General features: G+C 53.8%; 7 protein-coding genes across 26 annotated transcripts; 5 read left to right on the top strand and 2 right to left on the bottom strand.

The window, feature by feature from the left end:
* The first annotated feature begins 5,468 nt into the window (after positions 1-5,468).
* Positions 5,469-14,539, top strand: LOC112442324 (carcinoembryonic antigen-related cell adhesion molecule 4). 2 transcript variants are annotated; one of them, XM_059877564.1, is made up of 8 exons: positions 6,456-6,770; positions 7,733-8,092; positions 9,383-9,658; positions 11,425-11,545; positions 12,992-13,044; positions 13,342-13,373; positions 13,791-13,832; positions 14,068-14,539. In XM_059877564.1, exons 1-8 carry the CDS (start codon positions 6,707-6,709, stop codon positions 14,131-14,133), a joined length of 1,014 nt encoding a protein of 337 aa, XP_059733547.1. In that variant the 5' UTR covers positions 6,456-6,706; the 3' UTR covers positions 14,134-14,539. The 2 variants fall into 2 exon arrangements, with proteins under 2 accessions (XP_059733546.1, XP_059733547.1); XM_059877563.1 differs by lacking the exons at positions 12,992-13,044; positions 13,342-13,373; positions 13,791-13,832; positions 14,068-14,539 and having other exon boundaries at positions 5,469-6,770; positions 11,425-12,755.
* A 15,557-nt stretch (positions 14,540-30,096) lies between these two features.
* On the bottom strand, positions 30,097-39,937 carry LYPD4 (LY6/PLAUR domain containing 4). Of its 14 annotated transcripts, XM_024978510.2 has the most exons (7): positions 39,588-39,739; positions 38,820-38,942; positions 38,596-38,678; positions 31,738-31,889; positions 31,390-31,533; positions 30,621-30,947; positions 30,097-30,365 (listed from the first exon to the last, which is right to left on the bottom strand). In XM_024978510.2, the coding sequence occupies exons 4-7, from the start codon at positions 31,802-31,804 to the stop codon at positions 30,163-30,165; spliced, it is 741 nt and encodes a 246-aa protein (XP_024834278.1). In that variant the 5' UTR covers positions 31,805-31,889; positions 38,596-38,678; positions 38,820-38,942; positions 39,588-39,739; the 3' UTR covers positions 30,097-30,162.
* A 114-nt stretch (positions 39,938-40,051) lies between these two features.
* On the top strand, positions 40,052-45,345 carry DMRTC2 (DMRT like family C2). The gene is given in 9 exon segments (NM_001038182.2): positions 40,052-40,104; positions 41,135-41,362; positions 41,451-41,605; positions 41,886-41,962; positions 42,259-42,442; positions 42,598-42,724; positions 43,486-43,546; positions 43,695-43,866; positions 44,789-45,345. Coding segments are annotated over 8 exon segments (1,113 nt in total). The 5' UTR covers positions 40,052-40,104; positions 41,135-41,138; the 3' UTR covers positions 44,902-45,345.
* Positions 45,346-50,296: 4,951 nt separating this feature from the next.
* RPS19 (ribosomal protein S19) lies at positions 50,297-57,836 on the top strand. Of its 2 annotated transcripts, none has more exons than XM_059876706.1 (6): positions 50,297-50,638; positions 50,808-50,878; positions 51,162-51,262; positions 56,126-56,309; positions 56,830-56,884; positions 57,771-57,836. In XM_059876706.1, exons 2-6 carry the CDS (start codon positions 50,808-50,810, stop codon positions 57,795-57,797), a joined length of 438 nt encoding a protein of 145 aa, XP_059732689.1. In that variant the 5' UTR covers positions 50,297-50,638; the 3' UTR covers positions 57,798-57,836.
* A 6,814-nt stretch (positions 57,837-64,650) lies between these two features.
* CD79A (CD79a molecule) lies at positions 64,651-68,340 on the top strand. The gene is made up of 5 exons (NM_174266.4): positions 64,651-64,751; positions 66,133-66,426; positions 66,651-66,769; positions 67,661-67,729; positions 67,881-68,340. Exons 1-5 carry the CDS (start codon positions 64,676-64,678, stop codon positions 67,992-67,994), a joined length of 672 nt encoding a protein of 223 aa, NP_776691.2. The 5' UTR covers positions 64,651-64,675; the 3' UTR covers positions 67,995-68,340.
* Positions 68,341-69,052: 712 nt separating this feature from the next.
* Positions 69,053-89,670, top strand: ARHGEF1 (Rho guanine nucleotide exchange factor 1). 5 transcript variants are annotated; one of them, XM_010815120.4, is made up of 31 exons: positions 69,053-69,609; positions 74,172-74,214; positions 74,309-74,392; positions 75,265-75,378; positions 77,506-77,604; positions 77,867-77,909; positions 78,164-78,410; positions 79,046-79,075; positions 79,360-79,459; positions 79,620-79,716; positions 79,798-79,827; positions 80,067-80,204; positions 81,123-81,228; positions 81,823-81,834; positions 82,414-82,581; positions 82,833-82,978; positions 84,782-84,928; positions 85,241-85,323; positions 85,570-85,695; positions 85,784-85,898; positions 86,024-86,124; positions 86,215-86,292; positions 86,528-86,603; positions 86,704-86,871; positions 87,396-87,483; positions 87,631-87,717; positions 88,070-88,137; positions 88,229-88,315; positions 88,697-88,860; positions 88,941-89,043; positions 89,305-89,670. In XM_010815120.4, the coding sequence occupies exons 1-30, from the start codon at positions 69,263-69,265 to the stop codon at positions 89,022-89,024; spliced, it is 3,276 nt and encodes a 1,091-aa protein (XP_010813422.2). In that variant the 5' UTR covers positions 69,053-69,262; the 3' UTR covers positions 89,025-89,043; positions 89,305-89,670. The 5 variants fall into 5 exon arrangements, with proteins under 5 accessions (XP_010813422.2, XP_024834880.1, XP_024834882.1 ...); XM_024979112.2 differs by lacking the exon at positions 81,823-81,834; XM_024979118.2 differs by lacking the exon at positions 81,823-81,834 and having other exon boundaries at positions 69,518-70,833.
* A 668-nt stretch (positions 89,671-90,338) lies between these two features.
* Positions 90,339-95,543, bottom strand: ERFL (ETS repressor factor like). The gene is made up of 5 exons (XM_059877562.1): positions 95,147-95,543; positions 92,015-92,249; positions 91,489-91,684; positions 91,278-91,395; positions 90,339-90,876 (listed from the first exon to the last, which is right to left on the bottom strand). Exons 1-5 carry the CDS (start codon positions 95,418-95,420, stop codon positions 90,428-90,430), a joined length of 1,272 nt encoding a protein of 423 aa, XP_059733545.1. The 5' UTR covers positions 95,421-95,543; the 3' UTR covers positions 90,339-90,427.
* Positions 95,544-123,582: the final 28,039 nt, after the last annotated feature.

Raw genomic sequence — 123,582 nt, 5'->3', positions numbered from 1 at the left:
CAGGCCTGATGCAGGGAGCTGCATACCTGTGTGTCGAATGAATGAGCCCCTGGCTCACACTCCACGGGGGCCGAGATTTGTGGTGAGGATGTTCACTGCAGAGCAGATGGTCAGTGTGAAAGGCGGGATGCTCGCTAGTGGCTGTTCCAGACTGAAAACAAATTTGCAGTGAAGTCACCCCAATGGCAGAGCAGGTCCTCAGCCTGTAGAAAATCAATGTTTCCATGGTGTTCTGGATGTTTGAGAAAGGAGATGAAGACCTGACAACTTCGGGAATAACATTTAATTCTGAACTATTCTTAGCAAATATTTTTATTTATTTTTTTATTTCTGGCTGCACTGGGTCTTCATTCTTTTCCACGGGTTTTCTCTAGTGTGGTGAACAGGGGCTACTCTTCGTTGCAATACGCCGGCTTCTCATTGAGGTGGCTTCTCTACTCCCGAGCAGGGGCTCTCGGGAAGCAGACTTCAGTCGTTGCAGCTTGTGGGCTCAGAGCACAGACTCAGCAGTTCCGATGCATGGCCTTAGTTTCTCAGAATCATGTGAAATCCTCCTGACCAGGGATCAAACCCGTGTCCCATGCTTTTTCAGGAGGATTCCTATCCACTGAGCTACCAGGAAAGTCCTCTAAACAATGCTTAACTTGTAGGTAGACACTGGTTCATCATGGCCACCCCGCACACGAGGTTTCCCTAGATACCTGCCTCCCACAAGTGTAGCGCCTCCTAAATATTCAACATTCCACACCCAAGGTGTACATTTTATCAATTGATGAACCTACATGGATACATGGAAATTACCCAGCTTCTATAGTTTCCATTAGGGTTGACACTTGGTACCGTAACTTGCATGGGTTTGAGCAAGTGATCATCAGCAACATGGGCTTCCCCAGTGGCGCCATGGTAAAGAATCCTCCTGCCAGTTCAGGAGACCTAGGTTTGATTTCTGGCTCAGGAAGTTCTCCTGCAGAAGAAATGGCAACCCACTCGTGTTCTTGCCTGGGAAATCCCATGGGTAGAGGAGCCTTGCGGGCTACAGTCCATGGGGTCACAAGAGAGTTGCACATGACTTAGAAACTAGAACAACGCAAGGTCAGTGACAGTCCTGCTGCCCAAGTCACACCAGCAGGGCTAGTGAGCACAGACAGGTGGTTGTGAGTCTGCAGGGCTAGTGAGCACAGACAGGTGGTTGTGAGTCTGCAGGGCTAGTGAGCACAGACAGGTGGTTGTGAGTCTGCAGGGCTAGTGAGCACAGACAGGTGGTTGTGAGTCTGCAGGGCTAGTGACCACAGAGCCGATGGTTGTGTGTCTGTAAATTCAAAAAGGATGACGTACATCACTTGTTTATTTACCCACAGGCAAATACGGAAACTTCATGTGTGCGGTGGCCATGATGAACCAGTGTCTACGTACAAGTTAAGCATTGTTTAGAGGACTTTTCTGATGGCTCAGTGGATAGGAATCTGCCTGCCAAAGCACAGGACATGGGTTTGATCCCTTACCCCCACTTTTGCTGTGAAACTGAAGCAACTATAAAAAATAACCTTTAAGACAACTGAACCACCCTGGCGCCAACCCTGCTCATGCTCAAGGAAGATGGAGATTCACCTTTGAAACTTCAAATATCAAAAGGTAAAAAGAAATAAAAACAATCTAATAAATTAGAATACAAAAGAGGCCATTAGATCCAAATAATTCAGTTACTACAATCATCTACAGGGTGACAGGGACACTGAGTCCAGAGCTAGCGTGCTTGATCCCTGGGTCCCTTTTGCTGAAAGAATCTCTGATCAGGGGCCTATGGAGACGCCCCACCTTCCTTCCCACCGTGAAGACCAGGTCTCCTGATGGGGGCAGAGACAGAGAAGGCGGGAAGATGAGGTTCAGAATCACTGCACCACCCCTGGTCTTCCAATTCCACCTGGCCCTGCCCCCTGTGGAAGACACTAATGGGACACAGGAGAAAAGGAAATGCAGCCTTTTCATGTCCACATGGACCCTCTGGCACAGGCAGGACACACAGACGTTTCCTCACCCTCCTCCTACTTACAGATGCTCCAGTCCTGCCCAAGGACTGAGAATGTTGCATCTGGATCCTCTTCTACAGAGAGAAATTGGCCTGGTATCAACACAAATCTCACCTGGATGAAATCTTGGAGTGGGGTATATAAGAGAAGATCTTGGATGAGAGACATTGGAAATTCAGAGTGGGACATGATTGAGCATAAATGATATGTAGTGTTGAAAGGGTTACTCGCTAGGTCGTATACGATCCTTTGCGACCTCATGTCTGTAGCCTGCCAGCACCTCTGTCCCTGGGATTTGTAAAATGATATGTAAACACTTGACATATGCCGAGTTGTCTTAGGAGAAAACCTACTTGTGGTACTTTCCCTTCGACGCTCCCCTCCGTGGCCACCAGAGGGAAGCAGAGCTCCTCCATAGTCTGGAGCCTCCACAGGGCTGCCCACCTCCTTCCCACTTAGCTCCCACCGCCCAGCAGCCTCTGACCCTCAGCAACCTACTCCTTCCACAGTCCTCCCCACTCTCCCAGTTCCCCACACTGGACTCTGTCAGCCGTTCCTCCCAGCCGGGCCCATCTGAAGGCCAGACTCCCCTAGGTAGTTCTGCCCTCTGAGCCCCATCCTTCTCTGCTCACCCTTCACATCTCAGTCAAAAGATCACTTTCTCAGGGGGTGCCTCCCATGACACCCAGTCCAGCTGAGATTCCATGACAGATTCCAGATGCACCAGACCCTTCCCTTTCAGTCTATCCCTCCATCATAATTAGCTCCTTATTTCCAGGATGTTCTCTGAGTGTCTGTCTCCTTGTCACAAGGTCAGGTGTGTGAGCCCAGAGTCCAAATCTATCTTATTCTCTTGAGTCCAGGACACAACCCAGGGCTGACATGTCACACATGCTCAATAAATACTCTTTATTTTGGGGGGGCTCCAAAATCACTGCAGATGATGATTGCAGCCATGAAATTAAAATTGCTTACTCCTTGGAAGGAAACTTATGGCCAACTTGGACAGCAAATTAAAAAGCAGAGACATTACTTTGTCTGCAAAGGTCTATCTAGTCAAGGCTATGGTTTTTCCAGTGGTCATGTATGGATGTGAGAGTTGAACTATGAAGAAAGCTGAGCACCGAAGAATTGATGCTTTTGAACTGTGGTGTTGGAGAAGACTCTTGAGAGTCTCTTGGACTGCAAGGAGATCCAACCAGTCCATCCTAAAGGAGATCAGTCCTGGATGTTCATTGGAAGGACTGATGTTGAAGCTGAAACTCCAATACTTTGGCCACCTGAAGTGAAGAGCTGACTGATTTGAAAAGACCCTAATGCTGGGAAAGATTGAGGGCAGGAGGAGAAGGGGACAACAGAGGATGAAATGGTTGGATGGCATCACCAACTCAATGGAGATTTCGGTAAACTCAGGAAGTTGGTGATGGACAGGGAAGTCTGGTGTGCTGCGGTTCATGGGGTTGCAAAGAGTCTGACACAACTGAGCGACTGAACTGAACTGAACTGAAATAGATAAGGGAATCTGCATAACAGAAGCCACCCCCACACCCCACCCATGTGACACCGAGGGGTCAGAGAATATTCCTTGTGGACACAGGGGCTCTGGCATCACAGTGGGAGGAAACCTGCAAGTGCCCACAGCTGCTCCAGGACGGGACTTTATTCATCCTGGAGTCAGGAGTGAGGACAGGGGCCTCTTAAGTGTGAGGAGTCAGACCTCTGCTCATTCCCAGATATTCACACCCCCTCCCATCTCTACTCAGGAAAATCTGGTAGTCTCCCTGGAGGGCCTGAACTGGCAGCTTGAGTCCTTCTCCTTCTCTCTGAGAGCTGACCTGGCTGACTTCCAATCCTCCATCCCAAGGGAGTGCCCACAGGGGAGGGGGAAGCCCCAGCGTGAACTCGCGGGAATCGGGGAGCAGCTCCTCATCCCAAGGTCCATGATCTGTGGGGACACCTGGGTCTGGTCCCTGGAGACATCTCAGCCCCTCCCTCCAAAGGTGTCCTGGGAAACGAGGGGAACTTCTGGAGCAGAGGGAAGAGGGGAACACAGTTCTGCAGTTGCTCCATCTCAGAGGGGTTGAGGTCCCAAGGGGGTCTCCCCTCCCCTGCCAGAGTCTCCACTTGGAGCTGCCTCAGGTCCTGGCACTGTGGAGAGGCTGAGAGCAGACCACTGATGGGGCACAGAGAACTAGGATGCGGGCCCAGTGCCGTGAGGTGGTCCAGCCCACAGGCCACCACCCTCTGTCCAAAGCCCCAGACACCCCCAGCTGGCCCCTCCTTTGAAGCCTCGGGTACTGAGAGCTCCTCCTGAGCACACGTCCACCTGGATGGATGGTTCTCTCCTGCCACTGAACAATGCCCATCCTCTCCCTGGGCTCACCCTTCACTAGGATGAGGTCAGGAAGCCTGGGGACCCACAGTGACCTGGACCCCAGCAGACAGCCCCTCAGTCTGGAGCCCACCTCTGCCCAGGGTGCAGAGCAGTCTCACACCCTTTAGCGTTTGCATCCCTGTGCAGCCCATTACATTGTCCCCAGGTCTGCTCATGACCTCCAGGGGGCGATATGGGGCCACACAGACAACACGAAATTAACAGGTGAACTTTCTTGGGCTAAGAAGGTGAAGGAGCCTGATTTCTATCCCTCCCTCTAAACAGCAGACTCCAGTCTTAATGGCACCAGGGACTGGTTTCATGCACAATAATTGCGGAGCAATGGAGGTGGTTTGGGGATAATACAAATGCATTACAATTATTGTGCATTTATTCAGTTCAGTTCAGTTCAGTCGTTCAGTCGTGTCCAACTCTTTGCAACCCCATGAATTGCAGCACGCCAGGCCTTCCTGTCCATCACCAACTCCCGGAGTTCACTCAGACTCACGTCCATCGAGTCGGTGATGCCATCCAGCAATTTCATCCTCTGTCGTCCCCTTCTCCTCCTGCCCCCAATCCCTCCCAGCATCAGAGTCTTTTCCAATGAGTCAACTCTTCACACGAGGTGGCCAAAGTACTGGAGTTTCAGTTTCAGCATCATTCCTTCCAAAGAAATCCCAGGGCTGATCTCCTTCAGAATGGACTGGTTGGATCTCCTTGCAGTCCAAGGGACTCTCAAGAGTCTTCTCCAACACCACAGTTCAAAAGTATCAATTCTTCGGCGCTCAGCATTCTTCATAGTCCAACTCTCACATCCAAACATGACCACTGGAAAAACCATAGCCTTTTCACCTCAGGTCATCAGGCGTTAGACCCCAGGGGACCCCTCCTCTAACAACCCTCAGAGCCCCTCCTGTGGGCCCACACTACACTGCCCAACCTTCTAGGGGCCTATGGGCACCCATGCCAGCTCCCATCCCTGCCTGCAGCCACCCATGGGAAAGATCACAGTGACCACAGAAAAATCAGCCAGGGTGAGAGAGGAGGCCCTATAATGGCAAGGAGGACCTGAATAGTTTCTGAACCAAGGCTCAGGCAAGGAGAGGGAGAGTCTCCCGCAACTTGACCCGAGGACCAGGGAGCCCAGAGTCAGCCCACCCCTCAGCACCAGGTTCCTCTCTTCCCAGGACACACAGGAAACCTTTCCCTTCTCACCTGCAAACTGCAGCTCCTCCTGACACCCGGTTCTGGGTGTCTGTCCCTGAAATCAGACGCCAGGCTGGTGACACTCGAAAGTGGAGGTCAGGTCCCATCGCTCATCTGACTCCTTTCTCTCCTCCAGAGTCAGTGTGACCTTCCAGCGGGAAGTAAATGCAATCTTCTCAGGTATTTGATAACAGGAAGACCCTGGGCATCCAGCTGGGTTTCTGGGTCACAGGAACAATTACCACCAAAATTTGGAAGCCCCTGGATCTGTGCATTTTGCTGAGAGACCTCAGACCAAAACACAGCAGAGGCCAACACTGGGGTGGGTGGGGCAATCTAACCGGTGTTCTGGGGTCTCAGTCAGGCTGGGCGAGCGTGTGATCTGGCGGCTGCTGAAACAGCATTTCTAAGATGACACCTGGGGGTTCGCAGTCTTCATAAAGCTCCACAGGTGATTCCCACGCACCTTGGGGATGACGTACCTGTGACAAGCATTCCTTATGCACCCCCCACCCCCAAGCTCCTCCTCTGAAGGGAAAAGCCAGAAAGGGATGACAGAGGGCTGTTGGGGAGGTTGAGTGTGCATCTGATCCAGAGCAGTGGGGACCCCGGACCCAGACACCCCAAGGTTGTGCTTTTCCAGACAAGAGTCTGTGTGTGTGTGTGCGTGTGTGTGTATAGGTAGGTGTGTGTATGTAGGTGTCTGTGTGTAGCTGTGTGTGTATGTATGTGTGTGTAGGGGTGTGTGTGTGTAGGTGTGTGTAGATGTGTGTGTTTGTGTGTGTGTGTGTGTGTGTAGGTGGAGAATCACTGCTGTAGAAGGCAGGGGACTCAACAGAGTTCAGGGAATAGAAATACAGACTGAGGGGGAAAGGGGAGGGGGGCCACTAGGGAGGGAAGGAGGAGAGGGGAGGCAGAGGGCGGGGCCTGGGCAGAGACCCCGCCCCCGGGCCACGTGACCCAGTGAAGTGCTCCTGCCCCCGGAGGAGGCCCAGCACACAGAAGAACAGCAGAGCTCACAAAACGACTGCAGTGCTTCTGAGCGTTTCTGGACCAGAAGTTCTCCTCACAGAGAGGGACATAGCAGACAGCAGGCGCCATGGAGCCCCCGTCAGGCCCTGCAAGCAGGAGGCATGTCCCCTGGAACAGGCTCCTCCTGGCAGGTGAGAGGGGACAATTTTCAGGGAGTGGGCAGAGAGTGGAGAACAAGAGACTGGCTGGTGTCTGGGGGAGACAGGGCTCTGAGAGGGGATAGAGGGCTTCTCTTCAGACCTGAGGGCAGAGGACAGGGGAGCAGGGGAGGGTGGCGGGTTCAGCCACAGGAGACTCTCCATGAGCTAGAGCTGGTGAGGGGCGGGAAGACTCAACTGCTGTAGGTTTTATGAGTAATTCTTCACTGAGCAGTAATTGTTGAAAACTGATGACGATAATAACAATGTGTTGTGTCACTACAGAAAAAGACATAACCAGGACAGTAATCATTGTCCTAACCCGGCACCCTTAGAAACTGACAAACAAATAAAAACCAGGCTGTGGAATTCCTGGGAACTCTCCTTCCTTCATCCCGAGGTACTAAGGTCTGGAGCCTGGTCCTGGCCCTGGGTTTCAAGCAGGATCAGACAAGCCACTGCCCTCATGGAGCCCACGCTCTGTGGGGAGGAAGACAGACAAGCAGAGAGATCAAGAGTGTGCTGGCAGGTGCTACAGGCGTCACGCAGGAAAGGGAGCAGGGAAGGGTCAGCAAGTGAGCACGGAAGGTCTTTACAGCAGCTGGTCAGGGGGAGGGGCATCTCCCAAGAGGCCCTGAGTGTGAGCAGGCATGTAAGGGCAGTGAGGGAGTGAGCCAGGGGACAGCTGGGAAAACAGGAAAAAACGAGCCCAGAGGAGCTGAAGTGATGGGGGTCATGCTGCTGACCTTGAACCAGGAGGACACACACACATACACACACACACATACACACACACACACACACACACACACTTACACACACACAAACACACGCACACACATACACTCACACACTAAGGCTGAGGGATGAAGAGACCTGCTCAGGACCCAGGGCAGCATTTTCCCATCCCCCACACAGGTCACAATATTAACTGATTTCTCTCTCTTCCCTCCTAGTCTCCCTCTTAACTTTCTGGACCCCGCCCACCACTGCCCAGCTCACTATTGAAACGGTGCCCCCCCTTGCTGCAGAAGGGTCGGATGTTCTTCTACTTGCCCACAACGTGACAGAGAATCCTCTAGGCTATGCCTGGCACAGAGGAGACAGGATAGACAACAGCCAGCTAATTGCATCATATAGAATAGACACTAATGTAACTACCAAAGGGCCTGCACACAGCGGACAGGAGACACTGTACCCCAACGGAACCCTGCTGATCCAGAGCGTCACCCAGAAAGACACAGGATCCTACACGCTGCTCCTTACAAAGGATGATTTACAGACAGAAGGACAAACTGGACATCTCTGCATATATAGTGAGTGCTTCCTCTCTGACCTTGGCGTATTGGGTGGGAAAGTGAAAGTGAAAGTTGCTCAGTCGTGTCCGACTCTTTGTGACTCCATGGACTACACAGTCCATGGAATTCTCCAGACCAGAATACTGGAGTGGGTAGCCTTTCACTTCTCCAGCGGATCTTCCCAACCCAGGAATCTAACCCAGGTCTCCCACATTGTAGGCAGATTCTTTACCAGCTGAGCCACCAGGGAAGCCCAAGAATACTGGATTGGGTAGCCTGTCCCTTCTCCAGCAGATCTTTCTGATCCAGGAATTGAACCGGGGTCTCCTGCATTGCAGGCGGATTCTTTACCAACTGAGCTATGGGTCGGGGTGAATTCTGTTCACACTCACAGGACTGACCGACCTGGATGGCGCCTCCATCCCCCTCTCATTGTGTCCCGTGTCGGGGTTTGAACATTCAGTGCAGCGCACACACTGTGGAGACCAACTCCAAAGGGTCAGAAATGCTTTCCAGGAAGCCAGGCCCTGCAGACACTGTGTAGAGAGAAGGACGGTCTGATGAGGGACGCAGCAGAGGGAGAGCGCTCTCAGTCCAGCCCCCTGGGCCCCTCCCCGTGACCATGACCCTGAGGAAGACCCTGCAGGACTCAGGGAAGACCCTGGCCTGAGGGCCCCAGGGATCCTCACAGAGAAGCTCAACCCCAGGAAGCCCCTCCCAGACCCTGTCCCAGGGCTTCTGCCTCCAGTGACCCTGGGAAGCCTGTGCCAAATCCGGAGGCTCCAAGCTGGTCACCAGCCAGGGCTCAGCCCCAAGAGCCACATCCGCGCAGGGGCACAGCCTGGTCCTACTCCTGAGAATTGGCATGGAGAGCACACAGGTACAAGGTCCCCAGGCGGTCAGTCAACTGCCCCGGGAGCAGCATCCCCAGGGAGGAACAGAGGAAGGAAGACACTCCTAGAAGCTTCTCGTTCTCCAGGGTGCAGCCCAAGGAGCTCTCTCCCGAGGCTGGTTGATGAAACCAGGACAGACGCCAGGTGGTCTCTGAATCCCACCCTGTTCTGTCCACCACTAAACGCTGTTACATAATAGACCCCTGAGGAAGCCTGTGCTTCTCCCAGACGTAGAGCAGGTGGCCTCACACTCTCTGAGCTCAGGTCCCCATGCATTCGTCTTTGATACACAGACCTGCCTTATTCATTAAGGGCTCAGTCTGGCTGAGAGGTGAGAGATGCCAATTCTGATTGAAGATGCTTTTAGAAAAGCCAAAGGTAGAAAAGGGCAATGTTCTCTCTGTTATCTGCACAGCGGTGCTACCCACACCCGTCATCACGAGCAACAACTCCAACCCCGGGGAGCACAAGGACACTGTGGTGTTAACGTGTAGATTTGAGACTCGGGACATCTACTTGTGTTTGATCAACAATCAGAGCCTCTACAACAGCACCGAGCTGGAACTGTGCGAGGGAAACAGGACTCTCACTATGTTCAATGTGACAAGGAATGACACAGGACCCTATGTGTCTGAAGCCGGGAATCCAGAGAATATCACCCATGGTGACCCATTCACCCTGAATGGCCTCTGTGAGTAATCTCTGTTCCTGCGTGGTCCAGGCCTCCTGGCTGAATCCACAGTACTGGAGGCCAGGCCATACCCATCCCTCTCAGATCCAAGTGCATGGACCCTCACCTTTGGACACCCAGGCTGGCCATGACTTCCTGTCCCAGGCAACTCCAGGCAGGCCTACCTTGAATCAAGACTAGGAGGGGATGGGCTGCTGTGTCTTGAGAGGTTGTGACGAAAGAAACAGGTTAATATCTCAGGCTCGGGATGAGCGAACATGAGAGGTAATTGTTGAGACTTTCTACAACAAAGCTGTGATCCAGACAGAAGGACGCTGTGGCCCTAATACAGACCAGAAATTTCCCTTCCCTCTGATTGTACCACGTGTGGCTTTATGCTCTTTGCTTCAGATGGCCCGGACACCCCCACCACTTCCCGTCAGGCTCCTGCTACCATCCAGAGGCAAACCTCAGCCTCTCCCACCACACAGCCTCTAACCCCAGCCACACCGTGTCCCTGGCTTATCACCGGGAGGCCCCCACAATCCATACAGGAGCTCTTTATCCCCAACATCACTGCAGATAAGAGTAGATCCTGTAACTGCCTTGTCCATAACTTCATCACTGGTCCCAGTAAAACCACAGTCAAGGCTATCACAGTCTCTGGTAAGTGGCCCTTGGCCCATCAGTACCAAGCTTTGTGGTAGAGCCTGTAGGTTTTCAGAAAAAAATCTGAAAGAAGTTACCTCCCAACTTCACAGAATTTACAAGCAAATTCCAAATCAGCCCCTGAACCCTCCCACTACATCTCAGCAGACCCTTCTTCCTCCTTCTGTCTGATTTCTCCTGGCAGACCTTGGGTCCAGCCTGGAATGCGGGGGGTGATTCTCTCAGCCCCTGACAGCTTCATGTTGGGGGAGATAGGAAACAAAGAAGGGTCCCCAGGGTCAAGTGCCTTTTGTTGTTGTTGAATTGAAGAAATAGATATTAATCTCTTACCAGATGAGATATGCTACTTGCTCGGTTGCTCAGTTGTGTCCGACTCTTTGCAGCCCCATGGACTGTAGCCTACCAGCCTCCTCTGTCCATGGAATTTTCCAGTATTTGGAAGAATACTGAAATGAATTGCCATTCCCTTCTCCAGGGGATCTTTCCCAACCCAGGGATCAAACCCGGGTCTCCTGAATTGCAGGCAGATTCTTTACTGTCTGAGCCATCAGGAAGTTCTATGAACTCCGTTGATTTCTTTAAGCACCATGGGTCTCAGACGTATGCACACCTAGCAAGGATGACACCCCCTCCATCATAGGGAGGGAAGGATCAGAACAGATGTGCGTAAAGGATTTCCCCACAGTGCCGGCCACACAGAATGGACTGGAAACAGTCGGCTAATATTATTATTACTGAGCAGGAGTTGAGCAGACCTTCCCTCTAAGACTGACAATAGGGATGGGAAGGAAACACAAGGGGAGGGGCCGTAATGTAAGAGGAAAGAGCCCTTAACAGGAACACAAATAGGACACAGAGCTGGCTACAGTGAGAGAATGTCGAGTTAGAGGAAGTCCGAGGTTTCAAATGTGATTAAAATAGAGAGAGAGAGATGCAACCACCTGCAACCGGAGGGTTGGGAAGACACCGTGATGACAAAACACACAACCACTTACAGACCCCAAAGTATTTCCTTCCTCCCGAACCAGGCCCTCTCCCCTGTAAGACTTCTTGTGGTTTCCCTGGTCAGGTGAACTCAGGCCTTCACCTTCATCTCCCCCTTTATCTTCTCCTTTCAGGCCAAGAAAAGAGCCCAGCCCTCAATAGGGAGATCGTTATCGTCATCATGATTGGGATCCTGGTTAGGTTGGCACTGGTGACCACTCTAGAGTGCTTTGTTTTCCTCAAGATGACTAGAAGGTACAAATGGCGATGCCCGATGCTAATCCTGTCCCCCAGGCTGACGCCAAGCCAGGAAGAAAGACACCCTAGCCTTGGATTCTGGGCCTGGCTCTCCACAGCCTCCCCACTTCCCCCAAGGACATTCCGTCTCATCCATTGGCCCCTCCTTCACCAGATGCTGACCTGGGGTGGCTTCCCAACACCTTCTGCATCTGTAAATTAGACACTCCCCACTGCTGTTGTCCAGGGTTTACCCTGTGGCTCAGTGGTAAAGAATCTGCCTGCAATGCAGAAGATGTGGGTTTAATCCCTGGGTCGGGAAGATCCCCTGGAGAAGGCAATGGCCACCCCCTCCAGTATTCTTGCCTGGGAAATCTCATGGACAGAGGAGCCTGGCGGGCTACAGCCCATGGGGTCACAAAGCATTGGACATGACTGAGCGACTGAACAAGAACAACCCACTGTTTTCCTAGTTCCCAGAGCAGACCTGCAGCTGTGCTGGCAGGGGCAAATGCTCAGTAAGCGGCACATCCTGCTATTTATTTAAATCCAGTCACCCTGAAAGGAGAGGTTGACAGCCTCAGAACCCGAGGGTCATCGTGGCCAAAGAGACTGAAGCCACCTGGACAGGCCAGGTCGGGTCAGATTCTACCATGAGGCACATGTGTTAACCACAGCCCCTGATGTATGAGATGGGAGAACGTGGATCCGGCCAGGACAGCAGGTCGGGAGCTGAGCTTTATACCTCTTTCCAGGCAAATAAAGATAGAGAACGAGGCCATTGTCTAATTTCAGCATCTCTCAGCCTGAGGGGCTGGTCTGGCCACCTAAGAGCCACCATAGTCACGAGACTCAAGATGCACTGGCTCTCCAAGCGTCCTCCATGCGTTCTGGCCTTGCTCTCCTCTGAGGACCTGACCCTTCCACTCAAAGCCTTTGGTCTGATTCCTTTACTGGGTCCTTTTTCCCTTCTCAAGTCACTTTCTCCCGGACTATCATTGACCTGCACATCCTTCCTCTCTGAGCCCAAGATGGATGTGGCTTCTTAAGGACTTTCCCTAGCTCCTCTCTGCTGGGCCCTCTCCCCCTAAACAGCATTGGTGGAGAATGGAGTTCTGTCCATTCCTTGATTGGGTTTCCCTAGTGGCTCAGTAGTAATGAGTCCACCTGCAATGCAGGAGACGAAGAAGACAGAGGTTTGATCCCTGAGTCAGGAAGATTCCCCTGGAGAAGGAAATGGCAACCCACTCCAGTATTCTTGCCTGGAGAACCCCATGGACAGAGAAGCCTGGAGGGCCACAGTCCACGAGATCCCAAAGAGTGGGATGTGACTGTGCATCTGACCACATATGTACACACTCCCTGTTTAGAAAAGGGAACGCTCCTTGTTCCCTGTTTTGACACCAAAGCTGTGACCTCCTCCTGCTTCTTGCAACCCTCAAAAATAATCTTGACCTTTCCTAGGGCCAGTGGCCAGAATGACCTCATAGAGCACCAGCCTCCAGCAACCACCCTGGGTGAGTGTCTTCTAAGCCCGGGAGCATCTGGGACACCCTGGTCCTATCCTCCAGTGCCTGCTCCAGCCAGCCGTCCCCCTGGGGCTTCATCACAGGGGACCCACACTGACTGGTCTGTTAGATGTATGAGTTCTGAGTCATGGGTCACCTCACTGGACCCTAAGTGCCCAGAAGGTCTCTCCCTGGGTGATGCCCCTTCTCCCATGGTTCTCCGGAAGCTGAAGACTCCCAGCCTCTCCTGGAGGATGGGCTAAACTTCCTCACACCCCTGATGCTAACTGCTGTCTCTGCTTCTAGGACATGGTCCCTCTGGCAGCTCTGTCTTCCTGGTAAGCACGTTCTTTCCTTGTCTCTTCTCCCTGCGGTCCCAGCTGTGCAGACTCAGGGCAGTGGGACTGTCCAACATTTCACAGTACAGACACCCTTCACTCCAGGGTAGCCAGCAACATGAACCCCATCCTGGTCAGGACTGGGATTCAATTCAGGGGCAGGACACCCCCACACCCTGCACTGAGCCTGCCTGGTCCCTTCACAGTTAACTCTGGAGTCCAGCCAGGAATAGAGTGGGCACTAGGAGCTTCAGACAGAGCTCTCGGGCTATCAAGGGTGGAGCATGCAGCGCAGATGGGGACTGAAGTGAGGGCTTCAGGCTTGGAGGTGGCTGCTTGGGAGGCAGGGCTGGTCACTTCTGAGGAGAAATGACTCTCTTCTCTGTCCCCCTGACACCCACTTTCTCCCCTGCCCAGGCCTCCCTACCCAGCCCCAGGCCAGCTGTTCCCATCTATGAGGTGAGTGTTGGGGATGAATGGTCTGATCCTGCACTTGTAAGGGTACTTTCTTGAGGTCCAGGAAACAGCAGCAAAAATGGAAAATGGATGAAGAGGAGCGATGCATCTGGAGCCAGAAAGCCTCCAGCACAGCCGGATCCCCCACAAAGCAGCCCTGTGGACCCCAGGCCAGGGAGATCCTGGGACCTGTTCTGAGAAGTTTATAGGGGCTCAAAGGCCTCTTCTTTCTTTACAGGAATTACTCTATCCCAACACAGATATCTACTGCCAGATCAACCCCAAAGTAGATGTGGTTTCTTAGTTTGCTCCAGGAACTTCCCCTTAAGGGCTGTGGAGAAGAGCCCACCTGAGACCCCAGAGTCTGAGTGAGGTCAGACACCCGAAGCAGAGAAACAGCTGTGACCCCTGAAGATACTGGGGGGCCTGGGCTCAGCCTTAGTGTCCCTCCTGGCCTTCTGGAGGCCCTGACAAGGCTGCCCTGAGCCCTGGATGGGTGAAGACAAGGACTTCCATTCCCCAAGGAACTGAGGACTTCCAAGGAAAGTGGCTGGGCCTGTGACCCACTGTGGACCACCTGAGAGATCTGAATAAAGAGGACTTTCCTCTCGTTTGCTCTTTTTGTGCACATGGGCTCCTCACACCTAAAACTCACCCAGGTTCCACAGCAGTGGGACAAACTGTCTCCTCGATGTGACCCGCGGGCCTCCTCCCACCTGGGCCTCATCTGCAGCCCCCTCCACACACCTGAAGAACTGAGGTCACCTGGGAAGGGTGATCTTCCCGTGTAAGTTCACATGGGTCAGTTTACCCACATTCACCCAAACAAAAGTGGTCTGTGCACTAAGGCACAGAGCCCAGAGCTCAGGAGGATGTTCGGCCACTGCCTGAGTGTTGTTTGTTATGAGATAAGAGACAGTTACAAAACCTGCTAAGTTTCACATCATGATTTGGCTCTAAGATACTCCTTATCTCGTATGCACACAATGTTGGGTTAGAGAAGGTGACACCTCTTGTTGTTTCCTATTGCTGCTGTAGCAGCTTATCACAAACCTGTGGTATAAAACAACACAAATGAAGGTGTCAACACAGCTCTGTTCTTTCTGGATGGTCTAGAAGAGAGTTTGCTTCCTTGCCTTTCCAAGCTGTGAGAGGCTACCTGTTTTCCTTGGCTTGTGACCCCTTCCTCCATCTTCAAAAGTCAGCCGTGAAGTATCTTAAAGTCATGCTCTGCTTCCATCATCACATCTCTTTCTCTGGCTCTGCCTCTCCTGCCTTCCTTTTTCTTTATAAGGACCACCCTTGTGATTATGTTGGGCCCAATCAGATAACTCACCATAATCTCCTAATCACATGATCCTTAATTTATAAATTCCCTTTATCTTGGGACATCTGCAGAGATTCTGGGTATTAAGATGTGGACAGGGACTTCCCTGGTGGTCCAGTTGATTTAGAATCTGCCTTGCAGTGCAAAGGACATGGGTTCAATCCCTGGTCGGGAAACTTAAGATCCCACTTAAGCCACCTAAGCCTGCATGCCACAACTACTGAACCTACACACCACAGCTAGAGAGTCTGTGCACTGCAACAAAAGATCCTGCATGTCGCAACTAAGACTCAATGCAGCCAAATAAATAAATAAAAACTTAAAAAATATGTGGTCAACTTTGAGGGGCCGTTGTTCTCTCTGTCACATCTCTCAAGGTTGTCATCATCGTCTTCTCTCACCGCAAACTCCTCATAGTGGTTTAGTTGCTCAGTTGTGTCTGACTCTTGTGACCCCATGGACTGGGAATCTACCAGGCTCCTCTGTCCATGGGATTCTCCAGGCAAGAATAGTGGAGCGAGTTGCCATTTCCTTCTCCAGGGGGTCTTCCCAACCCAGGAGTCGAACCTGGGTCTCCTGCATTGCAGGCAGATTCTTTACCGACTGAGCTACAAAACCACTACTCATGGGCAATCTGGAATTGGTCTTCCTGACTGTGGGGTTAGTTCCTGATTTGATGTGCACAGCACCCTCACTGTCGTTTAGCCATGGAGACAGAAGCCAGTCAACACTCCCTGAAGCCCTCTCCACCTCTTCCTTGTTAGAACGCTGTGTTAAGAATGTAAAAAAAAGCAGATGCAGCTCCTTTGAGCAGCTAGTGTTGGTCAGCACCATGGGCAGGGTCTTCACTGTGCTCATCCCAGGGGCTGCACAGAAAGGACTCAATGAAAAGGAACGACTGGAAACCCAGCCCATTTCTATTCTTTCTATGAGAAAGATCCAACGAGGCAGAACTTTTAAGGGATAGCCTGCTTCGCTCTAATTTATAAGTCGTGAACCTTTTGCACGTGTCTGGACAGTACTTATTGGCACATCTTCTACAACTTGCCACACTGCTGCTGACCACTGCACCCAGAGTATGGCCCTGGGGAGGCTGAGAACTTAACTCTGGCATCTCAGGGAATCTCCCCACCCCTGAGAGTCAGACAACTGTCTTGCCTACAACATTAAGGGAATATTTCATGATTAACCTTCTGAACCTTGGTGCCTGACCTTGGAAACACACCCATCCATCACCCAGCCTGGAACACCACCTGAGCACAGCCTTCTGTTCGCTGAGCCCCAGCTGAGCTCCCTAGACAGCAGGCTGAGCAGAGCTCTAGGCTACTTTCCCAGCTCCTCCAGGCTGAGAGCCCTGTGCTGGGTGTCCTTCCCAGCAGAGCAAACATTTTTCCTGAGGGAACAGTGGAGCATGAAGACATATTTCCCAGGGCAGAACACCAAAGAACGGTTCCATCTGCCTGCAACCCCCAGATGAAGAGAAAAGACTGGGACCCTCACAGTCATCCCATCTTCTTGCTCCCGTCCACCTCACACTCACAAAACAATCTGACCCTCCAGACTCAGCCCTGCCCTTCCCAGTGGCTCAGGTCCAAGCCATCCATTCACGGAACCTAGTGTAAGAATCATGAGTGCTCTTATTTTTATTAATTCTTTCTTCTGCTTTGAGTTGGATTCTTTTTGTTGTAATTTTTCTAGTTTCTTGTCATAGAATCTTAGATTATTAATTTGAGGTGGTGTTTCCTCTTTGCTAATATAAGCATTTTGTTGCATAAAGTACCCTTCTCGGCATTACATAAGCTGTATTCTATTAAATGGTTGGAGGTTTGTTAATTCAGTATTTAATTCAATTCTTTTTTTTTTTAATTTCCTTTGAGACTTCATCTCTGGCCATAGATTATTCAGAAATATGTTGTTTATTTTCTAAATGTTTCAGAGATTTTCTTGTTGTCTTTCTATTGCTGATTTCTACCGTGACTGTATTATTGTCAGAGAACATACTCTGTTGGATTTACTTTATTTTTATTTATTATTTTTATTTTATTTTACATTTGGTCAGAGTTTAGATATGATACCAAGCCTAAGCAATGAAAGAGAATGAACTGGACATTGTTCTCTTTGGCCAGTCTTTGAAAGGTCAGTTAGCAGCAAATCCTCATAGTTTTCCTTCATCAGAGAATTTCCTGATTCCCCTTTCATTCCTAAAGGATAAATTTGCCAGATGTAGAATTCTTAGTTGACAGTTCTTTCCTTTCAGCACTTGAAAAATATGCCACTTCCTTCCACATTTTCAGGTACAAAATCTACTGTCATTTAAATTAGAGTTTCTGGGATTTCCCTGGTGGTCCAGTGGTTAAGAGTCTGAGTTTCCACTGCAAGGGGCAGAGGTTCAATCCCTAGTCAGGGAACTAAGATCCCCCTGCCTCGTGGCCAAAAAAAAAAAAAAAAATCCTGAATAGGAAATGGGTTGTTTCTCTGGATTTTTTTAAATTGAAGGATAACTGCTTTACTGTATTGTATTGATTTCTGCCATGAATCAACCATAGGTATCCCTATGTCCCCTCCCTCTTGATCCTCCCTCTCACCTCCCTCCCCAACCCACACCTCTAGGTTGTAAAGATATTTTTTCCTTTGTCATCAGTTTTCACAAGTTTACTATGTATCTTAGTGTGAATTTGTTTAGATTGATCCTACTTTGAGTTCACTCAGCTTCCTGAGCCATTATTGTTTCAATTTTTTTTGCAGTCCGTGTTTTCTTTTCCTCTGCTTCTGGTATTTCAATGGTACAAAAGTTAAATCTTTTTATTATTGCCCCCAAAAGCTCTGGGACTCTGTTCACACATCAAATTCTTCCACAGAATAGAAAAAGAGATACAGTTCCCGACTCATTCTGAGATTAAAACCAGAACCAAAAGGAGAATGTCAGGCCAGTCCACACTTACGAACAGAGAGGCAAAAATCCTAAACAAGGTTTTAGCAAACCAAATCCAGCAGTATGTGAAAACAGATGACACACCATGACTAAGCTTTGTTGGCCCCAGAGAAGTAAAGGTTATTTAACATTATAAATCTGTAAATGGAAGTGGGGGCCACAGCACCCCATCGCCTTCCTACAGGAAGCTGCAGTGGTCTTAGGCATACCACACAGTGAAGATCTTTGGATTCTGAGAGTTTTATACGGTTTTAAGACTTGCCCTACATCTCTGCAAACACCCAGGAGAAAAGCACTTATGACTTGTACGTGTCTTTGCATGTAATACATCAGTTTTTAGAGTTTTAAAAAATCTACATTGTGTGCCATATTAATATCAAAGGGAAAACTCCTGATTATCTCAATAGATATAGAAAAATAATTTGGTAATATCTGCCATCAGCTTATATTTGTAAACTATTACACTAGGAACACAAGGGAACCTCCTTAATCTGATTAAGAATACCTAACAACATCTACGTTCTCGTGTTTTTTGCAGCATTATTCACAATAGCCAAGACTTGGAAACAACCTAAGTGGCCATCAGTGGATGACTGGATAAAGATATAAAGAGGATGCAAGACAGAAAGATGAAATATCATTCAGCTATGCAAAAGAAAGGAAGCTTTCCATTTGCAAAAAAAGAAGAAAGGTGGATGGACTTTGATGGCATTATGCTAACTGAAATCAGTCAGACAGGCAAAGATGCATACTATATGACAGAGGCCACAACCTTTTTTAGCACCAGGGACTGGTTTCATGGAAGACAACTTTTCCACAGATGGGGGCTGGGGAATCATTTCAGAATGATTCAAACACATTACATTTTTTTGTGCATGTTATTTCTATTATTACATCAACTCCACCTCAACATCAGGCATTAGATCTCAGAGTTTGGGGGACCCACGCTATATGACATCACTTACATGTGGAGTACAAAAAAAAAGCCAATGCATGGAAACAGAAAGTAGGATGGTAATTACCAGGAGTTGAGGGGTGGGGGAAATGAGGAAATGTTGCTCAAAGAGTACAAACTTCCAGTGGTAAAATAAACAGGTTCTAGGAATCTTATGTACAGCACGCTGATTATAGTTAATAAAACTGTATTGTATACTTGAAAGTGCTAAGAGAGTAGACTTTAAATGGTCTCACCACAAACAAGAAATGGTAATTATGTGATGAGATGGATGTGTTAGCTAATGCTATGGTAGCAATCATTTTGCAGTACACATATATTTCAAATCATCACAGTGTACAACCTAAATAAGTGTTGCATGTTCATCATATGGGGCTTCCCTGGTGGCTCAGTGGTAAAGAATCTGCCTTCCAATGCAGGAGACGAAAGAGACGCAGCTTCCATCCCTGGTCTGGGAAGATCCCCTGGAGGAGGAAATGGCCACCCACTCCAGAATTGTTGCCTGGTGAATCCCATGGACAGAGGAGCCTGGCAGGCTACAGTCCATGGGGTAGCAAAGAGTTGGCCATGACTGAACAACTGAGCATGATGTCCCTTGTATCTCAAAAAGGCTGGAAAAAAAATTTTTTTTAATCTATCTCCCTCAAAAAAGCAAGCAAACAAGACATAGCAACATTGTTTTCTAGAAAAATGGCAGTATTACACTGAAAATCAAGAACAACCCAAGAATGCCCAGCACTGTTACTGCTGTGCTGGGATGTCCCAACCAGCACAGATCGACTGTCATTATCCACAGATGCTTTTTATCTACACAGAAACCTCTCCCTAAAACCCTGTAAACAAATTATTAGAAATAATAATATAGTCTAGCAAAGTGTCTATCTTTAAGATCAATACACTGCACAAAAATTTATTGCATTTCCACGTTAGAAACAAATAGAAAATGTAACTTTAAAATGACATCATTTGACTTTTCACTTTCATGCACCGGAGAAGGAAATGGCAACCCACTCCAGTGTTCTTGCCTGGAGAATCCCAGGGGCGGGGGAGCCTGATGGGCTGCCGTTTATGGGGTCGCACAGAGTCGGACACGACTGAAGCGACTTAGCAGCAGCAGCTGTCTGATAATACCAAAGTAAAAAAGAGAGGGAAGATGCATGGGAGTGAGGGAGGGTACCTTTTTTGATCCCAGAAATTCGTTGTGTAGTTATTTTACCAGAGTTTCAAAATAATTCAAAGAAAGTGCCGCGTTGGCCCATTCCTTACACCACCTGTCTGACCTCTGAGCTGTTTGTAGTTCCGCAGTCACACCGTTGTTCCTCCAGCATGGAATGATCTTCCCATTCTCCAGATTTGAAATACTATTTTCCCCTGAAGCTAGGGAGCACAACCCTCAAAAAGATAAAAATGCCACCCTAGGACTTCCCTGATGGTACAGTGGATAAGAATCCTCCTGCCAATGCAAGGGACACAAGTTTGATCCCTGGTCCAGGAAGATTCCACATGTCAGAGCAACTGAGCCCCTGTGCCACAATTAATAAGCCTGTGTGCTGCAACTACTGAAGCTCATGTTCCTAGAACCTGTGCTCTGCAAAAAAGAAGCCACTGCATTGAGAAGCCCGCACACTGCAACAAAGAGTAACCACCATTCACCACAACTAGAGAAAGCCTGTGTGGAGCAATGAAGACCCAGCACAGCCATAAATAAATAAAAATAATTTTTTCACAAAGAAAAAAATAATAAAATGACATCATTTATAATAACCAACACTATAGATTATTTTGGAATAAATTAACAAAATATGTGCAAGATCCTAATGCAAAAAATTTTAAGCTTCCCAGAAAAATATTAAGACCTAAATAAAGAGATGTCCCATGTTCATGGATAGAAGGGTTCAGCTTCGTAAATATATAGACTCTCCCCTAAATTAGCAGTTAGTCAATGAAATTCCAACCAAAATCCCAACAAGAATTCCTTAGAACTTGACAAGTTGGTCCAAATGTACACGGAAGTGCAAAAAGTCCAAGAATAACCAAGGTTCTCCTGAAGATGAAGAACAAGTGGGGAGGGGGAATGACTTGCCTTATCAGGTAAAACGACTTATTAAAAAGCTGTAAAAATAATACAGTGAACTGTTGGCACAAAAGGAGATCAATTGATCGGTGGGAAGATAAGAATTCCAGAAAGAGACTCACACAAATACGAAACTTTGAAATACAACCAAGATGCCACTGCAGATAAATGGGGAAAGAAGGAATTATTCAATAAAAGGAGCTGAGCAATTAATTGTCTATATGAAAATATCTTAAAGACACACAAAAATCAATTCTAAATAAATTAAGAACATAAATGCAAAAATCCAAACTTACTGTTTTGGAGGAAACAAAGGAGAGCATTTTTTGGATCCTGGGATAAATAAGAATCTCTTTTTTTAATGTTATTTCATAATGAGATAGTTAATAAGACAGTGTGTCTTATTGTGGAAGACAGTCTGAGACATGAATGGAATCAGACTGTCAAGGGCCTTACTGTTATATTAAGCATGCAGCCTTTATTTTTGTTTTAATTTTTTTGGGGGGGGTGTGATCCCACTCTGTGTCTTACAGGATCTTAGTTCCCTGACCAGGGATTGAACCCAGGTCCTGGCAGTGAAAGCACTGAGTCCTAACCAATGGCCCACTGGGGAATCACCAAGAAGGCTCTCTTAAGCAAAGCACAAAAAGAATCGCCATAAAACTGGAAGGTTGATAAGTTCAACATTAAAATCCTTTTCTTCAAAAGAGACCATAAGATATAAAGACAAATCATCTGACTGACACAGAATTAGTACATAAGATATATGCATACCTAAGGAAATCCTATGTATCCAGAAAAAAAGTTAAACAATCGTATAGAAAAAGAAACCAAAAAAAAAAATAGGCATTTTACAGACGAAGCACAGGCAATACACATCTGAAGAAATGCTCAACCTACTTGAGAGTCCCTTAGACAGCAAGGAGATCAAACCAGTCAATCCTAAAGGAATTTAGCCCTGATATTCATTGGAAGGACTGATGCTGAAGCTGACGCTCTGATACTTTGGCCACCTGATGTGAAGAGCCAAGTCACTGGAAAAGACCCTGATGCTGGGAAAGACTGAGAGCAGGAGGAGAAGGGGACGACAGAGGATGAGATGGTTGGATGGCATCACCGACACAATGGACATGAATTTGAGCAAACCCAGGGAGACAGTGAGGGACCGGGAAGCCTGGCATGCTGCAGTCCATCTGAACAATAACAGCTTAGTAATCAGGGAGATATAAATTCAGACCGCAATGAGACCCCATTTTACATCCACCAGATTGGCAAAAGTTTTAAAGTTGGAAAAGTCGGAGGTCACGTGGATGAACAAGAATTCTTTACTCTCTACCAGTAATGTATAATTGCTACAAACACTTTGGGAAACAATTTGGCATTATTTTCCAAAGCCAAACAAACCTACAGCCCAGCATTTCCATACCTGGTTGTACACCCAGGAGAAACTCTTACACATAAGCACTAGGGGACACGTACAAGAACACACAGCAGCAATAAGTGTCCCAAACTGGGAGGGTGGGGAGAGGGGAAATCCAAGCATAATTGACAAGGACTATATTGTGATACAAATAGCACAACAGGAGATAATACAGCAGTGAAAATGCAGGAACAAAACCACACACTGGAACATGGATGAATATTAGATATATGCATGATTTAAAGTTCCAGAGAACTACATATAATAAACCATTTTACACAAGGAAACAATTCTAACAACACTTATTGTTTAAATATATTATTCTTGAACTTCCTTGGTGCTCCAATGGTTAAGAATCCATCTGCCAATGCAGGAGACATAGGTTCAGTCCCTGGTCCGAGAATATTCCACACATTACCGGGCAGCTAAGGCTGTGCCCATGCTCTAGTGCCTGTGAGCCACAACTACTGAGCCTCAGCACCCTACAGCCCTTGCTCCGCAACAAGAGAAGCCACTGCAATGAGAAGCCTGCACACCGCAATTAGAGAGTAGCCCCTGCTTGTGGCAACTAGAGAAAGCCCTCACACAGCAACGAAGACCCAGTGCAGCTAAAAATTAAATAAATATTTTAAAATAAATATATATTATGCATATATGATCAAAGTATACAAAAACCCAAGCCAAGTAAAATGTAGGGTAGTGGTTACTTCGTGAGAGAAGGCAAAGAGATGTGATGCTGCTGCTAAGTCGCTTCAGTCGTGTCCGACTCTGCGACCCCATAGACCGCAGCCCACTAGGCTCCCCCGTCCCTGGGATTCTCCAGGCAAGAACACTGGAGTGGGTTGCCATTTCTTTCTCCAATACACGAAAGTGAAAAGTGAAAGTGAAGTCGCTCAGTCGTGTCCAACTCTTAGCGGCCCCATGGACTGCAGCCCACCAGGCTCCCCTGTCCCTGGGATTCTCCAGGCAAGAACACTGGAGTGGGGTGCCATTTCCTTCTCCAATACACGAAAGTGAAAAGTGAAAGTGAAGTCGCTCAGTCATGTCCAACTCTTAGCGGCCCCATGGACTGCAGCCTACCAGGCTCCTCCGTCCATGGGATTGTCCAGGCAAGAATACTGGAGTGGGGTGCCATTGCCTTAAGCACTATATAGGTAAGATGCAAGTTCCTCTTGATAGCCTGTTTCTTAGGTTGAGTGATATGTTTGTGGGGTTCATTAAATTGCACTCCATGGCCAGTTGTCTTGTTACATATAATCTTCTGTACATGGTAAATACGTCCCATCTCTCACATCGTGATTGGCACCTCCCATCCATCTAAAGATACCATGCTTTTGACTCACCAGTCCCCTTTGAAGGTTACTGATGTTCTCAAGCCCCTTGGCTAATGAGATAAGAATCTATGGGGGTTTCCCTGGTGGCTCAGTGGTAAAGAATCTGCCTGCCAGTGCAGGAGACATAGGTTCAATCCCTGGTCCAGGAAGATCTCATATGCCACAGAGCAACTAAGCCTGTGAGCCACAACTACTGAGCCTGTGCTCTAGAGCCCAGGAGCTGCAACTCCTGAGCCTGCTTGCTGCAACAACAGAAGCCTGCCAACCCTAGAGCCCATGCTCTGCAACAAGAGAGCAGCCCCTGCTCACCACAGCTAGAGAAAATCCCGGGCAGCAACAAGACCCAGCACAGCCCAAAATAAAATCATTTTTAAAAAGAGAGAGGGAATATACACACATATGCCTTGGCCCACCCACGCCCTGGCTCAGCCCTCTAAAATGATCTACTAGCTCAGCTAATCAGAAGTACAGACTAGGAGAAGCCCAGTGATAAATTTCACCTCGCAGCCTCTTGCCACAGGCTCTCTCTGGTCTCCATTCAGACCTGACCCACTTCCCATGACCTCCTTTGGCTCCCCAACCACCCTTCTAAAACTCATTCATAGTAATCAAGGTCCTCGTGACAGTCCAACTTCTGAGGTCAATGGCAGGCACTTCAGATCTCACTTGTCCAAGTCATTAACAGAGGTAGGATTTGAGGCCTCAGGTAGTTAAACCTATTTCTTCCACTGCAAAATGGAAACACAGAAGTGACAATATCTTCTTCATAGTACTGTACTAAGAATGAATGAGGTAAGGCACAGAAAATGCTTAGTGCCGAAGTATTTGACTGTGTGGATCACAACAAACCGGAAAATTCTTAAAGAGATGGGAATACCAGACCACCTGACCTCCCTCCTGAGGAATCTGTATGCAGGTCAAGAAGCAATATTTAGAACCGGACATGGAACAACAGACTGGTTCCAAATCAGGAAAGGAGTATGTCAAGATTGTATATTGTCACCCTGCTTATTTAACTTATATGCAGAGTATATCATGTGAAATGCTGGGCTGGATGAAGCACAAGCTGGAATCAAGATTGCCAGGAGAAATATCAGTAACCTCAGATACGCAGATGACACCACCCTTATGGCAGAAAGCAAAGAAGAACTAAAAAGTCTCTCAGTGAAAGTGAAAGAGGAGAGTGAAAAAGTTGGCTTAAAGCTCAACATTCAGAAAACTAAGATCATAGCATCTGGTCCCATCACTTCATGGCAAATAGATGGGGAAACAATGGAAACAGTGACAGATTTATTTTGGGGGGGGGCTCTAAAATCACAGCAGATGGTGACTGCAGCCAGGAAATTAAAAGACACTTGCTCCTTCAAAGAGCAAGTGTCCAACCTAGACAGCATATTAAAAAGCAGAGACATTACTTTGCCAACAAAGGTCCATCTAGTCAAAGCTGTGGTTTTTCCAGTAGTCATGTATGAATGTGAGAATTGGACTATAAAGAAAGCTGAGCGCCAAAGAATTGATGCTTTTGAACTGTGGTGTTGGAGAAGACTCTTGAGAGTCCCTCGGACTGCAAGGAGATCCAACCAGTCCATCCTAAAGGAGATCAGTCCTGAATATTCATTGGAAGGGCTGATGCTGAAGCTGAAACTCCGATACACTGGCCACGTGATATGAAGAACTGACTCATTTGAAAAGACCCTGATGCTGGGAAAGATTGAAGGCAGGAGAAGGGGACGACAGAGGATGAGATGGTTGGATGACATCACTGACTCAATGGACATGAGTTTGAGCAATCTCAGAGAATTGGTGATGGACAGGGAAGCCTGGAGTGCTGCCATCTATGGGGTCACAAATTGGATACGACTGAGCAACTGAACCGAACAGTAAGAGTACCCTTAGTGTCTACCTCCCCACCTCATAACAGAGTGCAGAGAGTTAAAGTGAGATTCCACAGGTAAATAGCCTAGCACAGAGTCTCCCATCATTATTCCTTACCTGTGCTCAGTCACGTCTGTGACTCCATGGACGGCAGCCCCTCCAGGCTCCTCTGTCTATGGAATTTTCCAGGCAAGAACACTGGAGCAGGTTGCCATTTCCTCCTCCAGGGGATCTATCTGACCCAGGAATCGAGTCTGCATCTCCTGTGTCTCCAGCATTGCAGACGGACTCTTTACCACTCAGCTTCCTCGGACACCCCCTTCCTCATCTGCTGCTGCTGCTAAGTCACATCAGTCGTGTCCGACTCTGTGCGACCCCAGAGACGGCAGCCCACCAGGCTCCCCCGTCCCTGGGATTCTCCACGCAAGAACACTGGAGTGGGTTGCATTTCCTTCTCCAACGCAGGAAAGTGAAAAGTGAAAGTGAAGTCGCTCAGTCATATCCGACTCTTAGCGACCCCATGGACTGCAGCCTACCAGGCTCCTCTGTCCATGGGATTTTCCAGGCAAGAGTACTGGAGTGGGTTGCCATTGCCTTCCCGAAGTTGCAGGGTCTGGTGTATCTGCCGCCCCCTTATGGCCAGAAAGGGGAGTAACATGGTCCTCTCCTAGGAGCCTACAACCTGAACCTTAGGTGAGAACTAGCCACCCCCAGCACTCTTTCCTCTTAGCTGCCAGCTTGCACACAAAAAAAGCAACTAGTTGGCAGAGGAAGTCTTCCCAGATCGCCAAATGTCTCAACAAAATCCCCTCAGTAGGGACAGAGATCTTCACAGGAGGCAAGAGGGATTCTACACTGGACAGGTCATTTAACCTTCCAGAGCTAGTTTCTTCTTTGCAAAATGGGGATAAAATCGATCTCTCTGGGCTCTTGTGAGAGTTGAATGAGATCCTGTATTTAAAACCCTAGCCTCAGATAAAACTCTAATTCAAAAAGATACATGTACCCCTATGTTCATATCAGCACTATTTACAATATCCAGGACATGGAGACAACCTAACTGTCCATCAAAGATAAATGGATAAAAATGGTGGCGCTAGAGGTAAAGAACCCACCTGTGAATGCAGGAGACACCATAGGAGACGCAGGTTCCATCCCTGACTCAGGAAGTTCCCTGGAGGAGGGCATGGCAACCCACTCCAGTATTCTTGCCTGGAGAATCTCATGGAAAGAGGAGCCTGGTGGGCTACAGTTCATGGGATCAAAAAGAATAGGACATGACTGAAGCGACTTAGCACAGCACAGCACAGTGATACATATATACAATGGAATACTCCTCAGCCACAAAAAAAAGGATGAAATAATGCCATCTGCAGCAACATGGATGCAACCAGAAATTAGCAGACTAAGTGAAGTAAATCAGAAAGAGGAAGACAAATACCATGTGGCATCACTTTCATGTGGAAGCTAAAACATGACACAGATGAACCTATCTATGAAACAGAATATAGACAACAGACTGGTGGTTGCTGACGGGGAAGGGGTTGGGGGGGAATGGAGTGGGAGGTTGGGGTTAGCTGATGTAAACTTTAATAGACAGGATGGATAAACTACAAGGTCCTACCATATAGAACACAGACCCATATTCAGTATCCTATGATAGACCAAATGGAAAAGAATATTTTTAAAAGAACATATATATATATATATATATATGTCCATATATATATATGCATATATGTGTGTGTGCTAAGTCGCTTCAGTCATGTCCAACTCTATGTGACCCCATGGACTGTAGTCTGTAGCCTGCCAGGCTCCTCTGTCCATAGGATTCTCTAGGCAAGAATACTGGAGTGGGTTGCCATTTCCTCCTCAGGGCATCTTTCCAACCCAGGGATTGAACCCATGTCTCTTAGCTCTCTTGCACTGGCAGGTGGGTTCTTTACCACTAGAGCCACCCAAGAAGCTATGCGTAAGTACATCACTTTGCTGTACAGCAGTAACTAACACAAGATTGTAAACCAACTTTACTTCAATTTAAAAAGAAAAAAGGCAACAACAACAACAAAATACTGCATGATATCACTTGTGAAATTCTAAAAATAGTTGAACTGGTAGAAACAGAGATTCAAAAAGTGGTTGCCAGGGGCTTGGGTTGGAGGAAATAGGGGAAAGTTGGTAAAAGAATACAAACTTTCAGTTATACGATGAATAGGGTCTGAGGATCTAATGTATAATATGTTGACTATTGCTGATAATACTGTATTGTATAATTGCAGTTTGCTAAGAGAATAGAGGGGCTTCCCAGGTGGTGCTAGTGGTAAAGAACCCATCTGCCAAAACAAGAGACATAAGAGACATAGGTTCAATCCCTGGGTCGGGGAAGATCCGCTGGAGGAGGACATGGCAACCCACTCCAGTATTCTTGCCTGGAGAATCCCATAGACAGAGGAACCTGGCAGGCTACGATCCATAGAATCACAAAGACTTGGACTGAAGCAACTTAGCATGTATGCACACAAGAGAGTAGAACTTGTGTTCTCATCAGAAAAAGAAAAAAAGGTACATATGGAGGTGGTAAATAAATGTGTTAGTTAATACAATGGTAGGAGTCCTTTTACAATATATATGTATATGAAATCTTCATGTAGTACACTTTAGATATATTGCAATTTTGTCAATTACATCTCACTAAAACTGGAAAAAAAGTGACCTTGCAGCATGAGTTTAGCTGGCTCAAAACATATCTCACCCATGTCCCACAAAGCCTTTGTATACAAGTCCATTTTAATAAACTTTTTGCATCAAAAGAAACCCTAGCAGACACTAACACAATATCTGACACATACCAAATAGATTGTATTTAAAAATCACCCTGAAAGCTGCAGTTTGAATTCATAAAGACTTCATTTTATTGTCTTTAATGGAAACAAGTCTTTATTAAGTCACTTTTAATATCAGAAAAATGAAACTCTTAAAATTATCTTTATAATAAATTGATATTCATGCTATGTCTATCTTTTTTTAATATTTAAATATATATTTATTTGGCTGCCTCAGGTCTTCCCTGGTGTTGTTGTTCAATCACCCAGTCACGTCTGACTCTTTGTGACCCCATGGGCTGCTGCATGCCAGACCTCTCTGCCCCTCACCGTCTCCCAAAGTTTGCCCAAGTTCATTTCCATTGCATCAGTGATGGCTCGGCAGTAAAGAGCCACTGAGTGGCTTCCCTGATGTCTCAGTGGTAAAGAATCTGCCAGCTGCCAATGCAGGAGATGTGTGTTCTATCCCTGGATCAGGAAGATCCCCTGGAGAAGGAAATGGCAATCCACTCCAGTATCCTTGCCTGGGGAATCCCATGGACAGCTATAGCCTGGCAGGCTACAGTCCATGTGTCCAGAGTTGGACACGACTGAAGCCACTTAGCTGCACGCACCCTTCCAATCTTAGTTGTGGCACACAAGCTCCGGATCTCATGGGCAATAGTTGTGGCATGTGGGCTTAGGTGCTTCCTGGCCTGTGGGAATCTTAGTTCCCCCACCAGGGATTGAACCCATGTCCCCTGCATTGCTAGGTGGATTAAGTCCCTTTTTAAAAAATGATATTTCCTTTTAAAAAAAATGTTTATTTGGCTGCATCAAGTCTTAGTTGTGGCCTGTGGGATCTAGTTCCCTGACCAGGGATTGAACCCAGGCCCTGCATTGGGAGCATAGGGTCTTAGCCACTGGACCACCAGGAAGTCCTTGGCCATCTTAAGTCAAAGGCCCTTTACCATTAAATATGTGGTTTTACACTTTACTCAAATTGAATCTATAATCCTATGACTTCCCTACAAGGCCTTTGTTCTAAATACTTATCTGGCTGCACCGGTTCAGTTGCAGCACACTAGATCCTCAGTTTTTGTTGCAGCTTGTGGGATCTTCAGTAGCAACATGTGAACTCTTAGTTGCGGCCTGTGGAATCCAGTTCCCCGACCAGGAATCAAAGCCAGGCCTCTGCATTGTGAACACAGCGTCTCAGCCGTTGGACTGCCAGGGAGGTCCCAAGCCTTGATTTTAAAGGGGAGGAAATGGAGGCCCAGAAAATAGAGGAGATTTGGCCAGGATCTCAAAGTCAATGGCTGAACCCAAGCTGGAACTAATGCTCCCAGGGGGAAAAGGGGAGCGTTTGGGTTCCTCCAGCACGCTGGCCATGGTTCTGTCACTTTGCCAATGATCCTCCTCCCAGAGCACCCTGCTCACTTCAGAGTGAGGACTGCACTTTGCCTGTCCCTCCCCTCTGCCGGCCCCCCCATCTCTTCAGCTCTTTCACAACCCCACAACCCTCATGGCCCACAAGACAAGGCAGAAATGCAACTCTGTAACTTTATTTGGCTCTGTGAAAAGGGAGGGGTGTTGGTCTGGTCCAGCTAGATCCTCAGCCCTTGAAGGCAAACAGGAGGCCTAAGAGGATACCCCAAGAAGGACTCCGACAAGGGGTCCCTGCACCAGTAAACAGGGCCTTCTCTACAATGTTGATGACCTCAGTCACTCTGATGCTCCCAATATGGTGAAAATGGGCGAAAACGCTGGTATGTTCACGAGCACAGCCCATGAGGAGGAAGGTGGTATTAAGAAACCCTGCAAGGAAGAGAGGGGGCAGTCAGGGACACTTTCAAAATGCAAGCGTCCTGCCCCTCCTTCCAGACACCCCTCACCAACCAGGACACCTGCTCACCCCTCCAAAGACCCGGCATCAGGCACCTTCCCCTGTTCTCCTTGGAATTCTGTACCACGACCCCCAGCACCTCCCCAAGCCCCACCCGCCTCCCTCAGGGATGGAGAGGCAGCAGGCGTGGAGCAGGCATCTGAGAGAGAAAGTCTCTGTCCTCTCACCTGCCTGGACTTTCACCGTGGAACTGTAACACTTGGTAGCGTCTCTGGGGCAAGACTCACTGGAGACAAAATTTGGGAGGCAGCTCTTAGAGTGCTCGCCCACACAAGTTGGGCAACTGTGGGAAGAAGATTTTAAAGTCTTGGGAGTCCTGGCCTTGAGGTGCAATATAGCATTCATGTTGGTGAGGTTATTGCACAGATAGGTCCGGCAGACCCGGCTATAGGAGGCGATGGACAATCCAGGTGGCGAAACCAGGTAGGAGACTTGCGGGGGGTAAGATGAGGCTGGGCTGCAGCCTTTAAAACCCAGGATTCCCTTTCTGGTCCCTGCAGAGCAAAAGATTGGAGAGCTCTGATCAGTGTCGTTGGCCACACCCAGTCCAACCTCCCACCCCCACCCCACCCCACCCCACCCTGCCCTTGCTGCTCACTCTGCCCCACCACCAGCTTTGCATCTCCCCTACTGTCCATTCGCTGCTCAGATCTCCCAGGTTTTATCTGCCTGTCCTCACTCCTCTCTCCACAGGAGGAGCCCGTCTGCTCCTCTCTCCCGTGTGTCCCAAACTTGTCTTCTCTCCCACCTCCATTCTGCCCTCTTATCCAGCCCACAGCACAACCAGCTGGGTCCTGCCCCTCTCCTGCTGGTGTCTGGATGTTGTTCCCAAAGATAAATATCTGGAACTGAAGTCCAGAGTCCCTGGGTGCTGGGAAGGGAAGTAGGGGTCAGAAGACCAAGCCAAAACAATGCAGCAAAGTCACCCCCGCCCACCTGCCTCGATGAACACCAGCGTCTCCTCACAGCCCTCATTCAGTTTGCACACCATGCTCCTCAACAGAAACCATTGCCACCTATGGAGACCTACAGCTCTGAAGAGTGAAGATGTCGCTTCATAGCACAGAAGAGCTTCAGCCCCTAAAGAGAGAATCTTTATCTGGTCAACTGCTCCTCACATTGCCTTCTCAACCCTTGAGCTGCAAATCAAGAGCTCAGCCTCCACAGATCTTGTCCCCTGAGGGACCCAGATAGGCAGCTTTCCCTCCCCCAGTGACAGGAATCCAGGCCCCCCATCCTCCCCAGCCAAGAGGGTCCTGAAGCATCCAGCCCCACAGGACATACAAGGCAGAGAGGAAATGGCCCCCAGGAGACAGAGCAGTTGCATGGGGCTGAGATGCTGGGGTCCCATGGTCCTGTGTTTGGGTCCTGGATTCTGGAACCAATTTCAATCTAGGTCTCAAATTCCGTTCTTGTTGGCCTCTAGATCACTGTTTCTGAAGCAGAAAGTTGATTATCAGTTCCTGTGACATAGGCTCCCTGAGACTTTCTGGGACACAGGTCTTCATCTCCATGGTCTTTCCTCCAGCCTAACCTGAACCCACTCCGTGAGCTTCTCAAATCCTGACTCTCACTCTCCCGCTTAGTTTCTGCCATTGGAAATGGTGCCGAGCAGAGAAACGTGGCTTATTCAAAGGATAACTATTTATGTAGGCTGTTCTCCATCCAGAGACAATGAGATCAGAACAACAAATGCATGACAGTCAACTGATGTATTACTAAGTAACCCCTGACTTAAAAAAAGAAATGAGAAAGTATTTAGTACTGAATAATAGCAAATATGCTACATGTCTCACACACACACACACACACACACACACACACACGTGCGTGTAAAATCTGATGAAAACTGAATAAGGTCTGTAATTTAGTTAAAAGTGGTGTTGTTGTTTAGTCACTCAGTCATGTCAGATTCTTTTGCAACTCTATGGACTATAGATGGACAGGGAAGCCTGGTGTGCTGCAGTCCATGGGGTCGCAAAGAGTCAGACACGACCGAGTGACTGACTGAACTGAACTAAACTGATGGACTGTAGCCCTCCCAGGCTCCTCTGGGGGAGGAGTCCATGGGATTTCTTGGGCAAAACACCGGAGGTTGCCATTTCCTTCTCCAAGGGATCTTCCCAACCCAGGGATCAAACCCACATCTCCTGCATTGCGGCGGGATTGTTTACCACTGAGCAACCAGAAAAGCCCCAAGAGTACTGTACCAATGTTAATTTCCTGCTCATTTACTACAGTCATACAGAATGTCCCTATGGGGAACCAGAAGAAGTTGCAACTTTTGCAACTTCTTGTGAGCTAATAATAATTTCACAATCAAAGTGTTTTTTTAATTGGACAATGATTTCTAAATCAATATTTAGAAGTAAATTTATAATTTAAGTACATTTATAAAGAAACAATAAGAATTATAAAATATGCTTATGAATTAACTCAAGAAGTTATACAAGGGACAACAAAGCAACCTTCCCAAAAAGGAATAAAAATGATGACCAGAAATCAATGAAATTGATTACAAAAACTATTTACAAAAAACTAACATTCATTCTTTGACACTATTACTAAGATAATCCTCCAGCAAATCTACTCAAGAAAAAAAAAAAAGAGAAAAGATACAAATAAAATGCGGAATGAAAAATAAGAACTGAAAGACATCATACGTTCTGAGAATAATAAAACTGTCATTAACAACTCCACATTTGGTACTTCCCTGGTGGTCCAATGAATCTGCCTTCCAATGCAGAAGACATAGGTTTGATCTCTGGCTAGGGAACTAAGACCCCACATGCTGCAGAGCTACTGAGCCCATGCACTCTAGTGCCCAAGCACTACAACTAGAGAGAAGCCACAAAACGAAGAAACCTCATGTCGCAACGAAGACCCAATGCAGCCAAAAATAAATTTCTTAAAATATATATTTAAAAAACAAGTCTACACTTACAAATTTTAAATATATCCACTTCATAAGTGGATAAATTTCTAAAATAATATGAAACGCCAAAATGGTCACAAAAGTGTAGGCAAAGTCTTAAGCCAATAAGAATGGACAAGGATCTCAGGCAAATTGATAAGAAAAAGAGAAAAATTTCAGTAGGGAAATAGGCCAAGTATTTGAAGAGGCAATTCTCAATTCTCAGAAAAGCAAACCAGAAAGGCTAACAAGCACAAGAAGAAACACTCGTGCTCAACAATAATCATAGAAATTCAGTGTATTCAAACGAGCATCTACCAGACTGACAAGAGAGCAGAAAGCTGGAAAAATACGAATGTTGGTAGAACTATGGGGCTGGAGAGTCCCTTGTGCATTGGTGCTTATGGGGTAGTTGTGGCCAGGGATAGGGTCCTCTTCTGGACCCTGAAGAATGGAGGCGCCAAGGGTTCTGATCAGTGTCTCAAGCCCAAAGTATCATTCATTGTAAGAAGTCTGGCAATACTTAGCCAAATTAGTTTTCAGTTCAGTTCAATTCAGTCACTCAGTCGTGTCCAACTCTTTGTGACCCTATGAACTGCAGCACGCCGGGCCTCCCTGTCCAACACCAACTCCCAGAGTTTACCCAAACTCATGTTCATCGAGTCGGTGATGCCATCCAGCCATCTCATCCTCTGTTATCTCCTTCTCCTCCTGCCCCCAACCCTTCCCAGCATCAGAGTCCTTTCCAATGAGTCAACTCTTCGCATGAGGTGGCCAAAGTACTGGAGTTTCAGCTTCAACATCAGTCCTTCCAATGAACACCCAGGACTGATCTCCTTTAGGATGGACTGGTTGGATGTCCTTGCAGTCCAAGGTACTCTCAAGAGTCTTCTCCAACACCACAGTTCAAAAGCATCAATTCTTCGGCGCTCAGCTTTCTTCACAGTCCAACTCTCACATCCATATATGACCACTGGAAAAACCATAGCCTTGACTAGATGGACCTTTGTTGGCAAAGTAATGTCTCTGCTTTTTAATATGCTATCTGCTGCTGCTGCTGCTGCTGCTAAGTTGCTTCAGTCGTATCCGACTCTGTGCGACCCCAGAGATGGCAGCCCACCAGGCTACACCATCCCTGGGATTCTCCAGGCAAGAACACTGGAGTGGGTTGCCATTTCCTTCTCCAATGCATGAAAGTGAAAAGTGAAAGGGAAGTCGCTCAGTCGTGTCCAACTCTTTGAGACCCCATGGACTGCAGCCTACCAGGCTCCTCTGCCCATGGGATTTTCCAGGCAAGAGTACTGGAGTGGGTTGCCATTGCCTTCTCCAATATGCTACCTAGGTTGGTCATAACTTTCCTTCCAAGGAGTAAGCGTCTTTTAATTTCATGGCTGCAGTCACCATCAGCAGTGATTTTGGAAACCAGAAAAATAAAGTCTGACACTGTTTCCACTGTTTCCCCATCTATTTGCCATCAAGTGATGGGACCAGATGCCATGATTTTAATTTTCTGAATGTTGAGCTTTAAGCCAACTTTTTCACTCTCCTCTTTCACCTTCATCAAGAGGCTTTTGAGTTCTTCTTCACTTTCTGCCATAAGGGTGGTGTCATCTGCATATCTGAGGTTATTGATATTTCTCCCGGCAATCTTGATTCCAGCTTGTGCTTCTTCCAGCCCAGCGTTTCTCATGATGTACTCTGCATAGAAGTTAAATATGCAGGGTGACAATATACAGCCTTGACGTACTCCTTTTCCTACTTGGAACCAGTCTGTTGTTCCATGTCCAGTTCTAACTGTTGCTTCCTGACCTGCATATAGGTTTCTCAAGAGACAGGTCAGGTGGTCTGGTATTCCCATCTCTTGAAGAATTTTCCACAGTTTATAGTGATCCACACAAAGGCTTTGGCATAGTCAATAAAGCAGAAATAGATGTTTTTCTGGAACTCTCTTGCTTTTTCAATGATCCAGCAGATGTTGACAATTTGATCTCTGATTCCTCTGCCCTTTCTAAAACCAGCTTGAACATCTGGAAGTTCACGGTTCATGTATTGCTGAAACCTGACTTGGAGAATTTTAAGCATTACTTTACTAGCGTGTGAGATGAGTGCAATTGTGCTGTAGTTTGAGCATTCTTTGGCATAGCCTTTCTTTGGGATTGGAATGAAAACTGACCTTTTCCAGTCCTGTGGCTACTGCTGAGTTTTCCAAATTTGCTGGCATATTGAGTGCAGCACTTTCACAGCATCATCTTTCAGGATTTTAAATAGCTCAACTAGAATTCCATCACCTCCACTAGCTTTGTTCACAGTGATGCTTTCTAAGGCCCACTTGACTTTGCATTCCAGGATGTCTGGCTCTAGGTCAGTGATCACACCATCGTGATTATCTGGGTCGTGAAGATCTTTTTTGTACAGTTCTTCTGTGTATTCTTGCCACCTCTTCTTAATATCTTCTGCTTCTGTTAGGTCCATACTATTTCTGTCCTTTATCGAGCCCATCTTTGCATAAATTGTTCCCTTGGTATCTCTGATTTTCTTGAAGAGATCCCTAGTCTTTCCCATTCTGTTGTTTTCCTCTATTTCTTTGCATTGATCGCTGAGGAAGGCTTTCTTATCTCTCCTTGCTATTCTTTGGAACTCTGCATTCAGATGCTTATATCGTTCCTTTTCTCCTTTGCTTTTCGCTTCTCTTCTTTTCATAGCTATTTGTAAGGGCTCCTCAGCCATTTTGCTTTTTTGCATTTCTTTTCCATGGGGATGGTCTTGATCCCTGTCTCCTGTACAATGCCACGAACCTCCGTCCATAGTTTATCACACACTCTATCAGATCTAGTCCCTTAAATCTATTTCTCACTTCCACTGTATGATCATAAGGGATTTGATTTAGGTCATACCTGAATGGTCTAGTGGTTTTCCCTACTTTCTTTAATTTCAGTCTGAATTTGGCAATAAGGAGTTCATGATCTGAGCCACGGTCAGCTCCCTGTCTTGTTTTTGCTGACTGTATAGACCTTCTCCATCTTTGGCTGCAAAGAATATAATCAATCTGATTTCGGTGTTGACCATCTGGTGATGTCCATGTGTAGAGTCTTCTCTTGTGTTGTTGGAAGAGGGTGTTTTCTATGACCAATGCGTTCTCTTGGCAAAACTCTATTAGCCTTCACCCTGCTTCATTCTGTACTCCAAGGCCAAATTTGCCTGTTACTCCAGGTGTTTCTAGACTTCCTACTTTTGCATTCCTGTCCCCTATAATTAAAAGGACATCTTTTTTGGGTGTTAGTTCTAAAAGGTCTTGGAGGTCTTCATAGAACCATTCAACTTCATCTTCTTCAGTGTTACTGGTTGGGGCATAGGCTTGGTTTACCATGATATTGAATGGTTTGCCTTGGAAATGAACAGAGATCATTCTGTCGTTTTTGAGATTGCATTCAAGTACTGCATTTTGGACTCTTCTGTTGACCATGATGGCTACTCCATTTCTTCTAAGGGACTCCTGCCCACAGTAGTAGATATAATGATCATCTAAGTTAAATTCACCCATTCCAGTCTATCTTAGTTTGCTGATTCCTAGAATGTTGACATTCATTCTTGCCATCTCCTGTTTGACCACTTCCAATTTGCCTTGATTCATGGACCTAATATTCCAGATTCCTATGCAATATTGCTCTTTACAGCATTGGACCTTGCTTCCATCACCAGTCACATCCACAACTGGGTGTTGTTTTTGCTTTGGCTCCATCCCTTCATTCTTTCTGGAGTTATTTCTCCACTGATCTCCAGTAGCATATTGGGCACCTACTGACCTGGGGAATTCCTCTTTCAGTATCCTATCATTTTGCCTTGAGCGGCAGCTGTGCGGGCACAGGAGGGCCAAGAGGAGCTATTCCATTTACAAGGTCAGGAGGGACGACCGTGAGGAGATACGCCTCGTCCAAGTTAAGGAGCAATGGCTGCACTTTGCTGGAGCAGCCGTGAAGAGATATCCCACGTCCAAGGTAAGAGAAACCCAAGTAAGATGGTAGGTGTTGAGAGAGGGCATCAGAGGGCAGACACACTGAAACCACGATCACAGAAAACTAGCCAATCTGATCACATGAACCACAGCATTGTCTAACTCAATGAAACTAAGCCATGCCTTGTGAGGCCACCCAAGACAGATGGGTCATGGTGAAGAGGTCTGACAGAATGTGGTTCACTGGAGAAACTGAAAGTGGCCCAGTCATGTCCAACTCTTTGCGACTCCATGGACTGTCCATGGAATTCTCTAGGCCAGAATACTGGAGTGGGTAGCCTTTCCCTTCTCCAGGGGATCTTCCCGACCCAGGAATCGAACCAGGGTCTCCTGCATTGCAGGTGGATTCTTTACCAATTGAGCTATCAGGGGTCACTGGAGAAGGGAATGGCAAACCACTTCAGTATTGTTGCCTTGAGAACCCCATGAACAGTATAAAATTAGGTTTATGAATAGTTATTTCTGGAATATCCTAGGTACACAAGACAGGGATTTCCACCTTCAACTACAAAAGAATACATAAAAGGATGTGGCAGTATGGTGGGGATAGTGAGCTGAAGGCAACATGGGCATCCCTCCCTGAGACCAAGTGAATACATAACACACAGGGGATGTATACCATGGAATATCATGCACTAGTTAGAAGCAGCTGGTTAGCTGTACACATCACATGCACATGGATGGATCATAAAAACACTGTGCTGATTATTTTTAATAATAAACAATGTCACTTGCATAAGTTAAAAACATCATGCATATAAAACACTGCACATCTTGCCAAGAACACACGCAGACTAAAAGAGATATGCATGTGCCATCTGAAATGAGCACCTGTGGGACAGTTAGGAAATAAAAGTGGGGAACTGGGGATTACTGGAAATTAATAAAATGCTGTAGGTAGTACAAAGTTCTTAAGACTTTGAACTCAAAGACAGACCAAGGTTGGAATCTTTACCTCTCCACTGACTAGCTGTGTGATCTTGTGCCTCTTATTGAACTCATTCATAAAACATATTAAAAATATATCTCATAGACTCATTATTAAGATTATTAGCATAAAGTGCCAGGCAAGTGCTAAGCTCTCCAAAATGTTGCCCCCCTGCCCCCCCATCTCTCTCTCTCCACTATCTAAAAGATCAAGGTCAATCTCTTTAGCTGGCATTCAAGCCTCCCACACACAGGCCACCCTTCATCCCTTAGATGGGCCCCAAACAACCTTTCCAATTTTGTCTAGTACTGCTCCCCTGCACAGCAGTCCAGATAGAGGTCACTTCTGCCACACTTTTCTGACCAGAATACCTGACACAAAGGATGCGTAACCCAGAAATCTGCAGCAAACCAAGAAGCCAAGACCAGCAGAAAAGATGGGACATGGAAAGGGGGAATGAAGGCAGACAAAGGATCAAAGGAGTTTGACCGAGCAGGGGACAGGGCACACACCTGCCTGGAATGCAAAACCACAGGCCCCAGCAATCTGAGTACAAGCCAGACACAACCAGAAAAGACTGGAATAAAATCCTCAAGGAAAAAGGGTTGAAGTAGTGGTCAGAGGAGACACCATTCCTACAAGAGAAACCACACTGAGAAAGAGGAGCAAATTAATGGAACGGAAACTTGCAGGGAGACAGAGGATGAGCAGCAGAGAGAGCACAATTGGGAGTGGCAGAAAAATGAGAAGTTGGGCACAAAGTCTGGGGCAGGAAGGAGACTATCTGAGAGGCTCAAAGACAGAAAAGGGGACAGGGCGGGATACATAGAGAAAAGGGGACAACACAGAGGATGGGGGTGGGGAAACCGTGAGATGGGTCTAATAGGCTACAATTACAGAATGGAGGCCAGCGAATGGGGTGAAATCCGGGAGGAAGATGAACACAGAGGGTGGAAAAGGTTAAAAAGAAAAATCACAGAAGTATCTCGGGAACCAAAGACGGGGATAGGAGGGGAAGAGGGACAGACTATGAGGGGATGAGGCATGTGGAGAAAGGGTTTCGAAAATCAGCAGGATGAACAGGCAAAGAGAGAGACTCCAGAGAAGGAAAACGTCAAATTTAGGGAAATCAGCATGAACACAGCCAATAAGAGACACAAGGAAAGGGCCACAACGTTAGAAGGTGGGACCCGGGAGGGAAACAAGGATATCACAGGTTGGGGAACATAAGAGAAATGTAGATTGAGTTCGGGGAGTGGGAGAGAAGCGAAAAAACACACGCCACGTAGTGAAAAGCCAAGTCCTGGCCACCAAATGCTCCAGAGGCGGGGCGGTGCAGCTCAGGCCGGAGGACGAAACTGCGCATGCGCCGATGCGTCCAGATCAACGTTCCCGGGAGGCCCGGCCAGGCGGCCGTTCCTGGGGGCGGGGCCAGCTTTGTACTGGAAGTGGTACTCGACGCCCCATTGGCCACCTCTCCCAAAAGGGGAAGAACAATTTGGGAAGGCAAATCACAAGGAGAAGGGATAAATGCGAGACTCAACTCGACGCGCTATTGGCTGGATTGATAGTCCCGCGCGAGGAGAAGCGGACCGGAGGTAAAGGGGCGGGCTGTCAGTGCAAGATCTTGAACCGCATTGGTCGGTCTCCTCAGCGCCGGAGACGCCGCTTGAAGTTCATTGGTCCTTTCGAGAAGGGGCGGGAAAAGTGGTGCGAGCGCAGCCGTTCCTCACGCCACTGCCTCACAGCCTCCTTTCGCCTCCTCCAGATTGACTCTTAACTCTACTCCAGGCTGTGGTAACTCCGGACTGACGAGACGAACACGGTCCCCCCCCTCCATGTCTCTTCCCCTCCCTCTCCTGCTCTGGACTCCCCGCCCCAGGCATCCCCTCGCCTCCCTACTCGCGCTCCTCGCGCCCCCTTTGCCTTTCCCCCGCCCCGCGGACCCTGGGTGCGCTCCCCGAGCCCCGCCCCCTCCCTGAGACCCTGGAGCGGGGCGGGGCAGCGGACCCAGCGTTTGGGGGGACAGCTCCAGAATGGGGTGCGCGCGAGAAACAGCTGAATGGGGCGGTGGGGCGGTGGAGCGGGAGGCTCGAGACTACTTGTTGGGAGTCGGTGAAGGCGCGTGATGGCCGGGTTTGCCTTAGTTTGGAAGGAGTGTGGGTGCAAGAGAGGAATTTGGGCCGTGGGGGGGGGGGTGGTCTTTGTGCCTAGATCAGGGCCTGGCACGTGGAAGGGGCTCAGTAAGCCTTTGCTGAGGAAATTAAAATAATTCTTGAAAGTGGGACAAGGGATTCTTGAGAATGATATATTTACTGGGGTGCAAGGGGGTCTGATTAAAAGGGCTGCAGGGAGAGGTTGAATTGCACGGCACACATGAGGGTTAAGGATTGAAAGGGGAACATGAAAGCATGTGTGGGAATTGGGTAACTGCAGGAGGGAAAGATGATAATTGCGGAAGAGGATGCCAGGAAAATCGTGGGAATGGAGTGGTGATGAAAAGGGGAGTGTAAGAACTGTTGCAGGGGGCATGCGAGTGCCTGAGTGTGCCCCAAACTGGTATATGTGCTTGGGAAGGTACAGATGAGCAGAGAATAATGTTTGGATCGAAAGATACATAAGAAAGGAAAGAGGAGAGAGGTTCTTGGAGAGGAGGATACCCTAGGAAGGGTGAAGAAGGGAGAGAGCCAGGGGAGAATCAAGGGTGACAGCTGAGTCCCAGGATGGGCAAACTGGGAAAACCCTTCTGGTGTGGTCTCCCAGAGGCAAGAAGGACAGTCAGGACAGGACCCACGTGGCCACCCTGACCCTCCACTCCTGCCCCTAGATCCATGGACCCCAGTGAAATGCCTGCTGTCCACCACTGCCCTTCAGACTCTGCCACAGGGGGTGAAACCAGAGCCCCCCAGGGCATGGAACTTATCCCCAGGAGAGCTGTCAGTCGCTCTCCAACCTGTGCCCGTTGCCGCAACCACGGTGTCACTGCCCACCTCAAGGGCCACAAGCGCTTGTGCCTCTTTCAGGCATGCGAGTGTCACAAATGTGTCCTCATCTTGTGAGTATGAGATCCAGAGAAGGGAGAGGATGGGCCTCATCTAAAAGGTGGCTGACTTGACTTTTGACTCACAACTCCCCCTCTTTAGGGAGCGCCGAAGGGTCATGGCTGCCCAGGTGGCCTTGCGTAGGCAGCAGGAGGCGCAGCTAAAGAGGCACCTAACCCAGGGACTCATGAGAGGGGCAGCTCCTCCCAGAGCTCCCAGCCGTGTCAAGAAGGGAGTCACTCAACCAGGGGTCCACTGTAAGTGTCACTGGCTGTGGCCAGAGGAATTTAGGCAGGAAAAGCTTAAGTAGGGAGAAGAGCCCCACTCTTGCCACTGAATTGATATATGATCTTGGGCAAGGAGTTTCTGTTCTCTGGGCCTCTCCCTGCCCAATGTAAAATGTGATTAAGTGTTGGAAGGATGTAATGAGATCAGGGGGTAGAAATGGGACAGAGGGAGATAAAAATTCAATTTTGGGCTAGAGTGGGAGGCACTCAGGAGAAAGAGCTTCCCAAAGCTCTCCCTGGTCCCTCACAGCTGGAAAGGAGAACATAGCTCCCCAGCCTCAGATTCCCCATCATGTTGTTCCACTGGCACTGACATCTCCTGGAAAGGTAAGGAAGGCCTGTGCCAGTCCCAGTGGCACAAGGTCCCCTTGGGCCCTGAGGGAGTGACTCCTGTCCTAGCCCCTGCCCAGATCCCTTCCTTTGTGCCCACAATACCTGGGTTCTAGGTCCAGCCCTGACTTGCTATGTAATCTTGGGCAAATCACTTCTATTCCATGGGCAAAATGATGGGGTGGGATTTTGCAGCCCTTCAAGCTCTGAAGTTTTGGGGCCCCAGTTCTATCCTAGAACATTCCTTCTCCAGCCTTAAACTTGACTTCAACCCGTGCTCCCTGCCATTGCAGGAGAACTCTCGGGGCCCTCTGCTGCTCAGTCGTCCCCCAGAAGCCTTGCCTTTGCCCTGGACTCCAATGCCTCCAGGCCCTTGGGCCCCTGGGCATTGGCTGCCTCCAGGCCTTTCCATGCCAACCCCAGTGGTGTGCCGCTTGCTGTGCCAAGAACCTGCTATCCCACTGCATCCTTTCCCTGGTAAGATGAATTCAACATTAATTCAACAGATATTTGAATGACTGTGTACCACTGTGTCAGAAAGAGAAGAGCGAAAGGATACAGGGTAGGAAAAGGCAAGACAGAAGCCGTGACCTCTGAACACTATATACTTTGCATTCTCTTTTCCTCATTAGGTTTTGACCCTGGCACCACCCTCCGGCTGCCCACTCATGGGCCTCTCCCAACCTGCACAGGATCTCACCCAATACTGACAGCTCCTCTTTCTGGAGAATCCCAAGGGCCTTCTACCCTGCCCCGCACGTGAGTAGGGAGAAAAAGACATGTGTTTGTAATGTGCCTAACCCTGTGCTGGACACCATAGTAGATGATGAAGAAAAAGACTAAGACTATTGTGTGAGGCAGAGCTCTCCTAACTGGCTAGCTATGAATCTTTGTACAAGTATCTTTACTTCTCTGAGCCTGTCTCCTATTAGTAAATCAAAGACAGTACTATCTTTTGGTAATACTAAGAATTAGCAATAATATATTGAATACACTTAGCACAAGCCTTGGCCTTAAACAAATAGTGGCTATTAAATCTGCTTAAACAGATAGGGTTGAACTGCCTACTGACGTGAGGGGTCGGGGGACATGATGGTAAGAACTTCAGAGGCCTAGGAGAGAGGCCAGAGGCCATTAGACAAAGTTTCCTAAAGGTTGGCTAAGCTCCTCAAGTTCCATGGGGATTAAGGAACTGGGAGGGAAGAAAATCAGACACTGGTAGGGCAGGAACAATCATTCAAATCCCTCTAGGTGTTTTGTCCATTGTTTTTTAAAGTGACACCAATTGTTTCCCATAATCCTTACAGTAGCTCTGGGAGTAAGAAGCTGTAAAACGTTTCCATTTTACAGAAAACAAAGCAGGGCAAACAGAAGGAGGGACTTGCCCAAAGCCACAAAACCTAAGACCACAGGCACTCAGAATCCCAGATCAGAACACAGCAAAATCCTGTTCCTCTTTTCATGTATACATGTCTGTCAATGAGTTTAATCACCCTGGCATCTTTTTTCCTTATTTCCAGATGCTCAACTCTGATACTCCAGCCCTGTGGCACCCCAGACCCTCTTCTGCTACAGCCACAGGTCCTGAAAAAGAAGTGGGATCCAGGACCCTGGGAGGAAGTTCAGCTTGGGGAAGGGAAGAGTAGGGAATAATGAAGTAACCGGGGACAGGGAGCCTCTGGTGGGTGGGCAGAAGTAGGGATTCCCAGTCTGCATCTCTCCTTTGCAGGCCCCCGGACCCTCTCGCCTGACCTGGACCTCTGCCTCCTCAGAGTGGCAGCTGCAGCGGGAGGCAGCTGAGGCTCTTGTGGGACTGAAAGATTCATCTCAGGCTCCCCGCCTGACTCCTGGCCCCGCCAATCCTGCTTGGATCTCCCTGCTCCATCCTTGTGGCCCACCAGGTAACCTGTTCTCTAAAAGGAAAGGATGGGAAAGGCATGACTGAGAAACAGAGGTGCTGGAACAAGCAGGGACTAACCAAGGAGATCAGGAGGTCAGCAAGTTGAAGATCCCAGGCCCCACGCTTTTCAACCTAGCCCCTTAGATTACAGTTGAGAGTTATTCAGTGAATTTATTTTTGTGTGTGCTCAAAAGCAAATGTCCAGTGCCCTGATGTCAAGGAAAGTGAGGCCCTGAGAGAGGCCTGAGAGTATACAGCAAGTCAGTGGTAAAGCCTGGTCTCCTCACTCCAGCCCAGGGCTTCTCTGGACCCACAGTGCCTGCTGAAGTCTGGAGAGGGACTGAGGAGGTATCAAGAGTCTGGCCTGGACCCTTAATAATTGCTTTTAAACAGTTTCCTATTTGGCAACTTGCCTTTAAAGGCATCCTATTTGGAAAACCTGGATGCTTTCACAAAGTTAGTGATAAACTCGAAGAGAGCTACAAGAATCTTGAGGCGTGAGAAACACCTATGGGGAAAGGGAAGGCTGAGATTTATCCTGTCCAAAATGATGGGTTGGGCATGCAGTGCAGGTGAGGAAACTGGCCTGAAGGAACTGCTGAGAAAGAACCAGGTGAGTCTGGAAGGGCTTCTGATCATGGAGGTAAACAAGCAACCATACATGAAGGGGAACAAGGGAATATTTCTGAGCTAGGCAGGGATGTATTCAGAGACTCTGAGCTTTAGAAAAATAAGTATGGTGGCTGTGATGGAGGGGTTGGATGAGGCAATACTAGAAGTGGTAAAATCGGTGAGGAGGAAGTGTTTGCTATAATCCAGGTGAACAAAGATGGGCCTGGATATTAGATGGGGTAAAAAGGGAGGGTTTGCTGGGAGGGGAGATGGATGTGACCTGGTCTTGCCCTCTTCCTTCCTTCCTGTAGCTGCTGCTGGAGGAAGAGGATTCCAGCCTGTTGGGCCCTCTCTCCGGCCCAGCCCAGCCCCTTCCGTGGCTCTGCATATTGGGCGACTGGGATCCATTTCCCTCCTAAGCTAGAAGCCCAGAAGTGGAGACCCCTGGGGTAGGGGGCAGCAGCAGCCTGTAGGCATTGCACATTTGGTATTTTACTCACAGATTTCTGCATGGAATTTAATGTAGTACACGCTTCAGGCCCTTTTAAAGCTCTCAGGTGCTTTGTTAGCTTTTGGTTCCTTTTGTAGCATGGCCATCTCCTTGGCCAAAGGTGGATATTCTCTTACCTTCCTTGGGTCCTGGGACCTTTTAAAATCCCCAACAAAAAGAAAGTGCAGTTTAAGCTAACCAGTATCTAAATAGATTTCTGCATGAGTTCATGTTCCAGGGTATTCATTTGACATGTGATTCTGTATATACCTATGCACTCATGTCTGCCTCCATGCATGTGAAAACAGAAGAGTATTTTCGTTTTGTGTCTTGGTTTGTGTGAGTAAGCAAGAAATAAACCAGTATTGTATTAAGCCACTGAGATGTGGGAGTTGTTTTTTTACCACAGCTTAACCTAGATAGCATATTAAAAGCAGAGACGTTACTTTGCCAACAGTGGTCCGTCTAGTCAAGGCCATGGGTTTTCCAGTGGTCATGTATGGATGTGAGAGTTGGACTGTGAAGAAAGCTGAGTGCTGAAGAATTGATGCTTTTGAACTATGGTGTTGGAGAAGACTCTTGAGAGTCCCCTGGACTGCAAGGAGATCCAACCAGTCCATCCTAAAGGAGATCAGTCCTGGGTGTTCATTGGAAGGACTGATGCTAAAGCTGAAACTCCAATACTTTGGCTACCTAATGCTAAGAGTTGACTCATTGGAAAAGACCCTGATGCTGGGAGGGATTGGGGGCAGGAGGAGAAGGGGACAACAGAGGATGAGATGGTTGGATGGCATCACCAACTTGATGGACATGAGTTTGGGTGAACTCCGGGAGTTGGTGATGGACAGGGAGGCCTGGCGTGCTGTGATTCATGGGGTTGCAAAGAGTCGGACATGACTGAGCGACTGAACTGAACTGAACCTAGTCTATCCTGAGGGACAGAAAGGACTTGTTCACTTCAGTCCTCAAAATGAAAGTCACTTACTCAGTAACTACCACAAGTAACTACAAACTTGGATTTCTTTGTATGGCCAGGTAAGAAAGAGTGGTAGGGAAACACAGTAGTTGATTCACTGATTGAATAATTAAGTGACTGCTCTGTGCCAAGCATAGACAGTTTCCAGCTGTTCAGAGGGGCACAGGTTGAAATACCTACAGGGCCAAACAGATCATATAATGAGTAAAGAAGGCCAGAGGAGCCCTGGCAAACTGAGAATGCATGCCCCACCTAAGGGGGCAGCTTCCTTTTAGCCCTAGTGAATTGTTGCCAGGCAGGAATGTGGGCTCAGTACTGCCATATCTTCTGATTTTTTAAGAGAAGCTGGAAAACTAGATTTCTGTTTTACATTTCTTAATTTTCAAATGCTGGCTCAGTTTTTCTTTGAATCCTGTGCTGTGCGTAAATCCTATGTAGGTCAAACAAAGCATACCTTCAGGCCAGCTTTGGTCAATGGAATGCCAATTTAAATGCTCATCTGTTGTTTAGCTGCTATGTCGTGTCTGACTCTTTGTGACCCCATGGACTCTAGCTTGCCAGGCTCCTCTGTCCATGGGATTTTCCCCGACAAGAATACTGGAGTGGGTTGCCATTTCTTTCTCCAGGGGATCTTCCCAACCACAGGATCAAACCCACGTCTCCTGCATTGCAGGCAGATTCTTTACTGCTGAGCCACCAGGGAAGCCCCAATGCTAATCTAACATAATATTTTTATAATGGGGAGACTGAGACCAATCAGAACAGGAATAATCAAATTAGTCTTTATAAAAGGTTTTTCCTAAACTTGGGAGGTTCATGTATCTAAGATTTGAAGGACCTATAAAAGCATGGTGACAATTATCATTTATTGAGTACTCACTGTATGCAATTCCCACATATCCTCACAGCAACGCTGTAAGCTATGCATGATTACTCTGATTTTACAAACAAAGGAACAAGCTTAAAGAGAGAAAATGACTTGTCCAAGTATTTTAGGAAAAATTTGTAGGCAAATACTGAAGAAAGGTTCCTTTTCCTTGCCAGGCCCAAATCAATTGTGCTTAGTTGCTCAGTCGTGTCCAACTCTTTGTGACCCCCATGTAAGCCGCTAGGCTCCTCTGTCCATGGGGATTCTCCAGGCAGGAATACTAGAGTGGGTTGCCATGCCCTCCTCCATGGGAACTTCCCAACCCAGGAATCAAACCTGGGTCTCCTGCATTGCAGGTGGATAAATCAATTAATAGATAATTTTTATAATACAGAGAGTGAAAAATTCAGGAGACAGACAGACATCCCAAGGGTTTTTCAAAAAGTCTTTGCTTTTGCATTCAAGATAGCAGTAAGTAGTAATATCTTACTCACATTTGTTTCTTAGTCCTCTGCTGTCAAGTTTTTCTTCTTGAACTGTTCCAAGTACGTGGTGACCTGTTGAGCTATTCCAAAGATACTAAGATTTGGAGACCCCCATCCCCATTCCCACTCTTAAAAGGGCCAAACAGAAAGTTCATGCCTGGGAGGATGATTCTGCCTGGGCACTGATTCTGTTTCCTAATGTTACCTACACACCTCTTTTTATTCAAGATAATTGATGGTGATGGCATCCAATTACAACTTGCTGTTTTCCAGTTTGGGGTCTTGAGAAGATGAGTTGCTTCTAATTCTAACAGATTACAGAGCAACAAATCTCTAACACTTCTCAGGACTAGGACTCAGTGCAGGATAACCAAAGGATAACCTAAGTCGGTTTACACCTTCCTTCCCTGACCTTGTTTTAACTTAGATGTATGATTGCCCCTTAACAGACCTGCCTAAGCCTTGTGCCATGCTCTCTCAGTGACAGAGAGCCAAGCTCTACAATCATGGGGGAGGGAAGCATTGCAACATGCTAAGACCCTGCTATTCAGGGCTGACCAAAGGTCCCCAGTACACCAAGCTCACACAGCTGGGAACAGTAAAAGAGAAAGTATAATTTGAGGTTAAAGGATGACATGAGAAAAGGGAGGGGGAAAAAGAAAGTGATGAAGACTGGAGAAAGGAGCTGGGGGCAGGCCACTCCTCATGGACCCATTTCTCTGCAGCCCATCTCCCCTTCTTGTCAGACTTAGCAGGACCTTTTACAATCCTGGCTAGATCTAGTTTGTCTGTCAAATTGTCAGGGCGCCCCCATTGCTTCCCCAACCACTTCCCCAGGGAGAGAGGTGGAGGCTCTGCAGAACTCAGGTGTGGGGAAAAAGGCCGGTTTACAGATTGTTCATGCTCCTACATGGCTGAAGCATCCTTCACTTGCAGTTGTGAGGAGCCAATGGGCTCTTGGCCTCTGACAAGCCTTTGGAGATTAAAGCTAATAGACTGTAAGCACTGTCTCGTATGTCACTCCCTTTCCTAGCACCCATTACCAGGTGAGGAAAGGTGTTGCCCAGGTCCAACAGGGTACTGAGTAAATCATCCCTCTTCTAAGCTTCCTTCATGTATCATCCTCATTCGTGTTCTGCAGAAATCAATGAGTTTCCAGATTTGAAGCATCATCCTGCTCCTCTCCAAAGAGACACCCACTTCAGGAGCTCCTTTTACATTGTGCCCTTTGGGAATCCACACTCTCTTTCACTCAGTCCTGTGTGAACCTGGTCCCCTCCAGACTATGCTCCTTGACCAATGTAGCACCATCATACCACCTACCCCCATCCAGTTCTCTACTCAAACCCTCACTGCCTGATCCACGAGACCTCATCCTGCATCCCTGTCACATTGTGTAGCTGGCTCTGCAGCCGCCAGCGTATATTCACATAGACAATTCTATAACCCATGCCCTACATAGACCCTCATCCTTTTCATCTGACTTAATATCTCTAATAAGCCCCTTAGATAGACTTCCTTACATTCCTCAGGGGCCCTTGGCCCCTAGTTTACAAGCCTGATCACCTGGGCCTGTCCAGCCACGTTCTCCCCTCTAACAGAGCCTGCATGCAACTCCTCTCTGGCCACTCAGCATAAATGACTAAACACGCTGTCTTGATTCCTTAGGAATTTTTTTTTTCCGCTAAAAAGTCCATGTACTGTAACATGGCTTCATCACAACATGAACAACTTCCCACCCTCAAACCATTTTTTAAGAGTTTTTTTCTTTCAAGCAGTTTTGAGGTTCACAGCAAAATTGAGCAGAAAGTAAGAGCTCCCATATTCCCCTCGCTCCCCAAAGCCTCCCCTCCTATCAGCATCACACATCAGAGTAGTACATTTGTTAGAATTGCTGTCTACGCTGACACATTGTAGTTTACATTTAGGATTCATATTTCAATATTTTCTCCTCGCAGCAAGTCAGCAACTTCATCAAACCGCAGGTGTGTCCTCTGTGTTCTTGGACTTTAGTCGGATTAACCTAGATAATGCATGTAACACTGTACATGTTTACCTGTTTCTTGCACAGAGTAGGCACACAAAAAACATTTGCCGATAGAATTAGTATTGTGTGCACTTTGTCTGAAGAGGGGCTTCCCAGGTAAAGAATCTGCCTGCATTGCAGGAGGCCTGGGTTTGATCCCTGGGTTGGGAAGATCCCCTGGAGGAGGGCATGGCAACCTACTCCCCTATTCTTGGCTGGAGAATCCCCATGGGCAGAAGAGCCTGGTGGGATACAGTGCATGGGGTCACAAAGAGTCTGACAGGACTGAGTGACTAAGCACACACACATGTCCGAAGAGACTCGGGCTTTAGGAAGCAGAGCTGAACTTCGAAGGTCCCGCCTCTGCTTCCCTGTTCCTGCCCTTTTCTGCTCCCCGCCTCCAGGGCCTCATTCACACTCCGCTCTCCAGGGCCACGGTGAAGCAATTTCCGCCCTAAGAAGGGTGGGGCTTCCGTCTCCTGCTCTCGCGAGTACTGCTGGTCGAGAAAGGGCGGGCTGGCCGCCTTTCTTCCGTGTCCTTCCTCTGAGCTCCTGGTCACAGTTCCGCCCTTACTAGCCCCACCTTCGGCCAGAAAAGCCACTTCCACTCGGAAAAAGGGGTCGTCCCGCTGGAGGCGCCGGTCTATTTCCTGCCCAGCCAGTTTCCCCGTAACTTCCGCCAGGAGATGCAGCCTCCGCCGCTATTCGTTCCATTCCACGATTGATGCAAACGAAACTAGATTCCCTCCTGCTCGAGATTAGAGCTCCTCACTCTATCTCGCTGCAGGAGAAAGAAGAGCGAGGAGGAAAAAAGCTTCCACCCTCCCACCAAACCCGCCCATGTCCGCGGAGGTGAAGCCGCCTTTGCCCTGAGAGAGGTGGAGCCAGCTTTTTTTGTAAACCCGTTCTCGCGAGCTCTAGGAACTCTCGCGATAACTGACGCCCGACTTGTGCGCCCGGGAAACCCCGTTGCTCCCTTTCCCCTGGCTGGCAGCGCGGAGGCCGCACGGTAAGAAGAGTGCTCCGAAACGACCCGGGCGCGCGGAGTCGGGGCTCGGTTTCCGAGCCCGAGGCACGTGCCTGGGAGCTCCGGGGCACCCGCGTGGGGCCGTCCCGCCCCCTAGAGCCGCGGCCACGTGCGAGCGGCAGGTCTGGACATGTCTGACCCGCGCGGTCCGGAAACCGCGGCTGGGCCAGGTGGACACCCGGGAAAGCGCGGGTGGCGTGGAGGGCAGAATCAGGTGTTTGCTACATACAGCGTCTTCACAAACGGGGTCAGGCAGTGTTAATGCGCCCCAAAGAGACCGTGGTCATCGGTAAGCTCTGTAAGACCCTCAGGCGCCGGGGCCTCTAAAGCGGGGAATTGCAAGTAGGGCCTTCGGAAAGTAAGGGGAGTGCGGCGGTTCCGTCGCCGTGGGGCTGGGCCCCGACCGTTGGCAGTCTTCTCCATCCATCCTGTGTTCTCATGCTCGATCTTGCCCGCAGATGCCTGGAGTTACTGTAAAAGATGTCAACCAGCAGGAGTTCGTCAGAGCTCTGGCAGCCTTCCTCAAAAAGTGAGTGTGGGGACTGGGTGGGGGTCGAGTGGGTGGGGGCTCTGGTCTTGCCCGACGCCTCTGGGCCCTCGGGCTTTCTTTTTCTGGCTGGGGGAGCTTGTTGGAGGTTAGTGTGGAGTCCACTCTTTGTACATGAGGCCTGGGTTGTGTTTGAGTTTCAGTATTTTTCCTGTTGTGGGGCACATTGGGCTCCTGGTGGTGTATAGTTGTGCTGACGGAAGGGAATTGGGATGGAGTTTGTGGAGGCTCCTGAATTGTGCCTTTCTGGCTGTCCTGGTCCCAGGTCCGGGAAGCTGAAAGTCCCTGAATGGGTGGACACCGTCAAGCTGGCCAAGCATAAAGAACTTGCTCCCTACGATGAGAACTGGTTCTACACACGAGCTGGTGAGGAACTGGGGCCTTTGGATGGGGCGTGGAGGGCGGGGTGTCCCCTTTGTGAGGTCTTACTTTTCCCCCAGAAATTCCGAGAGAAATATTTGACTGTCATTGCGTGCTTTGTGTGATGTAGGGTAATTTTGTGTTGTGATATTTGTTCATTTGTAAGCAATTTTACGTGAGGACCCTTGCTTTCCTCGGAGCCTCAAGGGAATCCCAGGGACAATGAATAAAGTGTTCATCTTTTGCCTAGAGGTAGTTCGTTTTCTAGAGAGTCGTTGTGCTTTCAGTTTGTTTCCTGTTTTCATTCAGGTCATCACACTAGCCTATCTCCTCTTTAACAAGATGTTCATAACAAAGGGGTTGGAAATGTGACCCAGTTATTCTAAATCTTGACAAGTCTCAAGTGCTCAGAAAACGTTATGGTCACCCTGTACCACCTCCTTCTCTTAGCCTTTTATTAATCCTTCAGTAAGGACTGACTTAAGTATAGCCCCTGACTGCACAGTGTTAGTACTGTCTTGTCTGTCTTTTTAATGATTGAAGTTTCTCCTGTGTCCCCCATGAAGCTTATTTTGGGAGTGGGGGATGGGATTCAGCCCTGGATTGTTCCAAGGCAGCAGCCTCTGCACAGGCCTTCACTATGGCCTCCCAGCCTCTCCACTCCCAAGCCTTCCTCCTCTGTAAAGTGGGTTCTGTCCTGACCACAGCTTGTCTCCATGTGGGAAGCAGAGTTTAGAAGTTGACAAAACTCCAGCATGACTTTGAGAAGAGCTGGCCTTGGTCAAGTTGCCCAGTACCTCAGAACATGAAGTGTTTGTAGTCTGAGCCCTGATGACTGTGAGGTGAGTGGGGTAGGTAGCTTATCCACCTACTCACTTCAGTGTTTTTAGAAAGAAAGATGGGGAGTGGGACAGCGTGGACAAGACCGCCACTGCCACCCCATCCATCCATCTTGGCAAGCAAGGTTTGTGTGGTCCTGACTGCTTTTTTGTGATGCCCAAAATTTGGAGAGAGAGTAGTTTTTCTCATTTCGTGGGTGAATATGCACGTGTTATATAATCTGTACCTAACAGAAACCTCCCGTATAGGGACTGGTGGTAGCTGATTCACTGTTGATGTCAGAGTGGGCAAGACATGAGGTGTGCCTGCTCCTGAGACCACAACCCACTCGGCCTTGTCATCACTTGGAGTTGGTGGTGGGCAGCTGTCTTCCCTTGGCAACATTCTGTACTTTGAGTTTCTAGGTAGCGGGAGGTTGGGGGGTGGGGAAAGGCCGTGGGTAATACACACCTCGTTGAGCCTGCTGGTCATCTCTGCAGTTGCTGTGGCCCTTTCTGTCCATTGTGTACCTTCCCTAACATCTCACACTGGGTGTGTGCCCTCTGCCTGCCCTGCTGGTCTCCCTCTGGATTTCCAGAGCCCCCTTTTGACTGGACTTTCCCAGCTGGCCTAGTGGCACAGATAGCAGTTCTAGACCGAGGTTTGTCAGGGCACAGACATGGTTACTCGTTTACAGTCACAGCAGAGGCGAGGGTTGGAGCTATGACAGACTACTGTCTGGCCCTTAACAGGAAAAGTTTGCCAACCTCTATTGAAATCTGGAGTGCTCCCACTGAGTTTGTTCAGTTCATACTCCTTAGAGGAGAGTCATGCAAGATAACTTGTTTGCCCAGGAGGAGACTGAGGTACTGACAGATGAAGACCCTGGGAGGGTGTGGCAGGCTGATCTCAGGTGTAGATTACAGGGGCAGGGTAGGTGACAGGGCCTTCTAAGGGTGGTCTGGAAGAGCTGCGGTTATCTGTAGGGATGAATCGCCTCCAGGCAGTGGTGTTGGGGCCAGTGTGTGAGGGATGAGGTGTGGAGATGAACCGTTTCAGGAGAGCAGGGACCTCTGAGGGGAGGAGCAGGGTCAGGGGAGACATTAAGGGCTTTGAATGGGGCACTACATCGTAACCTGGGTAGACACGAGTGCTCAGATGGGCCTGCTTGAGAGGGAGGTAAGGATACGGTGTGTGTCTGGCAGTGAGTGAGCCGCTGCTGGATGGGGCACCTGAATCCCTTCTCCCCGCCACCCCATTTCTTCCTCCCCCCCCCCCCCCCCAGTGCCATACAGCTTGCAAAATCTTCGGTCCCTGCCTGTGGATTGAACCCAGGCTCTGGGCAGTGAGCACAGAGTCCTAACCCCTGGACTGCCAGAGAATTCCCACTGAATTGTAAGGTGGAGGCCAGTCCCAGTCTGAGCAGTTTCCTTTTCCCGCCTTAGGATTCAGTGGGTCAGGATGGAGCCATGAACGTGAAATTAACACGGGCTGTTGGTTTGCTAGGCTGTGAAGACTTGTTTGGTCTGCCGTTTGCCAAGTGGAGTATGACCTGCCCCCTCATCCACTTTGGGGCCCAACAAGACACCTAGCTGGGGTTTGGGGGTGCTGCGTGGTTCCTCCTACAGTTTGAGGCAGGAGTGACTCCTCATCTGGGTCTCCTAAAGGGAGCAGAAGGATGCCTTTGGAGGGGCTGAAGGAAAAGCCATTTGTGGCAAAACCTCGTTCATTGAGGCCATCATAAACACCATTGGGGTGGCCTGGATTTGTGCCCTTACAGCTCTCCTTCAGGAGGAGGGGCTGGGGCCTCGGCCTAGGTCTGAAGGGCTGAGGAGAGGAGGTAAAAGGGGTCAGTGTTTCTGTAGAACTCAATATTTTGACTGTTAATTCCAATTTGTGAAGTTAATACTCCTGCTCTCCCTTGTAACGGGTCAGAAAAATAACCTGCACAAACTGCTGTGATGTGGGGGGGACCTGGTACCTGCCACACCAGGTGGTCGGGGCAGGAGGCCATTGCCATGCCACTTGGCTTATGGGAGTTAGTTCCTCGACCAGGGGTTGAACCCAGGCCCTTGGCAGTGAGAAAGCAGGATCCTAACCGCTGGACCACCAGGGATGTCCCCCACACCTGCTAGTCGTAGTGGTGTTAAGTTGGGCTTTGTTGGGAGTTTGTTCTCTCCCTTTCGCTGCTGGGACTGGAGTACGTTGTCCCCATGAGTACCGTGCCACTAACCACTAGACATGGGTGGGCTGTGTCACAGCTGATGTGGAGCCATGTTGGGATTCAAACTCCAGCTATGAGGCACTCACCCCTTTCCGTGGTGAGATTGGGCTGAGTGCTGTCCTGCTTCGGCAAAATTCACGTCTAGTGTGCAGCCTCTTCTGGGTGTTGGTGAAATTGGGGGTGTTCATCTTAACCCTTCTGTGGGGCTCTCATGCCTTCCATAGCCCAAGTGGAGAGCGGGTCTCCACATGGAACCAGGGCATGGCCAGACAGGTGTCGGTGGCGGGGGAGGTGGCCACTGGGCATCTGCACTGGTCTTGAAGGCCATTTTTCCATGAGGTTACTCCCTTGGCAGAAAGGTTGAGGGAAGGGGGCATCTTATAAGAGGTGAGTCTTTTGATCCTGGCAGTGGGTAGGCTGCTTGATGCCTGGAAGAGGGTCAGAACCCTGGTATAGAGGATGGCATGACTTCCTTGGTAGCTCAGACAGTAAAGCATCTGCCCACAATGCGGGAGACCTATGTTCAATCCCTGGATTGGGAAGATCCCCTGGAGAAGGAAATGTCAACCCACTCCAGTATTCTTACCTGGAAAATTCCATGGATGGAGGAGCCTGGTAGGCTACAGTCGATGGGATCGCAAAGAGTCGGACACGACTGAACGACTTCACTGGCATCTGTCAGCAGGTGGTCACAGTGCAAATCATGGGGACAGAGAGAACCAAGGAGAGTGATGTAAAGGGAGCAGGGCCAGAGGCAGTGATACCAGGGAGAGGCTGCTCAGTGGTCCTGGTGAAGTGGCCCGTGATAGGCCCCTGTAGCCTGTGTCCGCATCTGGAGGTGGGCCGACAATGGGCTGTGTGCAGGAACTGCCTTGGGAGGGGCAGCTGGAGGGGAGGAGGAGCCCACCCCAGCTCTTGACACAGGAGGGTCGTGGACATGGTCCAGTGCCCTGTGACTCTTGGCAGCAAGTCATTATTGAGAAAATAACTTCTGACTCATTTTCAGGACCTGGGAGAATCTTAACGTGCGGGGATCTGGAGTCTCTACCCTTGAGCTTTCATCCAAGTAGGGCCATGTGGTGGCCAGCATCTGGGCCCCAGCTCTTTCAAACCTCAGTGGCTCCCTGAGGTAGAAAACCAGAAGCTTCTGCAGGGCTGTCTGTTCCTCCAGAGCAGCCACACTATCAGGCTGGCTCCAGAGGCCATCTTAGTACTCACAGGAGAGAGCGTAAAAGCAGGTGGCACAGGGCCTGGCGTTCCAGTTGAACAGGAGAGATTTCCAAGGAGACTGGCCAGGGGACTTGCCCGAGCCAGTCTAGGGCTAGAAACCCCAGTCCACAGAGCAGGTTGACGTACCTTCCAGGTTGGGATTGTCCATGGCGTTAGGATGTCAGCACCGCTGCCATGGTGAACCCGAGCTCTTCAGGGCAGGCCTGGGACAGGGGGCAAGCAGTAGGTCCTTTCTACAACTCTCCAGCCCTGCAGAGTTCCCAGACAGCTGGTTGTGGATGGCCATGGCTTAGACGTTTGCTGGGCTCTGTCCGTGAAACCTCAGGTCTGCCTCACCACTTGGCCAGGGCAGTCACAGCTAAGAAAGTCCCGAGGGCAGCAGGAAATGCCTGGTCACATGGCTGCGACAGTCCCTCCACTGCCGGTCCCCCCAGGCTCCTGAACTAGGGGCAGTGGAGCCTTGTGTGCGTTCTCCTGTTCTCCGTTTCCCCGACTGTAAGATGGTGAGACTCTGCTCCCTGTGGAATTCAATGTGTGACTCTGAGCACGGCCTGTGCCTGAGAAAGGTTCTCAAGCCTCCCTTCCCTCCCACCCAGCTTCCACGGCACGGCACCTGTACCTCCGGGGTGGCGCTGGGGTTGGCTCCATGACCAAGATCTATGGGGGGCGCCAGAGGAACGGCGTCATGCCCAGCCACTTCAGCAGAGGCTCCAAGAGCGTGGCCCGGCGGGTCCTCCAAGCCCTGGAGGGGCTGAAAATGGTGGAAAAGGACCAAGATGGGTAAGCCAGCGAGGGGAAGCTGGGCACGTGAGGGGGCTTGGGGCCAGGTCCCCAGTGGTGCCTGAATGGAGGACCATCCTCCTCTGCCCGTCAGGGAGGTGTCAGGTGTGTCCTGGCCCTCGGGCAGGCAGGGGGTTCAGAAGAGTGAGCAGCCGAGGGGCCTCGCCCCGACCTCTCTGGCTGACTACTCCAGGCTCCAGGAAGGTAATTTAGCGACTGTCTGCTTTCATTAGCCTGCTCGTTAACTTTTCCCAATTGATTTTTCGGGGCTTTTGATCTATTGCTTGCAGAAACGACACCCCATCAGCTCAGGATGAGGGGGGGTTCCCATTGCAGCCTCCAGCTTGTTAGAATGCAGCCGACTGGGGACCTGAGTGGGACTTGGCTGGCGTCATGAGGTCCTGCGGCCAGGCGCCTCCTTGGGAAGCCTGACTTGTGTCCAGGAGAGGCCTGGCCTGGGCCAGGGATGCTGGTGCGAGTCCGCGCTCACCTAGGCCTGTGTGACCCTTCTCTCCCACAGGGGCCGCAAACTGACGCCTCAGGGACAGAGAGATCTGGACAGAATCGCTGGACAGGTGAGTGGGGACTTCAGTCACCACCCAGGGGCCTCTGGAGCCTGGATTTTGACAGTTTCCTCCTCTGGAGGGTACAGCCAGGGAAGCAGGGGTGCAGGAGAAAGAACGTTTCTAACAGACTTCCCTTCATGGGGGCTGGGAGACAGGTTGGAATGCAGGGCCCTGGGTGAAGGGAGCCCCGGGCCTGGGTGCAGCCAGCTGGGTCTCTTCTGCAGGGCACGTTCCCTCACAGGGCACGTTCCCTCGCAGGCCAGTCTGTCTCCCCAGGTCAGCCTTCTAATTCTGACTGCAGGGTTTCTTCCTTACTCCTGATAAGGGGCATCAGGCAGGGTGCCCAGAACCTGGCCTCCGTGTGGAGGCCGACTGACTAGGCACCCTGGGCCAGTCTCCCTGTCTGGGGTAGTGCTCTCAGCCACCTCACAAGGTAGTGGCGAGGATTCCTGAGCTGCAGCAGCAGGAGCCCCGGGGCCTGGCATGAAGCTGTTGTTGGTTTTCTTCTTTGTGTGTTGTTGACTTAGGCCCCCTGGGAGCCTTGGACTGTGGAGTCCCTTAGTTTCTCAGTGGCAGACAAGAGTGGCATATTCAGCCGTCTGGGTGCGGGAGGTGGCCTGGCAGGCGGTAGGGACAGTGCAGGGCCTGGCACCAGCAGCAGTGTGGATTGGGTTAATGGGCAGAGGTCAGAATCATACTACAGTGCTCTCGTGAGTCCCGGTTTCTGCTTCTGTAAAAGGGGGAAGTGCCCGAGGCTGTGAGCCTCTGGTGAGATCAATACATAGGAAACCACAAGTCAGGAGGCCTGGTGCCCCCTGGTTAGTGGGGAGCTTCGGTGAAGTGCCCCAGCACAGGGCCACAGCTGATCGTAACTATTTGTCTATCTTTCCCACAGGTGGCAGCTGCCAACAAGAAGCATTAGAACAAATGATGCTGGGTTAATAAATTGCCTCGTTCGTAACCCCGGTCTGGGTCTCCTGTTTTGGGGGGTGGGGCAGGAGGACGGAGTGCTTCCCTTCCTTTGTGAAAGAGGCGCCAGGGGCTTCCTGGATCGCTGTAGTACTCAGCAGCCCCAGAAGCCTGAGGCCTGGCTTCCAGATTCAAACGGGTTCTACCCCAAGTGGGCAAGGTGCTGGTGCGCGACCCAGGGCCTTTGCGTGTCCGCAGAGCAAGTCTCCAAAAAAAGAAACTGAAAGTTCAAGCAGTGGCCCTGCTGGAGCAAAGCAGGAGGGGCCCTGGGGCTCAAGTGCTGCTTCCCTGGAAGGAAGTGGGCAGGGGCAGCCGCCCTCACTCCGGGCGGTCCTTGTGTGCCTTCCGCCCAAGGTTTTGACCTCTGCCTCTGTGCACTTCCTTTCCCTGATCTACTTGGGATCCCTAGCCTGGGCCCTGCTATACCCCCTTCAACCAGGGGAAGCTGCAGCATGGACCCAGTTGGGACCAGGGTGCTAACTTCCTTCCCCAGGGGAGGGATGTAACACCTGCACAGAGGCTGTGGTCTGGGGCCCACTCCGTGCCCTGCCCCCTCTGGGTCTCCGTGGTGATTGGCTCTTGGCATTGATGGGACCTTCCCTGGTAGCTCAGACGGTAAAGAATGCTTCCCTTGCAGAAGGGAATGGCTGCCCACTCCAGTATTACTGCCTGGACAATTCCATGGACAGAGGAACCTGGTAGGCTCCAGTCCATGGGGTCACAGAGTCAGACACTGAGCAGCTTTGAATCTTAGAGGGAGAAGCCTTACCATCCTAAGAACCAGGCCCACCTCCCAGCTGGGGAAAGCCAAAATGCTGAGGCTAACCTGTCTAGGCCACAACCCCTGAGGTTCCTCCACCCTAAGTTACCACTGAGATCAGACCTAGTGCCATGCCTGACTTCTGGACTCGGAGTGACATGGGTTTGAGTTCCACTACTGCCCATAATTGCTACGATCCTGAGCAGCTTACCCTCAGCCTGCTCTTGTTTGTAAAGCTACTTATTCCTGCCTGAGGGATTCTGGGAGAGTCCCTGTCGGCTCAAAGCCGCATACCTGGTGTACCGAGATGTTCCAAGTGAAAATACCAGACCACGGAGTCACAGACCTTTGGTACTACTGCCCCCAGCTCAAAGTTGTCAGGGCTGGGAGTTACTGATGTGAACACTAGACTACAGCCTACCAGTGTTTCTACCCGAGTACTCCAGTCACTCTAGTGTCCGAAACCTTGTGACCCCACGGACTGCAGCGCTCCAGGCTTCCCTGTCCATCGCCAACTCCTGGAGCTTACTCAAACTTACCCATCATGTAGGTGATGCCATTCAGCCATCTCATCCTCTGTCTTCCCTTCGGCCTTCAATCTTTGCCAGCATCTGTCTTTTCCAATGAGTCAGTTCTTCGCATCAGGTGGCCAAAGTAATCGGAGTTTTAGCTTCAGCATCAGTCCTTCCAATGAATATTCAGGACTGATTTACTTTAGGATGCGCTGGATCTCCTTGCAGTCCAAGGGACTTGGAAGAGACTCCTCCAACACCACAGTTCAAAGGTGTCAATTTTTTGGGACTCAGCATCTTTTTGGTCCAACTGTCAAATTCATACATGACTGCTGGAAAAAACCATAGCTTTGCCTAGACAGACCTTTGTTGGTAAAGTCATGTCTCTGCTTTTTAACATGCTGTCTAGGTTGGTCATAGCTTTTCTTCCAAGGAGCAAGCGTTTTTTAATTTCCTGGCTGTAGTCACCATCTGCAGTGATTTTGGAGCCCAAGAAAGTCTGTCACTGTTTCCATTGTTTCCTCATCTATTTGCCATGAAGTGATGGGACCGCATGCCATAATCTTACTTTTCTGAGTGTTGAGTTTTAAGCCAACTTTTTCACTCTGCTCTTCATCAAGAGGCTCTTTAGTACTTCTTCCATTTCTGCCATAAGGGTGGTGTCATCTGTGTATCTAAGGTTATTGATATTTTTCCCAGCAATCTTGATTCCAGCTTGTGCTTCATCCAGCCAGGCATTTCACATGATGTACTCTAAATATTAAGTTAAATAAGCAGGGTGACAATATACAGCCTTGACATACTCCTTTCCCGATTTGGAACCAGTCTGTTCCATGTTCAGTTCTAACTTGCTTCTTGACCTGCATACAGGTTTCTCAGGGGCTTCCCTTGTGGCTCAGCTGGTAAACAATCTGCCTGCAATGCAGGAGACCTGGGTTGGGAAGGTCCCCTGGAGAAGGGAAAGGCTACCCACTGCAGTATTCTGGCCTGGAGAACCCCATGGACTGTATAATCCATGGGGGTCGCAGAGTCAGTCACGACAGAGTCTGAAGTACTAGAGGTGCTGTATAACCATATCACTTAATACTTTTGTGAAGTAGGTGCCCAAACACACCCACTGTTTCAGTTCAGTCGCTCAGTCGTGTCGAACTGCGACCCCATGAAATCACACCAGGCCTCCCTGTCCATCACCAACTCCTGGTGTCCACCCAAACCCATGTCCATTGAGTCAGTGATGCCATCCAACCATCTCATCCTCTGTCGTCCCCTTCTCCTCCTGCCCTCAATCTTACCCAGCATCAGGGTCTTTTCAAATGAGTCAGCTCTTCACATCCAGTGGCCAAAGTATTGGAGTTTCAGCTTCAACATTGTTTGGAGATGGGAAAAAGTAGTCACAGGATGCATGATTTTCCTCATGACCTACAGCTAGGAGGTGGCAAAGCCAGCATTTGGTAGCTACAGCCAGCTACCTGGGCTGTAGCCCCTGAAGGCCTTAGAAATGAGGAAAATGAGACCCAAAGGGTTACACTCCTGGGCATGGCCTTGAGCCAGTCACTCCTTGTTTGGGACCTAAGTTTCCTCTGGTCGATTGAGAATGAAATTTCCCAGAATTGTCCTGGGAATGCAATGCCAAGCATCTGGTTAGCTTGCCCAGTGCCAGATACCAGGGGTGCTGGGTAAGTGGGTCGTGGAAGTGCCCAAACCAGCCTGCCTGAGAGGGCCTGCAATGCGTCGGATGCACCCCTCTGGCCACTGGGGGGCAGTCAAGGTCCTGAAAACCAGCTTGGCCAGGAGTGATGCTGAAAGAGGTGAATTCCCAGGGTTGCAGTGACTGGACCACCCAGGTATCTTCCTACGTGGGAGTCAGAAGGAGGAACTTTAGTACAGAGGGGCTTATAACCCCCTATACAGAGAGGAGCCCAACGGAACACCTGGGTCCCTGGAGGGAAGGGGGGAGGGTCCAAGGGCCAGAGAAGAGGAAGTGTGTCCTAGGAACCCTGCTCTGTGATATTCTTACAGCCTCACAAGGTAGAGGGGTTGTGCCCAAGTTACAGGAGGAGAAACTGAGGCTCAGATGACCAGAGCTGAGATTCAAACCCAGGAGGTGTGATCTCTTGAGGCCCACGTCCTTCTGTGTGGGTGACATTTGAACTTTTTTAAAATTACAAAAGACTTCAATACACAAAACAGTATAATAGTGTAACAAGGACCCATGAACCCACTACCCAGCTTAAAAAGTAAAACGACCTAAAACTAAGAGAGACAAAGCCTTCTGTGTACCCTTCCCCCAGAGGGAAGCCCCCTTGCGAGTGGGGTGTCACTCCCCTGCATGGGCTCACCCCTTTCCTGCACACACGTTTCCCTAACAGCACACGTTGCTTTGCCTTTTGAAAACAAGTCAGCTGGATCCTGCCACAGTCCATTTCTTCTCATTTTTTTGTTGGTCCTGAGACGCAGCCCTGTTGACAAGAAGCTCGGACTCTTCTGCTGTGTGCTACTTTATTGACAACCAATACTTAGGCCACCTGATGCGAAGAGCTGACCCATTGGAAAAGACCCTGATGCTGGGAAAGGAAAGCAATGACAGAGGATGAGATGGTTGGATGGCATCACCGACTCAATGGACATGAGTTTGAGCAAACTCCAAGAGATGGTGAAGGACAGGGAAGCCTGGCACGCTGCAGTCCATGGGGTCGCCAAGAGTCGGGTACGACTGAGCAACCAAACAACAGCCAGCAGCCCACTCCAGTATTCTTGCCTGGACAATCCCATGGATAGAGGAGCCTGATGGGCTACAGTCTATGGGGTTGCAAGAGTCAGACACGACTTAGCGACTAAACCACCACCACCGTGAGTTTAGTTCAGTCGCTCAGTCGTGTCCGACTCTGCAACCCCATGGACTGCAGCATGCCAGGCCTCCCTGTCCATCACCAACTCCCAGAGCTTACCTAAACTCATGTCCACTGAGTTGGTGATGCTATCCAACCATCTCATCCTCTGTCGTCCCCTTCTCCTCCTGCCTTCAATCTTCCCCAGTATCAGGGTCTTTTCAGATGAGTCAGCTCTTCACATCAGGTGGCCAAAGTACTGGAGTTTCAGCTTCAACATCAATCCTTCCAATGAACACTCAGGACTGATTTCCTTTAGGATGCACTGGTTGGATCTCCTTGCAGTCCAAGGGACTCTCTAGAGTCTTCTCCAACACCACAGTTCAAAAGAGTCAATTCTTCGGCACTCAGCATTCTTTTTGGTCCAACTCTCACATCCATACATGACCACTGGAAAAACCACAACCTTGACTAGACACACCTTTGTTGGCAAAGTAATGTCTCTGCTTTTTAATATGCTGTCTAGGTTGGTCATAACTTTTCTTCCAGGGAGTAAGTGTCTTTTAATTTCCTGGCTGCAGTCACCATCTGCAGTGATTTTGGAGCCCCCAAAAATAAAGTCAGCCACTGTTTCCACTGTTTCCCCATCTATTTGCCATGAAGTGATGGGACCGCATGTCATGATCTTACTTTTCTGAATGTTGAGTTTTAAGCCAACTTTTTCACTCTCCTCTTTTACTTTCATCAAGAGGCTCTTTAGTTCTTCTTCACTTTCTGCCATAAGGGTGGTGTCATCTGTATATCTGAGGTTATTGATATTTCTCCTGGCAATCTTGATTCCAGCGTGTTCTTCATCCAGCCCATCATTTCTTATGATGGGATTTTTTTAATTTTGGGGGGATGCTTGGACTCTTCACATAAGTTAAATAAGCAGGGTGACAATATACAGCCTTGACGTACTCCTTACCATAGCTCCATGTATACGTTCATTCTCCTATAAAGGAATTTCTCATCTGTTTCCCAGTTTTGGCTGCCAAAAATCTCCCTGCCATGAATTTCTTCCTAGGTGTCCCCTTATGTGTGTGTGTCTTATATGTGTGTGCACATGTGTGACATGGGCCCCTAACAGCTCACAAACATCTCAACAACTTCATATCATTCCACTCCCCCACCCCTCAGGCTTCATTTTCCTCCCACTTGACCTAAAATGATGTTCAAAGGAACCTGGGCACACGTGAGTGACTTGGAATCCCTGCTCTGCCACCAGAGTGTAACACTGGGCAAGTGACAGATGGTGCCCCTCTCTGTGATGGCCTGAGTTTCCCCCCTTTAAATTGGTGGGGGTGGGGGCGGTAAGTGGCCTACCCTACTGACCTGTGGCTGAAATGAAAGAACACCAGGAAAGAGCCCATTGTGGCCCTTGGATGTCAGGAATATCATCTTAAGTCACAGCACCAGGGAGATATTTTCATCCTCATCTCTTGGATTAAAAATGCTGAACCTCAGGGACTTCCCTGGTGGTCCAGTGGCTAAGACTCCATGCTCCTAATGCAGGGGGCCCGGGTTCAATCCCTGATCAGGGAACTAGAACCCACATGCCACAATTTACTAGAGTTCGTATGTCACAATTAAGACCCTGCGCTGCCACATAAATAAAATGATACATATATACATTTTTAAATGCCGAAGCTCAGAAAGGAAAGCCATCACCTAGTCACAGAATTGGTGAGCCTGCCTCATTTATTTCTCATGTGTGTATGTTAGTTGCTCAGTCGTGTCTGACTCCATGGAATTCTCCAGGCAAGAATACTGGAATGAGTAGCCATTCCCTTCTCCAGGGGTTCTTCCTGCATCTCCTTGTATGTATGTGCGCATGGGATTGAACCATTGTCTCCTGCCTTGGCAGGTGGATTCTTTACCACTGAGCCACCAGGGAAGCCCTTATTCCTCATAAACATTAATAATAACCAACCTTTACTGAGCACCTATCCACGTGCCGGGGTCTTGTGTTCAGCGCTGTGCATGTACAACCTCTAAATTCTCCTTTCCAACCCCAAGAAGGGAGGACACAGAGGCTCAGGGAAGCCGCCCTGCAAGGCAGGGGACGTGGGTTTGAACCCTGGTCAGGGAACTAAGATCCCACATGCCATAAGGCAATAAGCCCAGGGCCACAACTAGAGAATCTGTGTGCCCCAGCGAAGGATCCCGCATGACACAGCAAAGATCTCATATGCTGCGACTGAGACCCAATGCAACCAAATAAATTAATAAGTATTTTAAAAAAAGAAGTGAGGACACAGAGGCTCAGAGAGGGGACAAGTTTTGCCCAAGGCCAATGAGAGGCAACGACCAAGCTTGGAACCACCACCACCCTTGACTGCCTGTGTGCAGCAGGCCCCCCAAACCCTAGCTCCCTCGGGCGGGGCGGGTTTCCTTTCCAGTGACGAGCCAGGCCTTGAACCAATCTCTTCCCCCCACCCAAGCAGCCTCCTCTCAGGGGAGTTGTGGTGGCCACAGGTGCAAGGAGCGGTTCCTCTCCACTCACGGCCTGAAGCCTCCTCCACCAGGGGCTTCCCCCTAGCCCGCCAGCCAAAGAGCCCAGCAGTGGGGCCAGCGAAGCCCATCTCCGCAGGGCCGGGCAGGAAGTGGGGCGGGGTTTGGGGCTCAGCCGAGGTGGGATCTGGTACCCCAGGACTGCTGCAACCCAGACTAACCAACCCACTGGGAGAAGATGCCTGAGGGTCCCCAAGCCCTGCAAAGCCCGCCTGCCACCATCTTTCTCCTCCTGATCTCCGCTGCTGGCCTGGGTACGTGGTTAACAGGCAGGTGCTGGGGGAGTCAGTAGTGGGAACTGGGAGATTGCTGAGAGAGGCCCCAGGCAGAGGGGGAGGGAGAGGAGCTGGCAGGAGGCAGGCTAGAAAAGACCCTGTAGAAACTGCATCTGTCTGCTTGATTGTCCCAAACAGGCCGGTGGGAAGCTGGAGGGGGCTCAGCGAAGTTGAAGGCGCGCGTCCTGGCCCGGTGGAGGGAGGCAGGGGCAGGAGACATCTTCCCCACCCGCTCGCCCCCCAGATCAAAATAAGGAACTAAGGTTGCCCTTGACTGACTGAGCTCCAGAGCTGGGGGCAGGGACGGGAACGGTGGTGGGTAGCGGTAGCGGTCAGCTTCAGTGGGGAGAAAAAGCTTTCTCCTTTTCTGCCTTGAATCCTAGTCCTCACCTCTACTTAGGGAACCCCTTCTCAATGTTGGGGGAGTAGGTGACCTTCCCCCTTGCCCTCCCACACAATGCCAGCTGGCAGGGCTGTGACCACCCTGTTTGACCGAGGAGTTGAGAGAGGCGGCCAGTCACCCCAAATTTCCACTGGGAGCTGAGATTGGAGTGACTCCCCCGGTTGCTGTCTCTTGCCCCACTTCCTCCTCCTTCTCTCTTCCTCACCTCTGCCCTCCTCCTTCCAAAAGAGGCAGAGCCAGCCATGCGGACTGGCCCAGGAGGAGGGGCACAGAACTGGGCCTACCGCCCCCCCACCGTTTCTGGGCCGCCCCATCTCCTTCCACCCAGCTGAGGCCCTCCCAGCCCTAACCAGCTAGCTCAGCCCAGTCCCTGACCTCACCCCTGGCCCTCAGCTTGACACCCTGGGGTGGGCCCAGGGTCACAGGGCAGGGCAGGCTCACAAACTGGCAGGAAGAGGCCCAGGGCCAGGGGACTCCTGCTGCCGTGGGTCGCAGCTGGCCCACTGGTAGAATGGGTCGATGACAGAACCGATTTCTATGGGTTCTGTGATAATTACACAAAGTAAATAAAGTGCCAGTGTGGGGCTGGGCAGGGGCTGGGTGAGAAAATAATCCAGGAGGGCCTTCAGGAGGAGGTGATGCCCAAACTGATTTTGGAAAGAGCTTCCTGGCCTGGGGCACTGCTAGTCCTAGGGAACTGCCTATTCAAGTGCCAGCGAGCTCAGAGGGCATGGAAGCACAGAGGAGGGGGAAGAGGGAGGAGGTGGCTCTGAAGGGGCAAGTGGGGACACCCCCCAGCCCCCTGCCCTCCACTCTGGGTGTGTCACTCACACTTCTCCACACCCCACCCCACACACACATACACACACAGCCAGGAGGAGTCCTGCAGCTACCAGGGGTCAAGCTGGGTCAGTGTCCCCATTGGCTGTCCCTGACCCATCTGCCTCCTCTCTGCAGGCCCCGGGTGCCAGGCCCTGTGGGTGGAGTGGGGCCCACCCTCGGTGACGGTGAGCGTGGGGGAGGAGGTGCGCCTCCAGTGCACGCACAATGGCAGCAACACCAACGTTACGTGGTGGCACGTCCTCCAAAGCAACTCCTCATGGCCCCCTGTGATGTATCGCGGGGACGTGGGTGCCGGGGGCGAGCTGATCATCAAACCAGTGAACAAGACTCACAGGGGCATGTATAGGTGCCAAGTCAGTGATGGCAAGAAGATTCAGCGCTCCTGCGGGACGTACCTCCGCGTGCGAGGTGAGTGCCCATCCCGTCCATCCGCCGGGAAGGCGGGTTGGAGCCCGTGCCTGCATCGCCTGCATCTCGGGCATCCTGGGTCTCCGGCTTTCACGCAGTGGCCAGTCTTCTCACCTGTAAAGCGGGAGCGGCTTCCACGGTCTTGGGCCTCGCTGGAGGGGGCGTGACCTAGGGGCGTGGCCATGGGGCAAGGTGGGGCTCTGAGCCGTATTCCCTCCTCACAGACCCGCTCCCTAGGCCCTTCCTGGACATGGGGGAGGGCACCAAGAACAACATCATCACCGCCGAGGGCATCATCCTCCTCATCTGCGCCGTGGTGCCTGGAACACTGCTGCTCTTCCGGGTGAGCCTGCCCCCCAGGCCCACCCCGCGGGGACTAGCGGACCCCCAAGAGTCCCTCCCGCCTAGAACTTGGCAGAATGGCAGCACCCACCTCCCAGGCGCCGAGGGCCTGAAAATTTAATAGAATGAACGCATTTGAAACTGTGCTGGGACCAGAGGGGCGTCCTTGCTCAGTCTCCCCTCAGGGTTCTCTTCACCTCTGGCCCCAGGGATGTCTCACTGGCCCCCTCTATCCAGGAGGGCTGTACCCTTCAGATGTAGCCAAGGCTGGGGGAGATGGGAACTGGTGTCATCCCGGAGTGTCTGACCCCCACCAGCGTCTCTTTGGCATGCATGTGTGCTCAGTCGCTAAGCAGTGTCCTGTTCTTTTGCACCCCGTGGACTGTAGCCCACCAGGCTCCTCTGTCCATGGGATTTCCTAGGCAAGAATACCTGAGTAAGAATACCTGGCTCAGCAGTAAAAGAATCCACCTGCAATGCAGGAGACGTTGGTTCCATCCTTAGGTCAGGAAGATCCCCTGGAGACGGGAATGGCAACCCACTCCAGTATTCTTGCCTGGAGAATCCCATGGACAGAGGAGCCTGGCAGGCTACTGGCCACAGGATCGCAAAAAATGTCGGACACAACCGAGCGACTAAAACAACAACAAATTCTCTTTAGGCCACAAGACAACTATAGCCACTTAGTACTATTGCTCTATTTGTGGGGAAGAATGGGCAGTGGTACAATCAAAAGGATACTGGCTTGGACCCAGAGTGGCCTGCCACTTACAGGATATGTGACTCTGGGCATGTCCCTTAACTCCTGGCCTCCAGGAGGGTCTGAAAACATGATCTCTATCCACGGCCCCCCCTCCGCCCCCACTCACTGAAGCTCCCCATCCCTCAACAGAAACGATGGCAGAACATGAAATTCGGGGCTGATATCCAGGATGACTACGAAGACGAAAATCTCTATGAGGTGAGTGGAAGGAAGGTGGGGGCAGGTGCAGAGCGGGGGCAGGTCTGCGGAGTAGGGTGGGGGGGTCTCCTAGGGCTCCTCCTTGAGGCTGGTTGGGGGCAGGGAACCGGGCCTCGGGGCACTGAGGCCCACCACCCTGTTTCCTCCCCAGGGCCTGAACCTTGATGACTGCTCCATGTATGAGGACATCTCCCGGGGCCTCCAGGGTACCTACCAGGACGTGGGCAGCCTCCACATCGGAGATGCTCAGCTGGAGAAGCCGTGACCCTGCTGGGCTGACCCGCCATGCACCCAACCCGTGTTTCACCCTACTTCCCCCCGAAGCCGCTCTCTTTTCACAATCTTTCCTGGGAGTGTCCTGACTCAACTTCCCCCTGGGACTGTCCACTCTTCTTCCCTCTAGGTCATCCTCGTCCTCATCCCCTCCACACACCCTAACTGATCCTCCCCCTATTGCCTTTCCCTGGCTTCCCCCACCCACCCACCCAGCGGGTGATGAGCCCTTACTCACTGCCTCTAGGGGAGCTGAACGTAGCAGCCTCCTTAGTGTCACCTCCCCTCTGCCTGCTCTGTCATGGCCACTTAGTGATAATAAATCCTTCCCAACGGCAGACCTTCGCAGGAGTCATGGATCTCGTGGGGACCATTCCCCTTCCTTTTCTGAAACCGAGAAATCCAGGACATCAGCCCCCTCCTCCCCCAGCCCCTGTCCACTCCCCACACCTGGGACCAGGTAGCCAGTCTTGGCCATCTCCTGAAAATACAAGAAGTGTCTTGGGAAGGGTCCTACCCCAGGCTCTGTGCCTCAGCAGAGGGGGACACAGCAGGGTCCCAGGTAACCAGTTGTATTCATTTATGTGCATCTGAGTTGCCAAAACACAGTGTACTCTCTGCTGGGACTGGTACCAAATCCTGACCATAGCCACACCTGTTCTCTGCTGCAAGTGGACTTGTAAAAGTGGGATTTGGAGAGCCTGTGGCAGTAAATTGGGGATGGTGGGAAGACCTGGAGGGGATGACAGAGAAGGACAGAGGTACAGTGTGTCTGAGCTACAGAGGGGAGGGAAATTGAGACAGAGATAAGGATGGAGAGACAGAGCGAGTGAACTGAAAGACACCGGGGAGACAGGGCATCAGAAACAGATGCCAGGACAAGACAAAAAGGCAAGAAGGGTCCATTGAAAATGGACATGGAGAGGCTGACCCCTGAGACTCTAGGAAAAGCAACAGATGGGGAAATGACTGATGGGGATGCTGAAAGATCCAGACCCAGCGATGGGGAGAGAAGCCTCTGAGACAGAAAATGACAAAGAGTTTAAAAGACAGCAGGGAGAAGCAGAGGCCCGGGAGCAAGAGGGAAAGACCTCAACGGAGCAAGAGAGTCAGCGACAGAGGCAAAGAGAGGAACACGGACAGAAACACACAGAAGCAAAAACAGAGACCAAGAGACACACAGAGACTCAGAGCAGGGGAGGCGACACGCAGGTGGAGACGGACGCAGGGCCCCCAGCCTCGCCAGGGAGGTGATGGCCGATGTCAGGCAGATCTGAGAAAAGTGGTGCCCGCGCCCTGCGGAGGGACAGACTGACAAAGCCGGGAGAAGCTGGGCGGGGTCCGGGTGGGGCCGATGCCCGCAGGTCCAGGGCGGAGCGGGGAAAGGAGGGCGGGGCCGGCGGCGAGAAGGGGAAGGAAGCGGAGGTGCCGGGCGGGCGCGGGGCGCGGGCAGGAAGCAAGGAGGGGCGGCGGGGCTGGGGCCTCCGGAAAAACGCCCCAACTTCCTGCCCCGCCAGAGCCAGGAAGCGGGAGCCGGGACACCGGGCCCGGGATCGCCGAGCCCGACCTCGGGCGCCCCGCCGGTCACCACCCCGCGCGGACACCAGGTACACCGTCCCTGGCCCCGCCCGGCCTCCCTCCCCTCGGCTGCTAGGGGAAGTGGGGAGGAGGAGGGAGGGGGCTGGGCGCTGCTGGCCTTGGAGGGGCCTCCTACCGGCCCGGCTGAGCCAGCAGCCGCCCATCCCTGGGCCTCAGTTTTTCCATCTGTCAAAGGGGACAAAGAGAGGAGAAGTAATACTTGCTGAGGGCCCGGGAGGTGAGATGAGGGCTGCAAGCCCGGGGTCAAAGCTTCCCAACCGTCCGGCGGAGGATGGATGATCACTCCCATTGCACGGGTGGGGAAACTGAGACCCAGGGAGTAAAACCAACTCGTCCCAGGGCACGCACATCGTGAGACTGAGTGGAGTTGGGATTTGAACTCGCAGGTGCTTTCAGCCAAGCGCCGTCCTCCAAGCCTGCATACTTTAGAGCCACTCAAAAGGAAAAGTGGCAATAGGCCATAGGCTGTCTTGAAGCTGAAAGTTGCAGAACGCGTTTGAAAGCATTTTTTGGAAAGGTCTTTTTCTGGGTTGGGTCAGGAATTATACCCTGGGAAATAGGTTGTAGGGGACAAAAACTGGAGATCGTTCCCCATTGTACAGATGGGAAGACTGAGGCCCGGAGAGAGTTACTTACTTTTTCCGCATGTTAGATGAAAGGATTTTGTTTTGCAGGATTTTGTTTTGCAGCCCCAGCAGAAAGTGTGCGGGGGTGTCTGGGGCGGGGGCACTGCAGGGAGAATTAATGTATAGGCGTTGGGAATTCAAACGGTCCCACGTTGGGGCTGCGAGATAGGACGGGGACCCCAGTCTGGGGGGGGTCGGCTAGGGGTCGGGGCGACTACGTGATCTCGGATTGAACCAACACTGATCTGGGGGCTGGAACTATCCCCGCCTCCAGCCGGGGGGCGGGGGGCAGGGGGCGGGGTCCAGGAGACTGACGGGGGCAGTCGATATACGGAAACGCCAGCCCTCCTAGACAGGCCAGAGCGGCCCTATCTGGCCTGCGTGGCTCAGCGGAGAGCTAGAGCGGCCGGCAAAGAGGAGTAGAGTTTTCTGGGCTGGAGCCCGGCAGGAGCGGGCTAGAACGGCTGGCAGGAGGAGTGGAGCTGGACGCAAAGGCCTACTCCGGGCTGGCTAGAGCGACTCCGAGTCGGGGGTGGGGGAGCCCGAGCCGGCGCGCGGAGGCTTCGGTTCTGGCTGCTGCGGTGCTTCGCCTCCGACCTGGAGCAGGTGAGGGACGCGGCCCCCGGCGGGCGTCAGACCCTGACTCCGCACGTCCTCCCCAGCAACCCTGACCATGCACGCTGCCAAGTCCCGTGTAGGATTTAGGGCCCGTGTACACCCGCCACGTCCTACATACGATTTGGGGCTTGTGTAGACCTGCCACGTTCCATGTAGATCACTAGGTCCTACAGACCCTCTAAGGGGTCCTGATGACCCCGCGTGGATGTGCAGCTCCTTACAGAAGGGGGGTTTCGATACATCAATAGCATCTGCTAGAATCTGGGGCCCTATGGACCGTGGGTCTCGGGGACCACCAACCTCCCCATAGAATTCTGTACCCCTTTTAAATCTCCAGAGGTCCCACACACTGGCTTCTTTCCCTTATGGACTTAACGATCCTGTGTGACTTACGATCCTGTGGCCAGGGATCCTTGTAGACCACCATGTGTCAAACAGAATCCGGGGCCTTAGGCATTCCAAGGACTAACCTTGACTACTCTGTGTTTTAGTTTCTTTAAGGCTCCCAGAGGTTCTTGGAGACCAGGGTCATCCACTCAATATCTTAGAGTCCCTGAACTGTGAGTCACTCAGTCGTGTTCGACTCTTTTCGACCCCGTGGACTGTACAGCCCGCCAGACTTCTCTGTCCATGGAATTCTCCAGGCAAGAATACTGGAGTGGGTAGCTATTCCCTTCTCCAGGGGATCTTCCTGACCCAGGGATTGAACCCGGTCTCCCGCATTGCCGGCAGATTCTTTGTGATCTAAGCCACCAGGAAAGCCTGTTGTAGACACCGAGCCCTGCATAATACCCAGGTGCCCATGTAGTCCTTGCGCATGCCCACTTTGTTCTCGGACCCCCATCGTTAAGGACCTTGTCACCCTGCCCTCATCTCTACAGCCCCATAAACACAGCACCCTCCTGCTGCACCGCAGGCCTTGTCATTTGCCTTTAGATCCATCTGACCGCTTCCACCTATCACTCTCTAACTTTGCAGGACTCCTTCATGACCCATCTTTTAAGGAGCCACCCTCCTCCCCAATCCTCTCTGAGCCCAGGCCTCTGTGGAGTAGCTGAGTCCAGTCTAAACTCCTGCCCAGGCCACAGTGTCCATGTACCCAGACACCATAGGGAGAACTGCTGTGTCTCAGCTTTGATTGAGATTGCAGTTTCCTAAGGTAGGCATGTGGATTCCCCATGCTCTCAAAGCAGCACATTCTGGGAGTTAAATGCATAAACTCTGGAGCCAGCCTGCCTGGGTCAGAATCCTGGCACTGCCTCTTATAAGCTGTGCCTCAGTTTCCTCCTCTGTAAAATGGGAATAGCAGTAATAAGACAACTGCTCAGGGTCACTGAAAGGATTGAGTTTATACCTGTCAAGCACTAATACTGTACTTCATGGCACTTAGTACACATTATGCGTTAGCTATTATTTCCTATTGTGGTGATGAGGAATGAAGGCAGTAATACTTATCAAGTGCATGTTCCGAGGCCTGCCTGGCACCTAAGCATTTGCTCAGATAAACCTTTGTCCTTGCCTTGGCCCTTTTGGAATCACCCCTGCCTCTGTCGAACTTTTTCCACCCACCCCGGAGTGGGATGAGCGTGGACCCTCCGTGTCCATGGTCATGCCTTCCAGCCCAGAAGCTGCAGCTGGTGGCCTGGTGAAGGTTTTCTGACTCGGATGGGAGTAATAATAGCATGGGGCTGCTTGTGGTTATGAGGCTTCAGTGAGTTACTCTGTGAGAAGCACTTAGAGCAGCGCCTAGCACACTGTAAGTGCAGTGTAAGTTCAGCTCTCATAATAAATAATTACTACTATTCTTCTGCCTTGGTTTGCAACTTTATTTATGTGAACATTTAACAATGCTCAGATCTGAAGTCACCCAAGCTTGGATGTTGGACAAACACACTTTATGGAAAAGAATCAAAATGAGGCCAGCTTGGGTGAACCCATAGGATGGCACTTGGACACTCCAGAAGGCATTATTGTTTAATGATCAGAGTCAAAAGGCCGGCTGCCGTTTATTGAGTGCTAGGGAGGAGGCCAGTGGAAGAGGAGAAGGATGGGACACAGGCGACCAGGCGACGAGGGTTATAAATAGCTTTGGGCTGTGGGGAGAACCCACCCCCCCCCCCCCCCCCGCCACCGTGGTACACCCCACCCGTTTCCACAGCTCCTTCCTGCCTGACACACGGGCTCAAGTGGCATTAGTCAGACTAATTAAGAACACCGACGATGTTGGTGGGAAGACACAGGGAGAAGTGGAGATTCTAAGGGAGACAAGATGGGAGAGACAGCGAGAGATGGGAGAGAGAGGCGAGACAGCGAGCGACACGGACAGGTGCGGGGACAGTGGCTGCAGGAACCAGACATGGGGAGACAGAGGCTGCGAAGAGCGAGGAGGGGAGACGGGGAGCAAGAGAAGATAGGGTGGGGCCTCGGCGGATGTGGGGGGAGGGGAGGCAGAGCCGGTGGGAAAAAATGAGCCGGGTCTGAAGGAAGGGAGAGCAAAAATGAAGAATCAGGGAGGAAAGAGGCAAAAGACAGGAGGCAGACTCAAGGGAGAGACAGCCAGGGAGCGGCAGCTGGGGAGAGGCAAGCTGGCAGACAGACAGACGGGACGGGTGGGTGTGGGGTGAGGGAGACAGAGGCACCTGGGGGGATGAGCTATCTGACGGCCGTCCCTTACTTTCTGGGATGGGAGCCGGAAAGATGCCAGGGCCCCGAGGGAGAGAAGTGGCTTCAAGGCCTCTTGGTCCCTGAAGGAGGAGGGTTCGCAGTTTTGTTTTCTTCTGTGGAGAGAGCTGGGGGTTGGGGGATTTGCTATTGTGATTTCCTGTCACAGGAAGTGGGGCTAGTGGGTTCAGAGGCAACATCCTGCCCCAGGCCTGTCGCAGGTCAGAGGCAAGCCCCCACACCCCGGTTATCTCCCTCCCAGCTCCCCTCTAACTTTTCCAACTCTGTTGGCCTGCAAGCCCTGCCCGCCTAGGACCCAACTCCCCAACCCCTCCTCCCTTACTTAGATCCAAGAGCCCCCAGGCCCTTCCTTCATCAGGGGACTCCAAATCGCAGGCTCTTGGGCCACAGCTCTCTCATGGACCCAGGCTCCTGGCCTCCAGCTGCCCCCAACACGCGGCTCCCTGTCCTCGGGCTCCCCGCCCTGGCTGGCCTCTGAAGGGCTCTTTGTCGCCACACAGAGGCCCCATTGAGCTGTGGAGGCCGGGATGGGGGGGAGAGGAGGCTGTTTACTCACCTTCGCACCTGGGCCAGGAATCTGTGAGTAACCGCCCTGCTCTCCCCGCCTCCCTCCCCTCTAACCGCGGCCCCTCCTCTTCCCCCAGCCCGGCAGTGCCCATGGAGGCAGAAGACGTCGCCCGAGGGGCGGTGAGTGGAGAGGGCCGAGGGGTGAGGGAGTTGGGTGGGGGGCGCTGTGCGGCGGGGAGCAATGCGGGCTGAAGCCATCCCTCCCCTTCCACAGGCCCCGGGGCCCCCCCGACCCGGCCTGGCGCCCGTCAGCATCATTGGGGCAGAGGACGAGGATTTTGAGATTGAGTTGAAGACGGTGAGAGGGAGGCGGGCTGGAAAAGCCTCTGTCTCAGGCTCCCCGGGGCCCCAGCCCTCCAGCCCCATGCCCAGCGTCCGCACCGGCTTACACCCTGTTCTCCATCCTCTGATGCTGTCATTCGGCCTTCTGTCTCTACCCATCTCTCTCTCTTTTTTAAAGATGTATTTAGTTTATTTTTTGGTTGTGCTGGGTCTTCATTGCTGAGCTCGGGCCTTCTCTAGTTGTGGCGAGCGGGGACGCAGGGCAGGGATGGGGGGGTCTTCTCTTTGTTGTGGTGCATGGGCTTCTCAACTGCGGTGGCTTCTCTCCTGTTGCAGAGCACAGGCTCTAGGCGCTTGAGGGCTTCAGTAGTTGCTGCACGTGGGCTCAGTAGTTGAGGCGCCCGGGCTTAATTGCTCTGCAGCATGTGGGGTCCTCCCAGACCAGGGATCGAACTGGCATCCCTTGGACTGCAAGGCAGATTCTTAACCACTGGACCACCAGGGAAGCCCCCATATCTCTTTCATCTTCCTAATACCTCCTTCCTCATCCCCTCACCCCATCCTCAGTGCCTCCTTTTGATATTACAGCACAAGCTGTCAGCCGGTTTACTCTGATTGCAGTTTTTATCGCTGCCCACTCCCCGTAATGACAGCTCAGATCCTCGTTCCATCTCTCCTGATTTCTCTCCTCACCACCCACCGTTAGAACATGAAGTCTCATCCATCCTCCCCACCCCCTGACTGGCCACCATCCCAGCAGTGGCATCATCAGCACCCCCACCTCCCAGCTTGGATCCTTTGGGGGAATTGCTGGGGAAGAGGAGCGGGGATCAAGCCCCAAGCCCCTCCTATGCCCCCCTCTGTCTCACTCCCATCCCTGCCCCTCAGAACCCTGAGGAACAAAACAACCAGTTCCAGAACCTGGATCAGGTGAAGCGGCGCCCGGCCCACCTCATGGCCCTCCTGCAGCACGTGGCCATGCAGTTTGAGCCGGGACCCCTGGTGAGGGCGGGGCCGGGGAGGCACGGAGGCGGGGCCGGGGAGGCACGGGGCGGGGCTGGGACCTGCCGCAGTGTTCAGTGCTTTAGGCCCGTGAGGATGTCAGGAGGGTCTGGGAAAGAGACCCAGAGCACATAGCTTGAGAGCCAGGAAGCCAGCCATGGGGCCCAGACAAGGTTGCAGCTGCCAGTGTAAATTTCTGAGCAGAGCAGGGTGCAGTTTCGCAGAGCAACACAGAATCCAGCAACCTGGAGAAAAACCATGCCCCGGCTGCTGTCCCATGCCCATGGCAGCATCACCCGTCAGTGACAGCGCCCTTAGCCCCAGAATCTTAAGTGCTCTGCAGGTGCCTCCAGTCAGTGCTTCAGGGCTGGTGGTTGGGAGAAAGCCAGTAGCCTTTTCGGGCCTAGGCAGCACAGCAGGCCGTGGTCCAGAAACTAGGCGACTGCTACAAGCAGCCCACGAGGCACAGAGGACATAATGGACGCGACAGAAAACTTGTATCAGGCAGAAAATACCGGGGAGCTGTGGATGCAGAGCGTACTCTCTGGGAGATGCCTGCAGAGTCTAGAGAACCCAGCAGGTGGCTTAGGGAGGAAGAAGGCCCAGTGCTGGCTGGAGAAGGCTCTGTGGATTGGGGTCCTGTCCCATGAGGACCCCACACAGTCCAGCATAAGCCGGGAGTTGGGCTTAGACCAGAGCACTGCTCTGTACTGGACGTGGGTCATAGTGTTGGTTGCTCAGTCGTGTCTGACTCTGCGACCCCATAGACTATAGCCCGCTAGGCTCCTCTATCTGTGTAATTCTCTAGGCAAGAATACTGGCATGGATAGCCATTCCCTTCTCCAGGGGATCTTCCCAACCCAGGGATCAAACACAGGTCTCTCACAAAACAGGCAGATTCTTCACCATCTGGAACCACCAGGGAAGCCCCCTCCAGAAAACAAGGAGACTGATGGAAGTAGCAGAAAGGGATGCCTGGGGGTGGCAGGGAGAAGGCTGTATTGACTGACACCAAAGTTTCAGAAACAGGAAATCAGGAAATTGCCAGAAAAGTGCTCCCCCCACCCAGCCTCCCCTAATGCCTGAGGCACTGGCCCTCTGGGCAGAGGAGTCCCCCTGCTGAGCCTGAGTGTTTCTGGAACTTGAGCTCCTGGAACTTAGCCCAGGGATTGTGCTGGTTGCTGTGTCCCTTTCCAGATGTGGAAACTGAGGCCTCGCCAGGGCCAGGGGTGTGACTAACGTGACCCAGATGGCCTTTGGCGTTTTGAGATTTGTCCTCATGTTGTTCTCTCACCTCATTGACTGGTGGAGCGGCCGGGAGATGGTTGTGGTCACCTGGGCTGCTTCCTGTTAGCCTCAGATGGAGTTTTTATTTTTTGGGGGGGTGGGGAGGGGGCAGGCATAGATTACTGGGGCGAGTTCTTAGCCGACTGAGACCATGTCCCTTACCTGATGAGAGTCTGCCAGGAGCCAGGACAGGTTGGAGGCCCCACAGCATTGCCAGTGTCACCCAGCAGAGGGCTCCTCCACAGGCAACCTCAGGGAATGCTTGATGAATGAATGAGTGAGCGAGCGTCACTCGTCCTTCTGTTTATGTGATTAGCCCTGCTGTGCGCTAGGCCTGGAGACACCGATGAATCAGAACCTCCTGGCTGCCACACACACACACACACACACACACACGCCCTTGAGTAACAGTATTGCTTTGCAATGAAGAGTTGCAGAGACAGACTGCCAGAAATGCAATCCCAACTTTGTCAGTTACTAACTGTTTTCTCATTTGCAACACGGGATAATGATGGTCCTCCCCATGGTTGAACAGATTAATGCAGGTAAAGGGTTTGGACAGTGTTGGGATGCACTGAGCCCTCTTAGTATAGCTGGGGGCGGTGTAACAGCAGCTGTTGTTAACAGCAGCAGCAGAGAGAAGACAGACCAAAGAACTATTTCACAGGAGAGAAAATTAAGGGAATGGTGCAGTGGCCCCAGGCAGCTGAGAGGGAGTCAGGTGTGGGGATGGGGGACATCAGGGAGCACTTCCCAGAGGGTTTGCATCCCGAGGCTTTCCAAGGGGCAGTGCAGTTGGGTGGGGCGGGAAGAGGATGGATCACGCTCTGTGTCCCCCAGCTCTGCTGCCTGCATGCGGACATGCTGGGCTCCCTGGGCCCCAAGGAGTTCAAGAAAGCCTTCATCGACTTCTACCACAGCTTCCTGGATAAGCACTCGGTGAGAGACACCGAGGGGGCCCCATCCCCAACCCCCTGGGCAGCCACCCTACTCCTCCCAACCTCCACCCTGCTGAAGGCAGCGTGAAGGGAGCCCTGGCCCGCCTGGTGGGAGACCTCGTGCCAGCCTGGCTCTCCATCTACTGCTCCTCCTGTCAGAGCATCATTCCCACCTGCTGCCTGGGCTACCATCCCTTCATCCCATCACGGCAGCCCCTTTACCGCTGCGTCCTCCCCTTCACTCCATTCTCTCTCCTGAGCAGATTCTACGAGTGATGGTCCCTCCTGCCGTGGCCTTTGAACTTGGTAAGAAGACAAAAGGGGACTTTGGGGTGAGGGAGAGGTCTCTAGCAGGGACCAGGAACCGCCCCCTCCCCCCACCCCCCGGGGTGGGAGGCCACGCTCTCACCATGGTCCTTGGACAGCAGAGATGCCTTCCTGTCTCATGGCCACCCCAGCCCAAGGAAGCATGGCTGTCAGAGTCCAAGGGTGGGCAGGGATAGGGGTGGACTCACGGCCCAGGGAACTGGCCCCCAGCCCGGGCCCTGTTGTCCCCGCAGACCGCACGCGGCCTGACCTCTTTCCTGAGGATCTCCAGCGGCAGTTCGTGCAGGAGGTGGTGCAGAGCCAGCAGGTAGCCGTGGTCCGGCAGCTGGAGGACTTCCGCTCCAAGAAGCTCATGGGCATGACACCCTGGGAGCAGGAGCTGGTCCAGCTGGGGGCCTGGGTGGCGCGGGACCGTGCCAGCTACGAGGCCCGGGAGCGGCACCTGGCTGAGCGGCAACTGACCCACCTGGAGGAGATGCAGTGAGTGGGGCAGGTCTCTCCTTAGCCCAGGGGGCACCCTCTGCTATCCCATCCTCGTCCCATCTGCTTCTGGACTCCCTCTTCAGCTTCAGGGGTCATTTCCATGCATTTGGTTTCCTCTTCTGACTTCTGGGGCCCTTGTGTACACACTTCAGTCATGTCCAATTCTTTGCGACCCCATGGACTGTAGTCCGTCAGGCTTCTCTTGTCCATGGGATTCTCCAGGCAAAAATACTGGAGTGGGTTGCCATGCCCTCCTCCAGGGGCTCTTCCTAACCCAGGGATCAAACCTGTGTCTCTTAACATCTATCTGCATTGCCAGGAAGGTTCTTTACCACTGGTGCCACCTGGGAAGACTTCGAATTTTCACCCATCTGGTTTTGCATCTTCCCTTCCCAGCTTGGGGGTCCCTCCCAGTTCCCAGGTCCCGTCCGTGGTCTTGCATTCAGGCCTGTGCTTTGGGTCCTGCCCTTGCAACTCCCACCACCCCGAGTGAGGGTCTCTCCTCCAGCAGTTGTCCATCCCAGATGCTTCGGCAGAGTGCCCCCGGCCATCCCCTCTTTGAAGGGGACAGTGACCTGTTGTGCTGCGCCCCAGGCTTAGCACATTGGTCACAGACTTCTGTCTTCTTACAGGCACACCATCTCTAACGATGAGGAGAAGAGGTGATGGAAGCAAAGAGGGCAGTGGGGAGTTTGGTGTCATGGGCCCCAGGGAAGGGGGAGTCTACCTGGGGGCCTGGGCGTTGAGCTGCACGCCTGGCCCTGTTCCCTAGAACCTCCTCTCTCTCCCTTTGCTCAGATGCCCAGCAGGAAATGTTGTGGGGCGGGGGTGGGAAGCTGGCGGAGGGGAAGCTGTAGGGGCAGTGGGGTCCCTGCGTCCTTGGGAGCCTGCGCGTCAGTCCGTGTGCCCTCACCGTCCCCTCCCCGTCACCGTCCCCTCCCCACAGCGCCGCCGTGGTCAACGCCATCAGCATGTACATGCGGCACCTTGGGGTGCGGACCAAGAGTGGGGACAAGAAGTCCGGGAGGAACTTCTTTCGGAAAAAGGTGCTTCCCTGAGTGCTTCCCCCAAACCTGGCCTTCTCCTCCCCAGAGAGGGCCTTCCCCACCACCCGCCCCCGGAAGCCTCTGCGCCCCTGAGGTTTGAGCCCTCTGTCAACATTGGTCCAGAAATGCCCAGCTCCCCCTCCCCCGACTCCTTCCCCAGATGATAGGGAACCGGCGGTCAGATGAACCGACCAAGACCAAGAAAGGCCTGAGCAGCTTCCTGGATGCCGCCCGCTGGAACCGGGGAGAGCCCCAGGGTGAGGTGCCCGGCCTTGGCCCTGCCCTGACTTCCCTGTGTTGCCCCCACCTCACGATCCCATCTCTCGTTTCACCCCCAGATTTTCGACACCCGAAGGTCGAAGTTGATGGTAATGGTCCTAAACCTAGAGCATCATCCATCCTGGTGACCTAAGAGGGGAGGTGGGGGGACCCACAAGGTCTGAGGGGAGGAGAGGCAAGGGGCTGGGACTCCTGAGTCCGAGGGTGGAGGAGGGGTCTCCTGGGCGACAGGGAGGACCGAGCACAGCAGCCTCTTAGATCCCCCGGCCCTTGTGGATTTGAGTCGCTTGACTCTCATACTCCATTTTCTCCCTTGATACGTCTCCAGCTGAGAAGCCAGGCCTTACAGAACGTAAGGGAGGTCAGGGGGCGCCTTCCCGGGACCGGAATCTCGGAGGCCCTGGGCAGGACACCCCCGGAGTTTCTCCGCACCTTCTGTCTGGGGACAGCCCTGACCGGGAGCCAGGTGAGTTTCCTGGACCCCACAGCAAAACAGCCCCTTGGTCCTCCGCCTTCCCTGCTCCTTGTCACCAGTGTTACTGATAACCACTTCCTTCCCCTGGTTTACCCTTTCCACGGCTTTCCTCCTAAGCTCTGACCTCTGTCCTGGTGATGGATTTCCCCACCTCCTTGGACTACATTTCCCACCAACCCCCATGGTTTCATTTCCCAGAACCCTTTCTAAGTCCATGGCCGACCAGCCCCCTTAGATGGTGAACCTGGCTGCTCCTTGGAAATGTCTCCCACTCCTTGTGTGACCTCCCCCCAGACAGCCACTTGGCCAGGGCCTGGGTTCAAATCCTGGTTCTGCAATTTACTTGTGTCAGATTTTAGAAGCCTTCCTCTCTCTGAACCTCAGCCTCCTCCCCTCTAAATGGGATACATTCTCTTCCCACAAGTCCCAGTGGAGTGTAGGGAGAATGAATGAATGTGGAGGCATCCAGTCTCCTCTCCAAGTGGGAGACTAGCACCCCAGTTTTGCGACATCTTCACCCACTGGGCCCTGGCCGCCATGTTTTCAGAGCTCTTTCCATCTGTCTGTGTATGTGCTTAGTCACTCAGTCGTGTCCGACTCTTTGCGACCCCATGGACTATACGGTCCAGGGAATTCTCCAGGCCAGAATACTGGAATGGATAGCCTTTCCCTTCTCCAGGGGGTCTTCCCAGCCCAGGGATCGATTCCAGGTCTCCCGCACTGCGGGCAGATTCTTTACCAGCTTCCATCCGTCTGTCCCCCACTAAAATACAGAGCAGCCACGTGGTGCCGGCCAGGCAGTGGATGGCTCAAGGAGTGGAGGCCCCCAGGGTGTAGGGGGGTGTGGGTCTCACCACCACAGGGGCCTTCCAGACAGCCTTGCTTCCCCCCTCAACATTGTCCCCACAGGTGTTGACGCCCTCCTGGAGGTGGGGGACCCGCCCCCACAGGGCCCAGCCAGCCTGGACGCCCCAGCGCCGCTGGAGAGCACGGAGGAGGCTGCCGACACAGAAAGGTGCCCGGAGCTGGGCGTGTTATGGGCGGGGGGCGCGTGTTGGGGGTTGTGCTGCCACTTGGCCTGCCCGTCCCCAGCGAGCCGACTCCACTATGCCCTGCTCCTGCCTCTTTGCCTCCCCTCCCTTCTTCCTCCTCTCTGTCTTTCCTCATCTCTCCCTCCATTCCTTCTTCCTCCCTTTCTCCTTCCCTTCTTCTTCTCCTTCCTTTTTCACTGACTTTTTTTTCTCCTCTCCCCTTGCTCCCTCTTTCTCTCCTTTCCTCCTTCTTCCTCGTCTTCCACTTTACCCCCTCTCAGCTCTTCCTGGCCCCTCTCCCTCTGCCCCTACCACCACCCCATCTTCCATCCATCCCCCCCACCCATTCTTAAGCCTCCAGCCCAGCCTCCTTGCTCCTGCCTCCCAGCGCCCCCTCCCTCCCTCCCCCCAGCCCTCTGTGCTCCATGCCCGGGGGCCCTGTCCCCCTCACAGTTGGGGGGCAGGCTCTGCCCCCTGCCAGTCCTCGTGCTGCTGCTTTGGGGACCCTGTGGTGGGTGGGGGAGGTGAGTCGGGTTCCCTCTGGGTCCACCTCTGACCCTGTCCCCCTCTCTCCCCAGAAAGTGGAAGAGGTGGGTGCCTGGGCCCTGGGTAGGGGGAGGGCTAGCCCCTCCCCCATTTCTCCCAGCCCCTCCCCTCCCCCCAGGGGCCACCCCTTCCCCTACACCCCTGTGAGGGGTGGGTGGGGACACCACCCTCCCAGCCGAAGAGCTAAGTATTGAAACCCCCCTCCCCGCCTCGCCTCCTGGCTCTGCCCCCCATCCCCCTGCCTCAGGGAAGGGAGGGGGCAGTCCTTCGCTCCCTACTGGGTTCCCTGTCCCTGACCCTCCCCGGCCAGTTTCAGTATCCCTTCTGACCACCCCCCACTGCCCCTGCACCCCAAAGTTACACTGGTCCTTCTGACTCTCTCCTCTCTTCTGTTGCATGTTTGATCCCTGTGCTGGTCTCCCCTCTGTCTCCCCCTGTCCTGGTGTCTCCCCGTCTCTCCCTGTCCTGGTCTCCCCCCGTCTCCCCCTGTCCTGGTCTCCCCCATCTCTCCCTGTCCTGGTCTCTCCCTGTCTCTCCCTGTCCTGGTCTCCCCCATCTCTCCCTGTCCTGGTCTCTCCCTGTATCTGTCCGGGCCTGACTCTGTCCTTGGCCTCGGGGTCCAGGCTGTCAGGGCGTCTGGGGCGCTCAGAGAGCCTGCGGGTGAGTGACCGCCGCCGGCCTTCCCGGGGTAGCCTCGGGGCTAAGGGCCGGGGTGGGGGCCGCTCCCGGAGCGACGTGGACATGGACCCCAGCTCCGCCACGGCCGTGCTTGGCCCTACCCGACGAGCCACGTACGTCACTGCCCCCCCCTTCCATCCACCAAGGCAGCCTGGAGAGTCAGGGAGGCTGGGGTGGGGGATATCAGATACTGAGGTCACTGTGGGCCTCCAGTGGTCACAGGAGAGGGGTGAGTGGCTGCTTTCCAGAGATCTGGGGGCTGGTCCGCAGCTTGGGCCACCCTAGGGGATGGGTGTGGAAGGAGTCAAAGGCTCTTTCCTGGGATGCCCTGAGCCGGGGACCTGACGAGGCCTCTGTCCCACAGCCCGGAGCCTGGAGATGAGGGAGAGCCGGGCCGCTCAGGACTGGAGCTGGAACCAGAGGAGCCGCCTGGCTGGCGAGAGCTTGTCCCCCAGGACATTCTGCACAGCCTGCCCAAGAGCCAGGTGAAGCGGCAGGAGGTCATCAGCGGTGAGTGCCACCCCCTTCAGCCCACTGTGGCTGAGGACACAGCCCACCTCTGGCAAAGACAGATGCAGGGGGATGGCCATCTAGGTGTTGCTTACACCAGAGCTTGAAGGCCGCCCAGTTCCTCAGAGGGCCGTTTGTTAGCTAAATTGGAACATCTCAGGGAACGAATGGGAAGGCAGCTGCTGGAAGTGACATTTCCAAGGAATGATTTTGTTTTGACCATGCTGCACGGCATTGGGATCTTAGTTCCCTGACCAGGGATTGAACCCACACTCTCTCCCTGCAGTGGAAGCACAGAATCCTAACCACTGGGCCACCAGGGAAATCCTCTCTAAATAATTTTTTATAGTGCGGGACAGTGTTGACGTGAACAGCCAGAAACGGTCTATAAAAGTTGCATTTCAGGCATAAGCCTTTGTCTCCTTGTTTGTGAAACGTGGGCAGTGATAACTCCTCTCTTAAAAGCCCCACAGAGATGAAGATGAGATGATTCGTGCATTCAGCACAGTGATGGGTCCAGGGTCAGAGCATTTAGCTGTGACTGCTGTTACGACTATGATCTTAAGCACTCGGGAGAAAAAGATTCCCACCCAGAAAAGTTTGGGAAGATAATATATTATTAGCAATGCTTGCTTCTGAGCTGAGAGATACCATTTTTGTCTTAATTCTTCCCTGTGATTTCAAATTGTGTCTGTGTTGAGGGAGGTTTGCCAGATGTAGAGTGTTTTGGGAAGCTCATTTGGAAGTTAACTTACAGATTATTTAATGGTTGAGAAGGATTCTCATTCAGAAGTTTTAAGGCAGTGGATAGATGCCCTTTGGGTCACAGATCCTTCTGAGAGTAATAGTCAAAACATTCCCAGTGCCATCTGATAGAACCTTCTGGAATGATGGTAACATGCAATAAATATCTGTACTTTCCAACATGGTAACCACCAGCCACATAACAGCTGTTGAGCATCTAAAGCCCAACTGAGAGCTGAATTGTGCATTATATTTCATTTTAATTAAGCAAAGTTTAGAGTTATTGGCATGGCTAGTGGCTGCCATGTTGGACAGCATGGCAGTTTCTTTCACCAGAAATACATGCATACTTAACATACAAAATCATGCATTTAGTCTCTGGGGATTTTGGGGATCCCTGGAACTCGGGCATGCACCCCCCGGAGGCCCCTGGATCCCAGGCCATCAACCTGTCAGAGTCATTGTACCAGAAACAGCCTGAGAAACTTGCTGGATGGTTAGACTTGAAACGCAGCTGCATGCAGTAAGGCGACCAACTTGTCCCCAATTTGCCTGGGACTGTCCTGGTTTGGGGACTTCCCAGGTGGTGCAGTTGGTAAATAATCTGCCTGCCAGTGCAGGAGATGCCGGAGACACGGGTTCGATTCTTGGGTTGGGAAAATCCCGTGGAGGAGGAAATGGCAACCTACTCCAATATTCTTGCCTGGGAAATCCCATGGGTGGAGGAGCCTTGTGGGCTACAGTCCATGGGGTCACAGAGAGTCAGACGTGACTGAGCGTGCATGCCCACACGACCTAGTTAGCGCTGAAAACCTCATGTCCTGGGAAACCCATGGTATGGGGCAAACCGGGACTACTGGTCCCCTTGGCTGCAGCCGCCGTAGGAGAAAGGCAGTGGCGTGGAGGACTTCTCAGAGGCTACTTCAGGGGCGAATGCTCCACCCAGAGTCATCCTTGTGCCATCCCCTCCCCAGCCTGCCTCTGAGACGGCCCCCCTACACCCCCGGAGTCTGCATGCTCGCCAACCCCAACTGTTCCTTCTGTCCACTGTCCCCGCAGAGCTCCTGGTGACGGAGGCTGCCCATGTGCGCATGCTCCGCGTGCTCCACGACGTCTTCTACCAGCCCATAGCGGACGGGGGCTTCTACTCCCAGGAGGAGCTCCAGAACATCTTCCCCAGCCTGGACGAGCTCATCGAGGTGCATTGTGAGTGCGGGGCTGTGGCCCTCCCATTGTCCCACCTGCCAGCTCTCTGTTCCGTTGCCTTGCTGTTGACCCCGGGCAGCCTCTGGTCTAGCACTGGGGAGGGCCACACCCCAGATGCCCAGAGTTCACCTCCTAGGGACACATCATCAACAGGCATGGGGCAGGGAGTCGGGGGCGGGGGGCGGTCACCGGCCCCAAGGATCCGACACATCCACCTGCAGTCCAACCCCCCACCCCCCAGTACCAGACCAGCTCTGCATCCAATCTCGAGGACCCTGACGGAGCACCGCCTTTCGTCTCTGCTCCCTACAGCCCTATTCCTTGATTCCCTGATGAAGCGGAGGCAGGACAGTGGCTACCTCATCAAGGAGATCGGAGATGTGCTGCTGGCCCGGGTGAGAGAGCCCAGCCCAGGCACCGCCTACTTGCCCCTCCCCTCCCCTCCACTGCCCCGCCCCCTCCGCTGCCCCGCCCCTCCACTCCATCGCCCCGCCCCTCCCCGCCCCCTCCTCCTGGCTGGGGACCTGGAACCCAGGCCCAGGGTCTCAACCTTACCCGCCTCCAAGCCCCAGGGGTCTGGGCCTCTAGCCATGTCCTCCATCCCACCTGAGACACCCTCCTTGGCCTGCCTCTCGCTGTAGTTCGATGGTGCCGAGGGCTCGTGGTTCCAGAAAATCTCCTCCCGCTTCTGTAGCCGCCAGTCGTTCGCCTTAGAGCAGCTCAAAGCCAAACAGCGCAAGGAGCCCCGGTTCTGTACCTTCGTGCAGGTGAGGTGGGGTGGGAGGTGGTCTGGGCCCCAGGGTCCCCGGAGAGGGGGGCCGGCGTCCTGGTGTCTCAGCGCTGCTGTTCTTGCAGGAGGCCGAGAGCCGGCCCCGGTGCCGCCGGCTGCAGCTGAAGGACATGATCCCCACCGAGATGCAGCGTCTGACCAAGTACCCACTGCTTCTGCAGAGCATCGAGCAGAACACAGGTAGAGACAGCAGCCCCGCTCCGTCCTGGCGGACCCTGGCTTTCTGGCCTCCAGCCTTAGCCTTGGGACCTGGAGCTTCCAGGGTTGGGGTTCACCCCTGGCCCGGTCTCCCCCTTTGCCCACAGAAGAGCCGGTGGAACGGGAGAAAGTGGAGCGGGCAGCCGAGTGCTGCCGGGAAATTCTGCAACACGTCAACCTTGCCGTGCGGGACATGGAGGACCTGCTGGTGAGCCAGACAGGGCCCTGGGCCAGGGCGGTGGGGTGTGCGTATGCAGGGGTCCGTGGAAGCCAGTGACCCTCCCTTCCCTGCCCCTAGCGGCTCAAAGATTATCAGAGGCGTCTGGATTTGACCCACCTGCGGCAGAGCAACGACCCCATGCTGAGCGAGTTCAAGGTGCCCTCCCCGCTCCCCTCCCCTCCTCTCTGCTCCCCTCCCCTCCTCTCTGCCCACGCTCAGCATTCCCTGATAGCTCACCCAGGAAGCAAGAGGGGCCCCTCAGCTCTGACCCCACCCCCCTTATCTCCCAGCGGGGAATGAGCTGACCTGACCAACCCCCCGTGGTCATCCCCACCTTCTCCCACCCCACCATCGTCTTCACCGGCCATCACCCCTTCCTTCCTGCCTCCAGAACCTAGACATCACCAAGAAGAGGTTGATCTACGAGGGCCCACTGACGTGGCGGGTGACGAAGGACAAGGCTGTGGGTGAGCGCCAGGGCAGGCAGCGAGCAGGGCGGGGATGGGGGGGGCGCCTCAGGGCCAGGGTGTCAGGTGGGGGTGCTGAGCCCTGCCCCCCAACCCGCAGAGGTCCACGTGCTGCTGCTGGATGACCTGCTGCTGCTGCTTCAGCGCCAGGACGAGCGGTTCTTGCTTAAGTCGCACAGCCGGACGCTGACGCCCACGCCCGATGGCAAGACCATGCTGCGGCCAGTGCTGCGGCTCACCTCCGCCATGACCCGCGAGGTGGCCACCGGTGAGGCCCCAGGCACGGCCGTTCCCAGGATGGCGGAGGAACCCTCCGAAGAGCTGGGCGCGCATGCTCTGCGCCCAGGGGCGGTGGGGGCGGGGGAGGGATGGAGGTGGGTGGCTGGCAGCCCTGAGGCTGAGGCTGGGAGGGGGGACCCTGGACAGGACACGGCCGGGGTGCCAGGCTGGCTTGTGGATTTTATTAAGTTAAATGGGAAACTGCCCCCAGGTGTTTGCACAGAAGAGCTGCCAGTTTTAAGCAGTATTTTGAAAAAAATGCCCTGATTGCCTCTTGGGAGCTATAGGGAGCAGGAATTGAAACCTGGTGGGGCCATGATGGTGGGAGTGGTCCTGCAAGTCTTGTAGGTAGAGCAGACAGGGGACTTATTTCCTGATTAGATGAGGGAGGTCTCCGGAGGGGTGACAGAGTGAGTGAGTTGAATCCTGGGAGCCCTAAGGTCATGGGGGACTTCCCCAGGGGCACATTGGGGTGACCCTGGCTTTGAGTCTCGCTTTTCCCTCCCCCTGCAGATCACAAAGCCTTCTATGTCATTTTTACCTGGGACCAGGAGGCCCAGATATACGAGCTGGTGGCGCAGACGGTGTCTGAGCGGAGGATGTGAGCGGGGTCTGGGTTCCTGGAGCGGGTGGAGGAGGATGAGGAGGAGGCCCGGGCCCCAGGGCCTCTGGGGACAGGGAGGGGAGGAATGTCCTGGCCCAGGGTTTGGGGGCTCTGACAGCCCAGGGGTCTGGCCTGTCTCCTCAGCTGGTGTACCCTGATCACCGAGACCGCTGGATGCCTGAAGGTCCCCTCCCGCACCTCCCGACCCAAACACCGGCCCGGCCCCAGCAGGTGAGGGGGCCAGGAGAGGGAACTAGAGGTCAAGGGGCAGCCTCCCCGTGTGTCCCCAGAACCCGAGCTCCAGCCCAGTCTCCATGTGCGTGCATGTGCACGTGTGTGTCTGTGTGCATGCATGTGAAGGTGTGTGCACGTGTACACCCACCCCACCATGGCCCATCTGTCTCCAATCCAGGCCTCTCTGTCTTCCACTGGCCAAGCCTCTCTGTCTCCCTGTCTCCCAAATTCGACCTCTGTCTCTATCTCCGGACCTCCCTGCCTTCCCCACCTCCAGCTCCCTGTCTCCCTGCCCCTGCTGCCCACCAGGGCCAGGGCAGTGGGGTCACCCGGCACTTGCTCCCCCCAGCACTCGTGAACCCCTGCTTAGCAGCTCCGAAAACGGCAATGGCAGCCGAGAGATGCCCCCGGCAGATGGTGAGCCTTGATAGAGCGGCAGTGAATGGGGGTGGGGGGCTCCACAGGAAGCCTGGCAGGATCTGAGCCCCCTCTCCGCTCCCCGACCCAGGCCGGATGGAGAGACTCTTCAACTCCCTCCTGCCCTTCTGCAGACAAGGCCTCGAGGGCCAGCTCGCCGCCAAGGCCCTTCAGAAAGGTAGCTCAGCCCCACCTGCGCAGGGCGGCCACCGCCTGCCCCGACACTGCTTTCCCACCTGCCTATGCTCAGGTGCCGGAAGCAAGCCCACCAGTCCACCACATGCACAGCCCATGCTGCACCACCGTCCTTGGTGGCCCCAAGTTCCTTCGCCTCCTGCAGCCCCTATCCCTTCCTGACCTTCAGTTCAGCTTCTCCCCAGGTGCCCTCCCCCTCAGCCCCAGCTTCACACCCCTGCACCCCTCCTCACATACCCCAGCCCCTTCCTCAGGTCTGACTAACCAGAAGCTCCTTCCCACCATAGGCCCACACCCATCCCCAGCTACATCTCCCAGCCCTCGCCCCCCGCACCTCTGACTCTGTCCCCTCACCCCTGTCCAGTGCTGACCCTGAAACAGCTCCTGTTGCCTTCGGAGGAAGACAGCGGGGCAGGGCCTCCCCTCGAAGGGGATGGGGTCCCGGGGGGCAGCCCCTTGAGCCCAACGCAGCCCCAGGAAATTCGGGAGGAGCTGCTCAGCCTGGAGGAGACCATTAAACAGCTAGAGGTGGTGTGGCCTGGGGGTGGGAGCAGGGAGGAAGGGGCTAAGTGGAGGAGCCCTTCTCACTGATGATCCCCCAAAACCAGGAGGTGGAGGAGGAATTTTGCCGCCTGAGACTCCTCCTGTCTCAGCTTGGGGAGAACACCGTCCCCCAGTCTGGCTGTACCTGAGGCCCCCTGCCCCAGGCAGGTGAGTGAGGGACCAGGGGAGCCGGGCACAGGCCAAAGAGGAAGCGCCCGAGTGGCCCCATCAGATGCTAACAGCTGCACAGTCCCGTCCATTTCTCTCCCTCCATCTTTGATTTTCTGCATCTCCCCACTCCGCCTCCTGTCTTCATCTCTGTTTCTCTGGCTCTTCTGTGCTGCTTCCCCACCCTCCCTTCCACCCTATCCGTCTCTCTCCATCTCTCCCCCCATCTCCCTTTTGCTCCTGCCTCTCCTCTGCCCCCAGGCGTTTCGCAAGAAGGAGCGGGCCACCCACCACTGCAGGACCTGACTACCCAGCGTCTCCAACCCCAGGGGCCTGAGGAGAGGGAGCCAGGCTGCCCCAGGCCACGCCTTGGGGGAGTTGGGGGTGCCCAGATGGGATCACTGCCCCCCCGCCACCTCCCACTGGCTTCGGTCTTCTCTCCCTCCTGCTTGGGGGACTCAGGGCTTCATTCCGGGGGGGCACCACCTGGCCCCCATTCCTGGGCCATCTCAGTATTGCCTGGGTGGGGGGGTGGCCAGGCCCTCCAACCCCCACCCCTCAAGTGCCTTTGCTCTGTTTTTATATCCTGAATTGGAGGTTTATTTTTTAATATATATTATCTAAGGAGAGGTCTGAGTGTGTGAGGGCGGGGAAGGGCCCCAGAATGGCGTCTGGAAACCGCTCCCCCCCAAGACTGTCTGGCATTGCTTCCTCCATCTGTCCCACTGCGTCGCCTCTGCGTTCATCAGATTCCGTGTCTTAATGTTGACTCCCCAGGGCCAGCCCCCCGACACACACACCCCTCGTGGCCCCCACTCCCAAGCCCCCTTGGTCACCCACGACGATGCTGGGCATCCAGCATCTCACACTTCTTTCTGTTCGTTTATTTTTGTAGTAAATCTCTGGGGTTGGCTGATGGGGGTTGGGGGGAGAGGGGGCCCTCCTGGGTGGGGGCTGGGGGCGGGGTTATTGCTCTGAGCTCCCTGTCCCCAGGGGGCCTGTGGGCAGGGGTGGGGGGCGGGCGTCAGCACTGGGGCCGGCACGGGGGAGACAAGGCCGCACAAACACTCAGGTCACAGCACAGGGGCAGGTGGGCAGGGGGGAGGCTGGGCGCCATATTGCACTTCAGGAGAGGGGGGTCAGGCGGGGACCCCCCCGCTCACACTGGAGCCTGGGGAGGAGGCTGGAGGTCATCGTGTCCCCTCCCCTCGCTGGAGAGGGGAGGTGACACCCCCCAGTCTGGGGCTGGGGAAGAAGCCTGGGGCAGCCATGCGCCCAGGCCCAGCCTCCGGCAGGACATCAAGGGCAGACCAGACCATGGAAGAGGCCCCGCGGGCGGCTGCCCTGGTCTCTGCCCCGGCAGAATCCATCTCCCCGCAGCGGCTCAGCTGCCGACCCCGCCTTTGCCCGCCTTGGCCTTGGGGGGCACGGGGAGGCCCTCGTCGCCGTCACTGTCAGAGCTGCAGCCACTGACGTCGGTGATCTCCAGCTCTGAGTCGCTGTCCTCCTTCCCGCCCAGCGCAGCCTCTGGACCCCCGGCCCCCGGTAGCGCCAGGCGCTGGGCCACAGCCAGGCCCGCGGGGCGCTCCGGGCCTAGGCCCTCCCCAGTGGCGGCCAGCAGGGGCGTGGCGGTGGGGCCGCCCCCTGCCCCTGCCGAGGGCAGGTGGCCCAGAGAACTGGCCAGGGGGTTGGGGTAGAAGTGTGGTGGGTAGAGAGGCGGGGGCAGCTTGGGGAAGGGGCCAGTGAGGTATGGGCTGAAGTTCCAGGGGTGCTCAGGGAAGGCGCGGCTGAAGTGCCCCAGCAGGCCAGGGGGCTTGGAATAGCCAGTGGCACCTGGGGAGAAGGTGATGGGCACAGGGGGTCAGGTAGACTGGGTCATTCCTTCCTGCCGTGTTCCACCTGATTTCTCCCATCGTCCTCCCACACAGCATCTCCCACCCTCACGTGGCTCCCCTCATTTCCACGTCCCTGCCTGCCTCCCATTCATTTAGTGCCCCCCAAAGCTCTGCTGTCAGCCTGACCCCTTCTCCAGCTGCCCTCCTCTCTGCTCCACCTCGCTCACGTCCTCTGACTTCTAGACGCGCATGTGCACACATGCGCACACACAGCCTCACCCAGGGCCTCCTTCCAGCGTCCTGGCTTCTCCCCCTTCTATTTTTGCCCATCTTCTTCCCTCACACACGTACAGCATGCCTGCCCACCCCGGGGGCACCCCTGGACTCCCAGGCCCTTACCAGAGCCCAGGAATGGGAAAGGGCTGTCTAGACGCAGTTTGTCTGTCTCGGGGGTGAAAAGGGGTGCCCGGGCCCCCGGCTCTCCCAGGCGTGGAGCAGAAAACAGGGTCTGCAGGGTCTAGAGAGGGAGGTGAGGGAATAGGTACCGCTCAGACAGGCTGCCCCCTCCCCAGGAGGTTCAGGGCTTGGGGACCCCAAGATCCAAACTCACCTCAGGGGTGAGGGGAGGAGCATCTGGGCCAGGGGCTCCCCCAAAGGGACCAGGGGTCAGCAGAAGCGGGGAGCCCGTGGTGGCAGCCGCCACGTCCAACAACGGGTAATTGACGAGCACAACTTTGCTGAAATTGAACTTGTAGGTGAACCTCTTCCCTTTGGTCTTGTGGAGAATCCGCTTGTTGTAGTAGTAGCTGTGAGCAGAGGGAGGACACTGATGCAGAGATGAAGGCAGAGCCCCCAACACTTGCTTGGCGCCCAGCACAGAACACAACAGCTTGGGGAAACTGAAGCCAGAGTCACAGGGCCAGGCAGGGGCTAGGATCCTGCCCTGTGTGGCTCTGAAGTCCAGGGCTTTGGTCCTTCACTCACAAGTGGATACTTATGGTAGCTACAGGCACAGAGCCCTGTGCGCTGGGATCCCATACGATTCTGCCCCCAGGAAATTGAGGGAAAGCCCCCAGGGGACAGGGCCCCAGAGGGACAGTGAGGGGAGCAGGACAAGGTCCCCAGCCCCTCCTCACCGCAGAGCCCGGCTCAGCTTGTCATAATTCATGTGAGGCTTGCACTTCCGGATGCCCCAGAGCCGAGCCACCTCGTCGGGGTCCTTGATGACGAACTCCCCATAGTCCCCTTGCCAGGCGATGACACCCTGGTACTCCTCTTTCTGCAGCAGCTCCAGGATAAAGTGCCACAGCTGGATCTGCCTGGAGCCGGGGGACGACTCCGGCTTGTAGGCCCAATCCGGGAAGGCAAAGCCTGGGGATGGGAGGCAGGGAAGTGGCCCCAGGTCAGTGCGCCGAGTCGGGGGCTCGGGGGACCAGGAGGCATCCCCCTCTCCCCTGACCCCTGGTCTCTAGTGAGCAGCCTCAGGCATCTTTGGGGAGCATCTCCACATCTCCCACTCTCCGCACCCCACTTGGTGTCCAGTCCCCAGACTGTCCAAACAGAGGGGGAGACCTCATTGTCTGGGGGCCCTGGGTTGGCACTTGCAGCCCAACTCCTGCCTTGGCACAGCTGGGCTGGAGGGTGGCAGGGACCAGATTCCCCTGTCCTTGATGTTGGGGAGGGTCTGGGAGGGGCTTGCAGGAAAGGGCACGCCCTCCACTGCGTTCTCCCTGCACTGCCCCAGCCTGGTCCTGCCAGCCCTGAGGTCTGATCTCTTGTGTACTCTGAATGGCCTCTGATTCCTGCTATCTCTTCTCCCTGTCCCTTGTCCATCTCTCCCCGAAGTTCACCACCCTGCACCCCTCCGCCGCCCCTGCTGACCTCACCCTGGAACATCCAGGCTGGGCCTGCGTACACATGCGCCTCCGTACCCGTCCGTATATTTATACCTGTCACTTCCCTGTGTCCCTGCCCTGCCTCTGTGCCATGTCCGTCTGAGAGTATGTGTGTGTGCAGATGCCCACAGCACACAGCCTGTCACACAGACATCCGCTCACCCTCGAGGGACCCCCCGGCTGTATCAGAGAGCCACACTCCCGCCGGAGCATGACACTACAAACGTGCCACCAAGGCATTCACACCAGGCACACACAATTGCAAACATCTCAGGCCCCTGAGCGCTGGGACCCGCGAACAACGCAACTGTGATGAGAAGACACAGAACCCCAAACGCCCACATGAAGCACCCTGTGGTGGAGACCGTGAGTGCTACGCCAAGACGCATGTGTCACCCTTACAGTCACACCCTCGTGACACCCTAACAGTAGAGCACCCCCTCATCCCACCCCTGCCACAGACATCCAGCTCTTTTTTTTTTTTGGTTGCCTCCTGAGATCCCTAGTTCCCAACGAGGGACTGAACCCACGCCCCCTGCAGTGGAAGCTCAGATTCTTAACCACTGGACCTCCAGGGAAGTCCCACAACCAACTCTTAGCATCCACAGCTCCAATGAGCACCCTGCACCCCAGTGTCCAGACATACAGATGCTAGGTGGAGACCGAGGGGCTCTCCCACCCCTGTATCTCACCGCCCACCCACAAGGCTCCAGGCCCTGGGTCCCACTTCCGTGCCACAGCCTCTGTCCCCGTCCCCCTCCTCAGAGACCCCAGACCCAGGCATGAAAACAGAAGGCAGAATTAGCCTACAATCTGCAGGAAAGGAGGGTGGTTGGGGTGGCAGGGTCAGGGTCTCTGAGCTGGGAGACTGTTGGTATCCACTTGCTGGTGTGGTCCCAGGCAGTTCCTTGCCCTCTCTGGTTTGTTAGAATTTCAGGGATGAGGCAAGGAGAAGCAGGGTCCCAGCCAGGCTGCCCAGGGTCTGCCCGAGGCTGGGGAAGGCCAGGCAGTTTCCTCCCTAAAGAGAATTTCTCTCTCAACTCCGTCTGGGGTTTTTCTCATCTAAGAAGACAGCCGAATGAATCAACAACACATGAGCTCTGGCCCATTTCACACCCGGAACATGTCCCAGCGACTGTATCACACAGACACGCCCAATGACCCCGAAGATGACAACATGCAGACACACACCCCGGCCTGTCCTCCACGCGTGTTCTCGGGTGTGCTATACGTGCCGACACAATGAGAGGCAGGAGGACCCACAATCTCGGCACACAGACACACACGCACATCAAGACAACACAGCCCCCAGTGCACAGCCACTCTCAGTGACACACGGAACCAGCCCCACGCCCCAAACACAGACACAGCCCCTGACACAGAGGCCTGGGGGACCACCCATCCACCCACGCAACCCAAAATGCAGCGAGATTAGACCTCCGTTTGGTTCAGAATGCCACACGCCACGGAAGGAGCAGTCAAAGGCTTTTTGCCTACTGAGGCGAGCTGGCAGACAACCCGCCCCCGCCAACCCGGAATTGTGGACACTCCGAGTCCCAAAGACACACAACACACTCAGTCTGGAGACACGCTCAGGTGACCTCGGACGTGCACGGACAAGCAGGCAGAACCAGTTCAACAAAGAGATGGACGCACACTTCCCCAGTGCGACCCGTTCTTCTTGGAGGGTGACACAGAGACACACCAGGATCCTAAATAACCAGCACGGAGTCTTCTCACCTCTCACTCTGTCTCGTGGTGTACACACACACACACACACACCTCTCCCTCTCTCTCTCACTGCCCATCTGTGGAGCGTGTGACTTGGACCTAGATGCATGTCCAGATCCTACTGTCGTCCACATCCCTGGTCTGGGTGTCCACTTCCAAGCAAACCGTCCTCTTTCCTGTTCCAGCTGGTTGGGCCGCGCCTCCGTGTTCCCCTGCCTGGGTCTGCCCACTTGCCCACCAGCGCCTGATCTAGTGCCCCCTCTCGTCCCCGGCCCTGCGCCATCAGCGCCCGTCTGTCTCAAGTCTCCCTGCTCCTCTGCCCGCAGGTCCTGGGTGGAAGCAGACTGCGGCCGGCCGAGACCCCAGGTCTTCAGGCCCCGGCATCCTTGTCCCACTCAGACCTCCACACCTCACCTGTCCTCCAAAAGACCCTCATGTCCCAGCAGGCAGGTGGCAGGGACATCTGGCCGTGAAGTTTTTAGTCAAGTTTTTCATTAAGGGGTTGGATTCAGGCGACTCTGACCGAGACCCCAGACCCCGGGCAGAAGGAGGAAAGACAGTGAGAGATGCAGAAAGGAGGGGCCAGGGGACTGGGAAGGCCCCAGGGCTGAGGAAACGGTGGGGCAGGTCTGGGCCAGTTACCAGGGGTCCAGAGAGCCGGCAGGGCGGGTGGGGCGAAGAGAAGGTCGGAGACGCAGCTACAGTCCATGTTGGAGCCAGCCCTGTAGAGAGGCCAGACAGACAGATGGATGAGGACAGGATGGAGCAAGCAAGAGAGACAGACCCAAGTCAGTTGGGGGCTGGCACTGCAAGGGGACGTCCCCCTCCACCCACCCAGGCCCCAGCCGCCCTCACCCCTTGCATCCTGACCCCCTCCTCCCCCTGCAGGCACCTCTCTGCCCGCTGGTCCCATCATTCCCAGTCCCTCTCCCGGCCCTGCGCCCGGTCCTTCCCTCCCGGCCAGTCCTCCCGGCAGCCTCCCCTTCCTCTGTGCCTTACCACTAACCGCGGGCTCCCAGCCTCCCTCCGCGCTCCTCGCCACTCACTCACTCACACTCCCGGCTCACACTCGCGCCCCGCACCACCCCGCACCGTCTCTGCCGCTGTCTCTCCATCCCTCGCCTCGCGCCTGACCTCTCGGGGTCCGTCTCTGCGTCTCGGGCTCTCCCTCGGTCTCCCTCTGTGGCTGTCCCCGGTCTGTCCCGCTCCCCACCTCTGCGCCCCCACCTCCACTCCGCCCGGCTGGCCCCGGGGCTGGCTGGTCCAGCTCGCGCACCGCCCCGCACTCTCATCTGTCCGCCCAGAGCCAGCCAGCACCAGGCGGGGGGCGGCCTTCCGACGGGCTGGGAAGGGGCCGGCCCAGCCCCTGCCCGCCCTGCCCTCCGCCCCACCCACCCCACAGAGCGGCCCCCAGCGCCCACAGGAGTGCTCCCTCAGATGCCCTCCTTAAACCCGCTGTCCCCCTCAGACCCCCGCCGCTTGGGCCTGCCTCCTCTGCAGACGGCCCCCCTCAGACAGCCCCTTCCCCTTAGGTCTGCCTCCCCCCATAAACCCCTCCCCCTTGGATCTGCCTCCCCCCTCAGACACCCCCACCCCTTGGATCTGCCTCCCCCTTCAGACACCCCCACCCCTTGGATCTGCCTCTCCCCCTTCCCTCCCCCCCTCCGCCTTGCAACAGGTCCCCCCTCTCAGACCCCCACTTCCTGGGACACCTCTCTCCTTGGGTTCCTCAATTCTCAGATACTGTCTCATCCCCTGCTCATCCCAGCCTCTCAGACCCTTCCACCGTTTGTTTTCTGCCAGCCCTTCCCCCTCAGATACCCCACCAACCCCGACACCACCACCGCCCTCAGACACCCACTTCCTCAGACATCCGCTCGTCTCAGACGCCCACCATCCCAGACACCCCAAGCCCCAGATCCTTCCTCCCCTCCAGACCCCACCTCTCAGAGGCTGTGCTATCTTCATGCTCCCTCCCTGGGGTACCCACCCACCCTTCCCCTCTACAGACTCTTAAACACACCACCCCTCTCACACGCCCTGCCTCTCAAGGATCCCACACACCCCAGAAACCCGTAGCGTTCCCCCCATAAACCCCACCACTTGGACACCAGAGGAGCCTTGGCAGCCCACTACCCCCCACCCCCAGGCTTGCCCAGTTACCCACCCACAGCCACCCTCAGGCCAGCCTCCAGCCTCCCCCCCGCCCGCCCCCGTGTCTACTGAGGTCCCTCAGATGGCTCCCCCGCCCCAGCACTCAGGCCCCTGCTGGGGGCAGCCCCTCCTCTGCTCCTATACCCTCATCTCCCCCCAGCTCCCCAACTTTCTCTGTTTCTCTCCCTCCCTATCTCTTCCTCTCCATCCTTTCTCCATCGTCTCTCTTTTCCCTTCTCTGTCTCCTCCCACCAGCTCTGGTCCACTTTGCTGTCTCTCTCTGGTCTGTTTTCTCATCTCCTGTCCACCCAGGTGTCTCGCCCCATCTTTCCCCACCCAGCAGTCTCCCCCGCTCTGCCTCTCTCCCTCCATCACTCAGTCTCTGTATCTCTGTCCTCCAGGACCACGCCCCCCCATGTCCTCTGGGGTCTGTCCCTCTCTGTCCCCCGGCCCTTCTCTGTCTCTCCCCTGTGTCTCCCCAGGTCTTTTGTCTCTCGAACTCTCTGCGCCATCTGTCTCTTTTCCTCCCTTCTCTCATCTAACTCCCATCTCTCCGTCTCTCTGCCCCTGTCCGCCCGCCTGGCCCATCTCAGTCTCTCTTCTCTCCCATCTCCCCACCTCGCTCCATCCACCTCTCTCTCCCCCACCTCCCTGGCTCTCTCTGCCTCTCCGGGCCCCCCTCCCTCCTGCTTCACACCCCCCCACCCCGCTCCCACCCCCTGTTGGCCCCTCTCATTTCCGTGTTGGTTTTGATTTCTCTTCCCGACGCTTTCAACTCCCCGCCGCCTCCTCCGGACACGTTATAACGAGGAGCCGTGGGATCGGCGCTCCGGGCCCTGCTCCCACGCTCCCCCCCGCGTCTCTTGCATGCAGGCACGCGTCTCTGCCATCTCGAGGTCTCTGCCTGCCACTTCTCCCCTCTCTGTCCCCCTGCCCGGGTCCTGTTGGGCCCCCACCCCCTCCTGTTCTGCCCCCTTCCCTGCATGTCTGCCCCTGACTGTCCGGGCACCAGGGTGCCCCATCTCTGCTTCCCCATGTCTCTCTCTCTCTGTGTCCCCACGTCTCTGGGGCTCCACACCACCCTGTTTTTATGTCTGGGGGTCTCCACCCCAGTCTCAGTGTCTCTGTCTCCCCATCTCTGCGTCTCTGTTTCTGTCCTAGTAGCCCGCATCTGTCTCTAGGGACCCCTTTGATCTTGCCCTGCCCCTGGCGCCCCCCTGGCCCCATTGATCGCTGATCGACCAACGGAGGGCGCAGGGCCTGAGGGGCCGGCCGGGGCAGTGGGCCTGGCAGGGGCCTGGCTGGACGGCTGGACAGACGGACAAACACCCAGCCCGCCCCCCGCCCCCGCCGTGGCTGCAGAGGAGGAGCGGCTGCAACCCCGCCCCTCCCCACCAGTCCGCACGGGGCGGATGGGGACTCCGGGCAAGCTTTAATTTTTAATTTTATTTTGCTTCCTCCACACACCCCCCCGCCCCCCCATCTCCACCGCCAGCAGCCATGGCACCGAATGTGTGTGCGTGTGCGCGCAGCAGTGTGGAGAGGGGCTGGGCCGGCAAAGGCTGCCTCCCTCTCTTTCCTGCCAAGGAGCTACACAGACCCACACAGCAACCCAGACACACACACGCCACAGTGCCACACAACACATGACACCAACACAGCTCAACAAAGTGACACACGCCACACCGGCACACACAACACACATCACAACAGTGTGTGACGCACAGGTTAACCAACTCATGTACACCAAGACTGCCACAACCAACACCATCACGCAGCCCCTGTCACACAGCAACCCAGGCACACACACCACCAGGTTACACACCACACAGAGACATCCATGTCGGAACACACATATACCATCACGGCCATAGACATCGACACAGAGACAGACACACAAGTGTACACAGATGTATGCAACATACACACACACAGATTCAGTCCCTACAGAAACAAAGACACACAATCATAAATCATAGACAGGTACACACTGACATAGACGCACCGTCATACCCCAAGGGTCACGAATACAGCCACACAAAGCTGCAAAGCACACACGGACACAGTGCCAGCGTGGACACACACGCACACCCAGGCACACCCAGCAGCACAGCCAAGCCAGTCACACACACGTGACGTGAAAGGACACATTCACACAGACAAGCACCAGAGACCGTGTGTGTGCACACTCTCCATCATGCAAGGAGACAGAGGTGCACGCACGACGCCAGCACAGCCGGCAACACACACGGCTGCACACGTACGCACAGCACCACACTCAGACCCACAGCCCAGCGGGATGAGGCTGGGTGGGGGTGGCGTGGGCACTCAGAGATAAGCCCACTCTGGGGTCCCAACACTCCTGCCACCGTCTGTCCAGCTGTCTGTCCATCCACTCATTTGTGGACACCCCCAAGCCCGGATGTGTGTGAGGTGGGCACTGAACCAGGCCTGCTTATGCAGTTGTCTCTCTCCAGTGGGTCTCTCTCTCTCTGTCTTTGTTGCCCCATCTGTCTGTCGGCCTCTATCTCCAAATATCTCCATCTCTTAATGTCTCTGTTTCTCGTCTCTGTCCTAAGCATCTCTGTCTCCTGGTCTCTCTTTGCTTCTGTCTCCTCATTGCCCACCCCCTTCACCCCAGCCCCCTGGGCTGGGGTTTAACCAGTTGTTTTGATTTCTCTAAGCTGCTCCGGCTGCCTCGGGAGCCGCCTCAGGCCTTGCACCCCCCACCCCAGCCCCTTCATCCCTCACCCAGCCCCCCCACCTCCCCTTAACACAATCTGCACAAGTGGAATGAAAATTGATTTTTTTTTTAAATTTCATATCTTCTCCAGGGCTCTGTCTAAAGAGGAGAGAGACGCGGCCCAAGACCCTTCTCCCGCAGCCCCCACACGCATGCACACACACACTGACAGACACACACATCACACCCGGACACACAGATACATCCACACACACCCCCCTTGGTGCTCCATCTGCACCCAGCCTGGTACACACGCCTCCATATACCACACACCCATGTAGGACAGACCTGTGCACACAGCAGACACACAGTAGACCCCCTGTGCATGCACACACACTCTCTCTGGACACACATGACTAGGCACCCTTCACACACACCGCACATACATACACACACTGTCCCACCTGGGTGCACACAGCTGGCCGCCTGTTGTCATACACTATGTTAGCACACACTCCCTGCACACCTGTCTGTACAGACTATTCCACATCCATGGGTACACAAACCTAGGCCCCAGGACCTCCCATGATAGGTACCAAGGAGAGCCCCGTGGCTGTCCCAGGGAGGAAGGGGTCAGGAAGGTGATAGGGGCTCTCCTGCCTGGCCTTGCCTCCACTCCCAAGGTCACCCACTCTACCCCCCGCCCACATCCACCAAATGGTCTGAACTGACCACAGGCAGGGGTGTTCTTGTGTGTGTATACGCACACACACACACACCCTTGTCTCTACTTCTGTCAAGGCCACACACTGTCATCCCCACAACCGCCCAGCTCGTTTGAGACCTGGCTCATCCCCACAGGAAACACAGGGACGGAAACACAGGCAGCTGTGACACACAGACTCAAAACACACACAGTGATACCATACCCAGGCTGATACTCACACGGCATCGGAGATGCAGCCCCACACATCGCTGAGCATCGGTTTACACAAGTGGTGCACACGTACACCACCAAACAGCTCACATGAATACACAACCACAGACACACACAGCCTTCCACACCCTTCAGGGCTGGCCACATACAGTCTCGTTCATGTATTGGTCATGAACTGATTCCCCTTATCCAGCTCCCCAAATGACCACACACACATGTACACACACCCAGCCCACGCCTGACCCCAGACTCAGACACAAGCCCACACACAACAGCACCCCCTGCACACAAAGACACCGCCACACACAGCCAGCCTCTGATGCAGCAGTTCGGGGGGAACTTTTGCGACCGTGTCCAGAGCTGTCCCTGTGCCATGTTCCTCATACCCACGTTCACCAGCCTGGCTCCTGGGGTCCCACCAGGGCGGCACTCTCGGTCCTTCCACCCCGCCTCCCTCCGAACACGGCACATCTCCAGGGCTTCGGGGGCAGACAGCTGAGCATCACACCCCAGTCACACACGTGGGCATAAACACGACACGCGTGGTTCAGTTCAACCCCAAGGCCTCACGCACCCACACTTAGTCACTGTGCCCAGGAGCACACACCTCTCCACAAGCCACGTTTACATGTGCTGTAACACAGGTCCCACGGTCCCACAAAAAGGCAGCCAAGCCCCCCCAAAGCATCAGACACACCACAGACACACACAGTCCAGACAGCTTGCACACACAGGCGTGCACACACCCCCAGGAACCTCTGCCCAGGCTGACTGTGCAAGACGGAGGGACAGTTTGGCAGACAGACGGGGCACCGGCTTCCAGCCTGGAGAAGGTGGGCGTGGGGTGCTTGGGAGGCACGAAGCCAGGGCAGGAACAGAGACCTCAGACCCACCCGCACACTGCCTGTCCCTCTAGCTGGCATCTCTGAGGTGGTGTGTGTCTCTCGAGGTCTCAGTCTCTCTCCCTGAGCTCCAGTCTATGCACGGATGTCTCTGGGGCTGCGGCCAGCGCTCCGAATGGTGTCAGGAAGGGGGGGTGGCGAGGGAGCGTCCCCTGGGAGGTGGGAGCCGCAGTGCCACGCACCCCGCCTACCAAACAGCGCTGGGGGAAGGGAGAGGGAGGGAGGCGCAACCGCAGATGGACCCAGAGCCTGGGCTCTGCTCCCCCACCCCTGCCCTCCCCTCCAAGACCCAGAGAGATGGAGCGAGCACAGGGCTGGGGGAGACTGAGAGACACCCGCAGAGGGAGAGAGATAGAGAGACAGAGCGATGGGGAAAGGGAGATATGGGAGAGAAGCGCAGGGGGGAGAAGCCCAGAGTGGTGAAAAAGACTGGAACAGAGACAGGAGAGACGCAGAGAGAAGACAGGAGGCCAGAGAGAGTCTCACAAAGACCAACAGGAGCGAGACAGAGAGACACAGAGACCACAGCCGGGGCGGGAGACCCGAGTTAGGGAAACCCGGGAAAGAGGAGTGGGTCTGAGAGAAGCTTCACAAAGTGAATTAGAGCTGGAGGTCACGGGGAGAGAGCTGCTGGGAGGAGAGTCCCCGGGTCAAGGAGGAAGGAGAGGAGGGGGCAGAGATGCGGAAAATTGAGGGATTAGGGCAGAGGTACAGGAGTGGATGAGGGGGGCTGCAGGGCCCGAGGCCGAGGCCGGAGCAACGGTGGGTAAAGTCAGAGTCCCGCTGGCACAGGCAGACCCCAGGTGCGGGCTCACGGCCACCTCAACGCTCACCTGGGCTCTTCTGCAGTCTTGGGGGAGGGGACCAGTGTCGGGGGGGCCTGATCTAGTTCCTGGCTGCCACCCCAACTCCAAAGCTTGCCCCCTCCTCCTCCTCACCACCACCCCACTCCAACCCCAACCCCAACTCCAGCCCCTGCATCCACCTGAACCCCAATGGAGTTGGGGTTCTCTTCCCAAGCTGGTCCTCAACTCCTCCGGGTGAATCCCAGTCTCATCCTTACAGCCCCAGGCCCTGCACCACCTGCCCCCCTGCCCCCTCACTGCTGGATCCTCTGGCCCCAGGCTCTGTGTCAGAAACAGTGGCAATGACTGTGGCATGGTGGGGGTGCTGGGGAGGGGGGAGGAGGGACAGGACACCGAAGGCAAGGGTGACCAGCTAGTCCCAGGAGCCACGAGACCACAGGAGCCCCTCTGGACTGCACTGGCCGAAGGGCAGGGAGGTTGTGCGTCCTGCTCACAGGGCTTGGCACCAAGTATGTGCTCAGCAAATACTGTTGGACGGGAACTCAGGCTACAGGGAACAAGGCAGGGAGACAGAGGGATGGTGTGAGTCAAGGAACAGAAAGGCAGAGACCCATGGACAGCAGTGGAGGTGGGGAGGCAAGACCTAGGGCAAGGAGGCAGAGAGGTGGGGCACGAGGGCAGGACCCCTGTGTCCGGAGCCAGGCGTGGGGCTGGGCTGGCTGGAACCAGGTGCCTGGGCTTCGGGGAGCCCACAAGGGCCAGAGAAGGGCCAGGGTCCGGCTGGACTGGGGGAGGCTCGGGGCTCCAGGGGCATCTCACGGTGCTAATTCAGCGCCATCGATCAGATGGGATGAGAGCAATAAATTATTGTGACAAGATGCAATCCTGGCCCGCACACTGCCGCCAAGGCAGATCGATCCCTGTCCCCAGCCCCACACCGGGTCCCATGCCCAGGCTTTGGCCAGCCGGGACACTTCTGCCCACCTCTCTCTCCATTCCCCCCACCACACACATGCTTCCACTGACAGCCAGGCGGGGCTGCAGCCCTGGGAAAGAGACAAGAGCAGAGAGGGACCCACGGAGGGAAGGTCAGCCCCCATTTTTCCCCCTCCCCACCAACAGCTCGCATCCTCTGGCTTCCTTCAGTCTCTCATCCACACTATGACCTGGGAGGTAGCAGCTGCCATGATACCCATTTCACAGATGCAGAAACTGAGGCTCCAATCGGGAAAGTAACTTGGCCAAAGTCCCACAGGGGTGAGTGGTGATATCTGAACTCAAATGCAGATCAGTATGACTTGAAGTCTCCCTAAGATTTCCACTGTCAGTGGAGAGGGCAAGGAACAGAGACAGGAGAGGAGAGAGGTGACAGAGAATGAGATAGAGAGTGCAGGACGCAGACAAACAGAGAGTCAGAGCGCTATAGAGAGATAGGGAGGGATACAGAGACATTGAGAGAGACAGAAATGGAGAAAAACAGAACAAAGGGAGGGAGGAAAAGAGACAGATCCAGGGATAAGCAAAGGGGGATGGGCAGATGGAACAGAGATGGAGACAGAGAGAGGGGATAAAAGACAGGTGGGGGGATAGGAAACAGGAGCCAGGAAAGAGGTACGTGGTGTAGAGACGGGTAGTTCCAGAGACCCAGGTGTACGTGGGGAGACAGGTGTGTGTCAGCAGACTGCGCTCGCTTGGCAGGGGGGCAGGTGGGAACCAGGAGGCGGATGACAAGCTTGGCCGGGGCGGGGGGAAGTCACTGTCAGAGAGAGAGAGGTGTGCCAGCAGGTAGGTAGGGTATCCAAGGACAGGAGTGGAGGTAGAATGTGGGGTGTTGGAGAGCTAGCAGGTGATGGGCAAGCAAATGATGCAACAGTGATGAGGTGGACAGATGTGTCTGTGGGGGAAGGTGGTCACCTGATGGGCAGGTGTGGGGGACAGGGACACTTGCATGCCTGCAGTCAGATGGCCTCAGACTGATGCAAATCTCCAGTATCTACCAGCTTCCGAGCCCAGAAATGACTCCATTTCTCTGGACTCAGTTTCCTTCTCTGCAAAATGGGAATAAGGGATAAGATAAGTGCCTCCCTCCTAAGGGTCTCATGAAGATGAAATGAGACAATGGATATGAAGAACAGAAGACACCGACTGTCACAGAGATGGGTGTTTAATAAGCAGTGGCCAGGGACAGGTTATGAGCAGGTGCTACTCAGAGAGCGGTCCGTGGACCAGCAGCAGCAGCGGCATGACCTGGAGCTTATTAGAAACGCAGAGTGTCAGGCTCCTCCCCAGACTTGCTGCACCAGAGTCTCTGTGGTGAGATCCAGGTCTCTGGGGTCCCACAAGCCCTCCAGATGTCTCCTCTGCCCGCTGTAGTCTAAGAACCCCTGACTTAAGAGCTTCTGCACGCCGCAGCGGGCAGGTGCATGGACAGCCGCGAACAGGTGTTATACGTGTTTAACAAATGCCACAGGTGTTGCTTATGCTCACGGAGAAGGGTATTCCCTGAGGAGATAGATAGGTGGTGACAAGTTCTGCGGAAAAGGGACAGGTCATTCCAGAGGGAAGTGGGCTGGAGACAGGTGTGAGGGATCTGAAGGTTAGGCTCTAGAAGGGCAGGGGCGACAGATTGTATGAGCAGGTGGCTGAGAGGGACGGGGTGAGTACACAGTGTTTGAAGAAGCTATGAAGGAACGAGGGCCACAGTGGATGTGGTGAGTTGGGGAGAAGGCTAGAGTGTTGGGAGTCAGGTGCGCGTCTGTGGGGCTGGAGCAGGAATCCCCTTGGGGACAGGCTGGGGAGTCCGGCAGTCTGGCAGAGACCTGGATGAAGAGATGTAAAGCAGAGAGAGACTAAGGAGAGGGTGCATGGAGGGCTCAGTACCTGTTTGCTTGAAGAAATGAGTGGGCGTGGTACCGGAGCAGCTGATGCCTGAAATGGACAGGTGAGCAATCAGCAGGTGTGTGGAGATATTGGTATGATCTTGTGAGGCGAGGCAAAAGAAGTGAGGGACATGGAACGTTAGGTATGTGGGGAAAGAAAAGAGGCAGATAAGTAGTACCTGCAGGGACAGGTATGCAGGTGAGGCAGGTACCTGTGGACCAGGACAGATTTCCTGGCCCGAAGGCATGCCAGCATGGAGCTGCACCTTGGGAGACCCAGAGAGAGACAGCGAGGACGGAGGCCAGCAGCACGGGCTTGAAGGAGACATGGCAGGGGAGGGACCCAAGAAAGATGGCTACACCTGATACCTGGGGGCCACTGCACGTGAGAGCCATGGGGGGATGGTTAGGAGAGACCTGAGGTTGGCGCATGCGCTCTTGTCTGGGATGGGTTACCTGAAATGACAGGTATGGAGGAAGCCTTGGAAGTCGGTGTACTTACGTTAAACGATGGGAGACAGGAGACACAAGGGAGCATGTGAGGGAGTTAGGTGCAGGCAGAGAGAGGGCCATGAAGAAGATGCATTTCTCAAGTGACAAGGGCATGGGAGGTTCTTCTGGAAGGACCACCGTGAGGGTGGACAAGGTCAGCATTATAAGGGAGAGGTATGGGTGAGAGCTGGGAGTGGGGGTGAGAGGGGGCAGGTGCGACCTGAGGTCAGAGAAGGATGCTCCTCTGTTGAGCGTGAGTGTGTATGTGTAAAGGAAGGGACTGCATGAGAGAGAGTGAGGTAAGACATGGTGGACAGGTACTGCCTGAAGGAGACAGAAATGAAGAAATACAGATGTATGAGAAACAAGTGCGTCTAGGGCTTTCCGGGGGAGGTGGGGTGGTGCAGCTGCAGGTAGATAGGGAATAAAGTGGTATGAAATGAGACATGCCGGGATTCAGGTGGAAGGGGCAAAGTTCGGAGAACATGTTACCTGGAGGTGCAGGTAAGCTTGATCATGGGCATCTTTGGGATAGGTTTCTTCAAGGGACAAGTGTTACTTGGGGCGTGGGACAGGTGAGAGGAAACAGGTGACATCTGGAGGGGGGTGTAGATGAAGGGAACAGGTGCGGAGGACAGGGATTACCTACAGGGCACAGGTGTAAAGAGTCGAATGTTACCTGGAGGTCCAGATGTGGGACACCGATGTGACAGGTGTGTTGATAGGTGTGGGTGAAAGATGTTACCTGGGGCCACAGGTGTGTGCAGCATGACTCTTTGGGGTGGTTTGTGGCTTCCGTTTCACTCACTACCCCCTCTCCCCCTCCCCAGGGGCCGGCTGAGCTCTCGGACCCCTCCCCAGGCTCTGGCCCGAGGCAGGGCACGCAGTTAGCTCTGGGCTCGGCCTGCCGGCAGCCGGGGCTCCAGAGGCTGCTTGGCGATGCGGAGCGCGTCTGGGCCTCGGCGGGCTGGCCGGGCGGGGGGAGCGGGAGGGGGGGCCGTTTAGCCGTGATAGATCCGCGCGCCGCTTGTCTCTTAATCTCCGGAGCGACCGATCGATTCGCTATTTCCCTTTGTTGCCAGAAAATTCGATCCTGGGCCTGGAATTAGGTCCCTGGCTTAATCTGAGCGGAAACCAGCGAGGGGGAGACAGAGACAGAGACACTGGGAGAGACAGAGACAGAGAGATAGTGAGAGACCGAGACAGAGAGATGCTGAGAAAGATAGGGGAAGGGCAGAGATAGGCACAGAGATTCTGAGAGATGGTCTAAGAGTTGGACCCAAAGAGGTAGAGACAGATGCTGCGAGAGACAGAGACAGAGAGACAAAAAGAGACAAAGAGACAAATTCTGGGAGAATTAGAGATGGACACAGAGACCCTGGAAGAGATAGGGACAGAGAGTCAGTGAGGAGAGACCCCGCCAGAAAAAGAGATGTCAGAGGTGGCCCAGCATTGTCCTGGGACAGATGTGGAATGACTGGGACAGGAAAGGCATGTGGCACTAGGCCACCTGTCCCCAGGACATGGACCCCCAAAGGTCAAGGCCAGGCCAGCACTCCCAGCCGGGAAGTGTGCAGACCCCAAAATTGGCTCAAATATCCCCACAGCCCCTGGGACCTCTCACACCAAATATCCAGATCCCAAATATCCAGGGCCAAATTTGCAGATTCTCAGCTCTGAACTCTAGCTCCAAATCCAGACCTCCCAGTCCCCCAAACCCAACCCACCATGCGGACCCCAGCTCCAAATATCCACACCCCTAGTCCTGATCCCCAACCCCAAGCAGGTCTTCATCCCCAATATCCAGTCTCTTGGCTCTGAGCCGCTAGGTCCCAAATTTCAAGCCCTCAGCCTTGCTCTCTACACCCAAGACTCTCGCCCCAAAAATCCAGACCCGCCCTCAGCTCTGGCCGCCGGCGTGCGCTCTCACTGCGCGGTCTGCCGCGCTCCCCACACTCCCCGCGACCCTGTCCTTGGACCCTTACCCCGAGGGCGCACCTCCAGCCCTCGGCCCCTCCCTCCTCCCGGGAGTCCGACGCAGCCCCACCCGCCCCCACCGCCCGGGGGGAGACCCCACCCGCCTCCCCGCCCCCGGCTTGGGGAGCCCAGCTCCGAAGGTCTCTCGGGAGCGCCTCCCGCGGCCAGGCCCCCGCCCCGGGCAGGAATCCCCGCCCCCCATCCCCGCCCCTGTGCCGCCCGCGGCGCTCACTCACTTTCCGGGGTTTGCGCATCCGCACAGGTCCGGGGAGAAGTGTTTAAAGTTCGGATCCCGCAGCCATGGCCACCGCGGCGTTCTGGGGAGGGGGCACCGGGGCGGGGGACGGGGGTGGGGGGAGATGCCCGAGCCCCGGGGAGGGGACGGAGCCAGAGAGGGCGGGAGCAGGGAGCGAGAGTCACTGAGAGACCGGGACACCGAGAGATGTCCGGAGACAGAGAGACGGGAGCGAAGCAGAGACAGGGAGATGCAGAGAGAGACCCCGACACGGAGACGCGCTAAGAGAGATGGAGACGCGGGAAGCTGGGGACGGAGCTCCGGGCGGACAGCGGCTCCGCGAGCGAGGCGCGGGGCAGCAGGGCCGGGGCGGGGGGCGCCGGGGCGGCCGGCCTCCGGCGCCTCCTCCCGCTCCTCCTCCCGCTGCTCTTCCGCGCGCGCCGCGCGCCTCCCGCCCTCGCGGCCGCCCGGCCCGGCTCCGCGCGCAGATATATGGAGGCGGCGGCGGCGGCGGGCGGTGCGGGGGAGGGGGCGGGAGTGCGATCGATGGAATATAATTTTCCTCAAACTCGGAAAATAAAGTTCAGAGCTGATCAAATTTGAAAACAGATGTCGAATCGCGACTCTAAATAAGGTTCGATCCCGGGACCGAGGGAGTGGGGGCTGGGGGCGGGGGTGGGTAGAGAGGTGGAGACCCCCCTCTCCTCTCCTTTTCCCTCCCCTCCCTGCCCCGCCCTCCCGAGGAGGACAGGTGGACAAACGGACGGGCGTGAGATGGAGGTAGCAACTGCGGTGGCCGGGACCCCTGCTGGACACGCAGAACTGGACTCGAACGCGGCTGGAACACACACAGTCTGGGTAGCAGACATACAGACATGGGGACACACCGATACACTAACACAGTGCGAAGACACATAGGGAACCGGCCTGTGGGCACATGGACACACGGCCATAGCAGACACACACACACAGATGGACACACAGCTGCGCACACAGACCTGCCCTGTCCCACAGCCACTCCCTCACCCACTGACCTGCAAACTGGACACATGGACACACACAGATCCATGGTGACATACAGCTACACTCCAGTCCTGACACACACCCTCTGACACACGAGCCCAGGGCGTGTGGACAGACAGAACCCAGGTCAGGCGCACTGACACTCCCCTTCACATGGACACGTGGTCACAGGGTCACCGAAGGCCATGTACACACACATACACACACCCCCGCAGTGACAGACAAGGAGTCTGCTCTCATTGAAATAATAAGGAAATAGCCACTGGCCTCTGGGCCTTGAGAGGAGCCCCTTCCCACCCCGCCCCACCCCAGAATTCAGCCCCCACTCAGGTGCCCTGGCCTAGCCTGACATTACTCTCCACCATCCACTCTCCTTTTCCCTCTCTTCCCCACTTCTCACCCCATCTCCTTCCCCTCTCCCCCTTGCCACTTCTCTCCCCTACTTTTCTCTCCCGCCCCAAGACCATGCTCTACCCCTTCAGGGGACCGTCGCTGGAGTCACCTGCCTGCAGAAGGGAAGGTGGGTGGGACAAGACAGAAGAGGCCAGGACAACTCTGTGAGGCTCTCCCCTGCCCCACTGACCCTCAGGTGCCAATGCCGATGTGCTGAAGGGACTAAGAAGGCTCCAGACAGGCTCCAGCTCCACCCCAACCCCTCTTCACCACTCCTCACTTGGACAAGTCACTAAACATCCCGTGGTCTCAGTTTTTTCATCTGCAAAAAGGGACAATGATGTCAACTACATGCTAGAGTTAAACAGGGACATGGGCACCATGCCAATCTCCAAATAAACACCCTGGCTCTGGACATTACCACTTCAAAATAATCATCCTGAAAATATTAAACATTTGGCCAGAAAATGAGAAATCCTTCCCTTGTCTGTACATAGCACAACACTGTCAAGAAGACAGCAGGAAGCCCCTGCCTCCAGTGTCTCTACCCCATCATTAACTGAACTTGAGACCCCCTCTTTCCGGAAAACCAACCTCCTTGGGTGTCTAGAACAACCCAGACTGTACACAGCATCCTTGAAGATTGCTCACCAGCTGGACTTGTATCTTTGAGGTGTATGTGACCCTCACCAGACCGTAGAGAGCGTCTTCTGGGGCAACTTCACAGCAGGTGGCTCTGAGTGCTGCAGAGGAGGTTCTGAAACACCCTCTGGGGGTAGGATTTCTCATCTGTATGGGAAGCCCTTTGAGAGAGAGAGACAACACCCTTCAGGTGCATATAACACCCTTTGAGAAAGCTAGAACACCATCAAAGCATCAAGAACACCAACTGGAATGCATTTGATGACTATGAAGTGAGCAAAGGAACACCTGGGAAAAAAGAAAGAACACCTTCTGGGAGGAAAGAACTCAGCTGATGGTATGTTACACACCTTCTGAGAAGACGGCGTGTATCACAGCTTACACAGCCCCCACCCTTGAAATGTGAGTGGCACCCATAAGACAGCAAAGATGATCAGCCAAGATAGTTTTCACTTCTTCTGTCTCTAAGCCCTGCCTCCAGGAGAGATGAAGGCATCTCAGGGCGTCAGAAACTTAGAATGTAAGTAATGCCCGTGAGGGGCTTACAGTGCCCAATCAGAGCATAGGAGGGACCCCCGGGAGAGTTGTGATGCCCTTAGTAGCCAGGACCAGATAGACAGACATCACCTATCTGATTGCTCAGGACCTCCCTCCAAAGACGATGTCTTCCAGATTACTGACCTGTGCATCTTTGGGCAATCTACGTGAGGCCTGGGTGGTTGGGAGGATTCCGGAGAAGACGGATATCAGGGTGTGTCCTGTTCTGTGAGCACACAGTAGCTGCTCAATAAAAACCAGGGCTCCTGTATGACATTTCCACATCTCCAAGGAGGGATGTGACACTCAGCAGGGTGTGTATTCACTCACAGCATCACCAGCACCTACCTGACTTGAAGGAAGCATCTCACAGGAGGGGGACCATTAAGCTGCAGTTAACATCCCCAGGGAGGCTGCAATAGCAGATGGCTGTAGTTAACACCCCTGCTGAGAGAGAACACCCTCAGGGTGTTTAATGCCCCCTGGAAATGAGAGAGGGAGAGAAAAAAGAGAGACAGGACACCCTCGCCAGCCTAAAGCACCCAGTGGACTGAATTTATTACCCTTGAAGGAGAGGGAACACCTCTAGGTCTGAAACATCCATTAGACTCTTTTCAATGCCCCAAGGAGTGCGAGGACTCCTCTATGAGGGCTAACGTATCCATTTAGATTGAGGGTAACACCCCTGAAAGAGGTCTTCAGGTGCCTGAATACCACTAAAGGTAACTGAGGGTGAAACCAGGAAGGGCATAAGCTGACCACCTCCCTGAACCACAGGAGCACGGGAAGCAAGGATGGGGGATGGGGGCAGAGGGTGGGGCTGGGCTGAACAGAGTCTGTGCCCAATTACAGTAGCCAGGACAAGTGTCACTCTAATGTGTTTGCTCTGGGCAGGCACTGGCCCAAACTCTACTTATAGATTAACTCAACTAATTCAACAACCCTATGAGATAGGCGCTGTTATTAGCATCATCCCCATTTTACAGATGAGGAAACTGAGGCTCAGAAGTGCCTTACACTCTGTTACACAGCTAGTTGGGCTTCCCTGGTGGCTCAGATGGTAAAGCGTCTGCCTGCAATCCGGAAGACCCGGGTTCGATCCCTGGGTCGGGAAGATCCCCTAGGTGAAGGAAATGGCAACCTACTCCAGTACTCTTGCCAGGAAAATTCCATAGACAGAGGAGCCTGGTAGGCTATAGTCCATGGGGTTGCAAAGAGGCGGACACTACTGAGTAACTTCACTTCACACAGCTAGTTAGTGTTGGAAGTGGAACCTGAGCCTGGCAGGGGTGGGGATGGGCTGAGTCGGGGGTGGGATGGAGGGGTGGCAGTCTGTGTTTCTAACCATTAGGCTATACTACCCTGCTGCGTACACCCCCACATATTCGACTCTGATCATCAGCTCTGACGGACACCCCCCCCCAAACAGAGTCCACCCTACTCCCCCCGAGGCTCTCTGCACTTCCTCTGGCATAGTGATACCCCCACCCTCACCCCGGGGTCCACGCCTGGCTCCAGGCTCCCCAGGGCAGGGCTTGTGTCTGATTCATCTCTGGGTCCCCAATGAAGGCAGAGCCTGGGAGAGGGGGGAGGGGAGGACGTTAAAGAGCGCAGGGCCGGGGGAAGGAGCGGCGCAGAGGGGTCCCGGGAGGAGGGCAGGCGGCCCTGGGTTCCTGGGGAGGTGGCTGAGAAGAGCCCGGGCAGCCGGGCTTCAACTAGGCCAGGCAAGGCCCAGGGTGTTGGGGAGCGCTGGGGAATCCAGAGCTGGGGGAGTCACGTCTGCGAGGGGAGGGGGAGCAGACGGCATCCACACCCCTCCCCCACCCCTCCCCACCCCCACCTCCTGGAAGGTGGCGGAAGGTTGCAGGCAGGGGATGACTGGGACGACAGACAGACACACGGAGAGACCGCCAGCCAGGGAAAGTGCAGGGGTGGGGGAGGGGTGGGAGTCAGACAGACGGACAAAGACGGGGTGTTGAGAAGACTGGCGGACAGATGGGGGAGGGGGTCCCAGGAAAAGAACGGACAGACTTAGGGCTTGGGGCGGAAAGGATAGACAGACAGCAGGGGAGAGTGGCCCCGTGCGAGGGGAGGACAGACAGAGGACATGCAGGGAATCGGGGGACAGATGGACGCCGGAGGGACGGCGGGGCAGGCGCGGCCCGCGAGGCCGGGGCCAGGCCGAGGGCGCGCGCGGTGGCGGCCGGAGCGGGGAGGCGGAGGCCGGGCGAGCGGTGGTGTTTGTGGAGCTGTCGGCTGCGGTGGAATTATGAAAAATAGCAGGCATCGGAGCCGGCCTTCAGCTTCGATTAGGGGAGATGGGACATGACAGGTGCGATCAATACGCAGCCGTTCTATAAAGTGTCAAGTAATGAATCAATTTCGACTAAATTTTCCATTTTTCAGAGGCCGTTCTCCGAGAGAAGAATATCCTCTTTTGTAAAGATATTATTATCGATTTCGGCGGCAATTTGACATCAGGGGTAGTTAATTCCACTCAGAATAAAATTGAAAACACTTGAGAGAGAAAAGAGAGAGGCGAAGAGTGAGACAGAGAGGGAGAGAGGGGGAGGAAAGGAGGGGCTGGGAAGAGAGAGAGATGGATGGACAGAGAGACAGAGATGGAGAGACAGAGAGAGGGACAGACAGTGAGGGAGACAGAAGCCCAGAGAGATGGGCGGGGGAGACAGAGACACGCAGAGACATGGAGACACACAGAGAGAAATATAGACAGCAAAGCCTGGAGTTACAGAGAGAGGCAGAGACCGGGAGAGACATTCCGAGAGAGACTCAGAGAGAGAGACAGAAAGGGGCGGGGCGGGGGGGGGGCCAAGAAATCAAAGCATAGACAAAGTGAGCACATCTAAGAGAGAAACCCTGGGCGTGAGAGGCTCGCCACAGAGGTGCAGAGAATAGGACAAAGACAAATTCAGAGAAAGAAAGATGGAGAAGGAGGCAGGAGAAACTGACAGACGGAAGAGACACTGAAAGTGAGAGATGAGGAGGAGAAACTTAAGGATCTGAGGAGAGAGAGACTGAGGGAGCACAGAGAAGAGGGGAAAACGAAAGGAGAGAGACGGGGTGAGGGCAGAGGGGAGGAGAGGGGAGCGAGGCTGCCCCAAAGGAAAGGAGGGGCCGGGCAAGGGCACCCAAGGCGGGCAGAGGCTGAGGGGTCCCTGGAGCCAAGGGTGCACACCGAGATGGGGGGTCTGGGGAAAGCCTCCTGCCCTGTGCTGTCCCCCAAAGTCACTCTGAATGGAGGGGAGGAGAGTGTGTGAGTGTGAATGTGTGTGTGTGTGTCGCAGTCTGAACTGCAGGGCTGGTTGAGGCAAAGTATGAGTGTGTGTGTTGTGTGTCTGTGAGCTGCTCTGGGGGGCCGGGGGCTCTGATCCCGAGTCCCCAGGGTGTGGCTGGGGTAGGGCTGTGGTGTGCCCTTGTGTGTCATGACGGAATCCTGTTACTCGTGACTTTCCTGGAATCCATCTGCGTGTGTCCCTCCTTCTGTGCCCACACACGCCGTGGGGCCCTGGCCTTGCAGCCCCATGGGCCTCAGCACTGGGCAGTGGTGACATTTCTGGTTAGTGCCTGTCAGTCCCCCAGCTGAAATCTCCGTTTATCCTGGAGCAGGTCACAGGCTGCCTGGAGGGGAGGGGAGGAGAGAGGGCGTTGGAAGATAGGAGCCCTGGGTTCTGAGACAGAAGGTGACTGGGGACCCCAACGCCTGGGTCTGAGGGAGGAGGAGGCTGGGGGACTGGGCTCCTGGGTCTGAGGGTGGAGGGGGCTGGTTCGCCTGGACACTCCTGAAGGGGATGGTCTGCGGACACGCAGCCCATTGGGGCTGGGAAGCTCAGCCATCCTGTCAGCCTCCCCACCAGAAAAGCCTGTACCTGCTGCCCCCTAGTGGACACGGAGATTGGTCCAGCGGAGGGATATGGAGCGGAGAGGTCAAGGAAGCCCAGGAAGGGAACGCAGAGGGACTGCCCGAGATGGCCTCAGAGACAGAGAGACAGAGATGGAGAGATCTGGACAGAGAAACAGGTGGACACAGACAGGAAGAGAGATGAAGAGAGATAGGGAGATAAAGGAGCAAGGGTCAGGCAGACAGGATTGAGGACTGAGATCCTGGTTGAGAGAGAGAGGAAATAACAGGGGCTGAATTAGAGAGGGACAGGGGAAGATGGGGGACAGAGGGGGATATGCCCATAGACAGTGGGAACAGAGTGAGAGAGAAAGGAAGACTGCTGTTGGACAGAGGGAGGCTGGGCTGGTGGAAAGAGTCAGGTACAGATAGCACCGAGAGACAGACAAGAGCCATGTGGACAGAAGGACAGTGTGACAGACAGGTGGGAGGCAGATCTAAAGAAGGGAGGAGGCGGGAGATGTAAAGAAGAAAAAACCAGGGAGCAGGCAGAGAGAGAGAGCAGATGGACAGAGAGAGATAAAGGAAATACAGGCAGACGGAGAGAAAAGGAAAGAGAAGGGCAGACACTCAGAGACAGACAGATGGACAGACAGAAACAAGTAGACACACCCAGAAAGACAAGAAAGAGGTGGACAGAGAAAGACAGGTGGACAGAGCAGGTATGGAAAAGCCAGGGCCCCCAAAACCAAGTGGACACCCCTGGATGGAGCAGACAGTGGTCCATGGAGGCGAGAGTGGACCTAGGACTGGGTGACGCTGTGCCCTGGCAGGGGGTCCAGGCTAAGGAGCTACCCGAGGCACAGCTTTGGAGTGGAGCCGAGGCTACCCTGCTCGGGGTCTTTGCCCGCCACCCCCTCCTAATCCCCCCCCCCCCACCCGGCGGGCTGCCCGGCGGAGGCGACAGATTGAGCGATGAGACGCATTACGCACTTAATCCGCCTGATTGAATGTTTTGCTTTCGCCCAAATTGAAACATTAAACAACACGGGACGAGAAGAGGCGGCCGCAAATCACTCATGAAAGATTCATCTTCTCCCAGGCAGCCGCCACCGCCCGCCCGCCCGCCTCCACCGCCGCCCGCCCCAGTCGGGAAACCATGGGGTGGGGGGCGGGGGCCGGGGCAGCGCCCCTGCCCGCCGTGTGGGGCCCTCCCTGCCTTCCTGGCTCAGGGAAGTTCTTCCCACTGTCTAGCCTCCATCCCACAGGTGGTCACAGAGACTGAGACCCCCATCCCTGGATCAGCTTGGACAACGTGATCTCGGCCCCGCCCCTCTGGAGGAGACGCCCATTTTTCTTGCCCTGATGGGAGTCTACCTCTCTAGCTCCCTTCTTGACCCAGCCTAGGACCCTGGGGCGTAGAGGGGGCCGCTCAGTTGGTTTGGAGCAGGGGGTGAGATCTGAGAGCCTTGTCCTTGTGAAGGGCCTTTCTGGCTTCTAGATGCATTCGTGGGGTTGGCACCTGGGGGGGTTGAGTCCGAGGAGAGTGGTGTTCTGTCAGAATGAATGGAGACGGGGGACAGGGAATGCGGGTGTATTTTGTCACACTGGAGTTGAGTTTGTCAGTCTGTCTGCCTCGCAGGGATAACCTCCTACTTTCTGTCCCTCTGTCTCATTCTGCTTCTGTTGTGGTGGCTTGCTGGGTGACTGTGCCTGTCTCTGGGTGTCCCTACCCCCATGCCCATGGGATCTGTGTGTGTAGCTGTAACTCCATGGGCCTGCTCATGTCTGTCTGTCTGCCTGTGGGTGTCTGAGTATAACTGCCTCTCCCTCTGCACCTCGTGTGCAGCATTTTTGTGTGTCTGTGTCTATGTGACTTTCAGGGTATGACTATCTGTGACTTCCTGCGTATTCATCGGTGGGTGCTTGTGCACCTGTTTGTCTGTCTGTCTGTCTGCCTGAGTTGGTGTCTCCACGTTGCTTGCTCTGGGTCTGTGTGAGGGTCTGCATTTAACTGTTTCAGGTTGGGGTCTGTTTTGTGCACCCCTCTATCTCTATGACTGTGTGTCTCGATCTCTCTCAGTCTCTGGGTGTGCCTTTCTCTGTCCCTGGCTGAGAGGGCATCTGGGGCTCAGCTACTCACCAGAACAAGTGGGGCCAGGGTGGGGAGAAGCGGAGGAGAGAGGAGGCAAGAAAGACCGAGAAAGACAGGACAGCGGTGACGGTGACGCCTGAGAGCAGGGGAGCAGGGAGCAAGCGCGAGGGAGCTGGGGGGGCTGTAGTGGGCGCCACGGCCGGAGCGGGTGATCAATATTCGATTTAGGTTTTAATTCCGGGGCTTTCGGAGCCTGTCAGCCCTGATGTATGAGCTCACACCGGGGCCGCCCAGCCAGCCACCCCACAGATGCCCATGGCCTGGTGGCCTGTCCTGGCCCCAGCTCCCTTGCCCGGGCTGGCTGCTGGCTGTGGACGAGGGGGAAGGGGAGAGTGCGGCTGGGAAGGAGGAGGCCCTGTCCAGGGGCAGAGGGAAGGGGCCACACACGCACCTGTGCACAAGTTCACCTAAGTTTACAGTTGAGTTCATGCCTGGTCACTCACTTATCCAGCGGACCTGCAGGCCTGGTCCTGCCTGCCTGTGCCGGATGGAAACAGGAAGGAGACCCTGGCTCTGTCCCTAGGAACCCCCAGAGGTCCTCAAACACTGTCTCAGGGACACGTGCCAGAGTCCCACAGCCCTCCTGTCAGCACGGGTCACACACAGCTAGGCACACATGCTGCTGGGCTCATGCATACCTGTGTGCATATGAGCCCTGACACGTATCCATACATAATCCCCAACATTCAGGTGTCCGCACACTGGCTCCTGGACTCAAGTACACACTCACACACACCAACTCTGACACATGTGTAACCTCTGACATACACACATGCCCACATACATGACCCAGAAAACACATGTGTCTGCACACATAACCCCAATTCACACACGGACACATGGGTAAAGGCTCCCCATTAATGGGAGGTGGGAGCAACGTGGGGAGACAGCCTTCTGGCAAGAGATCGTAAAGAGACAGAGAGACCCAGAAACTCTGAGACAAGAGTCTGACATGGCAACAGAGATGGACGAGACGAGGAGCATCAGAAAAACACTCAAGAGATGCAGAGAAAACCAGGGGAGGCTGTGGGGAGAGGTGGGGGAGCAGCGGACAGGAATCAGTTGGGGGGGGACCCTCCCTTGTTCTCTAGATGCCCCCCCAAACGCTGTCTCTCTCTCAGGAAGATGGATCCACCGCCCTCCCTGATGACAATGCTGTCTGCGCAAACTTTAATTAACACTTTGAGTTAATTAGTTCGAGATCATTTAGGAGTAAAATGTTTTTATTAGGGAGGCTGCGAGCCTGTTGATGGATGGGGCGCGATTCGCTCTTCCGCCCGCCGGGGACAGCCGGTAAACAGAAATCAATCAGGGGCCTCCCAACCCAGCCCCCACCCCCCACCCCAGGCCAAGCTCCCGGCCTATCCCAGGCCCCTGGGACTCCCGGGTCCCCGAGTCCACCTCTCTCCCAGGCCCAGGTTTCCAGACCCTCAGCCTTGGCAGGACCCCCGCCTCGACTCCTTCCCCGGGCTCTTGGGCCGAGAATCAAGGACCGATTCGCGGTCGCGGGGGCGGCTGGGGTTGGGGGGACTCCACGTGCTGCCGATCAGACCCTTCCCTCAACTCCCTCCCACGGTCCCTGACTCCGCGTCCCCAGAACTTTCTCTTCGTCGTCTCGGCATCTCTGTCTGGCTGTCTCGTCGGGTCTCTGCGAGGCCGCCCCGCTGACGGCTTCATCAGGTGTCCGGGCGGCGGGGGCCGGGGGAGGGGGAGGCCGGGCCGGGCGAGGGGGAGGCCCGGGGCGGAGGGGGCGGGGGTTCCGGGGCCGATAAATCTTCATCAGGCGGCGGCGGGGGGGCCATTAGGCGCTAATGGGAAGATGGAGGGGCCTGTCGGCCGCGCGGGCCGGGCCTCATTTGTCCTGCTTCCCGCTCCATTGGCCGCCGCCCCCGCCCCGCCCCTCCCCCGCCGCCGCCGCCGCCGCCGCCGCCGCCCCTCCCCCGCCGCGCGCCCCATTTCCGCTTCCAACCTTTGGAAGGGATGGGTGGGGAGAGGGGGTGCAGAAAATATGGGGGGAGGGTGGGGTTGAAGAAGGAGGGAGTTGGACTGCAGGGGAAGAGTTAGGAAAGGAGGAGGGGGCGTCGGAGGCGGAGGGGAAGGGGGTTAGGCCGCAGAGGCAGAGTTTAGAAAGTGGGCGACACGGATAGAAAGCAGGCGGAGGACGCGGGGAGAAGGTGCCGCGCCCAGGGGTCAGGAGGTGGAGAAAGTAAACAGAATTCCCTGGAAGGAGGGAGAGCTCGGGAGGGGCACTGGGGACCCGAGAGGGGACCTGGATCCCGGGAACCGGGAGGGGCGCGGGGTTGGAAGTAGGGGAGGGATCGGATCACCGGCTCCGGCCTCCAGGGCGGGGGTCCCCGGGAAGGCGCGCGGGCGGCGTCCCCCGAGGCAGAGGCGCGGCCCCCGCCCGCCGCCGCCATCGCCCGCTCCCGGACTCGCGCCCCCCGCGCGTCCACTCTGATTTCTCGGCCCATTTTTCTTCCTCTCTTGTCACTCCGGCGCTCGCCCTCCCGCCGCCGGCTGCCCCGCCGCGCTCTGCTTCCCGCGGGAACCCCCGCCGCAGCCAGCCCCCGGGGCCGCAGCCCGGCTCTGCGCCTCAGCGCCCCCACGCCCGCCCGCCCGGGCCGCCTCTGTCCCCTCCAGACCCACGTATGCCAGGCGTGGGACCCCCAAATCAGTCACCCCAGAAATGGATCAACCCGCAAGATCTACAGGAGGGGCCCAGTCTTGGGGGCAGCACTGAAGCTGGGGTTCCCCAGACCTGGGGATGGCTGGGATCTTTAGCGCTTCTGGACCCCAGTCTCCAATTCCCCCAAAGGAGGAGGCTGCAAACCCACAAACCAGGCACGTGAGTCCCCATCATCTCTCAGAAACCCCCAAGCAAACTAGAGACCCCTATGATCATACCCATACCTTGAACTGAGTCTCCCCAGGCCATGTAAAGTTACTCAGACTCAGACAGCCACTCTACCCACAGCCCAGCCCCAGACACCCCTAGACGAGGGTTCTGGACCCCAGCCCCATTCACTCCAAACCTCCATCCCAAGACACTGAGAAGATAAGGGAGCTGGGCCTCAGATCATTCACCCCCAAATAAGTCAATAACTCCACATGTCACCCCTAAACTAGACACTTACTCCCTCAGACTCAGTCACCCCAGAGTTAGGCATCAGAGGCCCTAAAGTTGGCACACCTAAACTAGACTTTTCTCACTGAACCCTAAGCAAACATCAGGACCTTGAGATAAGTCACCAGGAGCTAGACAAACGGGCCCCCCAGCTGCTGTCACCCTGCTCAGGGCATGACTGCTATTGTCAACACAAACTAGGAAATGGGGCTGAGACTCAGTCACCCCAGAACTGAGCAACTCCAGTCTTGACAACTGGGGCCCCAGACTCAATCAGTCCAAACTTGGGTTCGGGGCCCCATCCCGCTTAAGATTTCCCCAAACTAGACAGTTGGCTGGCTCCTCAGACTCAGTTTCCACTAAGACAAGGTCAGAAACCCTGTAGCAACTTGACGTTAGTCATCTAGTTGCCCCGATAGACTCAGACACCCACTCTCCCCACAGCCCAGCCTCGCATCTGGACCCAGTCACTGGTAACTCTAACCAAGGCATTTCAACAACCAGCTTGACTAACTCCCCAACTTGCCATCTGGAACTCCATCATCAATTGTCCTTAAAATGCACATCTGAGCTCCCTCCCCCATTACCTCCCCTAAGACTTGGGACCTTAATAAGTTAACCCACAAACTAGGCAGCTAGCCTCCCAACCTCAGGCATCCCCAAAGACAGGACTCTGACACTGAAGCTTAGTGATCCCCAAATTGGCTCCCCTGGTAGCTCAGCTGGTAAAGAATCTGCCTGCAGTTCAGGAGACCCTGGTTCGATTCCTGGGTTGGGAAGATCCCCCTGGAGAAGGGGATAGGCTACCCACTCCAATATTCTTGGGCTTCCCTGGTGGCTCAGCTGTTAAAGAATCCACCTGCAATGCAGAAGACCTAGGTTTGATCCCTGGGTTGGGACGATCCCTTGGAGAAGGGAACGGCTTCCCACTCCAGTATTCTGGCTTGGAGAACTCCATGAGGTTGCAAAGAGCTGGACACGACTGAGCGACTACAAACTACAGTCCCCAAACTATACCTCTGGCCCCCAACCTTCGGTTACTCCTGCACTATTAGTATCTCACAGGCTGTTATCCTAAAAGTAGGCACATCAAGCCAGGAACCTCCAAATCAGGCATGTGCAGCTGACCCTCCAGGTCAGTCATCCTAAAATAAATTCTGGGAACCTCCTAATCAGAGAGACTCAAACTCAGAATGTAAGGTGCCTTCCTCAAACACCCCTGTGGTGGGTTGCGGTGGTCCCCCAAAAGATGCCCATGTCCTAACCTGCTAATGTGACATTATTGGATAAAGAGTCTTTGAAGATATCATTAAGTTGGGGCTTTCCCGGCGGCTCCACGGTAAAGAATCCACCTACCAATGCAGGAGACACGGGTTTGATCCCTGGTCCAGGAAGATTCCATATGCTTGGGGCAACTAAGGCCATGCACCACAACTGTTGAGCCTGCACTCCAGAGTTGGGGATCAGCAGCTACTGAAACCCCTATGCCCCAGAACCCATGATCCGCAACAAGAGAAGCCACTGCAATGAGAAGCCTGCACGCTGCAATTAGAGAGTAGCGCCTGCTCGCTGCAAACTAGAGAAAAGCCCATGGAGCGACGAAGACCCAGCACAGTGAAAAAAATTAAATAAGTAATAAATAAATTTTTAAAAATATTTAAGTTAAAAAAAAAAAGGATATCATTAAGTGATGGATCTCCAGATGAGACCATCCTGCATTAGCTAGGGAAAGGTCCTAAATCCAGTGACGATGATGATATCCTTATAAGAGACGGAAGAGAAGCAAGCCGCAGATGCAGAGAAGGCCATGTGAGGACCGAGGTAGGAAGAGACCAGGAAGTATCCTCCCCTGGAGACTTTGCAGGGATCACAGCCCTGCTGACATCTTCATTTGGGGCTTCTGGCCTCCAGAACTGGGAGAGAATAAATTTCTCCTGTTTTAAGCCACTTGGTTTGTTACTGGCCACAGGAGGCTAATTCAAGCCCTCCCCAAAGTCAAGCCTCTGTATCCCTAAGCTCAGTGATTCCCCCAGACTAGAAATGTGAACCTCCACAGTCAGATGCCTCTAACTAGCCTCAATTCCCCAGCTCAAACTTCTGGATCTCAGCCCAATTACCCACCATCATGACATTGGGGATCCACAGTCACCCCCAAATTTGTTAACTAAGTCCCGAGGCTCACCCAGCCCCCAAGTGTGTACATGGATTCAGAGCCACTGTCACCATTGAAATAAACGGTGGGGACTTCCCCGGTGGTCCATTGTTGGGGCTCCATGTTTCCGTTGCGGGGGTTGTGGGTTCAATCCCTCCCTGGTCAGGGAACTGGGATCCCACATGCCAAGTGTCATGGCCAAAAAATAAAATAATTTAAAAATAATTTTAAAAATAAAAGAAGCAGTGGGACCTCCACAGGCAGTAATCTCCAACCTCTTCATCACCACAGTCTAAACAACACCTGACGCTGAGACACCTCAAAAACAGACCACTGGGCCCTTAGTCTCAGTACCTGCAAAGCAAAATGAGCATTAGAAACCCACTAGTCGGCAAACTTAGACTCAGCATCTGGGCTCCGAGGTTGGCTCACCCCAAACTAGGTATTAAGACCCCCACATTAAGCCACTCCTAAACCAGGCATCTAGGCCCTCCAAGGTCTAAGCCTCCGTGTGAGTCACCCCTTAACTAGGTACCTGGGTGCTTAACTTCAGACACCACCGTGGGCTGTGCTCAGTCGCTCAGGCCTGTCCAACTCTTTGCAACCCCATGAACTGTAGCCCACCAGGCTCCTCTGTCCATGGGGATTCTCCAGGCAAGAATACTGGAGTGGGTTGCTATGTCCTCCAACCCCCACAATAGGCAACTCCAAACTCCATCACCCCTAAACCGGATATAAGGAAGCCCAGTGAGAGTCACTTCAAACTTTGGCTACTAGGCCTCAAGGCTCAGTGAGCCCCAAATTGTATGTATTAATTGGTAATCCCCAGCTAGTCAAGCATTCCCCTTCTCAAATGCCCTCCGAAACTAGTCTTCTGATACACAAGAATGACACCCCCCAAGGAGGCATTTGAAGACAGAGTCAACTGCAGGTAACAAATGGGGTCACCGCCAAACTTGACATCTAGGCCCCAGCTGTCATCCTGGACTGGCACTTGGACACTCTGTTGGTCATCTCAACCTCAGCATCTGGAAAGCCCATATTCGGCCTCCCAAAACTAGACATTGGGGCTTCCCTGGTAGCTCAGCTGGTAAAGAATCTGCCTGCAATGCAAGAGACTCCAGTATGATCCCTGGGTTGGGAAGATCCCCTGGAGGAGGGCACAGAAACCCACTCAAATATTTTTGCCTGGACAATTCCATGGACAGAGGAGCCTGGCAGGCTACAGTCCATGGGGTTGCAAAGAGTTGGACACACAACTGTGCTTAGTTGCACAGCAAAACTAGACATCTGAGCAGTTTGCCTCAGCTATCCCCGAACTAGGGCTCTGGGGTCCCAAAACCTCCCATCTGGATGCCAGGGTAAGTAACCTCTGTTTCAGCATTTAGGGCCCCAGCGTTAGTCTACAAATTAGAATGAAAAGATGGGACTGATGAATCTGTTTGCAGGGCAGCGATGTAGACACAGCCACAGAGAACAGACTTGTGGACACAGTGAGGGAGAGAGAAGTTAGGGTGATCTGGGAGTAGCATCAAAATATATGCATCACCCATGTAAGACAGGCAACACACGCATCACCATGTAAGACAGGCAACTACACATCACCGTGGAAGAGAGGCAACTACACATCACCCATGAAAGACAGGCAACATACACATGACCCATGTGAGACAGGCAACATACACATCACCATGTAAGACAGGCAACATACGCATCACCATGTAAGACAGGCAACATACGCATCACCCATGAAAGACAGGCAACATACACATCACCATGTAAGACAGGCAACATATGCATCACCATGTAAGACAGGCAACATACACATCACCATGTAAGACAGGCAACATATGCATCACCCATGAAAGACAGGCAACATACACATGACCCATGTGAGACAGGCAACATACACATCACCATGTAAGACAGGCAACATACGCATCACCATGTAAGACAGGCAACATACGCATCACCCATGAAAGACAGGCAACATACACATGACCCATGTGAGACAGGCAACATACACATCACCATGTAAGACAGGCAACATACGCATCACCATGTAAGACAGGCAACATACACATCACCATGTAAGACAGGCAACATACGCATCACCCATGAAAGACAG

This window comes from Bos taurus, chromosome 18, assembly GCF_002263795.3.
Source record: "Bos taurus isolate L1 Dominette 01449 registration number 42190680 breed Hereford chromosome 18, ARS-UCD2.0, whole genome shotgun sequence".
Lineage (NCBI taxonomy): Eukaryota > Metazoa > Chordata > Mammalia > Artiodactyla > Bovidae > Bos > Bos taurus.
The sequence above is the reverse complement of the archived record's forward strand: the minus strand, read 5'-3'. Positions and strand labels throughout refer to the sequence as shown.

What these genes read in the sequence shown, in the direction of transcription:
- LOC112442324 (XM_059877563.1), top strand. Translation starts at nt 6,707, where the DNA reads ATGGAGCCCCCGTCAGGCCCTGCAAGCAGGAGGCATGTCCCCTGGAAC. An exon ending in GAACAGGCTCCTCCTGGCAG is followed by an intron (nt 6,771 to 7,732) that starts GTGAGAGGGGAC and finishes CTTCCCTCCTAG; the next exon opens with TCTCCCTCTTAACTTTCTGG. An exon ending in ATTCACCCTGAATGGCCTCT is followed by an intron (nt 9,659 to 11,424) that starts GTGAGTAATCTC and finishes TTCTCCTTTCAG; the next exon opens with GCCAAGAAAAGAGCCCAGCC.
- ARHGEF1 (XM_010815120.4), top strand. Translation starts at nt 69,263, where the DNA reads ATGTCAGGCAGATCTGAGAAAAGTGGTGCCCGCGCCCTGCGGAGGGAC. An exon ending in GCGGCAGGAGGTCATCAGCG is followed by an intron (nt 82,979 to 84,781) that starts GTGAGTGCCACC and finishes CTGTCCCCGCAG; the next exon opens with AGCTCCTGGTGACGGAGGCT. An exon ending in GACCCGCGAGGTGGCCACCG is followed by an intron (nt 86,872 to 87,395) that starts GTGAGGCCCCAG and finishes CTCCCCCTGCAG; the next exon opens with ATCACAAAGCCTTCTATGTC.
- RPS19 (XM_059876706.1), top strand. Translation starts at nt 50,808, where the DNA reads ATGCCTGGAGTTACTGTAAAAGATGTCAACCAGCAGGAGTTCGTCAGA. An exon ending in CTGGCAGCCTTCCTCAAAAA is followed by an intron (nt 50,879 to 51,161) that starts GTGAGTGTGGGG and finishes TCCTGGTCCCAG; the next exon opens with GTCCGGGAAGCTGAAAGTCC. An exon ending in TGGACAGAATCGCTGGACAG is followed by an intron (nt 56,885 to 57,770) that starts GTGAGTGGGGAC and finishes TCTTTCCCACAG; the next exon opens with GTGGCAGCTGCCAACAAGAA.
- CD79A (NM_174266.4), top strand. Translation starts at nt 64,676, where the DNA reads ATGCCTGAGGGTCCCCAAGCCCTGCAAAGCCCGCCTGCCACCATCTTT. An exon ending in GATCTCCGCTGCTGGCCTGG is followed by an intron (nt 64,752 to 66,132) that starts GTACGTGGTTAA and finishes TCCTCTCTGCAG; the next exon opens with GCCCCGGGTGCCAGGCCCTG. An exon ending in GAACACTGCTGCTCTTCCGG is followed by an intron (nt 66,770 to 67,660) that starts GTGAGCCTGCCC and finishes ATCCCTCAACAG; the next exon opens with AAACGATGGCAGAACATGAA.
- LYPD4 (XM_059876922.1), bottom strand. Translation starts at nt 39,673, where the DNA reads ATGCGCAGTTTCGTCCTCCGGCCTGAGCTGCACCGCCCCGCCTCTGGA. An exon ending in GCTGGTGTTCATCGAGGCAG is followed by an intron (nt 30,948 to 31,389) that starts GTGGGCGGGGGT and finishes TTTGCTCTGCAG; the next exon opens with GGACCAGAAAGGGAATCCTG. An exon ending in CACGGTGAAAGTCCAGGCAG is followed by an intron (nt 30,366 to 30,620) that starts GTGAGAGGACAG and finishes TCTTCCTTGCAG; the next exon opens with GGTTTCTTAATACCACCTTC.
- ERFL (XM_059877562.1), bottom strand. Translation starts at nt 95,420, where the DNA reads ATGATGGGACCAGCGGGCAGAGAGGTGCCTGCAGGGGGAGGAGGGGGT. An exon ending in AAGCTGAGCCGGGCTCTGCG is followed by an intron (nt 91,685 to 92,014) that starts GTGAGGAGGGGC and finishes CTCTGCTCACAG; the next exon opens with CTACTACTACAACAAGCGGA. An exon ending in TTTCCCATTCCTGGGCTCTG is followed by an intron (nt 90,877 to 91,277) that starts GTAAGGGCCTGG and finishes CCTTCTCCCCAG; the next exon opens with GTGCCACTGGCTATTCCAAG.